The sequence below is a fragment of the Gasterosteus aculeatus genome, chromosome 15 (assembly GCF_964276395.1).
Source record: "Gasterosteus aculeatus chromosome 15, fGasAcu3.hap1.1, whole genome shotgun sequence".
Taxonomy (NCBI): Eukaryota; Metazoa; Chordata; class Actinopteri; order Perciformes; family Gasterosteidae; genus Gasterosteus; species Gasterosteus aculeatus.
The window spans coordinates 3547721-3660269 of NC_135703.1; the positions used below are offsets into that span (position 1 = coordinate 3547721).

The 112549-nt window shown below is 49.8% G+C and overlaps 6 protein-coding genes across 10 annotated transcripts; 2 read left to right on the forward strand and 4 right to left on the reverse strand.

Moving 5' to 3' along the window:
• The first annotated feature begins 2267 nt into the window (after positions 1-2267).
• LOC120832517 (formin) lies at positions 2268-42130 on the forward strand. 3 transcript variants are annotated; one of them, XM_040198850.2, is made up of 19 exons: positions 2268-2774; positions 3520-5248; positions 10188-10354; positions 14622-14742; positions 15960-16021; positions 17554-18305; positions 19713-19854; positions 23524-23611; positions 26174-26235; positions 26390-26478; positions 27288-27417; positions 27521-27667; positions 27795-27854; positions 27955-28075; positions 32353-32445; positions 35904-35955; positions 39051-39200; positions 40236-40317; positions 40400-42130. In XM_040198850.2, exons 2-19 carry the CDS (start codon positions 3685-3687, stop codon positions 40442-40444), a joined length of 3927 nt encoding a protein of 1308 aa, XP_040054784.2. In that variant the 5' UTR covers positions 2268-2774; positions 3520-3684; the 3' UTR covers positions 40445-42130. The 3 variants fall into 3 exon arrangements, with proteins under 3 accessions (XP_040054784.2, XP_040054783.2, XP_077945565.1); XM_040198849.2 differs by lacking the exons at positions 2268-2774; positions 3520-5248; positions 10188-10354 and adding an exon at positions 11077-14488; XM_078089439.1 differs by lacking the exons at positions 2268-2774; positions 3520-5248; positions 10188-10354; positions 40236-40317; positions 40400-42130 and adding exons at positions 11077-14488; positions 40025-40228.
• Positions 42131-42614: 484 nt separating this feature from the next.
• Positions 42615-44690, reverse strand: grem1b (gremlin 1b). Its single transcript, XM_040198999.2, has 2 exons — positions 44216-44690; positions 42615-43833 (listed from the first exon to the last, which is right to left on the reverse strand). The coding sequence occupies exon 2, from the start codon at positions 43830-43832 to the stop codon at positions 43275-43277; it is 558 nt and encodes a 185-aa protein (XP_040054933.1). The 5' UTR covers position 43833; positions 44216-44690; the 3' UTR covers positions 42615-43274.
• Positions 44691-45395: 705 nt separating this feature from the next.
• On the reverse strand, positions 45396-51888 carry arhgap11a (Rho GTPase activating protein 11A). 2 transcript variants are annotated; one of them, XM_040198866.2, is made up of 13 exons: positions 51713-51888; positions 51217-51501; positions 50467-50534; positions 50296-50392; positions 49932-50188; positions 49649-49812; positions 49418-49555; positions 49137-49211; positions 48634-48807; positions 48398-48527; positions 48107-48215; positions 47397-47511; positions 45396-47293 (listed from the first exon to the last, which is right to left on the reverse strand). In XM_040198866.2, exons 2-13 carry the CDS (start codon positions 51343-51345, stop codon positions 45933-45935), a joined length of 2817 nt encoding a protein of 938 aa, XP_040054800.2. In that variant the 5' UTR covers positions 51346-51501; positions 51713-51888; the 3' UTR covers positions 45396-45932. The 2 variants fall into 2 exon arrangements, with proteins under 2 accessions (XP_040054800.2, XP_040054801.2); XM_040198867.2 differs by lacking the exon at positions 49137-49211 and having other exon boundaries at positions 51713-51884.
• A 639-nt stretch (positions 51889-52527) lies between these two features.
• actc1b (actin alpha cardiac muscle 1b) lies at positions 52528-55793 on the reverse strand. The gene is made up of 9 exons (XM_040198957.2): positions 55630-55793; positions 54498-54648; positions 54281-54409; positions 54028-54138; positions 53854-53938; positions 53412-53573; positions 53132-53323; positions 52860-53041; positions 52528-52766 (listed from the first exon to the last, which is right to left on the reverse strand). Exons 2-9 carry the CDS (start codon positions 54624-54626, stop codon positions 52623-52625), a joined length of 1134 nt encoding a protein of 377 aa, XP_040054891.1. The 5' UTR covers positions 54627-54648; positions 55630-55793; the 3' UTR covers positions 52528-52622.
• Positions 55794-56201: 408 nt separating this feature from the next.
• On the forward strand, positions 56202-72987 carry eif2ak4 (eukaryotic translation initiation factor 2 alpha kinase 4). Its single transcript, XM_040198836.2, has 39 exons — positions 56202-57888; positions 57974-58089; positions 58429-58531; positions 58758-58931; positions 59134-59214; positions 59315-59466; positions 59550-59650; positions 59746-59903; positions 59988-60526; positions 60880-60995; positions 61156-61310; positions 61413-61852; positions 61940-62012; positions 62098-62187; positions 62269-62391; positions 62478-62582; positions 62659-62716; positions 62811-62890; positions 62996-63097; positions 63199-63249; positions 63327-63563; positions 63915-63990; positions 64101-64222; positions 64415-64464; positions 64684-64852; positions 65416-65532; positions 65679-65744; positions 65828-65998; positions 66074-66208; positions 66362-66469; positions 66789-66917; positions 69029-69115; positions 69245-69357; positions 69449-69504; positions 69699-69802; positions 70023-70091; positions 70845-70889; positions 71632-71747; positions 72660-72987. Exons 1-39 carry the CDS (start codon positions 57760-57762, stop codon positions 72715-72717), a joined length of 4974 nt encoding a protein of 1657 aa, XP_040054770.2. The 5' UTR covers positions 56202-57759; the 3' UTR covers positions 72718-72987.
• Positions 72988-73435: 448 nt separating this feature from the next.
• Positions 73436-99877, reverse strand: LOC120832524 (cysteine-rich motor neuron 1 protein). 2 transcript variants are annotated; one of them, XM_040198868.2, is made up of 15 exons: positions 98712-99877; positions 95081-95242; positions 94633-94806; positions 88180-88422; positions 84888-85067; positions 83192-83395; positions 82324-82452; positions 82053-82206; positions 79587-79708; positions 78784-79002; positions 77753-77968; positions 76581-76802; positions 75785-75901; positions 75516-75694; positions 73436-75438 (listed from the first exon to the last, which is right to left on the reverse strand). In XM_040198868.2, the coding sequence occupies exons 1-15, from the start codon at positions 99385-99387 to the stop codon at positions 75250-75252; spliced, it is 3186 nt and encodes a 1061-aa protein (XP_040054802.2). In that variant the 5' UTR covers positions 99388-99877; the 3' UTR covers positions 73436-75249. The 2 variants fall into 2 exon arrangements, with proteins under 2 accessions (XP_040054802.2, XP_040054803.2); XM_040198869.2 differs by lacking the exon at positions 88180-88422 and having other exon boundaries at positions 98712-99400.
• Between the last annotated feature and the right edge of the window lie 12672 nt (positions 99878-112549).

Sequence of the window (112549 nt, forward strand, 5' to 3'; positions counted from 1 at the left end):
TGTCAATACATACAAAAATCAGTAGTTCATTTTAATCTAGATTAATCGCAATTAAACGTTTGTTTTTCTTTTGAAGACTAATTCGAATACGTGCATTTTGAACACTGTTGTCTAGCACAAACTACACACGTGACCCCCTCTCGGCGGGCCGTGTGTTTGAAACCCCTGCTGTACCATTTCTCTTGAATATCACGCTGGTCCTCTATTGCAGAGTAATCACATGGCACCATCTCAGAAGCCGCAGTTCAACAACGTCTCTAAAATTTCAGCCATTAACAATGACTTTAATATGACAATGACGAATATTGAATTACATTGTTTTGTATCACTATTGGTCAGAAAGCAACCAGTATGTAAAACCCTTTGGTGCTTCCCTCAGAGTTCAGAGGGGGAGCTGCTGCTGTTCGGCTGTGCAGGAACCGCTTCTTGTTGACCTGCAGACCACCGAGCCGCCACGCTGTTTCATAAAGAATATGACATATGGCCTCCTTTATGCGCCTTTGCAGTGTGGACGTCGTACCAAACCAAACAGAAACAGCCCTTCATCACACAAGACAAGCCTTTGTTTCCTGCTGGTTGATTTACCTCAACAGATCCAGGAAGAAGGACTCTTGACTTCTTGCACACGTGGCTTGGTTAAAGGACTGACCAGCAGTGCTCCACCTACATACAATCAGAGACAGTTAAGCTACTAAAAGTGAAAAAGTGATAACTTCACTGAGTAAAAATGCAACGATTAAAAAAAGAGGAGAAGATCAAAGACCGGCCCTAAAGGCTCCCAGAAACTATTGACACCCACACACATAACTTAATAACTTGTCTCTGCTTTGCCGGGATGAAGACATGAAACGGGTCGAGGAGAACATTCCCACAACTGTTGCTGACGTGTGAGTGAACCGCTCCAACAGTCACATTACGTGACATCATTCTGTGGCCCTGAAGTGAAGAAGTGAACGCGAGAAGAAGCCGATTTCACTGAGACAGTCAACGAATGCGTTCTCAGTGATTTCGTTACCAGTTATCTTCAGATATGTCCTGTGCCGTTCACTAAATGTAGAAAAAGCATACTTACATGGAACTTGGAACGCTGGAAACATGGAAGGTCAGATGGACCTTCATGGTACCGCGGAGCTTCAACCGGACTGCGCAGGATTAATCACCGCGGAGCGAGATGAGGGACCAACGAACCTGGTCGCAGACCACGACCTGTGGGAGACCGTGGAGGTGAAAGACCTGGGAGAGCGTGACCTCTGCGGTCTGCTTGGCCGAGGGCGGCTTGGGCAACAAAATGAGCAGTCTTGGAGAACCGTTCCACAATGGTAAGTGTGAATGTTTTACAGGCCATGTAACAATATCCAGTGATATGTTGACATGCGCCTTAGATAATATTACAATTATGAAGTGTGATGCTATATTTGTGATATTTGAGATGTGTATTAAACCAAAGATGACCCTCAGCCATCAACTAAATAAACACAATTATTCTTATGATTATGCGATGGCGCCTTCCGGTGTACAAACTGTGGAATAGCATCTGCTCGTTCTCCCCTCTCCGAAACATTTACACACAATACACACAATAAACCCGATGTTCTATGACGATCATCTTCCTTGTTTCTCTTCCTACTGACAGCAGCCACGTTGAGGTGTCGTTTCAGGGTAAACAGGTGTAAATAATTACGGCCCTGTTAATTACACCTGTGCTCACCCGCGAACGGCAACATGTCAAATAACACGCATATTTCACAAGCCTTTGTACATTTCACCGTCATTATTCACTTTAGGTTGGTTGTTAAGAGTCATACGGCCATTCTGGTCTCTCAAACATCGACTTTAATCAAGAATTTTACTCTTGGTCCCCTTTTAACTGTCGCACGTGTCTGTTACACTCGCACCTTTCCCCAGCTGTGTGATTACAGGTAGGAACTAAAAAGAGCCTCTAATGCAAAGGGGTCATGTCTTGTACATAAATATATCACTAAATAAACGTTTTTGAGCAGCGCTGGACACAAGCTGGACATGCAACAAGCATTAAAAGAGCACGAGACAAGAATTTAAAGATATCACGGAGTAACATGTCTACCTGAAAAAATACTCTGTGGTGACAATTTCTACCACATTTTCTTAAAATCTCTGTTAATATTTGTATGTAGGGATGTATGTATTTGTTTTCCTCCTAAGGCTATTTATTATTATTTTATTATACGTTATTGTGACTGCAACAATAACACATTCTGTATATATTTATGTTAATCCCCCCCCCCAAGATGCCCTGCTCCCTACATACAAAGACAGATATGCTGTAACTTGATGTCCTCGGCAGAGCAACTAAACAGTGGAAATGAAATGACAGCGATGCAAACATTGGCCAGTAGGTGTCTCTGTTGCGCAGGAAATTACACCTCCTCCGGCCTTCAAAGCGCCTATTTTCACATCCTGATATCTTTCTTGCGTGTACAACAAAGTACTCGTGTGAGCCTGAGAAATAAATAGTAAAAAACTGCTGAGGATTGTTCAATCAAACGAACGGCGCTCTCTTGGCGATGTGACACACATCCCACGTCCCTACCTGCGCGCAGCAGCTGCACTGACTCAAACTGTGCGCTGTGGATAAATACCAAGCGACCAATCAAATCGCCGCGAGCCGGTGCCGGGTTTATCTATTGGACTAAGCTCCTGTCAGTCACGACGGACGGACTCTGCGAGGCAGCGGTGAGTCGTGGCTGGCTGCAGAACAGAGATGTGAAGAATAATTTGCCACGCCGATAAATTGGGTAAGTAACAGTTTAGTGTCTTATCAAGTGCTGCTGGGCTTCTACCGGCTGCGCTTGCGCTTCCCTCCGACGTGCTTTAGGCTTCTGAATTAAACACGTGACATTGACGTGGAGCAAACGTGTTGCCAATGCAGAGCTTTATGCGTTCGTTGCATCTTAATTTATTATAGATGTGACTGAATATTTCTCCCATTTCAGTCGCACTGTGCAGCATTAACCTCGCAGGCAAATCCAACTAAGCTGCCATTTTAACTGTGCCAACTGCACCGGGGCATGTTGCAAGGTGACAGTTACCCACGGGATTAATGTTATGATGTAAACAGTTCAAACAGGTATTGCCAAATGTGCATGTGCGTCATTGCATCCATCGAAGCGACGCGCGCGTGTTTTGTAAACACCTCAAGCGGCGGCGGCGGCGGGCTGTGCGCGCGACGTCACCTTGTGGGACACTCCGCTTTTTATGCGGCAGCAGCTTGTGAAATGTTGATGAAGTGCAGTTTCGAAATGTTTCATCCACTCGTACAACAATGCCGTGAACGGTGGATGAGGATGACATAGTGTTAGTATTGTTTGTGTGTGTGTGCAGGGTTTGATTTTATCTTTTATATTTTGATCTTTTTAACTTACAAATGGCTTTGACAGTGCAATACGAAGGGTCCATCTTGGAGAAGCGAGCAGTTTTTATTGTTCTCCTTAAAAAAATGCTCAGAATTATCATTCAAATAATCGTATCGTTTTTTTACAGGCCTAAAGCCGTGTGCTGTTTTCTCGCTGACGGCGTCTGGACAGGCCAGGTGATGAATAGGCGGAGATCCTCCGCCCGCACGCAGCAGCAGGAGTCCAATCGCTCCGTCCGGGGAGGAGGGAGGGGAGGGCTGACCACTTAATCGGAGTGCTCGGAGTGATAAACATGGCCCCCGTCATGGAGGGCACACACACCGTTGTGCTCCTGTATGCACCCGTCACAGAGCGCAGCAACGTCAGCCGGTACTTCTCCAAGAGGCGGCCCCCGGGCTTCAAGTACGAGAGCCGCGCCCCTCACTCAGAAATAGCCTGTAATGACCATGACCGGGCAAAGGAGAGTCTTGCGGTGTCCCAACAAAGGGGCCAGTCTCCTGGCTCCTCCGGCGAACTCCTTATTGCCCGGCAGGCAACAAAGGACGCAGTTGCAGAGCTCTGCTGGCTCGCGGCGGAGCACCACCAGTTGCTGGCGGATCTGTTGTCGCTGTGTAGGGATTGCGCCGTCAAAGTGAGGATGGGCAACCAGGACGGGAAACTCCAGGATTACATGGAGGGTACGGAAGTTCAACCCGGGGGTCAGATTCAAGGCGGCGGCGGCGGCGACCGTGCTGTCACGGGGGTCCCGGACCCTAAGAGAGCTGCGTCAAAGAGCAAAAAGCCAAAGAAGTCGGGAGGCAAGAAGCTCGACGGCGTGCAGGACATCCCACACAGTAAGATGAGGATAAAGAGGAAAGTTGCGCGCGGGACTCCGTGTGTTGAGCCGCCCGCTCGCAGCAGTGCGTCCGTGCAGCCGGTCTCTGTGATGCAGCAGATCCCGGGTACCTCAGCCTCGGGCCACGTCACCGACAGCCCGGTCACCGGCTCCTACGTCAGCGCAGTCAGTAATCCCATCCTGCCCATGGAGGAACCCTTCCAGATCCCTCGCGAGGGTTGGGACTTCCCAGAGGACAACCGGGCACTCGACCCCGACGCCGATTTCTGCGCCGACTTCTCGGAGTACGACGGCGAGCTGGGTTACGAGTCGTCCTTCTGCAACCTGATGGAGGGTCTGACCAGGAGGGAAAGCGGGAGCAACCTTCGCCCGGCCAAGAAGCCCGATGCCACGGGTGGGGTCGTTTCCGAGAGTGGGGAAATCAACCAGATTAGTAAAGAGGTCAGGGTGGTGGCCAAAGTGCAGTATGTGGAAGGTAGGGTACAACATGTGAACCACGCGAGGCCCGACGGGACGGGGCCAGCCGTGCTGCATCCAGGGACCGGCAGCTGTCAGCAGGGTTACAGTGAGTGGCGAGGCCCAAACGTAGACCCCTCGCTAGCAGTCAATGGCGAAAAGACGAGTAACCAGCTCTCCGTGGGGCTGCGCTTGCCGTTATCGCATACCTCCGAACCTCGCCCCCCAGGTAAATCCCACGCCAAGAGCCCGTCTTCAACGTCTCTGGCCGGGGTCTTCAACACGTCTTTCCCTGCCTCCAACAGTCTCCACAGCATGTCCCCGGTCCTGTCCCCTCTATCCCCCAAGCAGGCGAGCCCACAGCTCAACCACCGCATCGTCCTGCTCTCGGATAACGGCGCGGACCCCGAACGAGACGGCTCCTGTAACGCGGACGAGGCCAAAGTCTTCTCCGACGTCGTCGACAGGAACGGCAACAAGCGGCCCGTCGTCCGTCTGGAGCTGAACCTCAGCAGGCGGCCGAGCTACTTCAAGGGGAACTCCTCCAGCAACTCCACCACAACAGGTGAGTGAGTAGAGATCAAAACCACCTCCGCCCGCCAGACGCCGATTCATGTTCACACTCCCTGCCACCGTGTGAACGTCGACCCAAGTGCTTCGATCCTCTAGGAGGCGTTTGTCAGAATGTGCCTTTCATCTGCCGTTGACGTTGCTGGATTTCAAAAGAACGGAAACAAGAAAGATGTTAAGATATTTACTTGAGAGAGATTCAAGCGTGTGAGTCTGTGTCAGCAATTACTCTGCAGTATTGTATTTGACAAGCATTTTCTTTTACTTTTTAGTCAACTAAAGGAGCATTGATTTCTAAAAGGTCTCTGCTAGTCCCGTCCTGGTAGATTTCCTTTCTTTTTTTATTGCTGTGTTCACATTTTGGCTGTGTCCACAAATTAAAAACTACCCAGCAGAGTTGCACAGGGGCAAACGGGGCCTGAGAATACTTTGGCTGATGATCCATTTTAACTCTCTAAGCACCGTCGGGAAGGCAAAGATTAGTGGGAGTGTCCCAGATCAAAGGCTCCAAGTTGATGCCGTGTTAACTGAAGCGTGTCCAATTTGGACTTTTAGGGACCTGCTGTCTCTCCCTTAAACCCACATTCTCTGACATGACAAAGGATCCGTGACCCATCAGGCCCGAGGTTTTTTTTTCTCTTTAAAACTGTTCTTCTTTCCATAATCTCTAGTATTTAAGTAGTATTTTATGCTTACAATTTTAAATACTCACAGCATATCAATTATTTTGCTAAATTGTGATGATGTCTGAAGCATTATTGCATTGTGTACCTCTTTGACGTGGTCAGTCGTCCCTTTCAGTTAGCGAAGGGTTAAGGTTGTCTTAATTTCCAGCAGCATCAGATGCTCTTCCGTTGACTAATAGGCCGTGGATAATGGTCGGCTTTAACCAGCCACGCTCAGATGAGGAGGCGAGCTGAGATGTGTGATGCTAAGCTAAGCGGTTGATGGCTCAGCCCACTAGTGTGGAGGTCATTTGGATCAGTTCCCACCGAAGTGACCCCATCCTTGTTTGCACTCCTTATATACACAGATGGCTCACAAATGCATGCACACATAATCCACATTTTTAGACCACAGCTTTTTTTTGGGACATAGTGAGTCCTAATTTTTTTTTTTTTATATCCTCAGCATTTGCAGCAACAGATGTAACTGCACAATATTTCCAGCCATAAGCTCTCTGCTTGAGACTCTGACAGGGCAAGATGCACTTACTTGATGCCTACATCATGTTAACCAAATGCTGCGTACAGTCCTCGTTGTCAAGGGTTAAACCTTTTAATTCTTAAAATAGATCCTTTCGTTGATTTTTGCAGCACCTTGGCGCCTTTGTGTTGCTCGATAATTGAGTACGCTTTAGATGTTAACCCAGACAAAAGGACACCAGAGGATCCAGCCAACAGAAGCCCGGCCCTTCAGTTTGCAAATGGTGAACTAATTATACTCTGAGCTTTGATCTCAATATTTATTAATGAGTGTGAGGATGCAGACAGGGATTGTGATTATAGAGCAACACGCTTTATGTGCTAATGCTCTAGCACTGTATTCTCTAGAACTGGTTGCATGTGTGTTGCGCTTTATCTACGTAAATGTGTGTTATTAAGTTTCCATTCACATTAGCGTTCGGGTTACTTGTTCTCTTATACCGATCATTTCTTTAAAGCTGCACGGGAAACATAAGACCTGCGATAAAGATTGAATACAGCGAAACGTGACGCAAATACACTGACCTATTATTGCCTCTCAGTGGAAATGTGAAAGTTCTGTATACATTTTCCTGTTTGCACCAATGAGATCCATGGCAACATTAGCATTGTTTCTGGTAAATGTAAATTAACCATTTCATTTCCTATTTAGCTGTGTTTTGTTCGTCACTAGCTCCTTAAAGAGGGTTTAATGGCCAAATCCGTTCACCAGGTTACTTGCTAACTGCATGTCTGCTGTTTGTTGCTGGGCATGATAATTGATAATAGCTGCTTTTAAAACATACATTTCAGCCATTAGTGTCCCTGTGTCTCTTTATCCGTCTTGTCCCTACTTATTCTATTGTCTGACATATGGCAGGCAATACCATAATCGGATTACCCAATACGTTCCTGCAAGGTCATATGAACCTGATCAGTGCAGAGACAGAGTATGTCACCCTCCCAGCTAGCTGTCATTCAATAGAGTTCCACCCAGCCAAGACAAGGGCCCGCTGTATTCAAGCAATGAAGTGAATTCTTCCAAAAACAGGCTTATACAGGCTTCTCCTGTGCTACCTTGGTTAATGTGTGCTATGTTCCGTCTTGTGCTTTTCCGCCGCTGTGTCCCATTCTTTCAAACATGTACCCACCCACCACTGGACTGGAGTGACTTTAACCAAATGGCGTGCCAGGCCCAAATAAAGCCCCTATCAAAGGAATAAAAATGTTTCTGTTAGCGGCGTTGTCCTCAAAGCACTGCAGTGCTCATCCTTGAGTTTCATCCTGCGTGGAAATATGGCTTTGACTGGCCCAAAAGAAACAAGGCGATTTATAAATCCTTCATTTTTATGATTCACACAAGTCTGTAAACCTTCCTGATGTTATAGATTTTCTTTAAATTTGTGGATAAAATAGGGCGGACTGCACAGCGCTGTAACAACAACAACAACGAGACTTCAGCATGAGATGAGGTTACTGTTCCTTGCAGAAGGTTATGCAATAATAGATTATTTTATTATTTCGGCTTTGTCTTGCCTGCAGTCGCCCCTTTATCGATCAGGGCACTCGAACTGCTGTTTTTCTCTCCGGTTGGGATGTTCCAGTCGGGACCCAACCGTAACCGCACTGCACCACGTGTCCCCTCGGTGATGGACGCGTGATTCGGTCTTCAGTGAGGGAGATTATATGGCGCTCTGTTTTCCTCGTGAACCGTAGCCCTGCGTGTGTGTACGTGGACGAGTGCAGCGCCTGCGTCACCTAATAGGAGTCGCTGCTCCCGATCCGATGGGGGCGTCACATTGCAGTGCTACAGCGTTACTTCGCTGTGTCAGCACTGACATCACAGCTTCAGTGCAGTGTTTGAATACGAGGAGAAAAACGTGCCTCTTCCTCGCCCTGTCCAGGCGGTGGCAGTGTGGGCCATCATGCAACGGTCAACCTGGCCCACGTGGCCCAGATGCAGGTTGTTTAACCGAGTCCTGAATGAACGTAGCCAACGTAAAGACGAGTAGGCGTTCATTGTTTGCGTATCTAAGAGAGATTCTGGAGAGAGCAGTTTCTGATCACTCGTCCTTTTTCCTTGGCCCGGAAATCTGGAAGTGTCCCAACTTACAGTCAGCAGTTGCCACTGCGGAACCATGCAGCACAGCATTATCTTAACGAAAGGTTATTAATCTAATCCCTTTTTCCTCCTGCTGCCCAAGTGCTGGATCACTGGAGGCACTACGGGCACTGCTGGTGTCTCGCAATGACTGATTGAATTTCAATGCTTTCATTTTTTAAATAACACCCCCCCAGCACACTGTGTGTGTGTGGGTGTGGGTGTGGGGGGGGGCTAATAACAGAATTGAAAGGCTTTAGCTGAGACCAAGACTCTGGAGGGGCTATACAAGAGGACTTCTAAAAGTTTAGAAGTGACTCCCAAGAAGCAATACGGCAATATATCATGTCCTCTTTTTTTCTTTGAGGGATTTCATGTTATTATATCATATTACTAGGGAAATCAAACCTACTTATTATCTCTGATTACTTCTCATAATTCTCCCCAAACATGTCAAGTTGTTGTTTTACAGCTGAAGGAAAATGAGGTCAACAAGCTTCCGAGATCTGTACCCTCCCCCCTGTTCCTTCCTACTCCCTCTATGTTCTCTCCTGTCTCCACCTCCTTATTCTTCCCCCAAACTCCCCCTGCCCCATATCTCTTATCTTTTGCTCCCTTTTTCCTTGCATATTGACACTGCGTTTCAAATTGTCTTATCTTTTTAAATTTGAGCACATGAGCTCCCTTGAACATTTGCGCGTGCCTTCTACTAAATGTAACAGCAGGCAGTAGGACGTACTACATTTGTAATGCCAGGTTTTGGCCCAGACTAAATATTTTTCTGGCGTACTGAATAATCTGCTCACATTAACTCTTGCATGCGTCATGGCCAGATAGATCAGATATTCATTGCACGTGAGAAGATTTTAAAATTGCATTCCTGTGCATGTGCAAGGCACTAGTGTGGTTCCTGAAGGCAACACCATGTGACTTGTTTGGGGCACATGACGGAGGTCCTTCAGGTTGAAGCAGCAGTGTGTCACTAAACAGTAAATACTAAGGGCCGGGTGCTTTAAAATGCACAGAAGGAATCCAACCTCCCCAGCATACTGTGGCATGAACAGAACTAAGGTTTCAAATGTACTTTCACCCATTTTTAGCTTAATGTTCTAAACGGTCACTCATCACCTTCTGTTTGACTGCCTGGTCAGGAGAGGGCAGTCTTTCCTAATCGGAAGTCATGTATTTCTCATCCTCGGGGGGCCTTTGGGTGACAAGACACATTTAGGCAAACTTCCCACACCTACCTGCAGCTGACCTGATTCTAGTACGTTGGTAGTGCAGAGCAACGGCTCTGCTACAAGTGCATCCCTTGAATGCAAATCAATAACGTTTTTTGAGGGTAGTGGCCTGCAGCCATTTTTCTTTTATTCGATCAGTGTGGCTTTCCGCTGGAGTCCGCCATGGGAACGGGGCCGTCTAAGTGCAGACAGAAAATAGCTGTTTGGCCTCAGGCCGGCAGCAAAACGTTGGTGTCTCTTGCTTGACGCTAAAAGATTCTGATGCCCACTTTCTATCTGGTTCCTCTTTGACTCCCTCAGACAGTGCTGCTTGCTTAGCCTTGCCACGCAAGACCACACCTGTTATGCTGTTTCTTTGCACAATGCGGCGAGTTAATCACCCGTTTGGTGGTGTGTTTGTTTGTGCAGAGGATTCCCTCTTGCGTCATGATGACATTTGGATGCTGGATGGCGATGACCACCCGGAGCTCTTTTCCCGCGCGCCGCGCCCCGATCACCTCGACTTCCTACGCATCACGCCGCCGGAGGACGACATCCTCGGCGACACGCCCTACTGTCCCAAGCTGGAGTGCACGGTGAGCGCCCCAAAGCAGCACAAGCACCTACAGATCAAATTCAGATATAGTGTACAGTGTACCATAGCACTGGTCTTTCTTTTTTTTCTTCCTCTTGGGACTCAAAGGGATTTCTCTCCACTCGGGCGTTGAACCACCTGATCATGAATTCTTAGAAATGGATTAACAGGTCATGGATTCTAATCTGTAGAACGTGGTTTAAAGCCCAAATGAGCAAGATCGCTCCACTCAAACTATTTTTGTTTAGAGCCAAGGCCGGAAAAGCTCCCCTTCCTTCCTAATTCATCTTATTTTTGAAAGCTTTCAGCTGTTAGGAGTAATTTGAGTAGAAGTTGCAACAGAGGATATTTTGCTTGCCTCAGAACGTGTGACTGATGTAATCGCACTGTACAGTGTGCGTGTCTTCTAAATACACACAAATCTCATTGGTAGAAGTATGTGACCTCTTTTTCTCGTTATTTTGGACGCCATTATGCTTCATTCCTTTGGCAAAGCAGATCACCTGGGTGAGGCTTTAGGCGGGTAGTGTACAAACACAAGCCCCGCATTGTTTTCTAAATGCGTTGTGAGCAAAATCAGTCAACATGAACGCCACGCTCTACAGAAAGAGACCGCCAACTCACATACTTCACTGTCACCCATTTCCACGTCGATTTAAAAGACGCACCTAAATGTCCATGATGATTTTTCAGTGTGTTGTCACGGCTGAATGCAATGGGGTGTGACAAAAATGCAATTATGTGGGTCAGACCTGTTCCTCCTTTAGATCTTTAGTGTTGTCATAACGACCAGGAAAGGAATGACTTCACTTCTATTTTGAGCTAATTTCTGTCAGATCTGCGTTCACATAACATTCCTGCTCTCCATATGTGCCTTTTCTAGTAGAACTCTCTGTGGGAGATTTACTCTGAGTTTATGAATAAGCGGCTTTATTATATAACTTAATTCCTCGGCCGTAGAAGCCCCCTTTCTATTTGTGACGTACTTCGAATGAGGTGGAAATCCAAGTCAAAGCAGATACAAATTATTCTAGTTAATTAGTCAATTTCTTCTGGTTGTGTTTCGTGTAGCATCACAACTTACAAGTCGTTGGTCCTTCATGCGGGGGGCGATATGTAATTTCTAAATATAATGAATATAATTTGAAAACTTGCTCAATCAGGCAGTCTGAAAGGACGCATTCAGAGGACCACCTTTGGTTGCAAAGGCTAATTAACGTTAGCTTGATCTTCTCTTTATTACTTTATTACTTTTAGCTTTACTTTATTCAACGTTAGCTTGTAGACTTTGCTAAGCTTTTTCTCTGTAAAAAAAAAAAGAAATCCTACAAACATATGGTTTAGTTTAATTTAAATCTGTCAGTTTAGATTGATGGTAACATTTAATCCAAATGTAGGACTACACATAACTTTATAGTTGACTTAACGTTAGCATGACATGTTAGCCTCTAAGCACGTTTGCTCCATCTGGCTAATCACCCGCTCTTAAGCCCCGTATTGCGATAGCTTTCCGCTTAATGGTGCAATGCTGTGCTACTGGACCTCAGCAGCTCTCCACCTGACCACAGACACCTCCTCCCACCTCCTCCCTCCTGCGCTTACTCTGTCACTGTGGCGGCCATTACCAGGAAGTGAGCCGGGGTAATCAGACACCTGCAGTGCTACAGGGCTCTGCAGGTCCCCTCCCAGCAAGGGAGGAACCACGAAAGGGAGGCGTCCCTGGACCGGGTGGACCAGTGAGACGCATTCTTTTCCCAACCTGTGGAGTATTTCTTTCTTTTTTTTCTCTCTCTCACACACACACACAACAGCGCACAGGGTTTTCCTGTAAAGTGAGAAACCAGGTGGAGGAGACCGAGGTAAACTTGGAAGCACAGCTCGGTCATGGACTCCGGTGTGTCACACAACTTTGTGGACACTGAGACTCAGCTCGTCGGGTGAGTCTGAAAGGCAGGCGAACTATGCTCCCCTGCTCTCCCAGGAAGATTACAGCAGGACATGCTTCCAGCCGCTGAGCAGCTGGACTTCGCCAACAGCGTCATGGGAATGTTACTGGCACAGCGGGAGGCTGAACATTACTGCTGACCACATACAGTCAACGGTAGACTTACTCTGATGTTTCTGAAAGTCTATTTCCTGAAACCTATTTTTATTTACTAAACGGCAACACAGGAGAGTGGTAAGAGGAGCTGTAGTGATTTCGTCCACACAAAGGCCTTTCTGTCCCGGGCCGCCGGAAGAAGTGGAATAGGAGCCATTTGGATAACTTGAGGTGGGAACCTTTTGAACAAACTCTTCTTTGCCGGAGCTGCGGTTTTCCCGCTCTCTCGTGGTTGGTGTGAGGCTTTGAGCCAAAATGGACGGTTTGAGTGATAACTCGGATGGAGCGGCGAAGCCGACCGGCAGCTCCCTGAAGAATGTCTTCAGCAGTATCTTCAGCCGAGATACGCACGCCTCTTCAGACGAGTCGGCCGTGCTGACGTCTTTCAAGGAGCTGTCGGATAATGGGAATCTTCTACCGGAAGGCGATCCAACTGCTGAGACCAAGATGGAGGAGGATCTGCAGGAAGATGTGCATCAGGATAATGGCACTGCTTTCTGTGATACAGGGCAAAGCCCAGAATCCTTGGTGGCTGGCGAGGGGTCTAGCGACCAAGTTAAGGCAGCAGTTGGAGCGTCGCTTGATGAGGATCTGGTCCAGGTCAGTTGCGTGGAAACATACAGTGACGAAGAGGAAAATGAGGATGCCGGGGCGGCCCGCGGCAGCACAGGTCTGTTGAAGCCGACCCTACTTGAAGAGGTTGATGATAATAAAGTCGGGCATGGTGATGAGATAAAAGATGGCACTGGGGCCGAGTGCCAAGCGCCTGTGCTCACAACACAAAGAGTTACGGAGCGATCCCGAATAGAAGCCATTCTATATTCAGGCAGGTTTGTCAGCAGAACGAACGCTAGGAAACCTCTGAGCTCTTCACTTTCCAAACGGGCAATTGGCCGCAGCCCCAAGGAGGGCAAGCCCACGGCATCTTTGGATGTAGGAACATCTGGTACAGGAGAGAATAGTAAAGACAATGTAGGAAAACATGGAGGCAAGGAGATTGCTGGCGTAGATGTTTACCCATCAGTTCCTTCCACCATCTCCGGACAGCAGGCCTCGCGTCATGATGCCGAAGCCCCTCTTTTAATAGATTTAAATAATACACATGAGCTAAGGGATGAAGCTGAGGTGGGGGATGAGAAACCTTCCTCCAGCCAGGTGTCCTCCTCCGTTACCTCCACCCCTGAGACACCTGAAGCTTCAATCCAATCAATCTCCGGCCCAGAGGAGCAGTCGGAAACTGTTGGTATCCCAAATCACCCTACTGGGATTAAAAACCCCATGCCTCTGTCCTCCTCTCCTGAAGAGTCCCAAGGTGACATCAAGCCGAGTAGCAGTCCTCCCTCACAGCGCACAACAGCTCCGAAGACACCAGACACACCACCTTTGGCCCCATCCACTGCATCCTCCACCAACTCATCCCCATCCAGGGGCACGCCGCTCTCTTCTCCCCCGTCCTTCCAGATGCCGGCCCTCTTCAGCGGGTTGCGGGTGATGAAAATGGGAGCAACGGGGGAAGACAGGGGGACCGTGTCAGAGATCAAGCAGAGGGAGAAGGATGCTGACCTGGCCCTGCTCAGCCTGAAGAAGACCGTAAACAAAGCCAAGCTCATCCCCGAGCAGAAGACTGTTATCTCGCCAGCCAAAAAACGGGCAGAGCCTAAACCTGTGGTGGAAACTAAAAGCTCTAAAATGCTCAGTCAGCTGCTCAGTCTCGAGACTGAGCCCAAAAAGTCAGACGTTGGGCCAGACGGGGTTCCTGAACACAGCAGGAAAGGGTCTGGGAATGGAGAAGAGGTTCTTCGAGGCCCAGAAAGCTCCACACCTCCAAAGGAGAAAAAGAACACCTCGGATCAGGCCTATGAAACCTTCAGGAGCATCTTCGGCCCCAAAACTGTTAAAAAGGACAAATTGGAAGAGGTGGATGTGGAAGCAGTGAAAAAGAAAATTAAGAATGACAAAGAAAATCTGAGGTCTATCTTTGAGAGAGCCTCCAAATCACCCGGAAAGGAACTTGGCAGTGCCCCAGAAGCTAATGTATGCAATCCCAATTATTTTTCATATTTGATTTGTTATTGAAGCTGCACACTCGGTTTGTACGATAAGGAGACTATGACACAAACCGTTTCACTGCCATTACCACCCGTGTGCTTATTTTTGCCCCTCACAGACTGAGCTCACGTCCCCTACTGACAGTGAGGACCGCACCCCGGGGCGTCTTCAGGCTGTGTGGCCACCCCCCAAAACCAAAGATGAGGAGGAGAAGGTGGGGCTCAAGTACACCGAGGCAGGTAAGAACCTCGAGCTCTGTCTGTCTCCCTGCATCTTATCGACCAGGAATGCTGACGGACGTACTGACGGAGCTCACCCTGATTGGCTTCGTAGATGAAGGAGTATGTATCCCACAGCCCTTGTTAATGGCTCTTTTGTTGTCACCAAAACGGCAATAGTCACACCCTTTTTTGAGTCCTCACACTTGACTGAAATCCAGAGACGTGTCATGTAGAGCTAGTTAAGTGTCATCAGCAGGGTGCAGCACATCCTCTAAATACATTTAATCTTCAGTTCTGCTTTTGTGCGGCTGCTGTTTCGTTGTGTCACATGAGTAGGTGTTCGAGGTACATTTACCAGAGTGTTGTTTGGGGCGGCGCGCCACGTTTGGCCCCTCTTGTACTCTGAAATGACACGCAGGTTAAAAACACCAAGGCGGTCAGTGGGTTGATTTCAATTACGGTTCTCTCATGTTCAGGGTACAGTGAAATTGTGTTGAACTTAAAGCGCAAGCTGCTGCGGTGAAACAGATGTTGGCCGTTCTGTGGAGCTTCATCCCAGAGGATAGATTAAGACAAGCGACCTCAGATTATTTTGTTGATTGCTCTACAATCGAGCTTTGCTCTTGTCTAAGAGAATAGTGCATGGAAGTTCAGAAGAGGGGCAAAGGTCCAAACACCAACAGGCTCGTACCAAATGCAATTCTTCAAGTCTCCTCTGTTATTTACCTCACATCTGGGGACCTTAGATTAACACGCTATTGACTCAGAATTATCATTGTTCCTAGTTTAGACTGTGCTGGTGAATCAGACCCAAACAGTCGGGGCATTTATTCCCCTTTGCCACCCCTAACCTGGGTGTTTTTACGATACGGACAAAGTCAGTATCTATTGTTTGAAGTAAAATGTTTTTCAATTTGAACTGTGTTATCCTCGATTATCTGAGCTGACTGATCAAAATGTTTAGTTTGAGCTTTCACTCTAGCCGGCGGTATAGATTAAAACTGGTTGGTTGGGTTGTGAGAGATTAAGTGATCCACCCTTCTGTAGAAGAAAACGTTATTCCAAGCCCTGTTTCCTATAGCTGAGAAAACTGAAAGAAATTAGATGGGATTTAGCAGTTTGTGAATGTGGTACATTGTGTGTGTGTGTGTGTGTGTGTGTGTGTGTGAGAGAGAGATGATGGGTGAATAATAGTCCATTTACCTTTTACCATCCCTTGTTGTGCCGGCTTTCAGAGCACCAGGCTGCCCTCTTGCAGCTGAAGAGGGAGTGCAAGGACGATCTGGAGAGGATGCATGTAAGTTGTTACTAATTCATTTTAGATTTTAGCCCCAAATCACATATTGGCTTTGGAGGGCTCTAGATCTCTTAAAAAATCAACTTTTCAGAACTCATTATTTTCAAATTAATTATTAAATGACTTTTAACAATGACTAAAAACATATTTCACTCGTCTCAGTGAGGGCGGACTAGATGAAGAAAGTCCAAAAAAAATCAAACCAACATTTGGGCTTTTGGGAAAGAAAGCGGTAGTTTATGTGTGGGAGTCATTCATGAACAGCGCTTTTAGTTAAATTTCTAGTAAGTTGTCATGTCTAACCTGACGCAGCAGTTGACTCTACTGAACACAAGATGGCGCTAAGTAAGCATGAAATGTTCAAGTGCAGCAGCTGGGCCGGTGCTGAGCAATCACTGAGAAGCTTTAACATGTCAGATTTTAATGCTGAACACTTTTTAAATGTAAATTATTATTCAACCAGACCATTGAGTAAAAAAAATAATACATTTTTTTTTTAACTTTCAATGTACAATTTTTAAAACATTTTTCCCAGAGAAATTGTAAAAAAATTGGGGGGGGAAACCGACTCAAACCCTTTATGGAATTCAATGCTGCATTTCTCAGATGAGGCACAGACAAAAATGTGATTTATACGACCAAATAAAGAGCCTTTAGGGAGTAAAATATTGAAAACATTTTAATTTATTGAACTTTAAAAACAACTCCTGTCCTGACAAGACTTTTAATGTGAATTAAACAGCACTTATATTTATTTAGCAGACTTATACAAAGTGAAGATATAATATAAAATACATGAATAGAGGCAACATCTTAAACCAATTTAACACATCTAAAAGAGAATATATCTAATTATTTCAAATGATTTCCAGTCACACATGCAGAGATGTCATCACAGAGTTTTGGGCTGGACATTTCCTTTGTCTCCAATAGGACTGCTCATTCCAAATTCAAAGAAAAATGTGTCATTCATCAGAAGCGGCGGTTCAGAACTGTCTCACAGGTGTTTTTATTTTGTCCCTCAACTGAATGAAGAGTGCAACCTATTGGATACCCTGGGAAAACCAAAGGGACATAGCTGTGGTCGCGTTGCATCATTTGTACCACTGATGAATTGCATTTTGGGCCGTTACTCTGAAAAGTGTGACCTCAGAGTTGGTTTCTCAGCCCGCTTTAGGCCTTTAATTTGATGTTGACCCTTTTTAAACAGACACTGGGAAAGTGGTACCGCAGTCGGCCCTCGAGAGACACTGGGAATACTGGTATTCCTAAACTGGCTGTTGATCAGATACATGTGGGACGTGATTTATTGCAAGACAGTTTTCTTTCTGTGTCAAATTAGGACTTTGCTTTGGTGGGATTGTTTTTCATTGCTTGAAATGTCACTGTACTTGGAAACAGGACGAGATTCTTATTTATTGAGTCTTGTTTGTGTAGATCGTTGGATGAATAATTAAGGGCTGTAAGTGAAAGTGGCCGACTGTTCTGACACTTTCGTCTTGTCTCCGGCTTCCTGCTCGTGTTCCCGACAGTCCGACTACGAGCTGCAAATCTTCCAACTGCGGGGCGAGCACGCCGTCTCCACGTCCCACCTGGAAGAGGTCATCGGCAAAATGCGGAGCGACCAGGGCTGCAGTACCGGCCGGGAGCGGGGCGAGCTCCGTGATGCCGCCGTGTCCACGGAGGACGACCTGGCGCCCCGGACCTTCCGGAACGTGAGCATCCAGACGGACAGGGAGACCTTCGTGAAGAGCCCCGAGGGGCACGGTGGCGGGCCCGCCCAGAGCCCCAACCAGAACGTGCCGAAAAAACTCAACTTGGAATCTATCGGGCTAAATCTAAAAGCTGCCCCGCCCCCGCCGCCGCCTCCTCCGCCCCCTCTCCCACCAGGGCTCTTAGGACCAGCCCCACCTCCTCCTCCTCCTCCTCCCCCTTTCCCGGGCACCACCGCACCACCACCACCACCACCACCACCCCCTCCTCCTCCTCCTCCCCCTTTGCCAGGCTTCGCTGGAGCGCCGCCTCCACCTCCCCCACCACCACCACCTCCATTCCCCGGAGGTGGTCCGCCGCCCCCACCACCTCCCCCTCCCCCTCCTGGCCTACCTGGAGCTGGTCCCCCGCCACCTCCCCCTCCTCCAGGCGGAGGCCCGCCACCTCCACCCCCTATGGGGGGCTTCAGTTTTGTTCAGATGGTGGAGAAGGCCCCGCGTAAAGTTGCCATTGAACCCGCGTGTCCCATGAAGCCTCTGTACTGGACCAGGATACAGATCGAGGACAACAAGTACGTTCAACACCGTTTAGATTCCCTCATATTGCTCTTAAAGGCTAAATGTGGGTAGTCACAGCTCGGTTCATAGTTTAAACGTTTTGTCCATTATTTCAGGTGGTAATAATAACTTTATACCCAGAGAGTCAATGAGATATCCTCACACTTGCATTTCTGTTCCCTGAACTAACGGCGTAATTGTATTTATTCGATATCACCGTAATGATTAGCAGTGATTGTTTTGTGGATTACTGCAGAGCGTCATAAGGAGTTTAAAGAGCGTCTTCCCGAGCTAACGAAGCTCTGGGCGTCATTGGCCCTTGTCTAAGGAGCTCTTACTTTGGCCCTGAACACTCCTCTTCAAAGAGAGATTAAAGATACGGTGGGTGCACACCGGCCTCGTTCAGATGCTGTGTAATTGTAAGTGGATTATCCGGCCCATTTACAGCGGCTGTGGTTGCTGCCTGAGTGCCAGGCCTGAGCTTTATGGCCTTGTATTTCCACGGCTGGATTAGTGGGAGAAAGGGAGCTGTGTCTCTCTCCCTCTCTGGTGCGGACTTACTGCACTGCAGCAAGTCGGCTATAAATTTAACCGTTCAGGGGCATAAAATGGGTCAGATGTTTAACGGTAGCTGGATCAGCTGTGTGATCTTTGTTAATGGCGTGAGGTTCTGAGTTATGAGGAGGGGGGGGGGGGGGTCAGTATTAGGTGGAAATATTTCTTCTATTTCTTCTTCTCCAAGCTTTGTTGGAACCGGAGGCCGCTCTTTGGACCTCCTTTGCTCAGTCCCTTAGACAGGAGTGCAATCCATGCCGAGGCAACGCCGGGTGGGGGTGGGGTTTAACCCACGAGATGTGCTGTCGATGAACCGCGACCTTCCACCTGCCATGGTGACATCATCGTAGTTGGGCATGTGCGGCTCATTCCTCCATTTGTTCCAGTTTCTTTGGCGTCCTGTTTATTTACATCCCGCAGAAGGGACGCATGGACAGATGGGAGGTTAACGTCCTCTTGACTCTAAGCACTTCTCGGCCTCATTCCGCCTCCGGAATGTTTGTGCCGCGTTACTCGGCAACTTCAGGAACACAACATCGCCTCCCGTATTCTCGCCCGCTGGCTGGAAATGACCCTTTTGTTCCAGAAACGAGCTCGTCCTGATCTTTTGTTGTTTTTATCACCTCTCTCATAAACAGTCTAAGGTCGAGATTGTCAGCGTTTGCTCCCCAAGTTTTTGTCCGACGGCGAAATGGAAAAAACGAAAACCAGTGGGCAGTTTGAATAAACATCAAATAAGCTTCCACAAATGGAACCACACCATTTGTTTAGCCACCGCGAGCCATTGTCACCATGAGTTTTGCCGTATAGGTTTATGCTGAAAACGGAAGTCAATCCCCGTGTTCCAACTTCCCTTCGTTTTGCAGCAACAACACACTGTGGGGGTCTCTGGAGGAGCCGAACATTGTCAACGCCAACGAGTTCGAGGACCTGTTTTCCAAAGCCACGCTGCAGACGAGGAAGAAGCCGCTGTCCGACACCTTTGAGAAGAAAGCCAAAACTAAGAAGGTGAGTCAGTGGCGCGTCGCGCGTCATCCTCGATGCTGTTGGTTGTGTGGAAAGCCCAATGCGTTCAGTCTGTTTCTCCTGCGAAGGATATCTGGTGCACTTTGTCCTCCGGAGGGCCTCTCATCAAGCTTTGTTTAGAAAATACTTTTTGCATGCTGTCATGTTCAGTCCTAAATTAAAGGGAGAAGTGGATTGTGAGTTGTGAGTTGCTCGCACATACGTGTGAGTTCACTAAGCTGAAGTGTGCACGAGTATGTAATGTCGGTGTGGCTTAAACCGTTCTTCAAGGAAACCAGGCTACAAAGTCAACAGAAGTGGGCCTTTTTGTGCCAGATTGATCTAGTCCCCCCCCCCCCCAAACCCACCAAAGACACACTTGTTGATGTCTCGTCAAATGCTGCAACTCAGCACCTCTGCTGCAGCCAGCGCCGCGTCAGCATCCTGGTCCTCACTGTGGCGTCCAAGGAGTTAACAACTGGCCAATGCTCCAGACTGCCCCTCTAAATCCATTCTGATCAATTTCTTAAGGCTCCACTCTGCTCCAGAGGGGGGGGGTGTGTGTGTGTGTGTGTGTGTGTGTGTGTGTGTGTGTGTGTGTGTGTGTGTGTGTGTGTGTGTGTGTGTGTGTGTGTGTGTGTGTGTGTGTGTGTGTGTGTGTGTGTGTGTGTGTGTGTGTGTGTTCCGTCCATGATCTCATGCCTTAGTTCTCTCCACTCAGTCTGGTCACTCTAAAGCAGCAAAGTGTCCAACATTTGATCCAACTCACATCCAGACACCAAACTGGCTCCTGTCTGTTCTCACCGCAGCCAAGAGGAGGTTCGACCCCCTCGAATTAAAAAAAACAACAACCCACTAAGACCATTTCATACGAACCCAACATAACGTTTGCCTTCTTTTAACTGTACTATTTGGATCCATATAATCTATATATAGTGTTGATATTGTACACTGGCTGTGGATCCTTTCTATGTTTAGATATTTGTGATGAGACAAAGGTTTTCTATTTCATATAAAGGTCTGTGTTTAGAGTCAGCGGGAGGGTACAGAGTCCACCGTCCAAGAGAGAAAGTGAATATGTGGACGGCGTGGCGGTTTTCAGCCCGCGCGGAGTCCAACTCACTGGCAAGGTCGTCTCAATAAAAAAAAAAAAAAAAGTTGTTTACATCATTTTTTTTTTTTATCCTTGGAAGTTTATGCTCTGAGTTATAGGGAGAGAAATCATTTCAGAGAGAAATCCTCGGAATCATTGGCCCGAAAAATATTTCCAAGAAGTCGTGCTGCTTACCGAGAGAGAGAGAGACTGGGGAGGAGAGAGACTGGGGAGGAGAGAGACTGGGGAGGAGAGAGACTGGGGAGGAGAGAGACTGGGGAGGAGAGAGACTGGGGAGGAGAGAGACTGGGGAGGAGGGAGACTGGGGAGGAGGGGAGACTGGGGAGGGAGACACGGGGGGAGAGACTGGGGAGGAGGGAGACTGGGGAGAGAGACACGGGAGAGCAGGGTTGGAGGCTAAGTCAATTGACCATACAATTGGAACAGAGGACTTTTCTTTCTTGCTGCTTCCAATCAGCAGGTTTTCCCTCTTTAAGCCGACCAGCAGTTCCCCATGTTGACTTCTTGAATCGTATTTGCATCAATTGTCATTGGAGACATCGTCGTTTAATCAAACAGAATGTTGCCACCGAATCCGTGAGAGAGAAAGTGTGTTTCAATTAGCTTGTTTGTTTGTTTCTACGTGTGTTTGTGTGTGTGCGTGTGTGCGCGTGTCTGATGACGGCACGTCCTCGCCAGCCATTATGCACTTGCCCAGAAAGTGTTACCAGATCACGCAAACGCCACAGCCCCCGGGTGTGTGTGTGTGTGCGGCGGCGGGGGAGGAGGAGATGAGTGGGAGGCGATGGAATGTGCGTGTGCATTATGCATATGAGCCACTTCCCCGCTTTCTCCCCTCGCCAGTAAGTTAATCTTTATCACGTGTGCCCGGCGAGAAATCAAAAGCTCTTGTTTACTCCGAAGCCCTTCGCCCTGCGCTCGTTAGCATATCAAAGCGGAGGAGACGGCGTGGAAGAGGGATGTCCCGCCGCAGCGGGCCGGGCCAGGCCAGGTGGGTGATTGCAGGCATGTGGCTGCGCTTCACCGGCTCGAGGAGGCGACGGAGACCGGGCACCTATAGGAGACGCACGTCTGTGCATTCCTGATCGAGGGAGGGAGGGAGATGGAGATGGGAGGGAGATGGAGATGGGAGGGAGGTGAAATCAATGAGGCCCAATGTGCCGCTGAGTTCGTAGGCGAGCAAGTATGCACGTCGGTAAACACCGAAACGGCGATTTCCTCTCCCACATCAATCAAACCCGTATCAAGTTTATACGTAGCGGATCTCCTTAAACAAACACCGGCTTTAACCGGTTTATGGGGATGACTTATGAGCAATCACAGCGCGTTTATTAAAGGCATATTTGAAGCCCCGGCTATGACGTGGGAGAGTGGGTGTAAGATTAACACCGCTGGGGTTGCCGAGTGTACCGTGGTTGGTTATTGATGGGACGCCTCGATCCATTTGTTATTTCAACATCTGCCCCGACAGATAATCAGACAGAGAGTCACCGCGGAGCGGGCCAGCCCTGGTTGTGTAAACCGTCCGCTGGGCTCTGAACCAGCAACCCCCCCCCCCTGCCCACCTCACCGAACATCAGCCACCTGCTTCGGCTCAAGCTGCCGACACACGTCTTCTGGTTTATTTTTCTTTTCTCTCTTCCATCTTCTTTCCTTTGACCCGTCTCAGCATCAGCATCCCCCCCCCCGACGCCCCCCCCAGCATCCAGCATCACTTGTCTTTTCTCATTAACGTAACTATTTAGGCTAATGGACGACTGCTGCGGGTCCCTGGCCTGCTTTTAGTGCGGCCCGTCCCGAGTGGTTAATTAGAGGTGTTGGGATCCCCCCAGTGATCCAGGTAATGGAGCTGGAAGCAGCATGGCACCCACTAACGCCCCTGTAACGCAATACCCACTTCTAAGGCTTCTTGCTGTCGGGCTCCCGCCGGACGGCCCGGTAGCCGGCCGCGCCGCGCTACCTAATGACGCCGCCCGACACATTAACTTTTAGAGCGCGGCTTCAGCTCGGGCGAAAACGCGCTCTGGCTTTACGGCTAATTCAGCCATGGGTAATTGCGTCCATGTGTGGGCACAAATAAAAATCCCGTGAATTTATAGTTTGTTCAAAAAGCTTGCTCTTCTAGACTGTCCGTTCATGGCGCCACTTTTGCATTTGTACTTTCGCCGCGACTTGATATTCTTTGATTACATCTCACATGCTCATGGGTTAAACCCGGAGGAGGTGCTTTTCTGTTTGACACTGACACTTCCCGGGCGCTTGCATCGCGGCGACGGGCGAGTTGGTTCATGCCCGTCTTTAAATGAAGATCAAGCTTTTGCAAGTGTGAAGAAATCTGAGCTGGATCTTGGAGTGAAGACACCGTATTAGATTTGAAAGTAACAGACAGTAAAATTGCTCTAAATTTGAAAAGCGACATCACACAATATGATGTAAATGTACGAAAATGTGGTACTAAATAAAGAGTCACTATCCCTAAAGGAAGAATGCAATGAATCAATGCAATGAATCCTACTAACGTTCTTGGAAATCCACAAACTTGTTTTCTGTTTCTCCAGATAATCAAGCTGCTGGATTCCAAGCGTTCACAAGCAGTCGCCATCCTCATATCGAGCCTGCATCTGGAGATGAAGGACATTCAGCAAGGTGAAGAAGAAGTTTCCTGAGCACACCACGATATCATTTTAATTCTCCCGGGAGCTCCTTTTTAGATTCAACAGCAATAAAATGAATTTACAGTTCCGTTTAACTCTGAATTGAGGACGGCTCGTGATGAAATGCAGATGGGAGTTACTTTCAGAGAAACAGACGGCTACTAATTCCTATCTAGAGACACTTTTCCTGCATTCATTTCTGTTTCCAAGTAGTATGTGGAGTTTTATTTTTGTGCGAGGAAAGAAAAAATCCCGTGATTTATCAAAATGTGAGGCGGGATAAAAGCAGCCCGTTTGTCTCTGTCAGGCTGCGACAAATCTCTCCCGCACTGGTTAAAATCAAATAGCCATTTCCTTCTTCTTCGGAGCTGCGTGGATTGATTGCATGCTTGGTTGTTCTGCAGAACAAGCAGGAGTGTGCGTGCCTGCGTGCGTGCCTGCGTGCGTGCGTGTGCATAATACGTGCGTCGGGGACCGCGCAGATGGGCCAGGAATTGGTCCTGTCCCGGGACTCTGGCGGAGCGAGCGCCTGCCGCCTGCTAGTCTGAGCATGCGGCCAGCGGATCTGTTTATTGTAGCCAGTGACGGTTTCCACAAGCCTAATGGGACTGACACCCCACTAATGATCTAAGCATGTACAAAACCACCTTCCACAGTTAGCAGACACTGCGCTGCCACATAAAACCACCTCAAACGCGACGGCACAGAGCACCGGGACGCCCGTTTAGTTGTTAGGTTTTTCTTTTTTCTTTTTCCCCCCCTCTGTGCTCCAGTGTGGACGTGTGGAGGCGGTTCGGTGAAACACCCCGGCGCGAGGCGGCTTCCTTGTGCCTTTAATAGGGGCTGTACGCGAAACGGACGATTTGAATCCGACAATGCAGGACAGCACCTTAATAAGTACTTCTAAGGGCTTGAGTCCCCGGCCTCGCCTGCTTGCCTCCCCTTTGTTGCCAAATTAAAAGGACATGGGACATGTAATGTAATTAGAGCTACTAGGGAGGGAGGGAGGGAGGGAGGGGGGGAGAGAAGGCAGCACTCTGGCAGAGAGAGCGAGGGGGGGTCAACTGCGCCCGCCTGGCTGGGGGACCCTCAAGGGCCACCATGGTTCAAGAGCACACCGGCCCCCCGCCACACACACACACACAACTGGCCACACGCACACATGCACATGTTCACACACGCCCTTCCACACCAAAGCCGATGAGTGAAAAGTGGAAGGAGAGGGTGTGAGGCTTTGATCTGTCGGTGTGGAGAGATATCCGGCCCCCCCTCCCCTTCGGATCAGAGTGCTCCTGTGCACACTGGAGCAGACCCCCCTCACACCCCACCCGCGCCGCCGCCCCTCACCTTTGGTGTGTGATGGACGGTTGCATGGCTGAGGGACTGAATAATCCACTCTAATAAGATGTAGGAAACGGACCTCCAGCGTTCTCTCTGATCCAGACTTTGGGGCCTCATTGACAACGTCTTTGCAACAGGAACAGCTGGGAAGCAGAACGCTGTGTTACGCTGTGTTACATTGTGTTACACTGCTGGCTGGGAGCAGTGTGTGTGCGTTTGAACACGATGCACCGACATCAAAACAGGCTTCTTTTTTTAACACTTTATCCAAAACTCTTAATGCCTTTGTTGTATATTCATTTTGAACAAAAATCCCGCCTTTTTATACCAAATTTAAATACGTAAAATAAAAATAAAATTCAATTATACACTAAATAAAAAAATGCATTTCCTCTTACCAATGCACTGTTTAGCTGTATCAATGACAATGGCAATGTTTTTGGGTAATTTTTCTTCTGTTAATTGACATCGCATTACTGTTCAATATATATATTCCACCTTTACCACTATTGCGTATTTGTTTTTGCGGTCGGTTGGTGGCGTGCGGCCACCAAAGCAGACCGCTGCCAGCTGATCCAGCAGCCCTGGAGCCCCCCCGCCCCCCGCTTCCTCCCCTCCGTTGTCGCTGAGCCGTGAACCTGAGACCCCTCTCAGACACGCAGCACGAGTCACTTTCTCCTTCCTCGCCGTCCTCTCTGTTCAGACTCCCGTGTGCACTTTTCTTACTGCTGCTTGAGCTGCTGCAAACGTGCAGTAGATCAAGAAAATTACACCTTGTTTCTCAGTTCAATCTAATCAGAAATTTCGGATCTCGGTCCTTTTATTTACCCCCTTTGTCTCTCTCTTATCCGTCTTCCGCTCTGTTGTTCCTCATGTGGTTCACCTTCTTCTGTCTCACTCTAAAAAGCATTGCCCTCGGCTTCTTACTGCGAGCCCAGAGGTCAAACCGTTCGAGGCATTTTGTTATGAGCCGGCGTCTGCTAATTCAACTCCGTGGTACTGGAATGATGTGGTCGTTGATGCAGGATTGGTGCTAAAGTGACGAAGTGATAATGACGAAAATGTCACTCGAATTTTCACTCTTTTAATCTATAGTAAGTCTTCAAAAATTCAAAAGAGTTTCTAGTCGGATAAATAAAAGTTCTTCTAGCTGAGATCTTTTATTGAGATTTATTGGACTGACTGCTTCTAATGAATATCTTTACTGTTCCAGCTGTTCTTACTGTGGACAACTCTGTGGTGGACTTGGAGACCATTGAGGCTTTATATGAAAATGTAAGTCTGAAAGTCATATTTTTATTTTTTATTCTCACAATGGATATGAGTTTAATTTTTTTGTATTATTGTTTAACATTTGACACTTCAGATTTCTACTGGATGTCTTTGTGAACGTATTTCTCTGTGTTACCTGTTGTTTGTGATTCTTCAGAGAGCCACGAGTGAAGAAATGGTCAAGATAACGAAACACTATGAGAATTCTAAGGAGGAGGAAGTCAAACTGCTGGACAAACCTGAGCAGTAAGATCACTTTCTCAAATGTTTTCAAGCAAAATACATTCAAACTTGCCGGTATTAATTAGAGAAACTACTGAATTCAGTTATTGAGTTCAGATCAGGTATATTTTTTCTCTCTCAGTAATGTACCTGGATTTAATTTGCATGAGTTTCTGAGATTTCCTTGTTGAAGCAAAATTAACCTGAAATTATTTATTTATTTTTATTATTTATTTCTAATAATAATTTTTAAAAATCCAAACCCAATTTTAACAATGCATTTGTCAGTTTAGTTTGTACTACAATTACACATTGGGGCATCATTTTGTGTGTGCAAACCTCGGCATTAATGAACATTGCTCCAGTGGTTCCTGTCAGGGTCAAGTAGTCCCGGCCCAGCTAACGAGGGCCGGGCCCCGGCGGTGCCGCTAAGCCTGGCCCGGAGCTGTCAGTACGCCTGCCCGAGTCATCCCTGCCCGGGGTCGGCCTCCGTCAGCGGGGGCTAATCACTCAGGATGTTACCGCTCCCCTCCCCTCTGACACGGCCGTGTTTACACAAGTCGTCCCGCATCAGGCCGAGGCAAACGTTGATCGGTCTCCCTCCGCCCGACCCCCCCCCCCGCCGCCGACCCCTCAAACCTCTCAAACGCAGCAGAGCAGCGCCGCTCATGACTATCAGCTGCCTCCGAGCAGCAACACTGACTCAGACGGGCCCGCGTGGGGACGCAAAGGGCTGCCAAGGAGACTAAAATAGTCCTTCCTGTCAGACATTTTGTTTAATCCTGTCATAACACATCTCGCCCCATTCTCTTTTTCTTTTTGTTGTTTTCCAGGTTCCTCTATGAGCTCTCCCAGATTCCCGACTTTGCGGGCCGAGCCCACTGCATCATCTTCCAGTCGGTGTTCCACGATACCATCTCCTCCATCCGCCGTAAGGTGGAGATCGTCTCCAATGTCAGCAAAGTGAGAACTTTCAACAAACGGCGTCTCCAGAAACATGTCATTAAGCTCTGTGACGGTTTACTAACTGTTCGTGTGTGTGTGTGTGTGTGTGTGTGTGTGTCAGGAGCTGTTGGATTCTAATGCCTTGCGGGATGTAATGGGTCTTGTTCTGGCCTTCGGGAACTACATGAACGGCGGGAACAGGACAAGAGGTCAGGCTGATGGCTTCGGACTGGAAATCCTCCCCAAACTAAAGGACGTCAAAAGCAGGGTTTGACATCTCTTGAACTTCTGTACTGAATATCTGCAAAAGCCAATAAATCTTACACCTACAGTGTGTAATCACACCACGTTATGTAGATAATATGTGTGAACTGTGATTGTCATTTTATCCTCAGGACAATCGTATCAACCTGGTGGATTATGTGGTTTTATACTACCTGCGTAATTTTGACACGGTAAGGCACCGTCAATCAAATTCCCACAATGCTACACTCTTAAACTCTTCAAACACTCTTTAAATATCGGCCCCTCATGTATGTTATGTGGGATTCACAGCACGCCGGCACCGAAAAGAGTGTGTTCCCAATGCCGGAGCCTCAGGATTTCTTCCAGGCTGCTCAGGTGAAGTTTGAAGACCTCACCAAGGACTCCAGGAAGCTGAAGAAGGATCTGACTGGTGAGACGCGTCCCGTTGAACGAAGTCTGTTCACTTTCAACAAGGTTACGTTAGTTCCTGACGTAATTATCCCACGGTACCGTCTGTCACCGCGCGGTTTAGTATTTAAATCCCGTGTACTTTTCCTGCCCGCGGTCGTCATAACGACGCAAACTCTCCCGTTTCAGGACCGGTGACCGAGCACGTGGCCAAAGAGCCGTGACGTCCAAAAAAGGCAAAAACCAGCTCACTGACAGAAGCATTAAAGTCCCGACCGGGCGCACAAATAAGTGGACCTGATTTTGCTGTGCTGGGGCTCAAAGTGTCGTGGGCGCCGAGCCACTCAGCAACGCAGCCACTCCGTCTTGGCCGGGGCCACGCGGAGGTTAAAGGCGGTGCCCCCCGGTGCCCCCCGGTGTCTGTGGTTATTTAAATCAACCAATAATACGGCATATGAAAGCAATTAGATATGCTCTGCGGCTCTCCCCTGCGTTTTTTTTGGGATCGCTGTTAAAAGCCGTCTCCTCTGTGACCCGGGGGAGAAAATACAAAGACTCCACTAAAGCACCCAGACCCACCTCAAGCTGTCACTCATTTATTAGCCCAAAAAAATGGAAGACCTGAAGACAATAAATGCAACACGAGGGCCCTCGTATTTGATCTCTGCCGCAGCCCCGTCTGGCGCAGCGGTCCTCGGGGGCATCGGCATCACGGGGCCGGCGTCGGATCCTCCCACGTTTGGCGAGCTCCACCTCCCGACTCGCGCTCGTTTCTTTTATCCCCCCCCCCTCCAGCCGCCGGCGAATAAATATTTATGCCGGGGCTATTATAAACCGGGCCAAAGCGAGCGAGTGGTCTTGATTATAACGCTAACGCAGATCGCTTCCATCCACCGCCGATGGGCCGCGCATGACGCCGAGGGCGCCGGCGCTCTGGTTCACGGAGGCCAGCCGGCGGGGGCCGCGTGCCCCTCGCCTGATCCCCGAGGTGGCGACTGCAGTGGGCGGGCGGTGTCTCTCGCCCCTCCGCTTGGCCCCCGGGGGTCAGAGGTCAGCAGACTCTGTGTTTAGCGACGGCAGCGAGGCGTGCGCTCGTCTCTGGACTGTGCAGCGGTTCGTCGTCAGCGGCCTGCTCGTCTGCCCTTCTCCTTCACTGGCTTGTGCAGAAACATGATCCTCTTTTGATGGGGCTTCCTGTTTGGGGAGAGGGTGATGACCCCTCTCTGTGCTCCTCTCGGGGGGGGGATGAACTAGCTACAACCTACTGTAGGACTCTCGGCTCCTAATGAAGACCTGCGTCTTTTATTCCGTTTCCGCCTCGATCCACGTAGAGCGGGGTTGCCGCCGCCGAACTAAAGATTACATTTGTCTTTGCATAAAGTTCCCTTTTAACTGCCGCGTAATTGGACCGGACGGAGAGGCGGGGACGCTACCGAATGGAATAGGATCAAATAAAAATAAACGGTCAGAGCTCATTTGCTGCTCGGGGGAGTTTAGTGTTTCACAGACGGCCTGGCCCAGGTTAGCCGTTCACCACTGTGGGAAAGTGTCCTGATTTTAAATGGCATTTAATGTCAAGTTCAGGCAGGGCCTTTAGCCTGAGGGCTGTTTTACGACGCGGGGCTGCGGGGACGCGTGAAGCCCGGCGCGCTGAGGGTTACGGCCGCCGCTCGTCTGAGCAAATGAGACGAAAAATGATTCAGGCAGTGAGCAAATTAAGTAAGAATCCAATCCAGCCACGACGTAGAGGTCCTCTTGCATCTTAACAACATCACAGGCTCCACTTTATGTTCCTCGTGTGTCTACCGGCGAGAACATTCTCCATCCTGCGTTTCGGAGGGTTTAGCTTGATGGCTTTGGGTTGATTCATGAGGAGAGTGTGTCTTCCCTCTCGGTCTCTTCTGGCCGGCCTCACGGACGAGAGGATTGCAGATGATTAGGGATCGGTGGAGAATCTCCCTCTAGAATGTGACTGGTTTAACCTACTGCCTTTTCCCTGGTGGTACATTGACAACAGTTAGAACTGCCTTTTTATGTTTTGGTACGATGGAGAAGTGGTTTGCTTCCTCGGCCTTTGCTTTTGAATAATAATGAGCTACAGAGAGAGGACGGAACTGTTGGTCTCACAGCAGGTTCACCGCGTGGTCCTCGGCTGGAGGGTTTCTCTCTAATCCACACACACAGTTGCGCTTTGTCCTGGTAGCTGCAGAGGAGGATCCCATCTTTCACTAACCACACATTGTAAATCACGGGGAAAACGTCTGGGTGGTTTAGTTTGTTTCCTTACAACAAACAAAGTAAACAGAACTGGAGCCGGTCATTTTGCTCCCATTTGGGTTATGATGGATGATGTGATGACTAAATAGATGTTTGTAGATGTTGTACGGGTGCCTTTATGGTACCAGCTCTCACTCTTACTGGATATTTCCACAATGTGAAATAATGTACCTGTGGGTCTGCTTGGACAAATTGCTTTTGGCCATACAAATATCCATAGACCTTTTATTCGGTGAGGCCTTGGTGGTGAATAAATTAGTTTCCCGCTTGTAGTGACGGTGAATTGGATACTTTGATTGGATACAGATTTTTCAGAGTATGATTTTCTTATGACACACACACACACACATTGACACTGTACATCAAATTAATAGTCATAGTGTTAATTCAGGACAGCCATTCTTTTTGACATTTTAACATTATATATTTTTTGTTTTACGCATATTATAATGATCATTAAAGCAGAAGAAATGTACATTTTGTACACCCTTTTTTTCATATTTTCTTCATTTAAAAATACTTCCAGCATTCCATTGGCTGTGATGACGTATATGCTTTGTGAGACGTGAAATAAAGTGCGTACTCTCACCACGTTCTCCTCTTGCTGTGCTGTGATGAGCAGTTTGTGCAACATTAGAATTCACTCCCCCATAAACAAAAGCATGATTCCTTATCAGTGCCGGTGCGTGCGTGTGCGGCACAGACATTTTTTATTTTTTACGTGTTACATGTATCTCCTCTGACGTGTGTATCATCACTGCAGGACAACGTCTCAAAGTGGAGCTTTTTAGTTTTTATCCTTTACAGCTGCCGTGTCTTTGTGGGCCTCCTTCTCGCAGCCTTTGCTGTCTGGACCACATTTGGACCGGAGCCGCCTCTAAATTGTAGACTTGCTGTTTTGAACACTGTTTTAATGGGTCCTTTTGAGTTAGGGAGGTGGTGGTGGGGGGGTTTCTGGTAAGGAAACGTGGTTTGTCCAAACAGGATACCGTGGTCATGTTTGTACGGTTGCTGATTTCTGTTTTTTTTTTTTTCTTCTTAAATGTATTTTTCCACAAAGTGCGCTGGAATCCAGACCGCGAGGCTGCGCGCGGTTACTCCACTGCCCCGTTTTAATGTGCAGACGTTGCATTTCCTGTCTGATTTATTGAGACGGCCAATAAATAAAAGATGTAATAGACTGAGTTCTCCGCGCTGCAGGTGCAGCCGCTCCACACGTGGGGGGGGGGGGGAAACCCCCCTCCACCTCCCACCTCCACCCAAAAAAAAACCCTCTGAGAGCCACGCTCGGATCAAAAGGCCCCAAGACCCGTTTAATGCTCTTGTTGTGCTGCGCGGCTATTACGCTATGCGGTCGCAAGCAAGCAAAGGTATTTATTGCAGCCATTAATGACTCGCAGGCTGGATGTGCCTCGGTTGTTTCACCGGGCGAGCGCGTTGTGGTCGCCCCGGCTCGCGGGGGGAGCTGGAGACGGTGTCGGGGTGGGAAGCACCTCGTGAGCTGGTGCGAGTTGGGTCGCCATCAACAAAAAACAGCAAACGCATCTGCAGCAGTGGACAGTGGGGTCTGAGGTTCTTTTAAAATCAGACACATTTCAATGATTCGTGAACCCTGAGATACTCTCCAGCAATGGGAAAACTACAGGCTAATTAACTAACACGCGTGTTTAATTAAAATGATTAAATGCTCTCACTGTTTACTCTTCAGGGAAATTAAATGCTGCTTTCAATCCTCGTTAAACGCTTCACTCCCGTTGCTTTAGCATATTTAGTTAGCAACTAAATACACTTGATAATATGGTAACAATCTGTAAAGTCCAACATTTTATTTTTTTTCTTCAATTCAATGAAGAAATCATTTTTTTTTCCTCTTGTCGTTTTCCTCGACTAGTTTGAATTAAAACCCATTTCCTGATTAGTTTTTTTTGTATTACTGTATAACTGGTTTCTCTTCTTGAATGACTCTCCTATATTAACATCACTAATATCGTTCTCTTCTCACGCCTCTGTTCCCTCCACCAGCTTGCGAGAAGACCACGCAGAAGATCTGTGCCAACCCGTCCGAGGAATTCCTCCAGCCCTTCAAGGAGAAGATGGAAGGATTCATCTCTGCCGGTGAGTCGATGCTGTTGATCTGCGGCAAAAGTGTAAAAGACACGTGGGAAACATTGTGCCACATATGGTTTGCAAAGTATAAATAAATATATTACCAATTTTGCCCTTTACCCTAAAAAAAACTCCTCGGATGTCTTCATTTGAACCGAGGACGTACCGTATTTTCCGCACTATAAGGCGCACCTTCAACGAATGACCTATTTTAGAACATTTTTAATATATAGGGCGCACCGGATTATAATGCGCAGAAGATACTGCAGTCAGACGTTTGACGTCGGGGCGGGTGGATGGGTGGGGGATGTGGGGCGGTGGAGACGGTGCTTTCAAGGTCCGATCGATGGTGCGTCCGCTCCCGCCGCCTTACAGCTTCGGCTCCTTTTAGAATAACTCATTTTCCCCGTTAAGACGGTTCAGCTACTGTAGAGAAAAGGGCGTCGTCTCTCGCTCTTTATTCTCATGAAGTGCTCGGTGAGAACGACAGCTTTGTTTCTCCGACGCGCCCTGAAAGCAGCTCCATATCTCACGCGCTTGAGCGCCGCTCAGCATCTCGCCGTCGTAGGCGAGCTTTGGCGTGTTTGGCAGCGCGCCTTGAGCGCCGCGTACAACCAGTATGGATCAACCGATTAACCAATTGATCCATATATATATATATATATATATATAAGGCACTGTCGTTTTTTGAGAAAATTAAAGGTTTTTAAGTGCGCCTTGGAGTGCGGAAAGTGTGGTGTGTGTGTGTGTGTGTGTGTGTGTCTGTGTGTGGACGCTTCTCGTGTGCTCTCGGCTGCCATAAAGCCGGCAGGACGCCTCTTCTGTTTGAGTAATACTGTTAAAGCACCCCGACCTCTGTGCCTTCTGCCCGGTGCCGAGGGTTTTATGGAAACACCAACGAAGAAGAAAGATGCCCTGAATCTCCCGTCCCTTTTAAACCTTAATGGCATTTGCTCTGCGGGAAGCCCGGTCGCTCCTCGCCGACATCCTCGATTTGACCTCGCTGAGGTTGCCGCGGTCACACGAGTGTGCGTTGTGTGCGGCAGCCTGTGGACAGATGCTCCCGGGATCCAGCAGATATGCGGAGATCCCGGTCACGAGGGGCCGGGAGGAAACGGGAGCTCACCGTCTCACAGTTGGATTTACGGCAGGAAACCGTGTCTCTGCTACGCTACAAAGCGTAAAACATTTTTTATTGGAACTTTTGTCCACCCCGAGGAACAGTTTCTAAAGAAAAGCTAAAGCTGTGTCTATCAACCGTTTAGAGTATCTGGTTCCTTGCCTCTCAATGTGGCTGCTTTTATTATATTATGACCGGAATTGGAGCTATTTGGCACGTGGAAAGCAACTAAACATTCGGCCATCGGGGAGTAGTCAATAGTCAATTCTTCTAATTGTATCTGCGTGAATGAAGACAGCCGAATGGCGGATATCTCTGAACTCGGAGGCCCACGATTGCCGTTGGAGGCGAGTGGCGGATGCGCTTTCCAGATGTTCTCGCTGCAGAGTGAAAATCGATGGTTGAGTCTGTGTTTGCAGTACAACAAAAGACACGTCCGTTTAATTAAGCACCGAGCGGCATTGATTTTGCGAGGGGAACATCTTGAACATAAACTTTCCAGTGGGGTACTTGTAAACCTCTCTTTCATGAACAGAATTCCTCGCTTCGCATTCGCTGCGTAATCGTCGCTCTTGATGATTCCGTGGCTCCAGAGAGCCAAACAAAGCAACCATCTCCTCACATCAAAGAACGGCCGAGGCTCTTAAACCGTGACTCACTCAATTTCTCACCCAGGTTTAACGCCGGGGACGCTGACCACAGGAGCATGTGTTTGACACGCCGCGTCAGATATTGAATTCAGCCGAATAACACTTACACCCTCAGACGAGCCGGGATCCACCGCATACGAGCGACCGGACGGATGGAGACGGGTGTTTCAGAGTAGGCGAAGCCCTCAGCGGGGGGCCCCCGAAGATGAACCCCGAAGGCCCCTGAGCGGGTTTCGGTGCTGCGTTCTCCTTTTAAGGCCGACTCCTGGTCCTGTTCCTGTTCCGTTCCCTCAAGCAAAGTTAAAAACATCGGAACATCGAATCAACCACCTTTTTTTTTTGTTTGCCTTTTTAATAACCGCTCTTTGAAACCTCTGGGGATACTCTTACTGGCATATTTGTGCCGTTGGATAAAAGCCCTGACTAATTGAAAACAAATTCCTGCTTTTAATCTGCGCCGGTGTGAGGCTCACTTCACCGCCTCGCTGTTTTTTTTTTCTTTGTTGCCAGTGAGTCAGACCGTAACAACTAAAATATCACTTGTTCACATGAGCGGGGAATTACGCAGCCGGCGTAGAATTTGCCGACAACGACTGTGGGAGGAAGTGCGCGCGATGCGGCGGGAAAAGCCCTCAGCATCCCTCGGTCCGACGGTCCCCCTGTTTGTCATCTCGCTGCGAGGTACAGCAGCGGGTTTGCAAAAGTGTGTCCAGAGTTTTAAAGCCCTAATTTATCGTCCCTCGCAGCGTGCACGACTCATAACTTTCCAGTTAGCGACTACTGGTTTCATGTTTGCTCAGGGAGGGGAAACTTCACACATCCTCCCTCTCTCTCTCTCGGTCTCTGTGCTCCGGTGCCACCTCTGCACAGCCGCACCAGAGGGGCACCTCCAGGCGCCGGCCCGACCCCCACTGAGACCAACGCCATTGGTTTACCCCCCCCTTTCTATCCCAGACGTAGCCACAACCTTCATTCATTAGGTTTACCTCGGCCCCCTTGCCCACATACACATTTTTTTTTTTTAAAGGAAAAGAGTAAAAGGGGTGGTTTGGTTGGAGGCTTAAGCTCACCTTCTCCCAAAAGACCCCCAAAACTGCCTTTGAACAATTTTTTGGAGACTTCCCGCTCTTAAATCTTAAAAGTAGGAAGGGTCCCCCATCATTGTAAAAAGGATGAATCTGGAAAATGCAATAAATCTGAGATCACAGGCACTCTCTGGCCCTAGATAAATTCTTGCACCTCGGCCTGGCCCGCCGCACACATCTGCCTTGCATTTAGGCACTTTTACATGGCAGGAGTCCACGGGAGCCTCCAGTTCTCAAGCCTCTCTGCTCAAACTCCCGATCGGTTCGCCGTTGCACACGCGCCGACAGAGCGCCCCCCCCCCCCCCCCCCCCACCGGGCATCGCGCTCACCACACAGAAGCATGTGGAACTTTACGGTGTGGTCAACTGTGTCAATGACATCCCCACCCCGGAGCTGCTCTTCTGCTTCTTCTTCTTCTTCTTCCCTCCTCGTTTGACGACCATAAGGACGGCTTGTGAACACAGCGCCCCCCTCTGGACGCGCCGGCGTTCCCGCGGCCGCTACTCCGCGTCGCCCTGGGGGAGACGTTCAGTTGTTTATGTCACCAAAACCCCTAATAATCTGCACCAAGATGTACGTGAATAAAACGTTTCCTCCTTTTTGTTTTCCAGCTCAAAAGGAGCATTCGGCCGAAGAGGATCGACTCAATGCCGCACAGAGAAGGTACGACGCCAACTTGAACCACCCCGAGCCGAGAGGCATTCAAAGTGCTGAAGGCTGTTTGGATGAACAGTATTCATCACATCACAGTGCAAATTAGCCGCGTAATGTGTCTGGTAACACAAAGGGGCTTCATGGCATCATACTGAGAAACTGCACACACACTTTGACAACAGAGGGACTGCTGGATGTGATTTGTGGCTATTTTATTTTGCAGGATTAAGCACTGTTTTATATGTATTTGAACTATTTTTGACTTTGAGGCCTTAGTACTTAATACTTAGTAAAATGCTTAGCCGAGAAGGCGGTGGATACACACACACACACACACACACACACAGGCATTAACAACCAGCGTACTGTATTTGAAGCTTGAACGCCCTGTGCTTCCTCCCCTTCAGTTCCTATCATTCTTATCGTATTCTTAGCCGTGTTTTGTGCAGAAGAGTTTCCTGAGAGATTTAAGACGCGCTGGCAGCCGCTGAGCTCGCTCTCCCAGCGAAATCATATCTGGAACATTTCATATTGGAAAAAGATGGTGGGGCCGACAAACAAGGCCAATAGATTATTTTTGCCTTGTTTGGATAGAGAGCAGGATTGTTTGCTTTATATCGCAAACCTCTTCCTCTTCCAAAATAAATCACGTAAGCGCAAAGTGAATGACGCCGGAAAATGGAAACTATAAACAATCAAGAAATGCTTTTGCTTTCTGCAATTACTAGAACTCGGAGAACGCTTCCAAAAGGCTCCGTTTTCGTGCTGCTGCGCCTCGCGCTCTCTGCCCTGGTCTCTCGGCTCCGCCCCTTCGCCATGTACTGGTATCTGCCCGCTGAACTGGACTGACACACACACACACACACACGTGGGCCCTCTTTTGCTTGAGTGACACTATCGTGACGAAGGCGTTGAACTCGGAGGGTGAAATTGATCAAAAGGGCCCGGCGGCTGAACGCACCTTTGCCTGATAAATTGAGTTTCCCTTTTTATTTTCATCTCAAGAGGGGGGCTGGCAAACTGGTTAGGTAGAGCAGGAGGCGGGTGGGTGTTCGGGGGGGGTTGGGGGGTTTGGCTTTCTCAGGTTCCCACAGAGCCACCTCGTAAAAGTGACACGCCGTTGATGAATATGGGCGTCAGCGGGCTCGCTGGGCCCTGGGTGGGCTCGCACATCTGCGCTAAAGGAGGAGTCCTCGCACAAAAACACGCACGACAGAAGCGCCGGCCGCAACATTGTCGTGTTTTTCTTTTTAAAGCAAAAATAAAAACGCATCACAAGCGCTACGCAACACCTCGGCCTTTGGGTTTAGACGCCTGTCATCGACCAGGAAGACGATTAATCCCACGATTATTTCTGCCGTTTTATTCAGACGATGCTCTCGTGTTAAGACGTCGTTTAAAAGACATTTGAAGTTCTTAACAAATGGAAGTCCAAAGCTGTAGTCTGTGTTAGTACACGGTGACTAGATACCAGCACGTTAGCATTGGCAGGATTAGCATTAGCCGTAGCAACAGGGCGGAATCACATATGGAGAGGGACTGTAGACTTGTTTCTACGTTTTTAAATGGATGCAAAGTTCCCTCAACACACACTTGTGATTTGTCCGCTTCACGTCGGCGTTCTTTGGGTTGTGTCCCCCCCGGCCGCGTCTCATTAAGTCCCCTTCTGCCACATCGTGCTCCATTTCCTTTGGCCCCGCTGCGTCACCGTGCAGCCGTGGCGTCACAGATGTTCGCTGCTCCGCCCGGGTGCTGTGTGACGGCCGATGGCGCAAAAGGGCTTTGAGCACCACGACGTGAAGTTTACTGCTGTGATTCTTTTTTACCGAGGAAACAAAAGAATGCAGAGTCCAGATATTTCCCGTTCTGCTCATGGTTTCGTAATGGCTTTTTTTCTCTCTCTAGCTGTCAGTGAGGAATGCCGGCTAGAGGTGCTGCAGTAAACCCTCTCATGCAATGGCATCATAACGTGTATACCAGCAGTGTGTGTTTGTGTGTAATTGTTCCGCGCTCGCAAAAAGAACAAAGGCCTGTGTGATTTTGTTTGTTTCGTAGGTACACTGGCATGTGTGAGTGCGCTTTTCATCTGTTTTGAGTGAAGCCGCTGCGCCGCTTGTTGCATGTGCTTCGGGAGGTTAAAAGGAAAAGCGCCGTTGCTTGATTTGTGCGTGCTTTGACATGATGACCCCGGGGTCAGCAGAGGAGCTGATGGAGGGGGGGGGGGGGGGACCATGTTCATCCTGCCAGACCCGGCCCGGCTGCAACAAAGCTACCTGGGACGGAAGGTCTGTTTGGTCAATCTAAACATCCTCGCAGCCTCGGGTTTCTTCTGTAGGGTGCGCGATGATCTACAGCGCTCTTCTTTCTTTTTCTTTGTTTTTTTTGGAGCATCACAGCGAAATGACGCATCTCTGGGAAATGCGGAACCCCCCCCCCACCCCCCCCTTTTATTTTTTCTTCCCTTTTTTACTCGGCGTTCAGCGAGCCGTCTGCAGACTTTCGCTCCAGGTGAATGTGTCTTAGATTAGCGTCGCAAAAAGCCACCTAGCACGTGGAGGTCAGAGCCTATCCGGGTGTGGATGGGACGAGAAGCCTCCTCTGAATCATAGACCCCCCCCCCCCCCCCCCCCCCCTCATACGAACCCTCTGACAGGCACGGCTAGAAAATGTCTTTCATGTCCGGGTTAAAGTCCACGAGCTTCTCATCCACATAAATCTGACGCGTCTCTACTGTGCGTATTTTGTTTTTTTTTTCTTCTTTTTTTGTGAGCTCATTTTTTTAATCATATTCACGTATCGGAGATGAATGTGTGCGTTCCATGTTCGTGTGCGCGTGTGTGTGTGCTGCTTGTTCTGCAGGTCTGCGTCTCCTCTGGCGCCCCCCCCCCTGCAGGCTGCGACAGCCGATGGTGATAACGGAGCCGCCGCTACCGGCTCTCCCCCGTGACCCTGCAGGGTGGACACGATCCGTCCAGCTCTGTCTCATCCAGCTTTTCCCCTGTGTGCTCTTCCTGTCTTATTATTTTCTTAGCTTTTGAGCTCGCTGGAACACTTCTTCGTTATACGCGTCTGACTATACGTTTTGTTTTGTTCTTCCGATGCAGTTTCCAGGACATGGCGAGCTACTACGGGGTCAAGCCAAAGTCCGGGGAGAAGGACGTGTCCCCGGGTCTCGTTTTCATGCTTTGGTACGAGTTTTGCAATGACTTCAAGAACGCCTGGACACGACAGAGCAAGAACATCTCCAAGGAGAGGTGGGTTGAAGTCTGGTGTCTCTGTCAAGGATTAGCTTAAGCATTCACAAATTCGCTCCAACCCTTTTTTTCTTTTTTTTCTTCATCGGCCTGTGGTCCTCCAACTTAATGAAGTGCAATGCTCAAAGTAATCCTTTGTAAAGCCCGGTGTGAAGTATGTCATTCCTCGAGTCAGAACACAACCTTGGCTTCCGAGCTAAGCCTGAACTATTTCATCCCGGGGTCAGACTTCTTGTCTCCGACACCTTCTGATAGATGGACGACGACCTCTAGACGTGACGCCAAATTGGCTCTAATTGTACGAGGGTGATGTGCAGATGCTTAATTAGAGCAGAGTGGTGGTGGGGGGGGGGGTTGCTATCAAAGAGGGAGCAAACCGGCCCAGCTGAGGCCTTCAGTCCGAGCACCGGGGCCTTAATTTATGATGTTTCCTCTGACCTGAGGCGTCGCGTCGGGAGGGGGGGGCGGCGGCGCAGCAGACCCTACTGGCGGCCGCCTGGCTTTACTAGCGAGCTGATAAACACTGTAATGATGCTGGACATGCGGCCCGACGGGGGCTGCGCGGGAGCGGAGGCGCCGGTTTACTGCCAGGGTCAATTTGAGCGCCGTGCGGCGGTTCCGTGTTTTTTTTTTTTTCACGTCACGGCGCTTCCCGTCCCCCCCCCCCCCCCCCACCCCGCCGTGGGGCCGTGAGCTCGCTCTTCGTTGTTCGAGCCGCTGGTTGTGTCTCCCGTTACTCACAGCTGACTGTGCTTATGTACAATTAGCTGTACGGTCGTAAAAGCCCTAAGTGTTTTTTAAAGGCCTCCTCATTATCTCATCAGCCCGGAGGGAGCGAGAGCGTATTGTTTGTGTCCACGCGGCCCAATGGCACCAGGTGGCCCAGTAAGATGAAGGTCTTCCTCACAGACAACTTCACAAAGACGCAGCGATGAGAAGCTGCTGACTTTCGCTTTTGTAAGTTACGCAAGTTTCATGATTTTGTTCCAAAGTTCAGTGTGTTTTTTTTTTTTTTTCTCGTTTTTTTTCTCATAGGTTGAAGGAGGCTCAAGAAAACATCAAGAAGATCACAGCCGAGAAGCGAGTCGAAACCAAGAAGATCAACGCCAACAGCCTGGTAAGAAGGGATCTGCGGGAAGCCGCCCTTTCTCGTGTCTGCGCTGAAATAGACCCACCACCGTCTTTCCGTCTGTCAACAGAAAGAGAGGCTGCGGCAGAAGGAAGCAGGCGTGTCTTCTAGCTGAGTGAAGACACGAGTGACGGAGCGTCGCAGGTGAGAAGATCTCCTGCCGTTGCCACCTGCCGGAGGAAAAAACAGCACTGACCCGCCCGTATACGGACTCCCGGACCCCCCTCCCCCCTCCCCCACCCTCTCCAGAGAGGAGCTGGGCCTCCGCTGAGGATGCATGGTTGACACGGCCGAAGTGATGGGATTCTTAGAGGCCAAAGGTCGATCTCTTTCATCCGGCGGGGGCACGGCCTCCGAGTGCCCCGCTTGTGAAAGGTCTCCAGGGGTCAGCGGGATTCGCCACAGACGACACATCCAGGAGAGGAGGGGAGGGGAGGGGAGGGCGGCGTCCTTCTGGATCTGCAAGAGCTGAGAATCAAGTTCTTTCCCAACGGCAGAGTGACAATCCTCCTCCAGCCGCCGCTGTTATGTGGACAGAAGAGAAAGAAATCCCCGTCCGCAGGACTAATCTCTCTGGAAGCGCAAAAGAACAAAATAAGAAGCAGTTGCTAGTGTGTGTGTGTGTGTGTGTTTTGTTTTTTTGTTTTTTTGCTGTGTAGCCAACAGCTTTTCATTGGTCGCGGCTCATCACGGGTCTTGTAAACGCGTCACGCTGTAGAACCGAGCGGCTCGGAGAAGTGTGATGAACGAGCTGCGCCGCAGATTGGGACCTGGAGTGCGTGAAGAGCTTGTTAGGTTTCACCGGGTTGTGTAGCGCTGGGTGACGGCCACAGAACAGCAGACACACACACACACACACACAACTTCAAATCATCGCAAGTGTTGGCCGTGCACTCACCCCCCCCCCCCCCCCCACCTAAAATTCCAAATGTTCCTTAATTGTTAATCCCCCATCACATCGTGTCCAGCACTCCTCAGAGCACTTTACTGCTTGCAGCATCGGTACGTTGGTGCCGCGCTCCCACGTTAAGCCGCGTTAACCGCCTGCACGTGTTTTAGCCACATCGCATCCCGCTGCACCTCTTTTCTTATGCAAGAGTATACGGCCATTAGAAGCGTTCTGAATCGCACTGCTTCATGATGACGTCCCACCCGATTTTTGTTTTATTTTTTTAAGTGAAGGAGAAAGTGAGTGTATTAAAGTGTATATTTTATTTTTGCAAATGTAAGATGTAACCACGCTCCTGTATGAATCAAGAAAAGTCTATTTATGTAAAGAACGATTTATTTTCTGCCAAAAAGCATCAACTTTGCTCCTTTTTTTTTTAGGATGCATTTGTATTTGAGTTGTGAGACTGAGAAGCCACCCGATCGGTCAGTCAGATAAAGGATATATTTTCTCATGGATACAACGTGCTTTTAAGTTTTAGAGAGACACGGGTTGTATTTTGGTTTTTAAGAATATTTAATTATATCACCTGAAGCCATGTGAGTTGTTATACCTCGGATAGACTTCCATATACATAAAAACGGCACCTTGAATGGCTTTGTTTTTCTTTTTTCTTTTTTTTTTTTTTTACCCTTTTGGGCATTTATTTTGTAAAACAAGAATCTAGATCTTTCATCAACTGTTTTGCTTCAGAGGGTTTGAAAAGCAAAATAGAGCCGATACTGACAGAGGAAGTGCTGTAGCCTTTATGTCTGTTCATGTGACCTTCAGTAGCTCTCAAATAGGTGATTTGTCATTTAACGGAATTGTTTTAAATTTCAAGAATAAACTACTGGATGTGGAACAAATAAAGTATCTCTAAATGTTCTTTAGGCATTCAGCCTAGTAAATGGTATAAATATGAAACAGGTTTGATTACTTATAAATCCGCCTTATTGGGTCAGAATGAAGTCATCCTCTGGTTCCTGGAAGACTTGTCAAATATTGTGGTTTGTAATATTTACACAGGGAATTTTGGCAAATGACTGGAACTTTTATTTTAAGAAGGACATTTCAGTGTTTTAGCCTATTTGTTGTAGCTCTAAAATTCCAACTGTCACTGGGAATTTATGACCCGGTTTTACAGTCATTGCGAGGTGACACGGAACCAATGTTCATCCAAACGCAAAGATGACCCTGCTCATTGCAGAAATCCCCCCGGGACAGATGGACGCGAACACCACGTGCTCCTGGGTTAGATTTGCGAGCCGTGTGAATCACTGGTACCCGCATCCTCTCATCCACGCAGGAAGGTTGTTTAACACGTTCCAATAAGACGTACAGTCAGACAATATTTCTACATCCATTTATTTGACGTTTTCAGGGATAATTTATTCTAAGGAATAAACAAACCGGTTACATTAGATGGCTGTACGTTTTACAACTATTTAATCACTGTACATTGTCCGTTTTAACTAAAAGAAAAGGCCTCTACAAATTTATAGGCATCCATCTCAAAACAAATGAACTACTCGAAATTCACAGAAATCAATTCACCGTGAAAGAATCGAAATAAAATCGAATTTTTTAATTTACAAATACCGCCACTCATTCCTCGTGGTCCACACAGTGGAAACGTCCAGTTAAACAATCACAGGCACACAAAAATACAAAGGAGTGACTAATGTTTTCCTGTCACAATAAGGGTCTCGGTGTATTAAATAAGCCGGAGGTATGCAGTCCTCCCGGGTGACGAAGCCGTGCGTAAAAACGTGCCCATTCCAAGCCCGCGTTCCCGTGCAGTGATGCTTGCTTTCAAACTTGGCTAAATGGTGAGAAGCAAAACGTTTCTTTGCATTTCATCGTTGGTTTATAAATGCCAGTCAATGTTTGTTCACATTGTGCAAGAACGGAGTCTTTGTAGCCGACGTGTAAGACGCCTTCGAGATGGAGACGGGCATTTGTTGTCTGCGATGAACCAGAACAACGCACGCGCGCACACACACAACGCATCTCTTCAGTCCAGGTCTATGGAAATGCAACGGCACTGTTTGACGCGCTGGATGCGTTTCTTCTTGGTGGGTGGCTGCTGATCCGGGCAGTTCAACGTGAAAGTCATGGTGGTAAAACGCTTCGGCTTGCAAAACGAGCAGGACTGGAAGGCCCCCTCCTCCCGGCGGATGTGTCGGGGGATGTAGAAGGAGTTGCACTGTCCGTAACAAAAGCGGTTGATGATGGTGCGGCTGACGCAGCCCTCCTCGTGGATGGTCTGCTTCAGCGGCTGCGTCTTGCACCAGTCCCGTTTCAAATACTGGCGCTCCGTCACGTGTAAAGCTTCCTGGCTGGACTCCAGCACCTCGTCGGCCGGTGAGGATGAGCCCTGCCTCTGCCGGGGCCCGGGGCCCGCCTGCGGAGTCTGCGGTTGCTGCTCAGATTCGTTAGGGTTGGTTTTGTCGGGGTGGGGAATGGCACCCTGTGAACCTCGGTTTCTCTTGGAATCCACGGGCAAGGAGAGCAACCCCACGGCGAAGAGCACGCTGCAGAAGATGCAGAAGATACGCGTGGAGCCGGCCATCCTGCGGGGAGAGAAGTACAATGATCCAACACCGTTTTACGCGCAACTGCCAGAAGCTTTTACGCTGCGTAAAAACGCACCGGTACAAAAGCGCTTTAAAAAACACTGCGAAGTGACACTGGAGTATAAAACCAACGTGGCCACATTTTTGTAATTACATCTGTCTAAACAGTGAGAAATAAAAACGATCCTGTCACTAAACATAACCTGCTGTCCAGATTTAGCCAAAGCAAACGTCCGTATTTATTTTAAACAGCACCGTTTCAAACCACACAATTTGACAACGCGCGCCAGTCCGGGGACTTTTATACAGACCAAACGGCGCATAAATGTAAATATCGGAAGACGATGTGTGCGGATGTTTTGGTCTAAAAGTCACTCACCTGTTTGAGGCTGCGCGCGCGTTGTTACGATCCCGTCAGTCCTCCAACGGCACCTTCCGAAGTGATCGACGTCTACTGCTGCCGACCGTTCGCCGCTGGGGATGTGGATGGGTGGGGGACTAACCGCTCCATAGACATAGACGGGGTCCGGGGGGCGGGGGGGGTTAATACAAATTGCTCCAGCGCCGGACTGTCTCCCTTTTTAAATGTCTGCCAGCTGAGATGTGCACAACAGTTCCCTTCGACATTATTGGCTGAACCCGATGTGGAGAAAATGAAAACTATCCGCCCCCCTCAACACTTCCCCGAACCCACTTCAAGACAACGGACAACCCGGGAACAGCGAGGCAAGGTGGGGGGAGGAGGGGAGACGAACCGAACGGCAGGCTTCAGGTTTACGCGCACTTGGATGAGGGGAAACTGGTGGAACACGATGGTGATCTCAACTTTATGTACTCAATTGCAACACACACCCGTGCATCCTCAAAATAGAGCTTTTATATACATGAATAAAATGCCTGTGGTCCTCCCATTACAAAAAGAACGCCTGTACGTTGTCTCATTGTGCATCTGCGCATGCGCCAATTAAAACTAAATGCAAACGAGCCCCAAGTGAACGCCGTTAATAAGCCTCACGAGGGTGAATAATAAAGACTAATGTCATTGAAGAATGAACTTAGATTATTGTAGTTGAGGCCACTTTGAGACGCATGCTGTTCTTTGCGTTTAGTCCGTTATTAATGTAGATGATTTGTTAGTTATTGTTTGAGTAACAGATGTTAAAGAGGAGCATTACTCGGTAGGTATTCGTGAAAGGTTAATGACCGAAGTCCCTACATGAACTAAGGGCTTCTCATAGTGTCCTGCTGAGGAAGGACCATCAACTCGATCGCAGTTGTCCAGTATGCTCGCCCCCCCCCCAATGGAGGATACATCTAAAAAGCCCCTCACTGCCTCCTCAGATTCTTCAGAAATGCCTCAGTTTGATTGTTATTTTGAGTTTTTTTATAGTCAAAATAAACCAGAAGCGAATTGGTTGCGAACAGCGTTGCATTAAGATGCAGTGGCGGTTGGTTACGATATGAACACTGGACGTGTGCGCGGTGGTCCTGCGCCCCCACGTGGCTCCACGCAGGTACTGACTCATCATGCAAACCACAAGAACCACTGGACAGAGAAGTAAAGGCCGTTTGAGTTTATTTGTCTGAAGCAGTTCACATGGCGAAGGAACAGACTGCGATACACAGACGATGGAATCAATACTGCTTGGCTTTTTTTACCACTAAGAAAAAGGTGCATTTCTTCTTTCTTCTCGCGACGAGAGACCGTATATTGTAAACAAATATTGAGTAGTTATGAAACAGCTTCAACTTCAGTATTATTTTTTTTTTAAAGGGCATCTAACTAAGGATTAGATAAAACACAAAAAAAGCGCATAAATAAAAGCACAAGACTTCCCATCGATCTCATTTCACATAATCTGACTGGCACACTACAGTCTAAACACTACTCCGCATTTAACTCCATGACTTGTTTTACTAAAGTAAAACAAACTCCAGGCATCTCCCACTAAGACCCCAACGCGACACAAACACGGCGCCTCTCGTAGCTAAAAAAATAAAATAAATTAAAAGCCCTGAAAGTCTGGATAATACATAAGATGTCAGGCACCTGCAGCGCGAGGAGGACAAACCCCGAAAGGCAAAAAGATGTGAGGCTATAAATCGACCGGCTTGGTGGCGGACAGCAGCTGCACCTGGTGGAGCGGGTTTCGGGGGGAACCTCTGTAATGGCTCATGTCCTTCTCCACCAGCTGCTGCGCCGCCGCCGCCGGCTTCCGGCCTCCCGATGGAGCGGCCACAGCGACGTCCGCTTTGGTCTTTGGTTGGACCTTGTTGGTCATGTCGGCCAGAGCGGCGGCGTTGGGCCGGCGGGTGCTCGGCTTTTTGGGCGGGACCGGCGGCGCTCCCTTGCCGGGCCCCGCGGGGGCCTCTCCCCGGCGCGGCGGGGGCGGCGGCCGCCGAGGGGAGAGGCCGCTCTCCAGGCTCGCCGCCGCCTTCACCACCGCCGCGTTTCTGGGCGGCCTGCTGCCCTCCCCCAGGAGAGAGTTCATCCGGCGGACGGTCTGACGCACCGGCGTGCGCTGGAACTTGAGCGGCGACCGCGCGTGTCCGGCCAGGCGGCCTTTGGGGGAAAGGAGGGTGAGCTTGTTGAAGTGATGGATGTGGTCGGCCACGCGGCGCTTCTCCGTCTCCAGGCTGCGCGGGGACAGCGGCTCTCGGCCGTCGCCCTTCGGGGGAGACTCTCCGCCGCCCTTCGGGGGCGTGCCGAACTCCTCGCCGAGGTCGAGGCCCGGCTTGTACGGCGTGGACTGCAGCCCGCGGGAGACGCCCCGCTGGAAGTGAGCCGGACTCTGGATGTCCAGGGCGTCTATCAGCCTGCTGCAGTTCCCCTGCTCCGTCTCGCAGGCCGCCAGCAGCGCCGAGCCCTCGCGGCTGCCGTCGGCGGCGGCGCAGGCTGAGCCCCCGTCGCTGCGGTACGCGCCGAGCTCAAAAACCACGCTGTCAATGTGCAGAGGCGATAGAGCGGCAATTTCCATCTGGCCGAAGGTGACGTTCTGCTCGTCGGCCGCAGGGCGCTGCTGAGGGAAGAAGCCCGGCTGACCTCGGGCCGCGGGGGTCACCGGCGGGGGGAGCGGGACGTCGCCCGGTGGGACAGTCCGGAGGTCGCTGCCGGACTCCGTGAAGGTCCTCTTTACTGTCAGGAGGGCGGAGCCGGTTTGTCTCGGGGCCTCGGGGGTCTCGCCCCCCAGGCTCTCGGCACTGGAAGCACAGCAGAGCTTCTTGGGGAAGCCGGGCGGCGCCGGCGGGCGCTTTGACACGGCGACGGTCGGCTCGGACTTGTAGTTGCTCATTGAGCACGTGTTAGTGGGTAAAGTCGGGGTGTCCGTGAAAGACCCCCCGCCGAAAGCCGGGGCTCCTCCTGCAGGAGCCACCCCGCTCCACGGGGTCCGGTGGGCCCTTGAGTCACAGCGGGGGGTCAGCAGGTTGTCCTCGGACTTGCTGACGTACTTGGTGCCTGTAAGACAACGCGTGATATTAGAGGCGGTTGGAACTCAAAAGACTACATATGCAATATGTCACAAGAATATTTAAATAATAATAATCCACCCGGTACTCACTTCTGGGTTCTGCTTTTCGAGGCAGAACCGAAGGACTGAACCGCGTCTCTTTGGTGAAACAAAAACTGGTGGTGCTCTCCTGAGTGGCGAGTCGCCAGCCGATGGACTCGGATCCCTTTTATCAGCAGCATGAAATGAGAAATGAAAGATGGAAGAAACTTCAGGCAAGAGGAGGCTTTAGTGTATTATTTTGTTAAAAAAAAAAAAAGTCCACAGGTGTCACCCAAAATGTAGCATTAATAGATTAATTCAGTGATTGTCTAGTTAGTTCAGAGGATGAGAGACGTCACTCAGAAGAAACCAGATTTGTCCGTCATCAACTTTTTATTAAGTCAAGAATACACATAAACTGTAGAAGGTTACGCACTGTAAACCTTTACCAGCTCCCCCAAGTTTAACATATATTATGATATACAAATATTATATACAGACACACACACACTATATTAGCATATAATGACAATCTCTCTCCCGAGTGCCTGACATGAGCTACGACTTTGTACCATACAAATAATTAAGCGATGTTACAAAATGGGGAAAAATAATCCTTGCATGACTACTTTAAATGTGTGATATTGTGCAACAATTTACCCCATAAAAAAAACTAAAAAAAACTATGTGCAAACGTTACTTGACTTTAATACAGTGAATTGCTGCATGGGCCTAAATGACACGGACTACGGTGAAATCTGTGGAGCGACCACACTTACAGCCTCCTTGCTGCTCTTCCCCAGGCTGAATCGCGAGCGCAGGGATTTGCGCGGCGCCTCTTTTTTGCTGACTTTCGGAGAAAAGCATCCAGATCTTCCAGACTCGACCCTGAAAGAGTTATACATTCAAACCAGCATCAGTACAAACAAACTGAGAACGGCATGTAGCGCTCGGAGTAAAGCTTTACCGCCGTGAGGACCGTTTGACCTTTTTATTCCCGTACATTTACTGGGAATCTCGGTATTACTACGTTCTGAAAGTGTACAAATAACCCGACCGGCCCGGCGTACCTGTTGAGCGCCTGTCTGCTGCTGATCCGTCGGCTCTTCCTCCTCGCAGAGACGGACGACTGCCTCCTCGACTTCCCTGCTGGGGACACGGCGGTGTGGGAGGAGTCCAAGACCCCTGAAGCGCTTAAAGCTAGATAGAAAAAGAGAGGGAGGGGAAGGGGGGGGGTTGTAGGATTAACCACAAGCTTTAGACACAGCAGCATAGTTGATGTGATCAAAGAACCAGCGATCAATACCCGATCCAGGAGTGGACGCCCCGCTGAACAAAGTGTTGGGAAGCAATTCGATCCCGAGGGTCTTTTTGACAGATCGCAGTTTCTTGTTCGAGAACCCAAAAGAGGGAGCGTATTCAGAGGGAAGTTTCCGCTTTGAGGTCGGTGTCGCGATCACGGGAGTTGCCGAGGAAAACACTGGCAAAACAAAAAAACAGAGTTAATATCTTAAATGTATCTCCAATGGGTTTTTTTCATATACGATTTCTCTTTTTAATGCACGTAAAATCATTCCAAAACTTGAAAGAATCGACAGGTCTCGACTGCAAAGTGAAAGGCGATTCATCCAAAGGGCAAAGAAAAATGTCTGAAGCGAAGCGTCACTCACACACAGTCACATGACTAATTGTTTAACATCAAGGCAAATTTGAATCAGTTTTCAGAAAGCGCAGCAAAGCGGAGGGATCACTGCAGAATCATCATGCTCTGCGACAGGCCGCGGGATTTTGCCTGACCTCAGTACCTACCGAGACTTTCTGACTGGGTGGCATTTGTGGGGGTTCTACTAGCTTTTATCTTATTCAGGGCACCATTGACCATTTCTGAAACGTGAGACAAATCCAAGCATATAAACAGTATTTAATGACTGGCTTCAAAGTGAAATGATGGGTTTAGTCACTGATGCATTGCACTTAAAAATGTCTGTTTTAAAGTCTTTGCATCTTTCCGGGATGGTTGCACCGGAGCACCTGGAATGTATCTGGCCATTCGGAGACCTGAATGAAATCCGTGCAGATAAGACTCTCACCTCCGAAGCTGCGCCTGGACCTCTTCTTCATCCCGGAGTTTAGGTCCAGCTCCTCGAGTCCATCGGCAGGGGACATGACCCCGGCTTCGCAGCCCATCATGGCTGGAACTTTCTCCAGAAGAAACTGGGGCAAGACGCCTGTGAGACGAGAGACACGGCAACGCGTTCAGAGCCGAAGCGCTTTACGGCGGCGCGCAAGAGGACCGGCGGGCGAGACGCATCGAGTCCTACCAAAGTTGTGGGCATTCTCTATGAAACAGTGCAAAATGGCGGCCTGCAGCTTGAGGCGCTTCTCCGTGTTGGCGTTCATCTTCTCCGTACCGTCTCCAGCGTGGAGGATGTTGGGAGCCAAGATCACAGACAAGTTACTGCTGTCCATCTTGTTCTCGGCACTCCTGCGATCGAGCCGAGAAAGCGAAGGAAAGCCGTTTAATGTCTATGAAAAAGATATTTAAATAGAGGGGTCTGGTCGTTGGATACGAACGCAGTCCACTTAAAAACGCGGTTCTAGCACCTCTTAGACACATTTTGCAGGAAGTCGAAAAAGTGACGCAGGACGCTCAGGTTCCTGTCGGGTAGAACGCAGGAGAGCAGCATGGTGGCGGCGCTCCGGTCCTCCTCGGCGGGGAGCTGCTGGGCCTTCAGGAAGGCCTCCTGCAGCTCCGTCGGCAGCACCGGCTCCGGCAGCTCCCTGAAGAACTGCTTGACCAGGCCGGCCACGTCGCAGGGAAGTGCAGCGGACAGGCATTCCTCGCCCGCGTCCAGTTTAGCCTTTAAAAAAAAGAATAAATGATGTTGTTTCAAAGCTCTCCCTCAGGGTGAAGGTGCCTTAGTGGATACGAGGTCACGCCCCTCCCCCCCCCGGGTCGATCACTCACCCGCAGGGCTTTCAGGCGAACGACGGAGCCAGATTTCCTGAACAGGCCCTCGGTGTCGACGTACGCCTGCAGCATCATGCACGCGTCCACCAGGAAGCTAAGAAGGCATCATTAGTCAGTATAAATGTACCAGACGGGACCAGACACAACTAAATACGCAGTTCCACTTGCCTGGGCACGCTGCCACATTCCATGTTGTAATATGGTAAGGTCTCCAGCGATACCCCAAAAACCTTTGTCTGAGGGAACAATCAAAATAACACGTTACTCAAGACTTTTTCGATTTGAAACAGGAACGGCAAAACGACGTAGCTCGTTCATACGGATTATGCTTGCATCCGTTCTACTTGTTCATCTGTGTGGCGGTTTAGAGCGCCAAGAAGTCATATTCCTTGTACTAAGACATACACATTAGTATACTACTAACCCATAGCATTATTTTTTATTTTATTCGTCCATTGTGGTACTGTCTGCACCAACCGGCAAGTCAAATTCCGTGTATGTCTGACATGTTATGGCAATAAATGTTTCTTAATTCCTGACATGGGCAATAGAGCTGATTATGAAAAAAGACATCAGCTGATAAGTTGAAACCTTTATTCTCAGACACAAGTCTAGATTTTTTTTCCTCATGGGTTTTAGAGGTAAAGCTCATGTGTTTCGTGTTACCACATTTCTGGGCAGTTCCTTCAAAATACACGAAAACAGAAGTTCAGTGTTCCTCTGAAAAGTCACCATGTGAGCCATTATGCAAGAAGAAAAACAGGACCTTCAGAGTCATCAGATCAGCTGCAATTAAGTTAAGACTGGCATGTTATATTTCTGCCAAAACGTCCCCAAAAAATCCAAATATCAGATTCATAAGAAAACACTGCCACCGTATGTCGTGTTAGACGTGGCAAGTGAAACGAACCTCCTTACCGAGGAGCCGGCTGCTGTCTTGCAGCTGGCCGCCTTGTTTTTGTTCCAGTTCTTTGTCTTGATCCCGTACGCGGCTCGGAGGTGTTGCACCGCCACCAGACGCATCACGGTCTTCTCCGTGTCCTTCATCGCGCGCTGCTGACCGGGAAGCAGGCGAGCGGTGGTTCGCGGAGGGATCGGTTCAGACTTTCTGACTTTCTCCGAACATCCAAGTCATCCTCGCCTGTGTGCTGCTCGATAGACGTTCGGTCCCCCGGAAAACAGTGTATCCACTGTGACCTCCAACTGTATGAAAAACAGAGGGGGGTAAAGTCCCAAGAGGATGTTACGGCACGAATGACTTTGTGGAGGATCTATTTGTCGGCTAGCTCCGTGCTTCGGTTACGATGCGGTTAAGTTAGCTCCCTGACGTTAGCCGGCGAGGATAGCGCGTCGCATAAACAAAGCACATACAAAAAGAAAGAATAAATAAGAGTATTGATGTCACACGACTTACAATCGGCGGATCCCTCAACTCAACGGGTCATCTGTATGAACTGCATGGATTTATTTCGTTAGCTAGCCAGCTGCCTTGTGGCTGAGTCCGCTGCTCGGGTCGGTTGTTTCCGCAAAGCATTCAAACGGCTGCGCTCTCTGCGCTCCGTGCTGTGATTGGTCGGTAGCGGTTCGAATAACATTCTGCGGGGCGCTTGTTTTATAAACCACGGTCGCATCGTTGGGCGGAGCAGTTTGTTTTTGCCCAGTTAAAGTGGACGCAATATGTGTACCGGCTGACTCTGTAACTCAAAGCAGTCGCATCTTTTAAATGGAAGATTGGAAGACGTATTACTGTCATATTATTCACATTTTAACCACATCCACGTTTGTAACTGGCAATGCCCATATATATTTATGTAGCAGCGGGTGAACTCTTTTTTGTGTATTTATGAAATAAGCAGTTGTATTTACCCTCTGTGTACACCATATGATAATGCTTCTGAAAACAATATTTAGCATGAGACAACCTAAAAAATAATGAGAGGACTGAAACATCTGTGGAAATCTGTGTAATGGAACTTACCCTAACTTATGCCCTTCACTAGATCTTGGTATTATTATGTAACAAATAAATAACTTGATATAAAATGGATAAGTAAACTGTGAGTTATCTCAAGTAAAAGTGAAATTTGATATTCCACCACCAGGGGAAGCATCTCCGTAAAGGCATGTGAGAGAAGATGGACTGGCATAGGACACACTAATATGAGGTGTGTGCAGAGATCCCACATTATGTGTATGTTGCTGGAAGCAAACACAATAGAGGAGACACTCTCACCGTGGCTTATTTTTATTACAATAGAACAAACACATATATATACAGGAGACAAACGTACAAATGCATGGTCAAAAGGAGGTTGGTTGTGTGTTTAGAAGCATTTCCTGTGGACAATGGAGGGACCGGCCTCGTCATACTCCTGCTTGCTGATCCACATCTGCTGGAAGGTAGACAGGGAGGCCAGGATGGAGCCGCCGATCCAGACGGAGTACTTCCTTTCAGGTGGAGCGATGATCTAAGCAAGGCGTAGACGCATTTAGGTTTTAATGAGTCTTACATTTGGTTTGTGATTGAACGTAATGACTTAAAACCTTTTTAGTTCTCTCACCTTGATCTTCATGGTGCTTGGGGCCAGAGCTGTAATCTCCTTCTGCATGCGGTCAGCAATACCAGGGTACATGGTGGTACCACCGGACAGCACATTGTTGGCGTACAGGTCCTTACGGATGTCGATGTCACATTTCATGATGCTGTTGTAGGCGGTCTCATGGATACCAGCGGACTCCATTCCTGGTAGAAACCATGACAGTGAGTTTAGCGCCGAGAAAACAGTGTACATCAGAACTATCCACAACACGAACAGTGCGACCAATCGCTTACCAATGAATGAAGGCTGGAAGAGGGTCTCTGGGCAACGGAAACGCTCGTTACCGATGGTGATCACCTGACCGTCGGGCAGCTCGTAGCTCTTTTCCAGGGAGGAGGAGGAGGCAGCGGTGGCCATCTCGTTCTCAAAGTCAAGAGCCACGTAGCACAGCTTCTCCTTGATGTCACGCACAATCTCACGCTCAGCTACGGAGCAAAAAAGTTTGAGTCTTGAGAAACCGGACGCTTCCCCCTCATTAAACGTACCGTACTAACCGCGATGGCAAGGACCTACCGGTCGTGACAAAAGAGTAGCCACGCTCAGTCAGGATCTTCATCAGGTAGTCAGTCAGGTCGCGACCGGCCAGGTCCAGACGCATGATGGCGTGTGGCAGAGCGTAACCCTCATAGATGGGTACATTGTGGGTCACACCATCACCGGAGTCCAGCACGATACCTTCGGTGAGCAGAAAAGGACCCCGGTGTGTCAGCTACGTGTGCCTGCTGAGGTCCGTCCCATTCAAGTATGTCACGCGTCATGAACTATGCAGCGCTGCTGACGAGAGAGGTGTTATGCACCTAGGCCTCGACCATGAGGCAGGAATCTATCCGGCCTCAGAGTCTAAGTGTACAACGGTTTCTGCCTTTGCGCCACAACCTCTTCTTCTTTTAGCGCGTTGCTTAACCGACTACAGACCAGACACGGGTCCATTCGCTAAAAGCGGCGGGTCACTTACCGGTGGTACGGCCAGAGGCGTACAGGGACAGGACAGCTTGGATGGCCACGTACATGGCGGGAACGTTGAAGGTCTCAAACATGATCTGCGAGAAAAAACAAACGGAACGTTTTTTCTCAACCCAGGAGAAAAAATACGTCGAAGCGGATCGTAGGGGCAGTGGTCGTAAAGTACCTGGGTCATCTTCTCCCTGTTGGCTTTGGGGTTGAGGGGGGCCTCGGTGAGCAGGGTGGGGTGCTCCTCGGGGGCCACACGCAGCTCGTTGTAAAAGGTGTGGTGCCAGATCTGCCGCAGGGGAGAGAGACAGCAGCTGATGTCAGGAGCGGAACAACGCAACTGAATAAACAACAACCAGGTCCTCTGTGTACAAGCGGCTTTTACGACGGCTGGGGATCCTCAACGTAAACAGGTCACCGTCAACACGCACCTTCTCCATATCATCCCAGTTAGTGATGATGCCGTGCTCGATGGGGTACTTCAGGGTCAGGATACCCCTCTTGCTCTGGGCCTCATCACCTACGTAGCTGTCCTTCTGACCCATACCCACCATCACGCCCTGAGAGGAGAAGCACGAGAGGAACATAAGACTCTTTCTTATACCTCTGTAACTTTGTTTTTTTTAAGATGTCTTTTGTTTAGCTCACCTGGTGTCGGGGCCTTCCGACGATGGAGGGGAAGACAGCGCGGGGAGCGTCATCCCCTGCAAATCCAGCCTTGACCAAGCCAGAGCCATTGTCGCACACGAGGGCAGTGGTCTCTTCGTCGTCACACATGATTAGGCTTCACCGGGGCGGTCTAACATTTGAAGTGAGTATGAAGGGGGGGAGCAGGAGGTTTAGGATGAGATTCAGAAACAGCTGTCTAAGCTGCCTGTCATAGAACACATAGCTGTTATAATTGAACAACCACAGACACTTCATGGCCGGATCATTTTGTGATGAAGTGACTAGACCATAGACTCGTTTAATTAATAGAAGCATTTGCCGTGATGCAGTGTCTCTTTGAAGACCTGCTCTCGTAGCTGCTGAAGTTGGAAACACAAACACAGCCCATCTCAATGGGTCCTTTTTATAGAGAGCTAATTAGACGTGCCTGAGGTGCGTGCTATTTTGGTGCCAAACGTGCTGCACAACTGCTGATACCATATCACCGCCGCCGTGATTGTTCCTGGGACATCTCAGAGCTGCTGAGGTAGCACCAAAAAAGGGGATAACGGGGAAAGCTGAATATCTATTTTAAGCTCGGTACTCACGCTGTGCTCAACAGGGTGAAACAAATGACACTCGCATCTCGGATCTTGTCTGAGAGCCGTGCCAGCACACATCCGTCTGCACACCGTGGCACTTTAGTTTTACTACATGGCTCCGTGCCCCAGCTGCCGTTTAGCTTCATTCATTAGAGCCCGCGCGGTTACGGCGGACTTCTCCACATCTTTTATGTGCCGGTCCAAGTTATACTATGACGTCTTTGATTCCATCCACACCGTTCCACAGAAACGTTCTCTAGTATGAAGTGTTAGTCGCAGAAAATCATCACTAATAAGGCTAATTACAATGTCCTATGGCAGTCAACATAACATAACCAGTAAGTCCAGTTGTAACTGAAGCATTCGTGTCCAGTTAATCATTATAAACGTGAAAGCCATGAAGTTACATCATCCTTTCATTTGTTTAAGCCTCGTTAGTTTAAAAGACACATTAACTATGAAGAAACAAATCTCCCAAATGACACAAAAGTTAAAAGCAATTCAGATGAACAAGTGGTGAATGGACTCACCAAGGTGCACTGGTAGGCGGATGCTTCCACTGGTACAAAGACCGAGGGAGGCAAGAGCCCCTTAAATAAGACCCGGACTGGTTCTAGGGACCAGGGGCGGGGCCGGGGGTTCACAGAAGTCCAAATAAGAGCTGCCTTCAAAAATCAACGAGCCACACGAAAGTGGGTTTCACATACATGGATGGGACTTCCCAGACACTCTGACACAGTGATAAGAAAGGGGTGGTTGAGAATGAAACGTTATGAACTTTGAGCAATGCTTAATGAGATATTATTGGGATTATTGTATCATTTAAACAAGAGAACAATATGTACGTTATTGCAGTTCATTTCTTAAAGGAAGATAAAAAGTAATCTGCCTTTTTTATGATGAATGTATCTCTCATTGACTTTATGACACATGTAACTTTACGTCTTAAAACACTCTCGCGTGGGTGTTGCAGTAACTTTTCTTTAGCCCTGCAACCATAAATTAAGACACTTTGAATTTCTTCCAATCAGAGCTTTGAAATACTATGATTTCTGTTAATCTCATGGGTGACGTACGATCAACAAACATATCTCTCAGACGCTTTAATACGCTCAAGGGACCAACTCTGACGACCCGGTCGGGACGGCGTCACTCGTGTCTTGTTAAGGAGATGAAAACATTGCGAATGCCTGTGAACCGTGCTGCTGGTATGTGCACTGAGCTTCCTGGACTTGTGGAACAGCTGATGGTAACGCCAGCCGGCTCTGTGTGGGATCTGGCTGTCTGGGAGGCATGTGGTGTCAGTGCTCCCACCTGATTGGCCCGGCTGTCTCCTTTTAGGGTTATGGTGAGCAAGAGAGTCATTAATGAGCCCTTAGCCGTGAGACAGCAAAGAGGAGGTCCATATTTGTGCCACCCACTTTTCTATATATTAATGAGGTAATGCAGGAATGATACACACATTTGACAGATTATTTGTTGATGCCACATCATTCCCAAAGATGGTCACAGCGTTTGTGTTTTTGTGAGCTTTAAAGGAACAATCTGATTCAGGTTGAGGAATAATGACCCACAGGTCAAAGGGGGATGAATAATATGTGAAGTTATATAAAAGCTGGAGGTATGTGAGAGCATTCTTCTGCTCCACGCTGCCCCACCAGATAAAGAACCTTCTATATATAGCGGTGGTACCTCTTTATCTCCACAGATACATGTGGGAGCTGGATGCAACTGAAGCATCTCATAGGTATTTGAGTGCCAAAGAATAATGTCATAGATTGAATGCTGTTTTGATACATGAATTAAGGACACGTGGGCCAAGCAACAGCGGCATTTTGCCCCTTCCTTCTGTGAGCTCGCCAAGACCTCATGGAATTTCATGAATCATTGTCATTAAAAGGAGTGATTGAAATAGAAGAAAAAACATTTGGAAAGAGCCGAAGAGTCGGCAACCTCAACTTCGGGGGAACTACAAAAGCACCAGTATGTGGTGATGAGTTGACTATACATTTTACTTTACTGTTGAATATTATCTCATTGTTTATTATATCATCCCGGAACCAATATCACATCCCTATCTTAATTCATCTCTCAACAAAAATGCCTGATGTTCTATAACGCAGCAGCTGATGAAGCTTTTGATGAGTAAAGGTTAGAACTTAAGTGAGCACGTCATATGAGGTGCCACGGTGGTGAGAAACACACCGTACACTTGAAACAAAATCTGAATATTTTATAAAATGGAGTGATAAGACATCCTAACCGTAGCAGTTTGAGGGGGGCATGGTGGAGTTCACTCAAGTAATTGCAAGAAGACATTTCTCACACTAGATACACATTTCTTCTTACATTTACTTGAGTGAACCCCGTGCAGGATCAGCACCGCCCCCTGGAGGCCGTTCCTGAGAACCTTACGTGATGACGTAACACCTGCGACGCAGCAGGCACGCGCGGGCTAGCAGCAGCTGCTTGTCGCGGTCGTCCGTGTGCGGTGAGCTGCGTAATGACGGCCGGGCGACTTCCTGCCACGTTCGTTAGCTTTACCGAGTGAACGCGGGGCCGCGCTTTCTCCTCCTTCTCCTCCTCCTTCTCCTCGCCTCTGCCGGCCGCGAGGGAGCGACCCTTCGGCGGGACGACCGCCATGTAGGCGAGGCAGGGGAATGAGCCGTCAGCGCGCTCCTACGGAAGCGCCAGAGGAGCGCTCGGTCCAGCAGGAGAACGAGCTGCAGGCGCTCGCGTCCATCTTCGCGGATGACTTCGTGGATCTGCGCGACAAGGACCCGTGGAAGGTAACGGCGGCCGGGAGACGTGAGCGGAACGCGACCCGTAGTTATCCGGGGCCGCCGTTTGCGTCATCATCGGCTGTGTTTTCAGGTTAAAAGGCCTCCAGAGGTGCACCTCTGCCTGCGGCCAAACGGGCTGAGCAGCGGGCGGGAATGCTACGTGACCGTGGACCTGCGCGTCAAATGCCCACCGACGTACCCAGACGCGTGAGTGCTGACCCCTGACCTTTACCCATGTAGTCACTAAGGCCTTTGCAAGGTAACCTCGTATCACAATGTTTAATGTGAGGCGAAGTGCTCCTAATTCATTAGTGAGCACATGCCTGGGAACGTAAAGTTTATTGTAAAAACAAGATCTTTACGTTGTTCTTAGGGAATTCTTATTTCATAAAACCAAACATTCGTGACAGTGCTGTATTTTAGATGAGCTTTTGTTTTTTTTTGCATTGTCTTTGTTATTATCTGAACAGAAATCCAATGTGGATGGTTAAATGTCATCTCCGTGATCATTCATTCTTGGTCATTTGCGTCTTGTGGCACCGACAGGCCTCCGGAGCTGCAGCTGAAAAATGCCAAAGGTCTGTCAAATGAAAACCTCCAGAACCTTCAGAGTGAACTCGCTAAGCTGGCGGATGCACGATGCGGGGAGGTGAGGATGCGTGGACGCGCAGATACACAGTATGTCTAGACCAGTAGTTCACAAACAGGCAAGTGCAAACAAGTGGTAGAGATAGTGCACTATATCATATGGCTGGACGTAAGCAATACAAATCAAAGGGAATAAATCTAGTGGACCCGACGCGACATGCGTTCGTACGTCATCAACTGGTCTGAACGCAGCTGCTGCTGTTGACTTGCCCTACCTGTTCACCTAGGTGATGATTTACGAGCTGGCGGACTACATCCAGGGCTTCCTGAGCGAGCACAACAAGCCGCCGCCGAGCTCCTTCCACGAGGAGATGCTGAAGAACCAGCGGAGACAGCAGGAGAAACGAGACCAGGAGGAGCAGCAGAAGGTGGACCAGCAGCGCAAGCGGGCGGAGGAGATGGTTAGGACTTCTACTGGGGGGGGGTTACTTTTGTGCAAATGTTATTTCTTAATTCAGTTATCTGTGGAATTAAAATTAAATCACGATGACTCATCAACGAAAGAATAAACCCTATTCATATATAACTACCCACCCTGTTGGTATTATCGTAATAGCTCCAGCAGAACAGGAAGTGGACTGAGGCATGTTTTTGTTATTGTAGGAAAAAGAGATCATGGCTGAAATCCAACGAAGAGAGGAGGAGAAACGAGATGAAAAAAGAAGAAAGGAAATCGCCAAACAGGTGTCTGCACCATTTCCACCGATCTCCTCAGAGAAGCAGCTAAACACCACATTGTATTCTATGCAGAAAAATCACATGGATAAAAGGTCTATATTCACAGGAACGACTTGAGAGCATTGAGCAGCTGGACTTCGCGAACGTCTCCCCCCTCGGGAAGAGCCCGCCCAGCCCCGGCGCCGCTCCTCCCGAGCTGATGGAGGCCAAGAAGGCGGCAGCCAGCCGCCGGCGGACTACCTCAAACACACGGCACAGGTACACGGCGAACCGGCCGCTTCTCCCCCCCCCGTGTTGAAGAAGCGTCGATGCTTAAAGCTGCGTCCTGTTTCCCTCCCCAGACGTGACACCGTTAACGAAGACGCCCCTCGCTCGCGAGAGCTTCTCCGCTTCTCCAGCAGCGCTTTCGGAGAGCTTGTGGTCCACAGGGGGAAAAGCTTAGGTGAGCTTGGGCTCGGCTGTCTTGAGACCTCGCCAACGTGGCTCAATCCCGGTGACCCGTCTGTACGCTCACGACCGCGTGTCTCACACCGACAGGCGTCAGCGAGCGGCTGCGCCGCAGCGTTCACCACGGGTTCGAGGCGAACTCTGGCGACTTTGCCGTGATCTACGAGTGGTCTCTCCGCTGGAACAAGAAGATGGGCAAGTTCTTCACCAGCCAGGAGAAAGGGAGGCTCGAGAGCTGCAAAAAGCAGGCAAGTAGTGTCTCCGTTGCAAAATCCACGCGCCGAATCACAGTCTCTTCTTCTGAGAGACCATTCTTCTGATTTCCCGAGTAGATCCAGGGGGCGGAAGCCGAGTTCAACTCCCTCCTGCGGCTGGATCACCCCAACTTGGTGCGCTACATGGCGATGAGCTCCACCGAGAAGGAGGACTGCCTGGCGGTCAACCTGCTGGTGGAGCACGTGGCCGGCTTCAACTTGACCCGGAGCCTCGTCGCAAACACCCCGCTGGCCACGGACAAGCTGTGCCACTACGCCGCCCAGCTGCTGGCCGCCCTCGACTACCTGCACGCCAACTCCGTGGTGCACAAGCAGCTGGCGGCCTCCAGCGTGCTGGTGGACTCCGAGGGCAACGTCCGACTGACCGATTACAGCTTGTCGAGGAGGTTTGCCGACATGTGCAAAGAGGACATTTTTGAGCAAGCCCACGTGCGTTTCTCGGAGGACGCGGCGATGCCGATGAAAACAGGCAAGAAGGGCGACGTGTGGAACTTGGGCCTGATGCTTCTGGCGCTGAGTCAGGGGAAAGAGACGCAGGAGTATCCAGTGACGGTGCCCGCCAGCCTGCCTGCAGACTTTCAGGATTTCCTCCACAAGTACGTACGGATGGATGGATGAACACCATACTGTCACTTTTATACTTTCTCTGTAACTGTTATTGTCACAGTTGGTGTTACATGCAGATTGATTTTGAAAAGCATGAACACAATTATGACAAATTAATGTAATCATCATTGAAATAGCGCTGACGCTGTTTATTGTCACTCCTGATTGGTCATCATCATCATTTTGTGGATCGTTTTGTTTGACCGTCCGATTGCTTTACTGTTTAAAATAGTTTTTTTTTTTAATAAAGTTGTTTCATTTAGATCATTCAGGCATTTCCCTAATTATGGTTATGTGGATTCGTAGTGTGGACTAAAGTGCGTCCTTTTATGTTGTGTCGAAGGTGTCTGTGCCTGAATGACGCTGAGCGCTGGACCGCTCAGCAGCTTTTGGACCACGCCTTCCTCAAGCCTCCATCGCCGAAACACCTCCCGCTGCACCGCAATTCCAGCCCGGAAGGTATCGAACACGTCCATGAAACCGTCTGAATGATGTGGACGATATATTCTAAACTTAGTGTTTGTTATTCTGCAGAGGCAGCAGAAGTTAAACGTAGATGAGTAAATGAGAGAGATAAACTCCAACAACGTGGTTCCTTAATGTTTTTCGTTCATCTCAGTTCCCGCCGTGGACTTCCCTTCGTCCGTTATCCCGCGGAGCCACATCCCTTATGCTCCGTTCAGCTCCGGGGTGGAGAGGCAGTTTTCTCGCTACTTCAATGAGTTCGAGGAACTCCAGCTCCTTGGAAAAGGAGCCTTTGGCGCTGTGATTAAGGTAAGCTCTTCTCCAGAGGGCCAGAGAGCTTTCCACTCGGGCAGAGAAGGGATCTGCTGCAAATTCTCCCGCGTCCACTTTTTGTTTCTCCCGCCTCGCCAGGTCCAGAATAACCTGGACGGCTGCTACTACGCCGTGAAGCGCATCCTGGTCAACCCGGCGAGCAAGCAGTTCAGGCGGATCAAAGGCGAGGTCACGCTGCTGTCGCGCCTCAACCACGAGAACATCGTGCGGTACTACAACGCGTGGATCGAGCGGCACGAGATCCCCCCGTCGGGGTTGCTGAGCAACGGCGACAGCTCCGAGGCCGCTTGGAGCGCCGGCGACAAGTCCCCTCAGCGCAAAGAGCCGCCGCGGGGGGTGGGCGGGGGCGCCGGCGAGCCGGGCGACGGCGTGGAGGACGCCGCGCCTCCCCCGGCCCTGTCCAGCTCTGTGGAGTGGTCCACCTCCATCGAGAGGTCATCCAGCGCCAAATGCAGCGCGCCCCAGTCGAGTGATGAAGAGGATGATGACGACGAAGATGTGTTTGGTGCCTCTTTTTTGTAAGCGTCTTTCTTCAGTGAATCCACCGACTTTCGCCTGCTTCAAATCCTCACGCATTGCTCGCGTATTATTATTATTTTTTTCAGGCCGTCAAATAGCGACTCGAGTAGTGACATCATCTTCGACAACGGCGACGGCAGCACGGGCGACATGTCGCAGGTTTGAGCGCCCGTTGGAGTCGTGATCGGTCGTGCGCCGGTGGTGTCGTGCGCGGTGCAGCTAACGGGTTGCTCTGCCCACGCAGGTCGAGCCCAGCAAAAGGCCGGCGACGGACACGGCGGAGAGCGCGGACTCTGAGCGACCTCAGCGCATAGCGCATTACTTGTACATACAAGTGAGCGTCACGCCAAAGCGCCGTTCTTTGCCACCAGAGGCCTCTGCCTCGCGTGTAATGCGTGTCTTCTGTTCCCGGCAGATGGAATACTGTGAAAAGAGCACTTTAAGGGACACAATAGATCACGGGCTGCACCAGGACCACAATCGCCTGTGGAGGCTCTTCAGAGAGATTCTCGATGGCCTCGCTTACATCCACGAGCAGGTGTTTGATGTTTGTGTGTTTGAGGTTTGCAACATGGGAAGGAAAAAACTAAAAAACGAAGGCGTGTTTTCAATTATCTCTTTTAGGGCATGATTCACAGGGACCTGAAGCCTGTCAACATCTTCCTTGACTCGCACGACCACGTGAAGATCGGGGACTTTGGCCTGGCTACGGACCATCCCGCTAATGTGGTATGCCAAGTCTTGTCTTGATAGCTCGGCTTAACGTGTTTAAAATGTGTAACTCCGGCGGTGAAATGGTTTACAGGCTGCAGGTAAATGTGAAGCGGAGGAGAGCGGCTCGGCAGTCAAACCGGACCCAACAGGTGCGCGCAACATTCCCGCGGTGTGATCCGGTTTTGTCTCGCGTCTGCTCTCCCCTGACGCAGCGCTGCTGCTTTTTGCGCCAACGTTCTTCAGGTAACATGACGGGCATGGTCGGCACGGCGCTCTACGTCAGCCCGGAGGTTCAAGGAACCACCAAAGCCAACTACAACCAAGTAGGATTCTGATTTAAAACCAAATCCTTGCCTCCCATGCGGCTGGTGTCCGTGCTCGTTTTTGAGCATCTGCTAATGCTCCGACCTCTCCTTCATCCCGCCCAGAAAGTGGACCTGTTCAGCCTGGGCATCATCCTGTTCGAGATGTCCTACCGGCCCATGACCACGGGGGCCGAGCGCATCTCTGTCCTGAGCCTGCTGCGTGCGGTGCGTCCGTCCGTCCGTCCTTCGCCCACCGGGAGCCGTCTGGGTTGCACGCAGGGGCTCGTTGCAAAGCGTTTCTCACCTCCTCTCTTTTCACGCTGCAGGAGCCCATGAACTTCCCCGAGGACTTCACCGCGTACGAGCAGGGAACTCAGGTGAGGACGCCGGAGCACGACCTCTCGATGCGGAGCGATGGAACGGCTCGCTTTCATCCCGTCTTTCCAACCGTCAGAGGAAAGTGATCGAGTGGCTGCTGAACCACGACCCGGCCCTCCGGCCCACCGCCCAGGAGCTGCTGAAGAGCGAGCTGCTGCCCCCGCCGCAGATGGAGGAGTCGGAGCTGCACGAGGTGCTGCAGCACACCATGGCCAACATCAACGGCAAGGCCTACCGCACCATGGTTGGCCAGCTGTTTGCCCAGAACACCTCGCCGGTCATGGATTACACCTACGACATAGACCTGCACAAGGTCTGCTTTCTTTTGTCTTGCATGAGACCGGTGCAACACAAGACTTTTAACATTAGATGTGTTTGCTTTTGATTAGACAAAGCGTGTGTGGTTTATGAGACATGATTTATACGAGACCAGGTAGAAGGTCATGTGTCGTTTGTTTAAAAAAAAAAAAAAAAGCAGTTCTGTCTACTCAGATGTTCCCCGCTCGCCCTGCAGGTGTCACTGCGGACACACGAACGGCTGCAGCAACACCTCAGTGCTGCTTAACTCGTCTGGTCTGTGCGACCGACCGGCAGAAGGTCTGGTAGTGCTTAATCGATGTCTCCTGATCCCTAACAGAGGCGGTTTTGTTTGGTCTCCCTTCAGGGCAGCTTCAGCTTGAACAGTGCCAAATTGCAGCAGCATGTGTACGAAACGATCACCCGGATCTTCAAGAGGCACGGTGAGTGCGCTGGTTGGGCGCGCGTGAGTCTCACACGGCGTCCCCGTCGGGGTGACGGGTTACGCTTCCCCGCGGCACACGTCGCGGTAGCTCACGCCGTTTGATTTCAGGTGCGGTGCGTCTCCAGACGCCGCTGCTCCTGCCGAGAAACAGGAAGTTGTACGATGGCAGCGAGCCGGCCTGCTTCATGGACCACAGCGGAATGCTGGTTACGCTGCCCTACGACCTTCGCGTGAGTCCCGACGTGCGCATAACACCATTTACACAGAAATCGGCACACGCACACAATCAGCAGCCGCCTCGAGCTCCTGCTGCTTCAGGAGACCCCGAGGACTAAATGGTTGTTTCCACAGTGTGATAGATTACAGCCCGGCGTGCACCAACTTCACCGTCATTACGTGTCTCAACTCTCTGTCTACTATAGATGGCGTTTTCGAGATTCGTCGCTCGCAATAATATAACTCACCTGAAGAGGTAAAGTTAAATGATCGAACAGATCTGTATGTATTTTATTTTGTCCTGCAAGGTTGTTTTTTTGTTTTTGTAGTTGCCGTTAGGTGATGTTTTTGTGAAAAATGCAATGACTGATTACATTATCTGGTATTTATTCATTGAATTCACCGCCAGGAACTGACATTCATGTTGTAAAAAAAACAAAACCAACACCAGTGTTTCTTTGCCACCTCTCTCAAGGTACAGCATCGAGCGAGTATTCCGCCCCAGGAAGCTGGATCGCGCGCACCCAAGGGAGCTTCTGGAGTGCGCTTTTGACATCATCACGCCCGTAACCAACAGCCTGCTGCCCGACGCCGAGACCATCTACGCCGTCTCTGAAATAGTCCAGGAGTTCGCCGCGCTCCAGGTCACATGAACCAGCTGTGTTTAAACGACCCGGCGATCTGCCGGCTTGTGCCGCGCCGCCTCCTCTTGAGGTTGTTGACGGGCTGTACGCGCCGTTGTTCTTTTTTTTATTTTCCTATCGCCGCATGCCGTTTTCTCACTTCCCACCGACATTCCTAACATACCAGACTACGTGTAAGCCTGACAGATTCACACCATATTTATTATTCGCAAAGAATATCTGTAATGCGCAGCTCTGTGCACTTCCTTCCTCGCTGCCGAGTACAATCGATATATCCTGTCCACACGCCTCAGTGTGCAGGCGCAGCTGCCTCTGCGTGAACCCGGAGACCGGCCTCCGGGTCGTCCCTCGTTGATCCCGTTTCTGATCCCCGTCCGCCACCCTGCTCTTTGTGTGAAAGCTCTTAAGAATATGTGCGTCGGACGGAATGAGAGGGCGGCCGGACACAACAGTCATTACTCAGCGAGGCGCCCGTTGAACAGCAGTGCTCTCGTTTTTTTTTTTTTTTTTTTGTTACTGTAATTGCAGCAGGGAGGGTTAAAGGCGTGTTTCTGTGACTGCAGGAAAGGAACTATAACATTTACCTGAACCACACCAGCTTGTTCAAGGCCATCCTGCTCCACAGCGGAGTCCCCGAGGACAAGCTGAGCCAGGCCTCCACCATCCTGTGTGACGCCATGGTCAGTGCAGTTCACACGTGCATCACAGATGTTACTCGCGTCGCCGTTCCTGATATGCTGTTATGAACATTTACAATAGTGCTCTGACTGAATGTAGCAGTGGTAACGTTCCAGGCTCCCTTTTCGCCCCTTGTTTTTTTCTACAGAGCGAAAAGCTAACCAAACGTGAGGTGGAGGCAAAGTTCTGCAACTTTTCACTGTCAACCAACAGCGTGAGTCCTCCGGGTGAACGGACCTCCTGGGAAAACAATTAGTGGACTTAGTTCCTGCTCGTAAACGGCGCTGTTGCGTCCAGTTGCAGACGCTGTACAAGTACATAGAACAGAAGGGGAATCTGCAGGACCTGGCGCCGCTACTGACGTCACTCACCAAACAGAAGACCGCCGTCACCCAGCTGGCCAAGCAGGGCCTCAAGGACCTGGAGGAGGTCACGGCGCTGCTGCGCGGTCTAGGAGTCAAGCTGCAGGTGAGTTGGATTCTGGGGTAAGAGACGTGGTGCGTTTTCTCACGCCTTTTCAACGCGGCTGTATTCTCTCTGTAGGTGGTGGTCAACTTGGGCTTAGTGTACAAGGTGCAGCATCACTCCGGGATCATCTTCCAGTTCGTGGCTTTCATCAGGAAGCGCAAGCGAATCGTTCCGGACATCCTGGCTGCTGGGGGACGCTATGACCACTTGGTAGGTATTCGGTCCCAGCAAAAGTCTGCACCGATTGAAAGGTTTCCCTCCACTCGTGCATTTATTTTGACCATATTTCTTCTTCCGCCTGTATTCCAAATGCCGCAGTCTACCTGATTAACTTTTAAGGGGCTTTGTTCTCTGTGTTGCTAGATCGTGGAGTTTCGAGGGCCAGCTTCCACCGCGCAGGTGCCCTCTGCAGTCGGGGCCAGTGTGGCTCTAGACAAAGTCTGTGCTGCCATGACCAACATGGAGGAGCCAGTGAGAGAGACACACACACACACACACACACACACACTGAGATCTGACATTCCTAATTATTGTGATGAAGCAGCAGCAGACAGCTGCATGTTTAATGATGCCTTATCACAGCAGTTGGCTGCCACACAGCCAATTTTAGAAACACATTAATCACTATGATCACAGTGAGTCTTGACGCCATGGAGTTATTTTTGCAGGTCTATCATTTTTTTTAAATTATTTTCTATCCTGTGAAATGATGTGCGAGTAGGTCTCCAAAGAAAGGCAAGTTACTTTTACTTTACAGGGTTAAGTCTTTATTCTTTACTCTTTGTCTCAGCCATCAGTGAGCTGCTGCGATGCTCTGGTGGTCCCAGTCGGACAATCTTCGATGTCTCGAGCCATCAGTGTGGTCCAGAAGCTGTGGAGCACCGGCGTCTCTGCAGACATCGCCTACGACGTCTTACAGGTGAGCAGCCTTCCAGAGAGACCCCGTGAATTGTGTGAATGGGTTCAGACGAGCGGTCATTTCAAGGCAGTGTTGAGTTAACAGCGTGGAGTTGTATTTTCAACGAAGTTTTGTTTATCGTCTCCAACCATTTTTTGTATATAAATCTTGCATAAGTCTTGATTAGTTCTGCAGAGCCAATGTCTTCAACATTTTCAAGCAGTCTTTCCCTTTTGTTTTGTTCTTGCTCAGCTTGTTTCTTAGTTGGGGAAAAAATAACGGTGCTGTATTTTTTTGGGGAGAGAAATCCCAAAGATTAAAAATGTGCGTTAGTGCTGCAAAAATGCAGTCACCTAAAACCTAGTCACGCAAGAGCCATTAAGGCCCGAGCCTGAATTCCTGTGGGCTCAAGGAAGCAGAGTCCACTTCAGTCAGTCACTCCCTCGCTGTTGTTTCCGGACATGCGAAAAAGAAGGAATCTGCAGGGAGGACGTAGCTGCTCCATGTGGTCCAAGCGTTTGTTTGTGTTCACACACTAGCGGTTGTTTAACTGAGCCCTACGGTTTGTTGTACGTCAAAACTCCACCACGTCTGTGTCCTTGAGTGGGGAATTAACCGTTGTTTTTTTTAAATGGGTGATTTCCCCTGTCGGGGCGTCACCCCTCCTCCAGGGGGCGACACCTGTCTCCGGCTCCGGGGGGGAAAATGCCAGCAACGGATTTATCGCGACAGCATCAGAAATAGTAAACATCCCGCAGGGCTCACCGGCCATATTAGGACAATCATGGGGCAATAATCGACTGGAGTCATCTGTTGTACAAGCTTCCAGTAAACCTCCTGTAAAAAGCTCTTTTTAGGGCAACGCTCCAACTGAGATCAGTCCCTTCAAAGGCAAGTTATTTATCTTATGGTCCAGAACTCCTGGTGCCACGCATCTGTCACATTCTTCATGCTTATGTGACAAGCTGGTCTCAGCCTCGCGCTTGTGTCTCGCTCTAAAAGGCCTCCCCGGGCGTATTGCTGCGCCAACACGTCCGTGTGTGTGTGTGTGTGTATATATACGTTTCGCTTCAATGGGTTTGGCCTTTAATGGTGGTTTATTGTCATTTGTACTGGCACAGGACACCGGTGATTGGCTGCCTTCATTCCCCATTAGGAGTCCTGAGAAGCTTGTAGGGAAGGTTGCATTTGGCAGAAAACAAGCATTATGTGCAAATAGTCAGCCGCGTTTGTGCGTGTATTTTTTTCATTTTGCATGCAGGCAGCGCCTCGACCAGTTCGGACCTCCTGGTCCAGCCCCCCCCCTCACTCTCCCCTCGCCAGACTTTCGTTAACACCTTTCGCGCGCTGGCCTCTTAATGGGCCCAAATCTGCAGCTTTAATTCATCCTCAGGAGACGGTTCCCCTCTTTTTAGCTTTTTATTAGCCAAATATGGCAAACCTTTTCCACATGCTGTCAGCTTAGGCGTACGGCCCAGAGCTGCCCGACGGCCAGTGGCTTACCTTTGACTTAATTTGTTCAGTCAATGGGCGAGCTGTGCGAAGAGAGGAAGTCTTAGTGCGAACATGATGACGAGGCAAATTGACACACGCACGCGCGCGCTCGTAGTACACAGGAGGATTTGTTCTGCTCCGCCGTTAGCTCGCTGAGCGGAGCAGCCAGATGGAACTACAGGGCTTAAGTTGGTGTGAATCAATGGGGCTGACCCAAATGCACACACACACACACACACACACACTCGTGGTCGAATGGATCACCTTCCAATCTGGTTCCAAGTTAAACCGCCATAAAACAATTTCTGACGCCGTGGGTCCGGCGTTGCCCCAGAATGAGCTCTCATTTTCCAACCTAAACATCAAACTTGACGTGTTGTTCTTTTACGCTTTAATGGAAGCGCGTATGACGGCAGCGAGCCTTCAGCAGTAACTCAGCTGTGACTGGGGGTTCGGCGAACGCCTCCCTCTGGACTCCTCCCGCTGCAGCCGCCATCTCCGAGACCCAACTGTAAAACATGGGGGAAGGTCATCTTCAAGCCAACTAGAGATTTTTTTTTTTTCCCCAGCAGAGTTGCACCCTTGCACCCCCGCGGTGTGGCTTTTGTAACTCGGCCTTTTGTCGTGTCGTGTGTTAGTCTCAGGACACGTTGATGGAGCACTGCAGGCTGGCCGCCATCAGCTGCATGGTCCTGGTCTCTGACAAGGAGGGAAACTACGTGAAGGTAAACCCCGCCACATTTTAAGAAGGTCCCCTTTTTCTTGCTTAAGAAGATTGCGGATTGTTTGGATGGGAGCGAGTTATAGAGCCGTTGTCTTCGGCGGCCTATGGTAATTGCGTCTGGTGTCTTCAGGTGAAGTCCTTCGAGAAGGACCGACAGTCGGAGAAGCGGATCCCCGAGTCGGACCTGGTGGACCACATCATTCAGAAATGTCGAACCAAATTCTTTGAGGAAAGAAACATCAGGTAGAGACGCTGTGATTTTAACGAGCTGCTCCGATGTCTGCGTGATGTAACGCGGCTGTTCTTATGTGACGTTGTCCTTGTGCCCGGGCAGAGAAACCTCTGACAGCATGTCCCAAAACCCTAAAGGATCATCGCTCAACACCACAGGTATGATGTCCACGTGCTCGTTACAACTGAAACGTTGCATCGTTGTTAACTGAAGGGGTCGTTGTCAAAGGTCACTCCAACCTCTGCCGTGCCGCCCCACCAACAGTCAACAAAAGGGTTCAATTGGATTGATTAGCTGTTTGAAGTTGTAAACATAAAAAGCCTCATGATTGGATGAAATTCTCTCCCTTAAGGCTCTTCAGAACAGTACGGGAGCAGCAGCACCACGAACATTAACGTCAACGTCATCAGCCCGGAAAAGGTTTCTTCCAACGCCAGACGCCGCTACGAGACGCAGGTTTCTGATGCACGCGTGTCCCCTGCGCAGAGGATTTTATTCCATTTCATTAATAAAAAGATACGACCGGGTTCTGCGAGGCATCCGAATGTGGTTAAGAAATAATCTGAAAGTCACAAGCTGTCACTATGGATCATTGAGCCTTTGCACCAAAGATTGAAACGCTTGCATGTGGCAACATTTAAGGTCCCATTTCTTCTAATTTCACCCTCTCTTTCAGATCCAAACCCGATTACAGAATCTCGGCACCAATTTGCAGAACAAGAGCAATGACATTGAAGTTCTGGCAGTAAGTCATTTGTTCGTTTCCCTGTTTATCTCAGCTCCTGTTCTCCGCTCTCCCTCCGTATCTCCTGAATTCATGTGTGAAATCACAGAGCGGGGAAGAGCCGCTTGATGGCTGAAACCGCAAACATCAGCGGGACGGCCCTTTTTATAGTTTTTTAAAATTTGCCCCGGTGCTAAAATCCCCTGCTGGAGGTTAAGAGGGCTGCGAATCCTTTGCAGGCGCTACAGAACAATGAACACTAAACCGAAGGCCGCGTCATTTTGGGGGATGTAAGTTGCCGCCATATTTAAGAGTTTATTTGTGGCCAGATATTTTCAAAGCAAAGCCTCCTTGAAGCGTCTCATTCACCATGTCGCTGCATATTCCAAATGCATTTGTCGTCAGTGTTGGGTTCTGGATTGCATCGGCAACGCAACAGCACATGCATTGAAACGTGACCGTCTTGTCGGTTACCTCTTACCGAGGCGTCTGTGAGCAGCCTGCTTTTCCATCAGCCAGACCGGAAACCACTCGCTCTCCGACGATGAACCCAGGAGGCCGTTACACTTCCTGTAGAAGGGACCGAGTGCTTTCAAGCCTGCGGGAGCATCGAATTATAAGTCGTTTTCCATACGAGTGGGCTGGATTATCTTGTTTGGAAATAATTACGCAACGGTTGATATTTTTAGCTCGCTTTTATAAATACGTTTTGTGGAACATGAGATAAGGCTCCATTGTGTTGTTGTGTGACCCAGCTTTTCTTGTATCCCACAGGTGGACCTGCTGAAGGAAACGCTCGTCCACTTCCTGTCCCTGGAGGTTGGTTCCTTACTCTCTACATCAAGACCATTTGCAGAGTTAATAAAAGGCCGCGTCCTTAATGAAGGGTGGGAGGAGAAAGTGGGGGGAAAAACCGACCGATAGAGGTCAACGTCCCAGACAGGAAGACGGGATCCCGTCTCCTTCCTCGGAGAGCGGAGTGAGGGAACACCCCTCGCTTCTTCCAAGAGTCTGACCCGCACGGCGTTAACAAGGCTCGCATATGGGACGGACGCGTAACTACGGTTAACAAAAGGCATACTAGAGGTGTGACAAAGGCTGCACTCATAAAAAAAAAAAAAAAAAAAAATTATATTGTGCCAAGAAAGAGGAAGAAAGCCAAACAACGCTCTGAACGCCACCCTCCACAAACGAACAGGCCACCTACACGGTTCCCCCCCTTTAGCACGTGTCAGAGAAAACACACGAGGTGCGTAAAAACACACAATGCACAGTGGGTGTTGCCAGGCGTGCAGGAAAGACCTGTTTAATATATAACAAATGACCCCAAAGTCACACAAAGAGCCAACTGAGGATTTGTGCCTCTGCTGCAACTCAAAGCCTGCAGGTGAAAACCCCCAATTTACGCCTCCACTATTTGATCTACTTTTGTTGGCAAACACGACGGGGCTGAGACACCGCGAGGCGCCTGCAACCATTCTGAGATCTGCTTTGCACGTGCCGTTTAGTCTGCTAACTTTCGCTCTTCACTTTGTTGCATTCACTCCTCCTCCTCGTCCAGTTCGATAGCGAAGAGCAGTTTAACAGCAGCGTGAAGACTCTGCTGAATCGCCTCCCCAAGCAGCGCTACCTCAAGTCCATCTGCGAGGAGATCCACCATTTCAAGATCATGAAAAAGTGAGTCGTGTGTGTGTGTGTGTGTGTGTGTTTCCATCCACTGCTGGCTGACTGAGGTAAACAACAGGGACACTTCTTCCTTTTTGTCGCTCCAAAAGCCGCGATCATACCGCTTCAATACCGATAACTACCGCCTTAACGGAACATGAAATCCTCACACGATGCCATTTCCTGCAGTGAAATCTGGAGAAGGATTTGCCTTATTTGGTCCTCGGGTGTCCGTCGCCTAACACCCGGGCGCAGGGTGTAGTTAACTCCATCCGCTGTGGTTTGTGACGGAGCGCTTGGTGTCCCGAGCCGCCCTGCAGAACGCATCTCAGGCGCTCGGGGTGTGACCTTCCAGCGCTGTGACGCTCGTGCGTGCTCGTAAAGAGCAGAACATATTTTTCTCATTCATGATTGAGACGGTAACAAACAAAAATCAAAGCTGCTTTCTGCTTTTTCCCGTCCGCCTCTCTGCAGCGGTTGGTTTTAATTTCCTGTCTGAGGGGGGGGGAAGAAGCCTCCTCTCTTGATAAATGACCGGCACAGAGGCAACAATGGATAATATTCAGCATGTGTTTGTTTGGTTGTTTTCATCGAATGTGGGGCAACGGCAACCGAGGCCAGATGAGTCGGCTCGAGGGCTCACGCGTTCACCTGGCTGCATAAACCGCAGCTTTTCCCTTCAGCCAAAACTACTGAGAAGACCTGTACGTGTCCCCAGTCACGCTGGAGCTTCGGCATGAATTGGCTGCGGCTGGTCTGAAGGCTACTTATTTATTCTAAATGATAGCAGAACTTGCTATCTGTGTTACTTGCTATCCTGTGTAGTTTTTCCTCGAGTAATCTGAAAATAAAACCAACCTTCCGGCTGAATTTTCCATTTGGAAATCCCCCGTAACATTGTGTTAATCTGCGGTCCGCTTGCAGGGTGGCTGTGGTGATCTTGTACAGCTACAAGGACGACTACTACAAGATCCTTCTCTGAAAGCCCGACGGCAGCAGCGGCCTGCTGCTTCTTTCATCCTCGGACCCGCAGCAGCTCCGTGGAGACGGACGGACCCGTCGTCGCAAAATCTAAAGCTTTCCACAAAGCGTCCCAATTCTTTCCCAGATCAACGTTGACCAAAGGACTACCGGAAGTACGGCTCTCCTAGAACTTTGTATTTTTTACTGAACATTATGGGTCACAGAGGCGGTACGTTTATTTCTTATGAACAACAGGATGGATAGTTGAAATAAATCAACTTTTTCCACATGGAGGCGTTTTGTGTGTTTTAAACATTCTGCCCTGATGATCGAGTATGTTAAGCTGATGCTTATACTCCTTTAATCTCACCATTATAAATGGAGCTGTTGTGCAAATAGCACTACTTCTGCTCAGTCCAACAGCATTTGTCCTTCAAGGCCTGGGAACCGTCTTAAGTTTACTCGATTGATCCCTCCGGAGGAGCTTCCTCACCTTGAAGTTTACGAGCAAGCTTTGACGGACGAGTCCAAACAGCAGCGCCGTCGCCCCGCTGGATGATCCAGGTTTCCAGGTCTGTTTTATGAGCGCTTTGCACAGGTGAGGTGTCCTCGCTCACAGAGAACACAACCACTAAACACATCTGCAAGTGCTGCTGAGGGAATAAAGTCCCATTTAAACCCACAATTGTACGTGTTAGGTAAAAAATTTTTTAAAAAAAAAAGCATCATTGGGCCACTTTGGTTCAAACATTTATTTTTCAAAATAAGTGTAAATGTTACAGTTCATTCATCTAGGAAACATATTTACAAGTTTTGCAGCAACAAAATAAATAAGTTTGTATAGGATATAGCAGATAGAAATGGTAGATAGTCTACAATGTACAGCAGCTTTGGCTACCAACAGTTCATTTTTCAAAAAAGAAAAACGCAAACTATAGTTTAGTAATAAATAAAGCTATGTGAAAAAATAAATAAGGTACTCTTCGGTCCTACTAATTTAAACTACTTTTTTTTTTTTTTCCTTTTCCTTGTTTACGGATAGAAGAAAAGAATTGCGTAAGCTTTTACAGTCGCCTCTTCATTTTTAAAGCACATGATCATGAATCAAACGGACACAAATCTACTCTACGACTTACTAAAACACTTCAATACGAATTGGCCTCAAAACCACTTTTGGCATCGGACAGTTCTTCGTATCGAGAAATTGGCAACGCACTGAGAACTGCGATCCGAAACCCCTTTTCCTGTGAAACCCCCCCGTCGGTTGTGCAACGCTTCTCAGATCCTTCACTGTGCTCATCAGACTTCAGCTGCAACCTCGGGTCACTTGAGTGGTTTAACATCTCTGGGCTTAATATGCCTTCGAATCCCCGTCGAGGGACTTCAGCCCTACAAGAATCCTGCAGGCAGCTCGCTCTAAAAATAAAAGGTTCTTCAAACAAAAGTGCTACGTCTCTTTTAAAATGCTGTGTGAAGTGTTGATGAGAACCATCGGCTACGTTTCAACGTCGGGTGACTATATTACCGCTTTCCGATTCCTCCATGAGCAAACACAGGTATTTAATGTCAACAAGCGATGCATTAAGGCGAAAGAATTAAGGCTTAGAAATGACTCGAAATGTCTCAACATTCGGTGGCAACCGTAACGCACACCTGCACCCACACAGAAGTTATGGGGGGTGGGGTGGGGTGGGGGGAGGCACGCTATCACATTCCTCCGGAGGTCCAGATGGGAAAGAGGAAGTCCATTGGCTTCTGTACAGCGAGAGAGAGCGAGTTCCCAGGTCGGAGAAACCAGGCTGTCACGTCAGGAAGCCACAATCTGGCGTCCGTAATAAAAAACTTTTTTTTTTTTTTTTAAAGTGAGAGGTGGCCCAGAACAACACTACAACTAGAACAGATACCTTAGCAGTATACAAGAACTACGACGGAAAGCACACATTCTAAAGCCGGGGGTCCATGAAGCCGGTTGACTTGGTTTGGCTGCTGAACCCAATTTGGTCTCAACTGAAATATCGGTTCCTTTGGCCTCGCTGCTGGGGGAGGGTGAAGGGGAGAGAGAGATCCTCTTCTTCCCCTTTTAAACACGGCCTGAACCCCCCCCCGTCCTGAAGCTTCCACGCTCGTCTTACTGCCTCCAGAGTTCCAGTTTCAAGGGAGGAAATAATCTCCCGATGTCCACAGTCACGTTGTGGTCCTCTCTGGCCTCTCGGTTTCAAAGCAGAGCCCGGAGTGGCTTGTGTCCTTTTCAAATGTCCCCCCCCCCCCCCCCATTCCGTCCACATACGCCAAAAAAGTAATGCGGACACGTATTGAAAGAAACAAGACGTCACAAGCTTGGTCTCTCTCTCTAAGGACGTCCTCAGCTTCACACAGACAGAAGGGAGGGAACAAGGCAGCGGCGTCCAAGGTGTGTGTGTCGGTGTGTGTGTGTGTGTGTTTCTGTTGCACTGATCGCCATGGATACAGCAGTAAGAGAGAGCAGGCGGTGCCGGATCGGCAGAGTTCGAGCGGCGTTGTGTTGTGTGTGTGTGTGTGTGTGTTCTTGTCTTTAGCGCGGCGTCCAGTTGTTGCTCAGCTTGGCTCTGGGGATGGTCGTCCTGTCCGCGCACGTGGAGCTCATTTCCGGAGAGAAGTGGACGACGCCGCAGTCGTTCTTCGCGTTGTGAAACTTGTTCTCCTTGGAGGGCTCCATGTAGACCACGGAGTTCTTGTTGACGTGCTTCTTCAGGATCACCGTCTGAGCGGCAGAAAGAGCATCTCGTCGTCGGGCCGATCTCGTAAGTTTCCCTAAAAACGTGCAGATTGACGCCTCACCTTCTTTGGCGCGCTGTAGCAGGACATCTGCACCCACTTCTTTTTCTTGTTGACGAGCAACGCCACCGCGAGGAAGATGATGATGGCCAGGAGGAGACCCGCCAGGATCCAGGCGGCCGACTGGTAGACGACTGCCATCTCCGTCTGTCTGGGGCGATTCTCCCCCGAGCCTCGCTCGTCTGTGGGACACGGACAAGCATCGGTCCTACGGGGAGCTTCACGCTGACTAGGGTGCGGTTTACACGGAGAGGACGCCGACCAGCCGGTACCTGTCTCTGGCGTGATGGGCGGTGCGGTGGCCGCGGTGATCCACGTCGCGCTCTCCGCTCCGGTCGCCGCGGTCGTCCTCGGGGCGCCGCTGGACGCCGGCACCGGCGTTGTAATCTCTGTCCAGAACACGTGGAGGAGGAGGGGGGGGGGGGGGGGGTTAATATCACCGGTGTGATGCATCAACATTTCCAACCCGGGGTCTCCCTCCCTCTCCCTCCCTCCCCTCCCATTGTGTGGCTTTATAAAGGCATTACGTTAAGAGAGCTGTTTATCCGAAAGGGCAAATAACAAAAACAAAGGGCAGAAAACGGCGACATATCAGGGGGAACAATGCTGAGGTTTTTCCTCTATAGGAAAAGCTGACTTGGAGCTTTGCCTTCCTGTGCCGCCGCAGAGCGAGCGGTGCGGCCCGATTCAGCCGGCGACAGGAAACACGTGTGAATGTGCGGATGCTCCAGGAATGTTTTCGCTCCGAGCGGACCGTGCGCGTGTGTGTGTGCGTGCGTGTCACATGGAATGTTGTTGCTTTGGATGGGTGTTTGCCCCCGTAGCGCCGGCGTCTAACGAGCGAACGCATACGCATCGGGCCTGGAAGCTGGCATCCCCCTCGTTGTGGACCGTAACTTTCCCAACAACAGGCCGTGCCTTGTTCCAGCGGCACCGCTTGTTAGAAAAGGGACGGACTCATTTGACAGGTTTCGTTCTCCGTTTTTTTTGGTGGACGCGTTACATTAACCGCGTATCAAAGTGGACAAACCGAGCCTTTTGGGATCGCGAAAGCGGCGACCTACTCACCCAGACACTGTGGGCAGCACTGGCCCTTGCGTAAGACGGGCACCCTGCAGTTGGCCGGCGGGCAGCGCTGGGAGAAGCACTGAATGGTGCCGTTGTTGCAGGTGCAGCTGGTGCAGGCGTTGGCCCTCCAGGAGTCCCCCGACAGCAGCACGTCGCCGCCGCCGGTGATGCAGTACTCCTGCTGGCTGTTGTTCACGGGCAGCCCGGAGCTCAGCGCCTCCTCTGTGGTCGCACGCGGGTATAAAACAGGGTTGATAAGGTTGAGGGAATAGCCCCTTTTGTTTTCCGTGACACACACACACACAACTGCCTGCAGTGGAACATCACAATCCACCGAAGGCCCTTCCGGCAGAAGCCAGCGCCGAGGCCTTGTCTCTCCCTCTCATCGGACCCCCGCGGGGCCGGAGGGAGGGGGGGGGGGGGGGGGGCGCGTCTATGGTCCTTTTCATGACCAAAGACTTTCAGATAGCATGTGCAAACTGCGCTGCCCTACTGTATACATACATCACAGGGCCTGTCAGCCAGACGTGTATTATTCCCACATTCCTGGCGATCAGGCCCGTGCGCATATCAAAGGCCGGCCCCCGACAATCTGCTTTTGTGACGGGAGATGCAGGCGGATAAGGCATTCTCGAGGAGCAGCTCTCAGCGGCAGTCACGCGTTGCTGATTTGTGGGCCTCATGCTCGGGAATACTTGGGATATGTTGACTTGAAGTGTGTGTGTGTGTGTGTGTGTGTGTGTGAAGGGGCTCGAGTGTTTGTGTACAGTTGCAGATCAAATATGTGTGCGTTTTTTTTTTTTTTTTGTGTTTATTCCCACAACCAGAGGAATGTCAAGAGCTTCAGAGATATCGGTTACATTTTCGAGCTGTACGGGAGTCGGGATGAACCTCCACAGTGAAAGTAGTCCACGTGTGCGTTGGGCTGCCTGGAGGAGGACTGTGTAATTCCAACCGGTCTTGGCTGGTTTCTTTATGAGAATGTGCGCTTGACATTAAAACTGCTCGACGGAGTTCAACGTGCAGGACCTTCCAAAACCACACGCCTGCCAGCACATCTAAAACAGATTTATACTTCCCACCCGCTGAGGATGAAACAGGCGCTTGCGGCGCCCGCTGGGCTTTTATGAGAAGCTCTCCTGCAGCCTTTTTTTTCCCCCCCCATCTGTTACCTGGGCACACTTGGCAGCAGGTGTCCTTGTTCCGGATCGGCGTCTGGCACAGGGCGGGGGGACACTCTTCGGCGTCGCACAGGACACGTCCCTTCCTGCAGGTGCACCCCGTGCACTCGTCCAGGTACCAGGTCTCCCCCTCCACATAAAACTCCCCCCCGGGTGCTCTGCAAACCACCATGTCCATCCCCTCCAGCTGACCGCTGCCCGACTCATCTTTGAACGGAGACATTAAAGACACGGGAGAAGACTGTCCGTTAAAAAGAAGCCTGGAGCCGCGTGGGGTCGGCGGGCGAGTTGCGTTATGACGCAGGTTTAGTTGAAAACATCTTTCGGCCCCCGCGGGGAAGGGGACATCTGTAAAGAGTTAGCCTGCTGTCCCCTGACGGTGCGTAGCTCCCGGAAAGTTGTAGGCATTCTTTCACTTTTAAATATTTGAACAGCCAACTGAGTCACTCCTCCATAAATATCCCGCATGAGTCGAAGGGTGGTGGATGATAAAAAGCAGTGTGGGGGCGTGGATCCGTGTGCCTTTCGTTTTTAGAGAAACAGACCACGTGTTGTGTTGAGTTTAAGTAGCCGAGAAGTTTTAAGGCCTAAAAGCTGCTAATGATCCAAAGCCTGCGGCTAAGTGAGCCGATGGAGGACTGTGCACGTCCTACTGCCACATATGCATGTGTGCTTACGTGCAGATGTATTAACTCAACATACATTTCTAACAAGTAATTGAGTGTAAGATTGAATCCGAAATCAATGAACAGCCCCAGACCGCCACCAAGTAACATTGGAATTGGACAAAACACCAAATTTAATTAAACTTTCCTTTTCCAAATTAAGGATTAAACAGGTTGGTTCTCAAGTTCTCTCTTCTTTCATTCCAAAAATTCCCATTAAGTCGAAGTTGAAAATGGTCTTGCCCCACTCAAAAACAGGTATAACAACCAGAAATAGTCTTAAAAAAACTATGAAAAGCTATTTAAAACTGGCGTTTCCCTTTTGACAAAGCCACACTTGCAGTTACGGGGACTTACCCTCACAGGTGGGACAACACTGGTCGGGCCTCACATCTGGATGAGAACAGCTGGGCGCGGGGCAGGATATGAGCACGCACATCTCCCGCCCGGAGTGGCAGTAGCAGTCGCGACAACCGTCGTGCCAGCCGTCGCCTTCCTCGTAGCGGCGCCCGTTGGCGGTGAGGCAGTGGCTGGGGGTCGGGGCCGAGGCGGTGGTGCTCGGGACGCGACCGCTTTCTGAAGACAGAAAAGTTTGAGGCATTACTGTGTCTGAGGGACGCGTGGAGCTGATGCATCGCGGCAGAGACCGGTGACAACAGCGTGTGTTCAGCTCAAAGTGCGTCCTGGGGTCAGGAACAAACACAGCGAGCTGAACCGGGTTTGACTTTTCTATTTAAATCTTTAAAAAAAAAAACCACACACAAAAATAACCATCTTCCAGAGAAAGTTTCCTATCCCTAAATATTTTAACAGTCCACATGTTGTGTACAAGGGTTTGAAAATGAGGTTAACAGCGGTACACAGGTGTTCGTCTGTGTGGCGTCCCTCTATTTGTGGAGACGATCAACTCGCCATCGCAAAACCCAAAGTATATTTGAAGATTAAATATTTATAATACAACTGAACTGGCAAAATAAACACCTCTTAAATGTGGTGCGGCATAAATGTGGCGCCTGCAAACTTGCTTTTAGACCTAGTGTGGCGAGGAATCTATTCACAGGCCGCTGGATGGAAGCACAAAGACACAAACAAGCATCCAAACACGCACAAAAGTCTGCACGTCAGTGCGATTGGGGTGAGAAATATAAATAGTGGGTCACCTTTGCACGTGCAGACGGAGCAGCCCTTCCTGTTCTGCCTGTAGCCGTCGCTGCAGTGCTTGTCGCAGGTGAAGGGAGGACACCTGATGCAGCGACACATCTCACACCCATGCTTGTTCCTCCTGAGTCATAAAGAAAAGAAACCAAAAAATGACTCAAAAATCACATGACAGGGTGTAAAAGAAAAAAAAAAGACACTTGCAGTGCAGCTCGAGTGGTTTGGAAAAGCGCTTGGAGATGAATTGCGAGCTGGGCAGCGACGTGATGTTGTGATCGAGGGTCGGCCCAGATGCTCAAGCTGGGTGCAAATAAACATCTGGACCCGTTTTCCCCTCTCTGTATTCGTCGCGTTTGAAGAAGGCCTAATAAAAAGGCCAACACGTGGCATCCCCGTGCTTTCCACATCATACCGACCCGACGACTCCGGGAGGAACAACCTAAAGCCTCCTCAGATGCTTTCAATTCCCTCTGCTGCCGTCCTTATTGCTCCTGGAGCCTTCGGTGGACATACGAGAGCAGCGGCCAGACGGGGGCTCATGTGGGCGTGTTGATGGGGGGGGGGGGGGGTTACAGAAAAAGGACAGAAAGAGAGGGGGAGACGGGAGATTCTGGTGTTCAGGTTTAAGCGGTTGCCTTGGAAATTGAGTGAGAATCAAACCGAGCAGAAATGAAACCTGAGTGCAGTTGTCAAAGCGGAGCCTCACATTATGAAGTGCAAAGGCTTCAGGGGGGAGTTTGGCCGGCTAGATACGAATATAAGCCTTATAATACATGTGATGAGCTGCAGGTTGATACATTGTGGAAAAACCTCTGATCCTCTCATCCTGGGCTCCTCTTCTCAGCCCAGCTACCCTTCCTCCCTCGCGTCTCTCCCTGGAGGTAAGTGATGACACCCATTACCGCGAAGCGCCGGCGCCGCCGGGCCATTCATCTGAATCTACCAGGGCAGCATGGACAGAAGGACCCACACGGACGGGGAGGGCCTCGTCCCGTGGAGAGGACAGAGCGTCTCGTGGCTCCACAAACAGCAGGACCCGCGTGTGCCGAAAACAGCATAGCAGCCGCCGAAAAACAACATTGTGAGGGCTCGGCCGGTGCCTCACTGTACAAATACAGAGGCAGAGAGTGCAGCGACCGCCGAGCACTCTTTGTTTAAAGATGGTGTGTGGAATGCCAAGCAGAGCCTGGGGCCCCGGGGGGGGGGGCGGAGGCCCTTGGGGGAGGCGCTTGGGGAGCCTCCGGGGGGGCCCCTGGGACGCTGCCACTGCTGGCACGGCACAATTTCCAGTGTGCAGCAACTGTGATGAGCAGAAGAATGCCGCTGGTGATTAGTTTTTCTTTTCTGTCATGACGGATGGAGGCCTGCACCGAGGTTTATTGTCGGATGCGTACGTTACTGCACACACACAGGATGTCGTCAATACAGCCAATGCACACACAGAAGCCCTTTGTGTGCCTGGTGTTTCTGCAAGCGGAGGTCTCATGCGAGAAGATGGATCTGCATTGATGCATTGAGAAGATGGCCAGCTCTTGGAGGATTTCAGACTTCTGAGGCTCGACCTTGGCTGCTTGCTTATGAAGCATCAAGCCACGACTTCCTGCTCCTCTTCCCCCCCCTCCCCCCCACAGGGTCGTCCTCATCCGCGCTCCTTTCCTCAGACGTATTCGGGCCGTCTGAAGCGCTGGCTCCGCACAGCGAGGCCGAGATGCCGTAACAATCCCGACGGGATAGGTTTCATGAAGTAAATCGTAAAATTTGGAGACAGGTATGAGGATTTATGAAATGAGAGCGGTGCACGGAGACAGAGCGTCCGGGTAGAGAGCAGTTCCAGATGTTTGATTAGGTAAAATGGGATTAGGGGGAGATGAGTTTGCATGGGGGCTCAGAGGCTGGCGAGGGCATCCCATTAAATGACTCACACACACACACACACACACGCACGCACATTTAAAGACCTGGAATTTGCCACCAAGGTCGGCCCTTTGATCTTGGATGCCAAACTACTGCTGCAATAGCGTGTTCCACTTCCTTTAGACCAGGACCAAACAGACTCTGGACTACGATAGTAACTTTTTTAGACTTTTTTTTGACATATATTTCTTATTTTAACTTTTTCTTGACCGTACAAATGTAAATACTATTTATCCAATGACATATTCTGACCTAATATATGATACTATGTAATAACGTTGTTTTTTTAAAAGATTGGCAGTGTGTCAAAAGTAGTTGATACACTGCCGATTTTGCAGGTTTTCCCCACTTACAAAGCATGTAGGAGTCTCATTTTTGTATCATAGGCACTTTAACTGTGAGTGACGGAATCTAAAACGAATCCAGAAAATCACATATGTATGATTTAAAAAAAAAAATCTTTAAAAAAAACATGCTCTTTCCACGTCTGCAGATGCCTTTCAAAAACCCTCCGAGATAAATGAGAGTCCCACGGGGTCACAGGGCGTACTTACACAAATCCATAGGGGCAGGTCTTAGTGCAGGTCAAGGGGCGGCACTTTGGCACGGGAATGCTGCACTCACACACCTCACAGCCAAAATCGTCCGTCTTGTGTCCCATCGGGCATTGGAGCGAACAGTATTTTCCCAGGTCAGGGCAGGAGTCATCTGAAAGAGTTGAACGAGAGGTCACCTGACCAGGGGACGGCATGAGGGTCTACGGGGCTCCTCACGGGTGACCGAGAGCCCCGTTAAGAGCAGCCAATGTGTGACGTTCATGCTTACTGCCGAGGCACTGGCAGAGCAGACATCCGTTCGTGTCCTGTTGGAAGCCGTAGGGACAGTCGTTCGCGGACAGCGAGCAGTTTTCCAGCGGAGGGCACAGCAGGGGGCTGACCGTCTCGTAAGAAGGTTCTAGGGTACAAAGGAGATGATGGAGGGTTAAGAACTCGTGCGTGAGAGCGACAGTACATAAAGATTGGGGATTTATTTTTAGGACTATGGCTTTTCTTTTACACACGTGTGCTGGGATCCCTTCACATGCTCTTCCTCATCGATGCCTTTTGGTGCCAACTGTAATAGCTACCTATTTACGCTGCTCGTATTATGGACTAAACAGCGATTACAGATAAATGTGGAGCAATTACACCAGGGTGGGTCGCACAGTAAGGGGGGGTTATACCTCTCCGTCTTATTGCTTGGAACTGTCTCCCATTAATAGGTCGAATGCCTTTTAAAAAGCACTCTTTATCAAATAAAGACAAAAGAGTGTCCGCTGGTGGGAAGTAAGACGGACGCCTCTTGAATCAGGGCCAGCTTTTATTGTGAAGCCACACTGCGGGAGGCCGGATCGACGAAGCGCCGCGGCCGTTCCCGTCAGAGGTCTACTGCCACGTAGCTGTTACTAATTACGCTCACCCACAAAAAAGAAAGAAAAAAAAAAAAAAAGATCCACTTCAATTACGCAGCCCGGCGCGTTGAGAGCGCGGCCGCGGCTCACCAACACAGGTGGGTCTCATTTTGGCGGGCAAGGGCAATAAAGGAACACAAAGAACCCTGCGGCTCGAAGAATGTTCGGTGGCCTCCTCTTTAATGAGCCCGCGCCGACAAAGCCCCCCAGGAGCTTATGCATCACATCGTCAGATCGCCGTACCTTCGCAGAAGGGACAGCACTCTCCGGGGATCTTCACAGGGTACTGGCAGCTCTGTTTGCAGGCCATGGCCGTGCAGTGTGGTTCTCCGTCCACACACTGGCAGAAGGTGCAGTCGTCCTCTTTCCACTGCTCCTCGTGGGCCCGCAGCTTGTTGTCCACCCAGCAGCTGGCCTTGGTGCTGTCCATCGACAGCAACTCCACATCTGAGAGGACGGAAGGACACATTGTGGCTCGGCCAGGGAGTGTATCGGCATTATGTTGATATACCGGGAAATGGGACTGGATACATTGTCATCATGATCATTAAATCCACATTACTGATGATAATTGTCATTGGGTAAACATTTGATAACACCAATGGTTGTGATGCTTGATTTTTCTCCACATCGGCCTTCCCCAATCGCTGGGCGAGGAGGTGAATCGTTGATGTGATTGTCAGCAAAAGTCACATCTACAGTTTGTTTTGGCTGTGAAATTGCATTCAAACCCGAGCTCACAGTCCAATTAACGTTACACTACATCTTCTACTGTGATCGGATTAACAGGAGGCCGAGTGAGAGGCGAGCCGAAGGCAGCCGGATACTCCACGAGGGAGCTAACGAGACGGCTTCTCCCCAAGAGCTGTTGAATTCACATGTTTTATCTACATCTACAAGTGAGGAGAGGCCCTTGGCTTTGCAACTAAATGTATAGGGATTTAAGTTGACATGAGGCATGTTTTCGGGTATTACCATCCTAAGGGAGATGTGATCATTGTAAAAACAGCGAGGCGGAGGACGTTTGTAACTGCCGGTCCCCGACGTGTCCGCTCACCTTTTGGCTGAAAGCTTGAACAAACCCCACGCGAGTTTCAGCCGTGACCCTGCAGGTCGAGTACGTGTGATAGAGTTTGGCCCAAAGCAAAAGAAAGAACTTTGAATTGAGTGTTTCGATCTGTAAGAAAATCTGTGAGGCCGCTCTGCTCGGCTCGAGGCGCTGTACGTCGCTCGAGGCCCAACTCTGGAAGCCCTTTTTTCATTTACTATAAACCGTTTAAATTATATAGTGCACAGAGGGGGAGGGGGTCCTATTTGCCCTATCTGATCCCAGCCGAGTTTTGGCTCCTTCCACCTGGCAGTGATTAACCTGCACAGGATCCATTTTTCTTTATAGCCGCTGTACTCTGACCCTTTTTTATGGAACTTTAAAGGGTCGCTCCAGGATTTTAGCTGGGCTCTTAATCGTGAACTGTACACAAGCGAGCAGAGGCTATAACCGTCTCCATCCACTGGCCTCCGGCAGACCGTAATGTGGTTGCCATGTGCGCTGCAAACCCCCTTTTTAACAGGTGCGCCTATCAGAGCACCCCCCACACATTAGGCAAGGACCAGATATTAAACAGCCAAGCTGAACACTCTCAAAGAGTTCTTATGTTCTACAGTCTTTCCCCGGTTGGTCCGTTCGTGTGTGTGTGTGTGTGTGTCTTGTTTGCCAGCCATGTTAACAACTGTGAAAACCGCTTATATGAGGGAGCCAATAAAGTGGGGCTCACTGGTCGTAGGTGTTAGGCGTGGTGAATTTTGAGATCACCTCTACAGCACAGACTCTTCACCCTGCCAGCCGGCCACACAGGCCTTCTCGCCTCTGCCTCATTGTTTTTGCAAAGTTAAGAATCGAGTCGCCACCTTTTAACAAAATGAAATGGAAGGCGTGTACCTAGGCAGACGGCGCAACACTCTCCCTCAGGAATGTAGAAGTTTTCACACTCCAGCTCAGCGCACTCCGCCTTGGAGCAGAAGGAGATTCCTCCCCGGCACTGGCACAGCCAGCAGGGGTCCATGCGATACACCTGCCCCTCGGAGTACTCCTTCTCGTTGTGGACGCACTTAGGAGAGACTGAGGAGGGGAACAAGCAAGAGAGGAATCAGACAGCTGCTGACAGAACCGTGTGATGAAGGGAATCGTGCCGTGCAGTCCCGTGTCCATTTGTGCAAAGACTTAACACAAGAATTTGCCTCCTCATGACTGGATGTCAGAAAAATGCAGTTTTTAAAATCACAAACGTCAAGCTCGATCAGTGAGGGAACCTCACAACTGTATACAATCAATTACAAATGCAATACACACACCCATTCATGCTCTGCCATTGATGCAAATGTTTATCCGAACCAAATGGTGCTGACGCAGACACTGATGGCTTAAGCCGGTGGAGGGGAATGGCATTTGTCAGACAATGGAGCAAGCCAAGTCCATGAGAAGGAATTTCACAGGGATACATCTAGGTCTTGAAAAGGAGTCAAACTCCTGCAGTGGCGGGTAAAAGAAAACAGTAGTGGGTCTGAGGCTTTGGCAGAATCTGGGCTCAGCGTGCTGGTGGCAGGTGGAGTGAATCAATGCGCTGGCCGGGCTTTCGCAAAAGCATCAAAGCACTTAAAAACGTCTTTTCTCTGCGTTACGAAACTAAAACAAGGTTCGTTACAGCGCTGTTGGAAAACCAGGGTCCAACCAAAAACAGAGTTCATTGTGCACTCGGCCCTTGAAGGCTGAATCCATGCACACATGACTGTATGCAGAATATATATATTATACTATTTTCAAACCAAGCAAATTGCACTGTTAATTATGCAAAAACAACCAGCAGGAGGGTTACAGCCCGACATCTCCGCGGTTAATAGTAGAGAACGCGGTCGAATGCACCGCCAATGGTCGGGGTGACTCAACATCCTAAAGACAAACCATGCAGCATCTTTTCATCAAACCCCACTCCAACCAACGCGGAGTGAGGCAATGTGGTCACGTAAGGGAAGTCTCTGGGATTCAGAGGAGTAGCTACAGTTGTAAGCGCGAGTAAATGTGTTGCACAGATGCAGCCAGATGTGGGGCCAGCAGTTTCTATTAATGAGAGGCAGAGGTTACGCCGCCATCTGTACGCCGCGCCTTTGAGACTCATGGCGTCTGTAGCGATGACCCGTATGCGTCCCGACAGACAGTCTGATTCAGAGCAGGTGGGACCATTAGGTTTAAAGTTAAGCCGGGGGAATTCGGTTGATAATACATTCGCTTTTCCTTCTGTCTCGTCCTCTTTCTTCCTCAGTGTTCCTGCAGTCCAGCATTGCGTGCAGAAAAACCAAGCAAAGAAAATGCAATAAGCACCCGAAGCTGCACAGAATCAAAAGGCCCCGCGGTGATTTTTACCTCTCGCTGCCGCTAGAGGAAGTCACATGAGGGGACGCTCACATGTGACTTCCGCGGTGTTTGTTAACGGTAATCCCTAAAACAACTTGCGTCCGAGGGTCTAAATTCCAGACATGCTTTGTGATGTGCAGTCTTCTCTAATTTTGAATAATTGAATAAGTAGAATGAGCCATAAAGCATTGACCCTAAACTTGTCTAAATCATTCACAACGAAGCAAAGCCACATTGGGAAACATGGCTATTCCCAAAGCAGAATAGTCATTTATTCATATCAGTATCGGCCGTGAACCGATTGCCAATTTAGAACAACAAGTTTAACTTATGTCAGCAAAACAACTACGCAATCAATGTCTGAGGACACTGTTGTTGCGTGTTTAGAACAAACTCAAGCTGAGCCCCCCTGAGATGCTTTGGCTGGTGATCTCAGCCGTATTGCTCAACACCAGCGTGCATCTCAAAAAAAGAGAGCATGTGCAGTCTACCGAACCTACAGCATCCAGGGATCACTAAAAAAGGGGGAAAGGGGGACAGAACATTTGCCAGCCAAGTGTTGATGAACAGCAGGCAACAGCTAAACAGAACCAAACGGGATCTCCTGTATCATGGGATGAAGATCATGTGCGGGCGCTGCTGCCAGGTTGGGCTCACCAATCGGATACATCCCTCCTCCTGCAAGCGGTGGAAAGAGTCCGTCGTCGGCCAAGTGGGGAGTGGAAACAAGTGAATCAGTCCAGGCCCCGAGCGGACGGGGGGGGGGGGGGGGGGGGGGTTGTTGTGTTAATGGGTGTTCAAAGGACACGTATGCCCATTTGAAAGCACCCCCGTTCGATTCGAGTACATCTGGGGAGCGCTTTGGGGGGGCGTCGGCGTCCTGCGCCATGTCCCGGTCTGTGGAGCTTTGTGACACGCCGCGCAGTCATGCAGGCCTAACGGACAGTAGGGGCAGCAACAAAAGGCTTCAAGCCCCGGGCCCAAAGGGCAGCAGACACTTGTTATCAAAACACTGATCCCATGGCCCCCACGGCCGCCATTCAGCCCACGCTGGCCTGCCGGACTCGATTACCCTCCCCACTGGCAGACGGGAGCACATAAAAAGCATTCCCACCAATGAACTGTTGAACCCTTTCCCCTTGGACGTGTGACCAGACAGGAACCCTTTGACACTGCACTTCTGTTGAGCAAATTTGTAGCCTAAGCACTTTTCTGGTCACTGGGCTCGTTAAGTCCATTAATTCCGGGACACGGCACTCATTTATGCATGCGGAGGGGCCAGAATGGGAATTCGTTCTGTTGGTAAAACAGTGCATATTTGTTGGGAGCGCAAAGTAAACAGACCAATACCACGGGTCCCCCTCCCTGCCTTGCTGACTCTCCTTGCTGCCACGTCGGAGGCCGCTGAGGTGTCTCCGTTTGTGTTCCACGTCTGCCGTACCTCGCCTCTCCCCGCATTTATTGTCACAAAAAAATGCCAAACTACTGCTTTGCTTTACAAGACCCATTATATGTAATATCCCGTCAGGCAATAGAAATATTGTGGATACACCCTTGCAAATATGTCTTTGAAGCACGGTCTTAACCGTGGCCCAGGCCTGATAAACGGCGCACAACGGCAATTATCCAATCAGCAACTCTCCTTTTCATCTGTTGCCGTTCGGTCAGCGGGGAGGAAAACCTTACTCTTGAGGAAAATAATTGCTTCCTCAAAGGCGATGATTCTCACACCGACTGTGCCAGTGCTACCCCCCCCTCTCTTTTCCCCCCCCAGTGGGGGACCAATCAGAGGCAGATTACGTGCGCGGTTCAGTGCGATCACCTTTCTGGCACTCGAAGACGTCACAGCAGTCTCCCGGCCGCCCGCTGGCCTGGCTGAGCGGTACAACGCGCCGACCGCCCGGGCACTTGGGCTTGTGGCAGGCACGCAGGTCGCAAGTGCACTGTGGCAGTACGGAGGGGCAGCAAGCGGCAGGCGGGGTGTAACTCTTGGTCAGGACCGAACCCTCGGGGCAGGAGGGCGCTGGCAGAGCGGGACACGTCACGCCGGCACACCTCAGCTCCTCTGAAACACATGGAAACGGATGCACGTTAACGGCGGGCGGGTGTGTTGCAAGAGGCACCGACACCAACGCCAACTGCTGTGCGCTCCGACAGTCCCCACCCTGTTTTCCGAAGAGGAGGGAGGGTTTTTTTTCTATGACCGCACACGTGTGTGTGTGTCTGTGTGGCGTGAGGGCTTCTTGTCGCGTCAGTTGAGCCACTTCAGAACAGCGCTACTCGTGTTACTGTTCAAAGGCTGAGTTCACTTCAGCGACAGCAGCACCCTGTCAGAGAAGTGAGAGTGCCGCTCTAGACACGAAAGGGTCCCGTGCACATCCTGTCTACGGGCCCCTGATCCCACCCAGCCGGGCTCCCAATCCAAACAGCCTCTCGCGCTCTAAAACCAGCCATTAATACCAGCCGACCTTCAACAGAGATCCTCTTCTTGCCAGTTTAGAATCACCCCTTCACTTAGCATACCAGGATGTGTTTGTCTTTTCATTTGCCAGAGCCAACCTAATGGTTCTGATACCGCTTGTTAAAAGGGGAAAGAGGTGCTAGGGTACTGGATATTTGGGCACGGGGGGCTCAGGGGTGTATTTTGGAGCCGGTTCAGGAAAAGAAAAGTGGAGCTCCCCTCTATACGGCCATTGTGCGAGAACAGTAGCTACCTTACAAAGATTGGATTACCCAAACCAAAGGGGTGTGTTTATTTTGGTTCTCAGTGTAATTGGCAGAAAAGAGGGGTGAGCATATTCTCGTCCTGTCCCTAGAATTGTCGATAGATATCCTGCTGAAAACACACTAAACACACACTTTGACAGCTGAGAGTGAGAGAGCGGAAAGGCGGCATAAACTAGTGCGGGAATTATGGGTGAGAAAGAGTGAAATTTGGTCCAAATTTTTGCTGACATTTAAAGCAGAAGAAGAATCAACAAAAGTCGGCCTCATTGGAAAGATATGTCTTAGTTATGAGGTATTCTTGACAGTGCAACGCGAGTCTCTCAGTGGATGGGCCTCATCCCTAAAAATTAAAAAGACCTGTAAATGGATCTCTCTGGGTTTCACCACAACATGTGGGGAATTGAACCGACGAGCAGTTTGGGGTCCAGACCGCTGATCCCCTGATAATGATTCTGCTCAGCCGGTCCTCAACTCCGGAGCCAAGACCTTTCATTCATCCTGTATTTAGTCAACCATTCCAGCTCTTTTTAAGACATGATGCTCTGCTGAGATTTTGGGTGACCGTTGATGCCTACCTGACCCAGAATAAACACGGATGAGAGGAGCTGTATGACTGACCGCTGTGTTTTGGTGGGTGGGGGTAACATTTCTGTCAGATGAAATTGAGGATAGGGGGAAACGTTGAATTTTTCTGGCTTCAGATAAATAGAGCCGGAGTGTGAGGTATCTGTACTGTACTGTTTACTCAAGCAACCTGGGAACAGTGAGCGCCGCCACAAAGCTCTCATTGATAGACTTTGAGGCTGAATAGCCTCATAGAAAATGAAGGGAAAACCCCTGAATTAAGGGAGGCTACAACACGTTTAACTGGTTTAGGCCTAATTACCAAGCTGGAGTTAAATAAACTTCATCTGGAAGCTCTGATTGGCGAATGTTTCACATTAAAACAAAGTCTTCCAGTGCTCCGTTGAAGACTGGTTTTGCATATGAAAACCTCGCACTGCTTTAAGCCAAGGAAAATGCCCCGAGACGATCTTTTACAACGTTCTGCTCTGACAGACACTTTCTGTGTATTGTATGTTTCCCACAGAAGGCTGATTACTCCTTCAGTTGTGATAATGACGGGGGTTAGAGTGCGCTGGGAAAAGCAGCTGGCAGACACACCATTGTCATTTAAATGAATAGAATTGTATCCATCCGTGGAAATAGTCCAGGCCTTGCAGGTCCAATTAATATAATTTTCTAGCTGGCATATTCGAAAAGGCACAATAGGCGGCAGCGAGGACGGGAAAAGTCAGCAGCAAATGGATTTTTATTCTGTGCTGTTTGTGTTCTATCTCCGAGCATAAATGGTTGTAATTAGAGAGAGTCAGCGACCACAGAACCATTCTTGTGTCACAATGGTGGACGTACTCCAGCTTGCACAAACACACAAGGCCTGATGTGGTGTGTTTGAGAAGTTCTCCCTGCAGATTGAAAAGCACATATTGCCTAATAACTGTAGTATAGCAGAGAATGGAAAACCTTTGACCTCAAAGGAACAGTCACACACACACACACACACACACACACACACACACACACACACACACACACACACACACACACACACACACACACACACACACACACACACACACACACACACACACACACACACACACACACACACACACACACACACACACACACAGGTCTCCATGAGGTGGGATGCGGAAATCTCTTAATTACCACAGAACGGCCCCTTTTGTTACCAATGCATGTTTCTGGCACCTCCGTTGATTGAATAAAGAAAAACACCTCCTATCTAAAGGGGGTTTTCTTCTCTTCGAGCCCACGTACAAGGGGGGCAGTCTTTGCTTAAACCAGAGCGGCTCGGCCCTGCAGAAGAGGCTGTGTTGACAGGCCCAGTTTACTCATGGAAAATGCGCACAATGTGAGTTCTGTTCACTGACTGACTTTGGAAGCAAGTCAGCGGAGAACAAAGCTGTCTCAGTCCGGCCACCCTCCGTGGGTTTTCTGGTGTGTCCTCAAGTTTTGTAAAAAGTTTCTCCGCGAACGGGACGCATCAGGGCCGTCCGTCACGCAAAGCTGCAGCCCGGGACCACGGTGTGCATCAGGTATGGGAGGGGGTCCGGGGGCCCGAAAGGCACCAACTGGGTCACCGGAACCGAAAATCATTTTTGCGGGGACTTTGCACCATGTTCAGACGCTGGAGGCTGGAGGCGCGCTGCGGCCGGCAGGCCTGCATCTGCTGCCTGCACGCCGCGCTCTCTGGCTAAATATTTGCAGACGAAAACCGTGATCTCACTGTCCTGAGTAACAGCGCTGGCAGCTGTGAAGGAGCATGTTTGGGTGAGGTAATAAGTACATGTCTACATGTAGGTGCACATTTGCTCATAGAGTCTTCGTGTGTGTGTGTGTGTGTGTGTGTGTGCAAAAGTGCGCATTCCATTGAAAACACACCCTTTGCTTGCCGCCAGGTGTCCGATAAGAGGGGGGGCAGTGGTGAACGCGAGGCATGGTTAATGGTTACATCAGGGAGGAAATCCTAAGTCGGGGAGGGGGGGGGCGGGGGGCTTCCCATGCAACCTCATAGAGGGCCCGTGGTCCAGCCACCACGGGGGAGCCATGCTCCAATAAATGTCACACATACAGTCACTCAGGCCACACTATAGCTCCATTCATATCTCAGCAAATACGTAGCAAACGCATAGAACACCTGGTGTGTGAAATTGCGTCAGAGGCAGTGTTGCCGTGGGCGGATTGGGCTGTGTGGATTTGTTCCCATTCGGGGGGGGGGGAAAGAACGGCGGATGATGGATGAAATCGTCCTGGGAGCTAAAGGAGTTGACTTAGGCTGCAGTTGGAATGGATCTGGGGTTTTAGGTCAGGATTTAGTGAATGGAGTGAGGGTTAAGGTTAGGCGCAGAGGAATGGTCTGCGAGGTTGTGTGTGTGTGTGTGTGTGTGTCTGTGTGTCTTGGCTTATACCACCGGTCTGATTATGGCTGGTTTGGTTGAACCACAAACCGCGAGCAGCGAGCGGGCAGACAGCAATCCCAACATGCCATTAAGGGGAAGTTCTTTGTCTCGTTGGCTGCACAGGACTTTTGTCCCCTCTCTGAAATCACTACCCACACACACACACACACACACACACGCACACACACACACACGCACACGCACACACGCACACACACAGATGACACACTGGGAAACGAGCAGCTGGCAGGGTACAACAAGGGGGCCACTGCTTCCGCGGACGGCACACTAACACACAGCGCTGAGACGTCTCGCGCCCCTGCCAGCCCGGCGGCGGCGGTCTGGCTCGGCCAGTAATAGCTCCGCCACAAAGAGGCGGCAGCCAAGCAGAACTAACAGTCCGTTCACCGGGGCGGAGAGAGGGGCAGGACGGGGGAAACGGGCGGGGGGGGGGGCAAAAAGGTGGAAGGATTTGTGGGTGCCATGCAATCATAGTGAGCACCGCTTCGCTGTCCGGTTGTGAACGCAGTTTGCTCTGTTCCATCACCGCCATCGTTCTGAAGTCGCTTGGATTTTCAACGGTGACTGAAACGCGTCCAAAATGCCACAGCTTTTTTTTCCGTTGGCAAATGGAATTCCTCTAAAATAGCAGTTAGGACCGTTATCATAAATGAAATATGTAAAAAAAACAAAAAAACTACCAGACACCACCCTACTAAGCCCCTGGAGCCTGTGCTCGACACAAATACCTCAACAAAACGGTCTGCTTCACTTGTGATTTCCTATCTTCCTGCGTCTGCCTCCCACCCCCCCTTCCTCTCATACTTATCACATCCTCTTTCCCTGACATGTGGCCATTACGTCGTGTTGCTTCCGATTGAACGTCTGCAGCCAAATTGCATCTTGAATACCAGCGGAGAGAACAGGATCCCGCTGGGACAACACCAGCGCACACACGGGGAGATTGGACACCTACGGTGCGGCGGAGCGGAGCGAGACGTTGAGCTTCAGCAGATCACAGTGTGTCACAGGGGAGGGGTGAACCAACGAGACCGCCGAGTGAGTCACAGAGAACCTGAATGCTCAAACCATTTGCATGCGTGAGCTTAGAGAGGAGATGTTCCCGACGGGCGTTGAGGGGAACAGAGCGCCGTGTGTTGTGCAGGCGAGCGGAGCCTCCGCGTCCCGGTGAGCCTTAAACGACCGCCTGCGCCTTGAGGGAAAAGATCCTGACCACAGTCAATCCTGACCGAGTCCCGGCCCCGTCGGCGAGGACGCTCCCGCTGGTGACGGACACGGGGGGGGGAGGGGAGGTCTCTGCCGGGAACATTGTAGACAAACTAAGATAATTATCTCACACAGACGGCGCAAACGCACACGTGGGTCGTGTGTGACGGCGCGCATCGGTCCCCGTGCGCGTGCATAGGCGCAGACATAACAGACACACACATATCCTGGTCTTTTACTTAATGAGGGGCCATCAAAAGGGCGGGGGGGTGTTGCAGTGAGAACTCATAAGCTGTTACGAAACGGGGAACTAGCGGTATTTCTTTCGCGATGACAACAGACTGTAATTACGTTGCGTTCGACGAAGACGCCGGCGTACATCGATGGAGAACATCCCCCCCCCCCCCCTCACCCCACCCCGCTGGGGTATTTGCAGACTAAATAATCTCAAATATGTTTCCAGGGCAGGTCACCAGACGGCGTTTTGTCTCGTCCTCGGTCTGAAATGCCGGCAGGTTTTGAAGGGAGAATCCAGCGGGAAGATAAAGAAAACACTCACTCGCAGGCTTTGGACTTAATCAGTCACTCAGTTCACTACAGCGGGGGACATTTTTTTCAGTCTCCTGCTTGTTCATTAGGACGAGGTTGACCCAACATTACGCAGAGGTTCAGCGAGTTCCCTCCGTGGAAGTCCTGTCACTCAGGAGGCAGCCGCCACTTTGCGCCTGTGTCTCTCCACCAGACGCCTCGCAGCCCAAAGGAGGAAACTAAACGCTCTGTGCCAACATTTTTCCCTCGGTAGTGTCCATCGCGCGGGGTGCTAATAAGAGGGGGAGAACACACATTGTTGTATCCTCACACATCATTCAAGGGATGTTCTTTTCTTCTCAGGCATCCATCCGACACTCTCTGGAGCTTTCAGAGACTTTTCCTTCCTTTTTCTACTCGGTCAGTCAGATTCACACCTTCCATCTTTCCGTCTCACTTACTTTCCCTCAACCTCCTCTGCCTTTACTTTTCCCACTGCGCGACCCATGGGTTAATATTTAAAAGGTAACCACATTGAAAGTTTCCATTGGTTGCCGGCTATATGCTTCATGTCAAACATACTGTATATATTCTGTGTTCCACGCAAAGTGTGCAAAGCTGTAGCTTTCTTCATATAAATGTTTGTACTTGAAATGGATATGACTGATAAAAATCCCATTGAAGAGTCACTTTGCAGTTGCAGAGCACTTCATACTCTGGTAGAAAGCCGCACATTTCGACCCTGAAGGAAAGCTACCGGCCGTGCGCGTGGTCCGCCGGGCTCCTGTGGCGGGTCATGTGACGGTTACCTGCGGCGTCCTGGCACTGGCTGCGGTTGATGTAGGCGAAGTGGCGGTGGCAGCTCTGGGACTCGCACACACAGCCGTCCCGGGTCAGGTTACACCCAGAGAACGTGCAGGCCGGGTTGGATGGACCCACATACTTCTCTCGGTGTCTCTCCCGGTGCTCGTGCCTCCGACCCTCTGAAACACCGCCGTGGACACAAACACACACACACACACACGCAAACGCCAGTCATCAATGAGTCACAATGGCACCGCTCAAGGGAGAGTGAGGGACCTCTACATAAAGCCCGTGTCATCGCTATGACATGCAAGTAGCATTAGTCACAGCCACATCTGTTATGGATTAGCTCTTCTCAATGGACAGCATTATCCCCTCTGACTCCGTGCGCATGTGTGTGTGTGTTTGAACATACGTGTGTGAGTGAGAGAGAGAGAGAGAAGTGCGGCTCACCTGACTTGCCGGCCTTCATGCAGCTCTCCTGGTCCGCGTAGGGGAAAGAGGCCAGGCAGGAGTGACGGGCATCGCACACGCACTGGCCCGCGGCTCTGTCGCAGCCCGTCATCAGGGGACAGCGCTCGTCCTCCAGGCCGGCCTCTGGATGCGAGGGGAGCGCTGCGAGGGCGGAGAACAGAGGACATTAGGGTATACAGGGGGGGGATAATGAACCTCTCACGTGGACTGTTCCCCCCTCCGCCCCCCCGTTTGAACCGGGAATAAAGAAGCAGACAAAGCGCAACGCAAGCTAACGTGTGCCAAGAGCCGATTAGCGGTTAGCCAGCATCCAGCTCCGGTTGCAACACATTGCCCTGGCACCACCACCACCACCACCGTTGAGGTGAGTAGTGTATTTTCTGGGCTGCCATCCATCCTCCCCTCCCTCATCGTGCCCCGCTACTTTAGCCATTGATTCCATTCGTTAGCTTTTGTTCCAAAGCAAGGGGCCCTCCCAGGGTTTCCGCCTCCGTAGGCCGCTGGAAGGCCTCTTCTGTACCGTCGCCACTTGCGCAACTCATTGTTCCTTCAGCTAGCGAGATGGCACCTTTTGGGCTTTGCCCAACTTGGACCAAACTTCACCCCTGAGAAGGAATGTTAGATTAATGTGTCTTGAAATACTTTCCCATGCGCGCATGAATAAACGTATATTTGTACTTCCAAATTACACTCCTTCACAGTTGTCCAATCTCGCCAGCAGAGTGGCAGCAGAGTAAACAGGATGAGACAAACTGTAACCTAGAGTAACCCCCCCCCCCGCCAGGCATTTAGCTCCCAGGCCTCAGTCAACAGGGTGGAAGCTCGATCGGAGCTTATCATAATAGTCTGGCTTTCTTTTCTACACACAGCCACCAGAGGAAACGGTCCGGTGAATAGGTCTAACTATACAATACAAACACTCCCGCCTCATGGTGTGTTTATCGGAATGTTGTAGTAATCCTACCTGAAAATAAGGCCTCTTAAAATAAAAATCGGTCTCGGAGCAAGAATAATACGAGGACTCAAAGTGATGTCTTTTCAATTCAATTCAATATAAAAAAGGTATTATATATTATATTAAATAAAATAGATGTTTAATATAGGTAGGTAATTCAATATATCTGTAGAAGAAAGAAAACTCTTTCCCCCGCGTTGAGGTTGGTAGTGTGCGACGCTCACAAGCACTAAAATGAAGGTGAGACTACCTTTAGCTGGTCCGTGCTGTTAACAGCTCTACCAGACGGCCATCGGGACGGGAAAAACACAAGCGGCCTACTTTGACCAAAACTGCGATTTCCTTTCACCTTAAAATGATCCTCACCTCCACAAGGTTTCCATCCCGGGGCTTTCCTGCGCCTGGGAGGGAATTCTCATTTGAGGTGGTGGCGGCAGGATTGCCTGTCTGTAGAGTGCTAAATCTGGCGTGCAGAAAATGACGTAGAAGTCAAAACAATGAATGAATGGCTGAACACTGAAGGCATTGTCCCATTAACTCGCTTCTTGCTTGACCCCTTGTCGGCCCAGCTTGTTGGGATCCGGTCTACCTCAGCCCAGAACCGCCTTTGGCCTGACCCTGGTGTGGTCTGGCACTTCTATCCATTATCTGGCTGGGCACGGCTGAAACCAAGGTCCGTGGCTTCATCCCAGAGGGATTCCTCTCTCAGCCACTGAGACTACTTGTCTTGGCAACCAGGATGAGAAAGCTGACCTCTAGAGGCCCTCTGGCTGATAGTGAGCTAAAAAGGAAGTCTTTGAAACATTAGATAATAACAAAGGAAGGGAGAAATAGAAGGTATGTGAGTGGGCATTGCGTCCATGTAAGATAGACGTTCTGTTACGTGGTATGTTAAGTGCTTCTGGAGCTGGTGGAAACCAGCGAGGACAATGACAGCATCAAAACGAAATATCTAGCTACAAAGACTGAACCATGTCCCCTCGCAGGCTGATCGCTGAAGCAAACATGAGAAGGTGACGGGCCCCCGGTGACTTTTCCCCCTAGAGCAGGTGGTTGTGTACTCACAAGACGCCTGACACACTCAACACACAACGTGAAGCCGCAACATTTGGTTCCGTTATGAGAACAACTGATTTCAATATCGCAGTTAGTATTTATGGAAAACTAGAACCGGTTTAAGATTGATTTTGGTCCCTAAATAACTGGCAGCCCGGATTTAAACACTTTAAACACAGTGCACACTTTATCTCCAGCTCATTTCCACTTCATTTTTAGATACCCGTGTATATTTATATTACACTTCCAAGTCTGAAGAACACATTTTTCATGATGACTGGGGCTGGTGCATTGTCAGGGTATATTCCGGATATGGAATATGTCACTTATAAACAGGTTGCTGCGTCGAACAACAAAACACTAACAAATTGCGACCACCCAGAATATCAAAACTATGGAGGAGAAAAGCAGGGGATCAGAAAGCGGAAACATTTACCCCTTACTCCTGATTGCGAGCCTAATCACTTTAAGACCCTTGGAGCTTGAAGAGGGAAATCTGGGATCAGCCTCCAGCAGCCTGCCTACTGTGGCCCCTTGAAACACAGCGGGAGGTGTTGATTTACCCCCACCTGTGGACCCGCTAGCATATTGAGATTGTGTGTTTGCGCGTGTGTGTCTGATTTAGGGGTCAGCGGCGTGCTCTGAGACCCCTGAAGCCAGAGGACCAGAAGAGGCACCGCTCAATCAGGAGGAGCCATTAAGTCTGCCACTCGCTCCCAAAGTCGCTCCTTTTGCCGAGGTAGCGGTCCTCCAGGCGCCAGCCCGACCTGCGGGCCCAATCAGCAGCAGCGGCGGCGCCGTCTCCTGGGACGGCCTGGGGCTTCAGACCCTTCCCGGAGCCCTGAGCCCGGACCACCCCCACAGAGGGATGGTGAGAGGGCAGGGTCAGGCCATCCAGACACATACAGGGTCCGCAGTCCAATTCGATCATTCAGAAACCCGGCTGGACAAAGTGCAGGTGGAGGAGCCGCTGGGTGGGTTGGTTGTTTGTTCCTCAGGAGAGGTGCTACTTATGTTATGAACCTGACACCCTACAAATGACTAGGATGTTCAGAAGGTGTGCCAGATGTGCCATATCGTGAGTTTGTCTTGGCCCGAACCGATCTGTATAACACTGAGGATTAACCAGATTGTAAATCTGCAGGAGACCTTTGCAATGGTGCAGGTGGTAATTATTACATGCAGCTTATTATTAAACAGTGCCCATGTTTAAATCATCCCAGGCTCTTGAGTGCCTCTTTGGGTCGTAAAGCAAAAAGAGAAACGAGGCTACTAAAGCTGAACCTGATGCCAAATCACTGCTTCCAGACACTTTTCTCAAGGCTGTGAGGAGAAGAAGGAGCAGTTGAACATGACTCCTCTCCTGGCTGCCAAGAGCACCCCCGGGTCCTGGGGAGCTGCTCCAAAAGGGGGCAACAGAAAACGGCGCACACCGACACAGTCACTGCAGTCAGGGCTTAAGTGACACTTCAATAGTGATGCCCGGGGGGCGGTTGCTCACCGAATTCATTCATTTATTCCATTTAGCAGCACACTTAAGTATTTCAACACTGCTCCCAGTTACACGATTTCATTCAGAAAAAAAAAGGCACCACCCACCTTTACACACTCCAGTTTCAGGGATCGCGGCCGCTCCGGTTCCGTTAACGGACGCGCAGGTCAGCCCCAGGGCGCAGTAGCCGTGCGCCCAGTCCTGTCCGCCGCACGGCTCCCACTCCAGCCGGGCACACTGGTCACAGCATCCGCAGGGATCCCTGGCCAGCGTCCGGCCGCCCTCGCAGCCGTGCGGCGCTTTGGCAACGCAAGCGCGGAGACTACACGGCGTGCACTCGTGAGCCGAGAGCGCACGCACCAGAAAAAGGGCATTCAATAAGACAACGGAGCACTTGCTGAACATGTTTGTTGTTTTTTGAGGAAAAAGGGGGAAAAGAAAAGCTTTCCGTTGAGTTTCCCCCCGACGAAGTAGTCCGCTTGTGTCAGACGAGGAGCCACATGGACTCGCCGCGATGCGCACACCAACAGTTGAAAGACTTCCTCGAAGTTTCCGTGGCGCGCTGATTTTAACGCACCGCAGCTCGCTCCAGACGCCAAAATGCCACCAGACGTTGTGTGTGCGGATGTCTAAAGGTTCAGGTAGGGCAGGTAGACGCACGTCCGAGCGTCTCATCTGAGTAACCAATCCAAAGACCGAGGCTGGTGACGTCCACTGAGGCTGGATGCGGCTGACAGCGACGCACGAGAGCGCAATGTGACTTCTGAATTGTTTCACAGGCATATGGAAATTAGCGACGCACCCCCCTTCCCATTGACTGACACATTCCCCGACCAATCACAAGGAGCCAAAGGGGGGCGGATTGGAACTGATGTGTCCCCGCTCGGCAGCTGTCTCCGTGTTGCGCAATGACGCAACTCGGAGTTGCTTATTGCTTAGTTACGTGTTCTGTAAGTTACTGCAGTTCAGCTTCCTTTGCTGGTTTGAAAACAGATATGAAATACTTGAAACATAATAAAGCAGAATGTTGGCATAAGAAAAGCATATTTTACTCAATCTGCAGTACTCTCTTTATGACACTACACCATTATGAGTGTGTACATACGAGATTGGACTATGATTAATGATGATGAATTAGAATACAACATACAGTCTGAACACTCCTTCCCTCATTTACAGCAAGGCTCTGTTGGACAATGCAGCCATTAACTGTCAAAGCCCATCAAACATTTATTTCCCCAGACTTACCTTTTGTGTGGATGAGTCCGTGCTCACTTGTGTTTGCAGGTGTCAAATTGTGTACGTGGGTGGCCGTTTCTTCGAAAGTCAAAAGGTCATTTCTTGTTTGTTGAAGCGGTGTTTGTGTGCTTATGTGTGTGTGTGGACGGTGGGCACAGCTGGGGGCTGATTGTGTCAGTGCCACACACACCGAAGACTAAGAGAAGCCCCCCCACCCCTCTCAACCTCCCACCCACCCTCCCTAAAAAAACAAGGTTTGTCCCCCTTTTCTGCTGCACAAGTGAGCAAGAGCAAAGCCGACAGTTCTTCCCCCACAATGACAGATCATATTCTCTTCAGAACCAGTCATGTGCGACGGCAACACTTTGCACAAAGTCGGCTCCCGGCTCTCCGCATCTTAGAAGAATTACCGGTAAGTAAGTTACACAATAGTATGCATCAAAAGTTAATGACGGTCCAATATCAGAGATTTTACAAACTCCTGAAAACACCAATCAGATGTTGTCTGGGATTATTTCCCCCACAACACAGAACAGCACCTCCTTCATTAGCAACATCTGCCTGGATCCAGCCGCTCCAACACAAACACAACGTCCAGGAATCAAGCCCCGCAGCACGCATAATCAGCACTTGCAACACAACTCGGCTCTTGTCCTCCAGCTCTCCCTCCGCCCTCCCTCGCTCCATCCCCTCCTTGAAGCTCTTGTCAACCGGCCCGACCTGCTGACCGCTGGCCGGGACGCCCGTTGGTTGACGGCGGTTCAGACCGGGACCTTGGAAGGCTTTGGTTTCCAGTCACTTGCAGAGATTGTGGCCCAGCGGCACTGACCTATTTGCCTGGGCAATGGGCTTTTAAACGGGGGCCAGCTGGCTACTCACAGAGGCCCTGCGTGCTGCTATCACCAGACCAGAACTCTGTTTTTGCCAATTCAAAGGTCACCCCAGGGACCTTGTGGTTTTATCTATCTATCCTAGTAATTAGATATGCAAACACTGGGGGATCATAAAGGGGACTTTTTTCTCTCAGTCGGACACCAGGGGAAGCCCTCAACAAAACAATAACTGGGATCAAACGAGATACGGCCTCACTAGACCCGGTCTGAGCAGCCTGAGGCAAATGTTGCATCAATTTGGCATTTGAAAGACAACTTCATAATTCAGTTGGGCGTCGATCACGGCGGTAAATTTGCCGAAGTCTTAAATAAGCTAATCGTATTTACTGAATGTCATAAAAGCCAGAGCACAATCTGCTACAGCAGTAGTTTATGTGTGCACCTCATCCCGTCGCTCCATAAGACGCAGGGGTCATGGAGAGGGAGATTTCTTCCATATGACCCAAAGCCACCTTCTGCCTTCTACCCCTGTTGCCTCTAGTCTACCCACTCCTCCCCAGGCAGCTGATTTACAACCACCCGCTGCGGAGGCGTCGGGCTGCTGGCGAGGACGTGTTTCTGGGATGTGGATGGGTGTGAATGATGGTTTGGAGGTGAGCTCACCGCCGGGAGCAATACGAGGCTAAGGGTGGCACGGGGGGCCCAAACTCGGAGTGCGATGCGGAGTGCTGAGTGCTGAGTGCGCGTCGAGAGGACAGCGTGCGGCCCACCTGATTACGAGCCCCCGGGGGCCCCCCTCCGAGGATCAGTGCACAGTGGCGGTTATCGCCCTTGCTTTGGCTTATCTGTGAGCACATGGTGCTGGTAGCGACCACGCTTTGCAGATCCAGACCAAAGGGTGTCGGTGGGGGTGAGGAATGAGGGCGAAGGGGTATAATGGCGATGCACACTGACAGTTGAAAGAGTTTCAGAGCCATTCAGGCGTCCACCAAACTGGGACATATGGTGCATTATAGGACAAATAGAAACCCAGAGCAGTTGGTCAGTTTTTTTTCATTTTTTTATAGCAGCCACATACATTAAATGCATGAGAAAGAATTGGGAACAAACGAAAACCTTTCAGAATCTCAGCCACAATGACTAGCAGCACAATGGTCTTTGTGTTGAAACAGATGGTTGTACAGAGGTAATGATAGACAGAGATGACTACAGCTCTCCTCCATTATTGCCATCCAGGGGGACCTACTCTCACTTCATTTGTTTGGAACTTGGTATAGGAGGGGCTCGGAAACATTGTGAGGAGTCCAACAAAAAGAGCAGCTCATCATGCAGTCGATCGGGGCTGATGCGCAGGTCTACTTTACAAAAAGACTCACCAATATGTCATTCAATGTTTTGTTTTATTTTTCTCAATCAATGCTCTCTTTTCTCGTGTCCTTGACTCCTTTCATCTTGCATGTGCTCACTCACTCGTTTTCTCTCTGTGAGGTCTGGTCCAGTCGCTGTTTTCCACGCAGGGTCTATAATAATGTGTTTTGACACCGTCGGGTCTCCTGCTGTCTTTTTTTTCTCTGTCTCGCAGTCATCACAGCAAACAAAACTACATCCACCCCCCCATCCTATTCTGCCTTGAAGCACTTCTGCTTGAACGTTAAAGGGTTCAGTGGGTTCAACCAGCCCCGAGGGTTAGGTCCTCCACTTTGTCTTTGTAGTCTGTGAATTGGCTGTTTTCTGTGAGGTAATAGGGAGAGGACGTAAATCTAAGCAGATGCCCGGTCATCTGGTGAGCGGTTCAACCTAACGCTGGTGTGGGCATTCGGAATAGTTAAACACTTTAACAGGCAGTCTTTGATTTCTTTGATGCGTGTGATTCTATGGTTCCAGAAGTTCGGCCCGACACAACTCCGTGTTGTCCAATGTCTAAATTAGGCATAAATATGCAAGTGGGATTGGCACATACACCTTTGGTTGTTAGCAGATGTGTTGTAATGATTATGGGGATCCTCCCACTTTTCCTTCAGCTCCACCACAAGGTGGATGTTTGCAATTTGGAATCAAGTGTCCTTAAAACTGTTAACTGCAACAATGACGATAGCGTCAGCTCAAAGCGCCTCAGAACACCCCTCAGATAATTCCTCCCTTGTCTGTGTTCTCGTTCTGCGGAGACGTAGGCGGTCTTAAGCCATGGACAGAGTGACAGTCTTTTGGTGCAAATAGAAGAACCATAAACTGTACACCTCTCTGAGTTTCAACTTATAAGGTTTCTCTCAGCAGCTACATCAACACATTCCCAGAGCACTGTAATGACACATGAGGTTCCCGGGTTCGATTGGCATCAGAAGGCCTCATGACTCAGACCCAGTCATGGCTCACGTCCTCTGGCGGCAGTTCATGCCCAACTCTGGGCTTCTCCCTCCCCCTCTCCATCTCCTCTCTACCCTGTGACCTCGTGGAGCCACCAGCCCGTTTGACAATTATAAGTGGCGTTCTTGCTCACCCCCCTTCGTGCTCCGGGGCGGAACCGTCGAGTGGACCTCTCAGAAGTTTTAATCTGAAAATCTATGTGAAGATGATGAATTCCACAGAGGATTGAACCTAAAAGAACCCGTGTGTCCCCATTCCCACAACACCTGCCCGGTGTAATCCTCCCTTTCATACGTGGGATCATTGAGACATAGACCTAGCGAGCCTCGGGAGGTCTACGGTTACAGTAAATGAGCACATGGGCGAGGCCGTGACCCGGATTCTACCTGGTCACGAACTACTTTGGCTGCGTAGATAGAAGCGTTTCTCGTGTGTTTTTTGCGTGGGAGCGCGTTTGGTTTTCATGTACAACTTGTGCAGTTTTCTCTGGCAAAATGTTCAGTTTTACGAGCAAAGTACTTGGTAGTCCAGCCTTGAGCGCGCTGTTTTAACAGACGTGATTTTGTATTTCATAATCTTGTCACAATGTATGATATCACTTTAACACAATTTAGATATCGAGGAGGAAGTGAGCCGATCATCTTTTTCTCAATGATTACTTCAAACCTCCATTAACTGCAATGTTGACCACTAGAGAGCGTTACAACATCGTGTCACCTAAAAAACGTGTTGCTGTCGTTGGCGAGCAAACGTTTGCTTGTTCACACATCAAGCACAGACAAAGTATTTGCTACTTATCTGGAGGTTGTATTTCAAGACACAAATGTTCATTTGCTCTCTCGTTTTTTGCTCTATTTTGGTCACCACCAAATCCCAATGGAATCAATTGGTACTTTAGCTGCTAAACGCTCAACTATCTTTACCAGGGAGTTGCTAGTGGCAGACCAACACCCGTTTTTAAATAGCTGGCATCAACAATGTGTGAAGCTGTCAAGGGTCAGATAAGCATAATCTTAAACAAAAACACGCACTCTGATTTCCCTTTGAATCAGTAAGTATAAACTCATTATCTCATTTTCTTTTGGTGAAAATAAATCAAGCTGATGAGGCGTACCATAAATCATGAAAATATATCAACTCTGCCTTCCTGCTATCGTCCTGATTAGATCATCTTGAGTCCTGAGCTCACGCCGAAAGCGTGAACCCACACCTGAGGCTTTCCTTAGAAGGTTCTAGCGGTTTCCGTGTGCTTTGGGGGAGGCTCCTCAGGTAAAGGTGCCAGATTTACAGGCAGACCTCCAGCTGGCAGAGGAATGTCACAACCCGTGTTTCAGCTGTAAATTCGGACATAATTACAGTTCCACCGACTCAAACATTGAGGCGAAACAACCACCTTGCGAAGGGAAAATGCTCACTGCTTAACGTTGTGTCTGGGACAAATATACACTCCTGTCTTTGTGGGGGGGGGGAGGAGGAGGACAGGAGACAGGAGCAAGAATGTGAGAAATGTGCTGGTTCTCTGACCTTTATGAAGGTGAAGCGAGGGAGCTGACATCATCGACCATAGGCGGCATGTGCGCTCATGTGCAGTCACGTGGACCGAAGGAAAGTAGATACGGGTCAGAAGGAGAGAGTGTAAGTTACGCAAAGGTGGGTGAAAGTGTGAAGGACATTTCAGAACATTACCGAAGGTTTCTTGTTGAGGGATCGATTCGAAGATTGATATTCTTAAGGTGTGTTGACAATTTTCTCGCCTAACTCTATTAAATAACGTAAATAAGCATATTTTATCAAAGTGGAATAACTATTCCTATCACCTATTGTGTGAGCCTGGCTTTTAGTCCCTGAGAAAAAAAAAAAAAGGCCTTTTTTCTTTTCTTTATGTCGTGCTGCCACTGTGTGGTGGAATCTAGAGACGCACCTCTTCCAATAGTGTCCAGTTTATATTATCGCACAAAACATAGACGATAACTCTGAGTGCTGGCCAGTCAGTGTGTGTGTGTGTGTGTGTGTGTGTGTGAGGAAACATCCGACGGCAGGAAGCCTTCGCTGCTCCCGGACACCAGGTTTTCACTGGCTTAGTCACACTCTCTTCCTGTTTTTCTCTCACCACCACCTACCAAACAAACAATACAAGGAAGGGGGTCTGCTCCTCGTCTAGACGTGGCCCGCCGCGTCTGATCTGATTCAGCTCCCACCGGTGACCCGTCTGGCTCCTGTCAGGTGATCGGCCAAATAGGATCCAGCAGAGGGGGACTTCTCCTGACGCTCCCACAGTGGCAGACGGGACCCGTGACTCAGTCCGACTCTCTCCAACCGCTATTTAAATAGACTGACAGAAAAATGACAGTGGTCTACACTTCAAACGAGTGAGTGACACCACCCACTTTAGGAGCACAAGGACACAAAAGTCACACAATAATGACATGTTAAGATGGCTTGGGGGGGGGGGGTCCAATGGTTAAAAGTAAGAGAGGATGGGCCTTTTCTTCCTGACCTTGCATGTTCTCCCAGTACCATTAAAAATGAAGAATGCTTGTAAAATTACTGACGGATGTGTTTTCCGACGTTGGATTTGGATGCGTCTTCCTCTTTGAGAATCAGATTTTTCCAATATCCCCCCCAACCTGTTGAGGAATGTCAGCTTTATATATGTCAAAATAAATCGCTGCATTGTTTTAAGTAAGAGGGAAAAAATATAAGGCAGCAAAAGCAGACTTTTTTTTCTTTTGCAGTTACACGTTTGTATCAATAGAGGGCAGAATGAACTAACTGTTCGTGCATGCAGAGTTTCTTTAAGGTCAGTCTTAAACACATTTAAGAATAATACAAAAAAACTTCATTTCACGGCACACTTAGAGGTTTATAACTTCACAGTAGTTTTCTCCCGCTGCGAAGGCTGAATGTGCACGAGATCAACTGTTATTCAGGAAATCAACACATGATCCCACCACAAACGTTCCTCTTAACAATCATCTTCGTAGTCAGATTCAGGAACAGTCGGTGAGTCTTGCGTAGCAAAATAAATGAAAAAATACTGCTCATGGCAGCTCCCACATTGTTCCGAACACCTCAGAACAGAAGTGAAGAGGCGATGAGACAGTCGATGTTACTCATCCTGCTCCCTGGTGACTAATTTCTTAACTGACATTTGACATGACTGGTCCACCACGCAGTCTGCAGATGTCTGGCGGTGTGTGTGTGTGTGTGTGTGTGTGTCTGTGTGAGTTTGTGTTTTGAGAGACAAAGAGAGAGCGGGGGGAGGAGGGGGGGAAATGAAAAAGAAAAAAGAGGGAGCGCCAGTGTCAAAGTAGGTATAGGGGCAGACTTTCTGGAGCCAACTCCCACATGCCCTCTGATTACCTGTCACTGGTCAGACCAACCTCGTCTCTCTGCGCAGATGATGTGATAACAGTGGCACACAGAGCGAGAGAGAGAGAGAGAGAGAGAGAGAGAGGGTGGTAAAAACAAGACGGACTGAAGAGGATGAGAGGCGGGGGTAGGAAAGAGGGCGCAAAAGTAAGTGGAGTAGGGTGAAAGAAAGAGTCAGAAGAGAGCAAAGAGAGGGAGATGAGCAAAAGGCAGAGAGAGAGAGAGAGGTTCTTGCCCTGAGGTGTCATTCCTCTCTCTGCACTGAGGCCGACAGCAGTGTCATACAGAGCTGAAGACATTCACCAGCAGCCAAGAAGCACATCTGGATTCCTCATAATGAAATGCAGTAGTTTGCAAAGTTTTCCTGTGCTGGGATACAGTCACTGTGCACTTCAGACTTGTTTTTTTAAGCATTTGCACCAGCCAATGAGCACCAGTTGACATGTTCATATCCTGACCGGTGGCGTGCACTGATGGATGGATGGACAGCCGTCTATCCGTCACCGAGTGAAAGCAGTGGGTCAAATCCTGACATTAATTGCACCATTGCCGGCCACGGGGGTGAGGAATCTTATCATTAGACGGCCTCATAACCTATTTACTGCTTCTAAAACACACACACACACACACACACACACACGCACACACATCCACACACAAGCTCACAGCCGTGCTGTCCAATCCTCTCCATGTGCAACAAACCCTCCACCGTTTTCCCCTCCTCTTTTCAACATCCTTGCACAATACAGAAGAGTCGTGCTCGGGTTACATGCTCAGGTCGGACCTCTCCATTGCTCCCCAGGGCTGTTGGGGAGGAGAAGAGGTAGAGGGGGGGCGAGGGGGGGCGAGGGGGGGCGGGGGGGGCGGGGGGGAGGAATAACAGGAGATGATAGAAGGAAGGACCCACAATAACAGTCTGTTTCCTCGCATGTCGGGGCCTGCAGCCTAACCTACTGCACCTGTTGTTAAAGCTCACACTAGCTGGAGAGCGATATGCTGTGTGTGTGTGTGTGTGTGTGTGGGGGGGGGAAGTTGGGGGGGTGTATAGGGTGAAAGGAGGTCCCGGTGGTGATCTAGTGTGGCACCTGTACCGCGGCCCAAAGCCAGCTGGGACGGGGCCAGGCCTGCACGACGCAACTCGGTGCACTCGACGACCCCTGTAGCCTGCTGCTAACCCTGGACGCTTATGTGTGTGTGTGTGTGTGTGCCCCCCCCCCACCCACACCTGCCTAGTCTCACTCGGTAATTGGGTAAGTGTGTAATAGGGTCGGTCACGGGTATCTGCGACCAGGCCGGGGTGAACGTGACCCAGGCAGCACCAGCGCGTGTGGAATAACTGAGGATCTGTTTATGATTTGGGGAGTGCCGTGGAGTCGAGGGCGGGGGGGGGGCGGGGGCGGGGGGGGGGGGGGGGGGGTACGGTATTCGCATTTCATTTTGGTTCGAAGCTGCAGGATTGTAATGTGAGTCACTCAACGTCCCCTTTAATGGTTTCTGCGTAATCGCGCGTTGCCGAAGTGTCTTTTTATTCAAGCTGTACTGTTTTTGTACAAAAAATTAAAAAAGACTTCCCGGGGCGCAGGGTGCTGCCACCCATCACCCATCCCTCTCAGGTCAGCACAATTGTTTGACAGCAGCACTGTAGAGGCCCCTTGGCCCGAAATGGGATATTCTCAAGGGTCCTTTGAGATCAGCCTGCCTTGCCAATATTCCCCAGGGGACTTCCGCCTTTTGCATCTGACCGGGAGATGAGCAATCTCCTTTTGGCTGCATCGCATTTCTGGGTCCTCCTAGTTTTCTCCTCAGGGGTGGGGGGGGGGCTTGCTCCGTATCTCTCATTACAACCGGGGGGGGGATTTAGTGAGACGGCGCTCCGTCTCACCCTTTCTCTCCCGCTCCTCTACGATCGGCACATTAGTGAAGTTGTGTTGCGACAACATCGCCGCCAGGAGCAGCGAGCGCAGCGCTGAGGCTTATTACTCCTCATTGCCTCCGCCAGGAACAGGAAATGAACTAAGCGAGGCTGAGGGCCGTTCCAGGGCAAGAATCCTCGGGGGGGGGGTTTCGCACTAGAGTGATTTGCGTGACTGTTCATACCAACTAAGCAAAACCCAATTACCCAATTCCCTTAACTACAAATTACATTTGTATAATAGGTTGCAGTTGGTTTTGATGTGTTCATTTGGCTTCATTTGAACGAGGGTCCGTTGGGAGTTTTATTTCGGTCGCTGATCCGGTCAGATTTTTATCATTTTCACCACACATTTTAGATTATATGTGCCACCGTTACTTAGGCCTTACTCACACCTGTCAAAAAGAGGCCCGAGACGATTGACGGCAACTGAGAGTTTTAAAAAAATCCCTGCAGCCCGAGTAACCTGCCGGCAGCTCTTGTGTGTAAACATGTCCTCATGCTGTTTCCTCAGTGGGACACGGCTGTCCCGGGCCATTGACTGCTCGCTACAATCGGCCCTCGCGTTTCCTCCGTTTCCTCCGCTCGGCACATCTGTGACGTCCCCTGGCCTTCGAGTCCCTCCGTCCAGCACGCCGCTATCCCTTGGAGACCTTTTTTCGTTTACTCCATCCGTTTACTTCGTAGCGTGCGTCCCCACCTCGCCGGGTCCCTTTCAACCCCTTTTTCCACTCTCCCCCCCCGCCCCCCCCCCCTCTCTTCTGTGTTTGACCAGGACTAGTTGTTGTCAGACAAGGCGGTCTCTGTTTGAGCGCCGCACTTGTGTGAATAAGTGCGTCTGTGTGCACGTCTGCGCGCGCGCGCTCGCAACTGTTGATAACGGCGTGCGTGATCATGCTCTGTGTGTATGTGTGTGTGTGTGTGTGGTTAAGCATGCCTGGGCTAAGCCTCGGGGGCAGTCCTCCTTTGTCCTCCCAACCATCACCCAGAGATGGATGTGTCTCCGGGGACTCAGAAGAAAAGCACCTCCAGCTCGCTCATATTAAATTCTGCTGAGCAAATAGAATTTACCAGCATGTTGGGTTTTTTTTTTTTTCTCCCTCCCTTCTGGAAAAGAGCTCATTTAAAGTGTGCAGGACAGAGCAGAGCAGCTCAAAAGATTCTTCTCATGCATTTCTAAACACTTGTTACTCCTCTCGCACACGTTTTTGGAGAAGCTGACGGGAAGGACAGTGCGGAGATACTTTTCCACTTTTATTTCCCTCCTCGTCCCGTTGTGGGACATTTACTGCCGTGTCCTGGGCCTCGTTTGCACATCCCTCTCCTCTCCTCTTTCCCAATGCATCCACTTGCCTCTCCTCGTTTTTCTCTCCCCCTCCTCCCACTCCTCCCCCAGGCTTAAGTCCCGGCACCTGTGGGCCCCTCCCCCTCCCTCTGGCAGGAGGCCCGTTGCGCTGACACAATCTCGGCCCGTTGCGTGAGAGGGAGTACCTCTCTCTCTCTCTCTCTCTCTCTCTCTCTCTCTCTCTCTCTCTCTCGAGTGCTGCGCATTTGTGTGCGTGTGCGTGTGTGTGTGTGTGTGTGAATTTAACTACACACGTCCCTGCGCGTGCAGCCATAGGAGGTCGGGCGCAGAGTCAAAACTTTCAGCTCAACAACAGATAAGTCTGTGAGCTCGAGGTGATTCAACTCTTGCAGCGGTGACCTCTGACCCCCCCCCCCCCCCCCCCCTCCCCTCCCTCGCTCCTCCCTGCGTCTCCTCTCTTATCTCGCTACTGCGTTCGCCTCCGAGCCCGACTGACCGTGCAAGTCGTTGGCGTTCGATTTAAGGGGAGATCTGAAAAGCCTTGCACCTGCTCTCTAACAAACGCCACTTCGAAACAGCTGGCGATGGAAAACTTTATTTCCGCGCATCTCTGCGCCTCGGGCCTTCGGCCGTTGTCACTTCTCTGCCTCGGATGGAAACCCAGGGGGGGGCCGTGGCGCGCGGGCTCGCACGAACGGGCCGCCGCCTCCTCCTCTCCTTCCTGGCACCCCCAGGCCGCATGGCACGGGCCCAAACACGTGGTTCTAATAGCCCCGCTCCCCTCGCTCCCTCGCCTTTTGATTTTGCTTGCTGCGTGTTGCTGTTTCAGCGCAACATGTCTGCGTTCACACGCAGTAACCTCATATCGACTGACTGGGACTTAACTAAGACTGTCTCCTCACGGAGACGGGACGCGTTCCCGTTCCCATGACACTGATTGCACTACAGCCACGCAGTCCCTTAAGGTTAGCAAGTAATGCGTCACTCACGGCCAGAGGCTCGTCTGCAGTTTCCACTGCACAGCTTCACTTGGGCCAGAGGAACTTGTGGTTTGCATTAGCAGAAATACTGCCATGGAGTATTTGTTCTCTTAGGTTCCCTTAGTACTGACCAACGTTTCCCTGCAGGATCTGGCGTTGCAGACAAAACAGGAGAGTTACAGCAGATTCACTCGTGTATCCAGAGATGCAATCCAAAGTTCAGAGGAGTCAGTAGCTCAATTATTCATAAAACACCATCAGTTCTCTCTTTCATACAGTTTTATCTCCATTCTCGTTACACTGATTTAGCAGGTCTGTGGATATGCTCTTTGTTCAACTGCAGAAAAATAAGATTAAAAAAAAAATAGTCTTTTAACTTAAAGATCCTTTGTTGCATCAGGCAGCATAACGCCTGGACGAGAAGAAGCTGACGGGCGAAAGTGTTTCGTTAGATGGTGTGTTTGTGTGATCGGGGCCTCAGATGCTGCGTGATCTTCAAACAGGCAGCCATGACCACGAGGAGCAGATAATCCCCGTCATGTGACCGTGGAGCAGTTTGAGTGAAACGTGAATGAGTGAAGAGCGGTAATTAAAGAAGGGGATTGGCACCATCAAAAGAAGCCCGGATGAGACGGCTGCTCTTGAGTCATGCCGGCTGCTTTAATCTAACTCTCTAATTAGGCGCCAGAGGAGCAAATGAAGAGCGAAAAAAAAAGAAGACAGAAGCTTTGTTTTTTCAAAATGAGTCAAACTTACAGATCCATCCTCATCTGGCTGCAATAACTGCGGCTGTAGTAGATCTGGTCTCACTCGAACAACGACGACAACACAGTGTGTCTGGTTCTCTTTGCGAGGAAGGTTTTCACACAAAGACTCACCAGGCGCCGCCATGTACAAAGTCAGCTGGCCAGTCTCCAATGAGAAGCTCTCTCACACACACACACACACACACACACACACACACACACACAGAAAATAGCATTCAGTGCTAAAACGTATCACCTGGATGCTGGCCAGTGGCCAGTAAAAGCCCCCCCCTGCTGGGAGAAGGGATTAAGGTTTTTAAAATACCCCCCTATGGCCCAAAGCCTCCTAATGGGACAGTGATTACTGACTGGATAAATAGGCCCTCGACTGTATGCATGCATGTGTTGGTGAGCACATATATGAGGGAATACTATTGTGTGTCTGCGTGTGAACCGTCCCACAAATGAAATCTTTTTCTCCTGCTGGGATGTTGCAACAAATAAAATGGCATGAGACAAGACTGTGTGAACAGAAGACAATGCTTTCATTTTCAGTTACATTTAAACAACACAATCATGCATGTGTGTGTGTGTGTGTGTGTGTGTGTGTGAGTACATGCATCGGCCAGTGTGCATCTCCGTGTCTGTCCTCGGTAGATCCATGTCTTTGTTCACCCGTTAAGACTACAATCCTTTTCAATTTTAGTTTGACTTTATTCACTTTGTAACAGTAGTTTACTGTAAATCAACAGGAACATTTATTCAGCTTCAGCTCTACGTTCGTTAATAAGTCTTCACGTGTTACAAAGCCAAACATGTGACCTCTGTCACATGATGACGACTCTTCTTGGTGAAACCTGGAGAAAATCTTTGCCAGACTTTCTAATCTCTGGCAGTGTGTTGTGTGTTTGTGTGTGTTTGTGTGTTTGCAGCTGAGGTCCGGGGCCAGCTGTTCTGAACAGTCCCTCATTAGCACTATTTTCATGTGACCAAGCTGCACCGCAAGAGACACACACACACACACACACACACTTTCAAACAGTTGCATACAAAATTACAAGTGCAGGCAAACACCCGCACACCCACACACACACACACACAAACACACACACACACACACACACACACACACACCACATGACCAGATGAAGAGGAACCATTGTTCAGCATCACAGGACCTCTTTACACACACA

What these genes read in the sequence shown, in the direction of transcription:
- LOC120832517 (XM_040198849.2), top strand. Translation starts at nt 12,710, where the DNA reads ATGGACGGTTTGAGTGATAACTCGGATGGAGCGGCGAAGCCGACCGGC. An exon ending in TTGAGGCTTTATATGAAAAT is followed by an intron (nt 26,236 to 26,389) that starts GTAAGTCTGAAA and finishes GTGATTCTTCAG; the next exon opens with AGAGCCACGAGTGAAGAAAT. An exon ending in GCTGAAGAAGGATCTGACTG is followed by an intron (nt 28,076 to 32,352) that starts GTGAGACGCGTC and finishes TCCCTCCACCAG; the next exon opens with CTTGCGAGAAGACCACGCAG.
- grem1b (XM_040198999.2), bottom strand. Translation starts at nt 43,832, where the DNA reads ATGGCCGGCTCCACGCGTATCTTCTGCATCTTCTGCAGCGTGCTCTTC.
- arhgap11a (XM_040198866.2), bottom strand. Translation starts at nt 51,345, where the DNA reads ATGAAGGACACGGAGAAGACCGTGATGCGTCTGGTGGCGGTGCAACAC. An exon ending in GTCCAGGCGCAGCTTCGGAG is followed by an intron (nt 49,212 to 49,417) that starts GTGAGAGTCTTA and finishes CTCACGTTTCAG; the next exon opens with AAATGGTCAATGGTGCCCTG. An exon ending in TCGAAAAGCAGAACCCAGAA is followed by an intron (nt 47,294 to 47,396) that starts GTGAGTACCGGG and finishes GTTGTCTTACAG; the next exon opens with GCACCAAGTACGTCAGCAAG.
- actc1b (XM_040198957.2), bottom strand. Translation starts at nt 54,626, where the DNA reads ATGTGTGACGACGAAGAGACCACTGCCCTCGTGTGCGACAATGGCTCT. An exon ending in ACTGGGATGATATGGAGAAG is followed by an intron (nt 54,139 to 54,280) that starts GTGCGTGTTGAC and finishes CCCCTGCGGCAG; the next exon opens with ATCTGGCACCACACCTTTTA. An exon ending in ACAGGGAGAAGATGACCCAG is followed by an intron (nt 53,939 to 54,027) that starts GTACTTTACGAC and finishes TTTTTCTCGCAG; the next exon opens with ATCATGTTTGAGACCTTCAA.
- eif2ak4 (XM_040198836.2), top strand. Translation starts at nt 57,760, where the DNA reads ATGAGCCGTCAGCGCGCTCCTACGGAAGCGCCAGAGGAGCGCTCGGTC. An exon ending in CCACCGACGTACCCAGACGC is followed by an intron (nt 58,090 to 58,428) that starts GTGAGTGCTGAC and finishes TGGCACCGACAG; the next exon opens with GCCTCCGGAGCTGCAGCTGA. An exon ending in GGGGACGCTATGACCACTTG is followed by an intron (nt 66,209 to 66,361) that starts GTAGGTATTCGG and finishes CTGTGTTGCTAG; the next exon opens with ATCGTGGAGTTTCGAGGGCC.
- LOC120832524 (XM_040198868.2), bottom strand. Translation starts at nt 99,387, where the DNA reads ATGCCTGTGAAACAATTCAGAAGTCACATTGCGCTCTCGTGCGTCGCT. An exon ending in GTGCTGTCCCTTCTGCGAAG is followed by an intron (nt 82,453 to 83,191) that starts GTACGGCGATCT and finishes TTTGTACCCTAG; the next exon opens with AACCTTCTTACGAGACGGTC. An exon ending in CTCCGTCTGCACGTGCAAAG is followed by an intron (nt 79,003 to 79,586) that starts GTGACCCACTAT and finishes TTCTGTCTTCAG; the next exon opens with AAAGCGGTCGCGTCCCGAGC.